This window comes from Eptesicus fuscus, chromosome 6, assembly GCF_027574615.1.
Source record: "Eptesicus fuscus isolate TK198812 chromosome 6, DD_ASM_mEF_20220401, whole genome shotgun sequence".
NCBI classification, from domain to species: Eukaryota; Metazoa; Chordata; class Mammalia; order Chiroptera; family Vespertilionidae; genus Eptesicus; species Eptesicus fuscus.
Window position 1 is genome coordinate 25508472 of NC_072478.1, and position 144179 is coordinate 25652650.

Consider the following 144179-nt stretch of genomic DNA (forward strand, 5'->3'; position numbering starts at 1 on the left):
TTTAAGGATTGAATGAATGAGTGGATGAGTGATTCAACCAACTGGTTTCCGGATTTGGATACACCTACTAGTATTTTTGCCAGACCTCGTCTGTACAAGGAGTCTGAGACCAGGGGCTGAGGCAGGAAGCCCCGCCCCCAGGGGAGCAGTCCCCGCCCCCCTTTATCCACTCCGTCTCCTAGCAACCGTCAAACACAGTGGACCGGCCTGTCTCGCGGGCCTCCTGGCTCAGGCGGCTGCGCAGTGGCTGCGCGTGCTGACTGACACCAGGGCCTGAGCCTGAGCTGCTGTCCTTGCATCCGCTCGAAGGTACTCGGGGTGCCTTGAGGGGACCGTGTTTCCCACCCGCCCCCAGCCCCTGCCCCACGCTGCATCCTTTCCTTAACTTTAGCGGGTTCGGCTTCCTTGTGTCTTGAGCCCCGCACTCAAAGCCCATTTGCGTCTTGCCTAGGGCTTCTCCCCCGTCTTTACCTGCCAGGCCCTTGCACAGGCTGTCCTGGGGCCGGGTTTGCCGCTCACCCCAGGCCCCCCTGGGTGGAAGCGCGGGAGGGGATTCTGCTCCCACCCCTTGTGGTTCCTGGTGAATGCATTTCCCTGGTATAGGCATTCCAGAAGTGCCAAATTCATGCAGCTAGGGCTGGGGGAGGGCAGAGACTCAAGCTGGAGAACCGGGTGCTGCTTATGATCAGAATTACTGCCAGGACCATTCTCTGTGGTTCAGCCATTCATTGTCTAACTTTATTGAGTGCCTTACTGTATGCCCGGCAGTGTCTGAGGCCTTGGCCATTCAACTCTGAACAGGACAAGGGAAGGGAGGAGGGAGGATGGGTGACCTGCTGGGAGCAGAGGGCGGCGACTAAAGTGCCTTTCTTCTCTTCCAGCCCGGTGGGGCAGGTGGGCAGCTCTCAGCAGCAAGCATGTCGCTGCATGCCTGGGACTGGGACGATGAGGACATGGAGAGCATGGGGCCCATGTCCTCCGTGGGCAGCTTTTGCCAGTCCATGAGCGAGGGTGATGTGGAGGAGTACATGAATGCCAGGAGCCGGGCCCTGGACTCAGAGTCTGACCATCTGTACAGCAGCACCGCGTCTAGCAGCACTTTAAACCCTGATGTGCCCCACGTGGTCGCCTGCAAATTCATCATCTCACTGGCCTTCCCAGCGGCTCTTGGTAAGCGCTGGAGCAGAATTCCAACACTCTGTCAAAAGGGGGTGGATGGACAGAAGCATCGCTCAGACAGTCAAACCTCAGAGGGAAGGTAGGGGAGGGTGGGGATAAGGGGAAGAGATCAACCAAAGGACTTGTCTGCATGCATATAAGCCTAACCAATGGACACGGACACCAGGGGGGTGAGAGCATGAGTGGGGGTGGGGGCGGAGCAATGGGAGGATAAGGACACATATGTAATACCTTAATCAATAAAGAAAAAAAATCAAAAAAATAATAAAATAAAAAAGGGGGTGGACTAATGGCCTTCTGCCAGGAGGTCAGGATACACATGCTCCCTCTCCGCTCTCCCAAGTAGGGTGGTGGGTTCCAGGAGCAAAGGTCAGGAAAGAAGGTGCAATTTTAGGAGGCCCACAGTGGCTGTGGGGTCTTCACATACTTAATCCACTCAATAACCCTAAGAAGTAGATGGTGTTGTATCTGCTTTTTGCAGATGAAGAAATGACAGCGAGGTTAAGGCCTTGGGTCCCATAAGCTAATTGGGCATCACCTAGTTTCCTTATTTAAAATGCAGGTTCTCACGTATATGAATCTCCAAGTGTAAGGGTATATTGATGAATACTACGGCCACCATGCTGAGTAACAAACCCAAACAAGCTCCCCGATCCATTGGCTTCACCCAGAAACCCCTGGTTCTTCTGGATCACAGGGTAGCTGCTCCAGCCTGAGCTCCCGGGAGTGGCTCAGCTGTGCTTCACGTGTCTGTCACCCTCCTTGTGGGCACGTGGGCTGATCCAGACACATTCATATTATGGAAGAGCAGAGGGCCAGCCCAGTCACCGCGCACTCAGTCTTCTGGCATCTCCCACCTGCTAACATTTTATTGGCCGAAGCAAGTCATCTGGTTGAATTCCAAGATGAGGGGCAGGAAAAAAGTACTCCACTTTTATAAACCCTCTTTGTCTACCTAAACTATACCCCCACACACCATGATGATTACTTTCCGCTTCTCTTTGTAGCTGTCAACTGTGGGCTTCAGCTATTTTGGAGGCTACTTGCTTAGGTGTCTACCATGTTTAGAACTGACCGATCTTCTTGGTGAATTGAACTCTCTGTTCTAATGTGGTGACCTCCTCTATCCATTATGATGCTTTTTATCTTGGGTCTATTGATATCAAGCAAAGCCAAAAGAGCCCGGAAAAGACTGGTGGCAAAAGCAACTAAAAGAAAATTGGTGTTTATTGATCACCTTCAACCTCACATCTCCTGCAGCATCTCCTGGACTTGGTTTTTCTTATTTGGGTGCTTCTTCGAAAGACATTTACAAAGTAGATCTCTTTGCAGCAAAAGTTTATGAGGCCTTGCATGTCTGAGAGTCTTTTATATTAATTTGTTTTTCCAATTACTCCTGACATGCAATAGCACATTAGATTCAAGTGTAGAATGTAGTGATCAGCCATTTATATACCTTACACAGTGACCACCATGATAAGTCTAGCACCTATCTGACACCATGAATCGTTATTCCAGTGTTATTGACTCTATTTCCTATGCTTTACATCCCCATGACTAGTTTTATAACTGGCAATTTGTACTTAATTCCTTTTATCTTTTTTCACTCAACCCCTCCCATATGGTGCCCATCAATTTGTTCTCTGAATCTAGGAATTTATTTCTAGCTTGTTTGTTCATTTATTTTGTATTGTAGAGTCTTATATCCACCCAAAGACATGTCCTCCTTAAAGGATATGTCTTTGTCCTTGGCTGGATATAAAATTCTAGGTTTGATATTTTTCCCTTCAATATCTGAGTATTTATGAATTTGTTTATAATTTTTATTTATACAAATTATTTTTAAGAGAAATAAGATGCTACAATACTTTTGTAAAATTTGCTTTAAAAAAATTGACAATGTCTTAGAGCCGTGGTCGGCAAACTGCGTCTCGCGAGCCACCTGCGGCTCTTTGGCCCCTTGAGTGTGGCTCTTCCACAAAATACCATGACCTGGGCGGGTCTATTTTGAAGACGTGGCGTTAGAAGAAGTTTAAGTTTAAAAAATTTGGCTCTCAAAAGAAATTTCAATCGTTGTCCTGTTGATATTTGGCTCTGTTGACTAATGAGTCTGCCGACCACTGTCTTAGAGGAAATGAGTGTACTTGTTTTTACTTTGCTGATATTTTGTTTGAAACACCTAATAGTATGTTTCTAAGTTATCCTACCCTTTATTGGTGAACATTTGTTTGCAAATGTTTTCTGTTACAATCCTGCAGTAGCCCTCCTTGTGTGCACCTTTTTGTTCAGGTGTGTGGGCACTTCTGTAAGCCTGAATTTCAAGAAGTGGAATTGCTGGGCTTAAGGTATAGTGGGTCCTTGAATAATGTTGTTTTGTTCAATGTCATTTCATTACAACATTGATGAGATGCCGTAAAACCTTAACTCTTGCTTTTATCACTTAGCCTGTGGTAAAATTGGTCTCATTGTATGTGGTTTTAGTTAAAGTCCAGAACCTATCAATGGTATTGAGGACTTACTGTATGCATTTACATTTTTTATAGATACTGTCCCATTTCCCACCAGGGCGTTGTAGCAATGTTTTCTTCCTATTGACGGGAGGGCCCGTATATCCTTGGATTGAACCAGGACACGGACCTGTGAAACGCAGCAAGCTTTCTGATTAGTTGCACCTGCCCAAGCAAGTCTAATGCCCACCAAGCTTTGTTCCAAACGCTGCACAAAAGCTAACTCTACTGGTGGCACAAAATTAATACAGAAGCAGTCTCCTGGCTTCTCCTGAGTGTAAAAAAACAAAACAAAAAACCTTGAAATTTCAAAACTTCCGCTTTAAATATAGTCATCACATTTTTATAGGATGAAATTTGGATTAAATATTTATGGAGCTTCTAAAGCCACTTCTTCTGATGTGCCAAGCGCCAGCCTGGAGGGTCCCGTTTCAGGGCAAGGGCAGGCAGTGGAGGCCCTGATCTCTGACTGAAGCCCATCCTTACTTTCTGCATCCTTTCCCCATCCACCCCACGCTGTGCAGCTGCACACATGAGGTTTTGCTGGGCTCTGCCCTCTACCTGCAATGCCTGCCAGCTTTCCTTCTACCAGACTCTGCTGAGGGCCCCTCAGGGGCTTCCCCAACCACCCGGCAGAGTTCACCCCGGCCTCCTCTGCTGTTCTTCAGAACCTGACTTAGACTGCCGGGGTTGCACAAATCAGATCGTGCTGTGATTTATGGTTTACTTTACTGCCGAGACTAGGGTGAGGCAGGTGAAGTGCCTATGGTGAAAAAATATAAGGCAGTGGTCAGCAAACCGCGGCTCGCGAGCCACATGCGGCTCTTTGGCCCCTTGAGTGTGGCTCTTCCACAAAATACCATGTTTTTAGCAAAGGCCAGCTTAGGAGTACCCTAATTAAGTTAATAACAATGTACCTACCTATATAGTTTAAGTTTAAAAAATTTGGCTCTCAAAAGAAATTTCAATCGTTGTACTGTTGATATTTGGCTCTGTTGACTAATGAGTTTGCCGACCACTGATATAAGGAGACAATCCCTCGCAGAGTCATGCACTGAAATCGTGCACCCTTGTGCCTCCTCCTGGTCCAGAGTAGCCTGCCACTCTGCTGGCTAGGAGAGCTGAACCTGCATCTCAGCCCCCCAGGCTAGGCAGGCGGTGTGGGAACTGCAGGGTTAAAACAAGACTCATTAAATCTGTATCTTCTAGGTCCAAAGAGAAAATACACAAATTTGCTCGAAAAACGCAGGAAACGCTCTAAAATGGATAAACCTGTTGCAAAGGGTCATCGTATCTACCACATTGAGTATTTCCTTCTGCCAGAGGATAAAGAGCCTAAAATCATTGACATGGTGGTGTTTCCATCGGTGGTCAAATTGTTCATGGATACGGGAGTAAAGGTGTGCATGTGTGTGCGTGCATGTGTGTGTGTGTGCATGTGTGCGTGTGTATGTAGCCTCCCATATAGCATACAGCCTAATACTACACAAAGTGTACTTGCTTCCCCTGGAAGTTGCTAAAAATGCAGGATCTTGGGCCCTGCCCCAGACCTACCGAATGAGAATCTACATTGACCACATAATACTCATTACGTGGTTTTTTCTTTAGATATTTTTACCTCATACTTTCTTTGGTGTTTCAAATGTTTTCGTAGCTCCTGCGATTTCTTTCTTTGTGTGTATGTGCGCACATGTGTGCACATCTGCCTGCCTGCACACACACGCACACACGCGCACACACACGCGCACACGCGCACACACACACACTCCTGCCTGCAGCCCAGCTGGGATTGCAGTTACTGGAAAGGACACTCTTTTGTAGGCAATTTCTTTAACTTAATTTTTTCCCCAAGGAACCCAGAAATGTGGCAGGGCCCAGCCCATGGCACCCATTTCCTGGTGTGACTTGGAACCTGGGAGAGAGCCAGACACAGAGGCCAGATGGGTGGAGAGCAGGGCCCGGCCTCCCGGTTAGTGGGGCGAGGCTGGCAGAAGTGGGTCCTCCAGGCTGCTGAGCCTCACACGGAAAGCCTCTTGGTATTTTTCTCTTCAGACCATTAAGCCATATCAGGAAGGAAACAAAGTCTGGGCGTCATGGACCCAAACGTTTAACATCAACGTGACAAAGGAATTACTAAAGAAAGTCAATTTTCACAAAATAACCTTGAGGCTCTGGGACACTACGGACAGGATTTCCAAAAAAATCAGGTTTTATCGAATAAAGACTTCTACCTACTCAGATGATGGAGGATCTTTTGGTGAGTCAGGGATCCATGTTTTATTTTAAATGTTTCTAGGGGGCGTGGCTTCTCAGCAGTAACGGGAGAAAAGCCGGCGTCCCCTCGACCTCATTTTCCTGGGCTCACGCTGGTTTCTGTGTCCTTGGTACGTCATCCCTCCAGTGTCCTCGGCTGTGGAGGTGCCTCCTGCTGTCTGTGTGCAGGCACATCAGCCACCACCTCCACCTCTGCCACCTTGAGGGACTTCCTGTCCCTGGGCGGTGCCCACACAGTCACCCACCCCGTGCCTCGCTCCCTGGATAAGTATTGTGTGTTCACGGGAAAAAGAAATTAGAGGATACCAAGAAACGAGAGAAAACTTTTTTTAAATTCCCACCACCCCGAGACACCATGTTACGTCTTCACATGGTGAAGCTCTGACTTGTGTCAATAGTATTTCAACCCCAGCAAGTCTCCTTCGAACTCCCCTCAAAGGAGCGTGTTGGAAGGAGTAGAACAACCCAGGGTTTGAAGGCAGACAGCTGAATTCCATCCTGTCTCCATCTTGTACTCACCGGTGGCCTTGGGTACCTACTTCCTCTAATCAGATGCCCAGAGCAGGGCAGTGGGAGTGGTCCCCCCACCCCCAGACACAAGCAAAAAAGAGGGTGTCTGTTGTCTCTAGAAATTTAAAAAACAATAATAGGGTTGCTCAATGGTGAGTGTCGACCTATGAACCAGGAGGTCACAGTTCAATTCCCAGTCAGGGCACATGCCCAGGTTGCGGGCCCGGTCCCCAGTGTGGGGCATGCAGGAGGCAGCCGATCAATAATTCCTCTCATCAGTGATGTTTCTCTCTCTCCTCCCTTCCTCTCTGAAATCAATAAAAAAAAAATACAAAAAATAAAAATTAAATGAATAAAAACAATAATAAAACGCTGCCAATTAAACGATGCCATGACATTGATTATACAGATGCATCCCCGTTTTGGAGTTGTTAAGAGATAAAAGCAATGTGCCTCTGAGAGCATGTGGAGTGTGGTACTATTGCTTCTGCTGGTGGCTTGCAGGGAAGTACAAGTTTTCTGATTTGACAGTAAGCACAGCGAGACTGTCACCTGCTGGGAGCAAATGGCAGCACCACAATCAGTTACTTGTAACTTGAAAATCTGCCTTTTCTCTGGGTTTGCCGCCTGACTTCTCAAGGAGCCTTTCTGACGATGGGCACTTAGGGCTTCCAGCCATATATACATATTTTATTTATTTATTTATTTATTTATTTATTTATTTATTTATATACTAGAGGCCTGGCGCACGAAATTCATGCAAGAGTAGGCCTTCCTTCCCCCGGCTGCTGGCACCGGCTTCCCTCTGGCCCCTGGGACCCGGGCTTCCCTCGCAGCCCAGGCTTCATCCAGGAGGTCTTCCAGAAGAACGTCCGGTCTAATTAGCATATTATGCTTTTATTATTATGGATTGACTTCAGAGAGGAAAGGAGAGGGAGAGAGAGATAGAAACATCAATGATGAGAATCCTTGATCGGCTGCCTCCTGCATGCCCCCTACTGGGGATCAAGCCCACAACCCAGGCATGTGCCCTTGACTGGAATCAAACCCAGGACCCTTCAGTCCACAGGCTGACGCTCTACCCACTGAGCCAAACCGGCTGGGGCAGGGCTTCCAGCTTTTAATATTTCATTTGCATCCAGGGTTTTTTATCCTCAGCACCATTGGCCTTTGGGTCTGATCATTCCTTGTTGTGGGACTGTCCTGTGCACTGGAGCGTGTCTGGCAGCATCCCTCTATCGGCTGATGGGAGTGGGGGACAAAACCACCCCGTGCTGACAACCACGGGTTCATATGTAAACTACTAATTGTAGGGTTCCTGTGGGAGAAAATCAGATTCAAGGTGACTTTTCTCACTTGTTCCAAAAGAAAGACCCAGGACCGCAAAGTGTGGGTTCTAAACCACTTGCATTAGATGCACTGGGAGTGCTGCCTGAAAGCCTGCCCCAGAGCTGCTGAGCGGAATTTCTGGGAAACAACTGCCCCGCAGGGGGCTCACGTTGGAGCACAGGTGCTGGGCCGTGTGTATGAAGAAGGCTTCCTGCAGAAGGGGCCATGGGAGCCAAGGTTGGAAGGGTAAATGGAGTCAGCTGGCCAGAAAATGAAGGAGGAAGGGTGTTGTAGGCCCTGCCGGGAGGGGCCACAGGCCCTTTGCTTAGCGTTCTTGAAATAAGAGCACCTGCCTTTCTTCGAACCTTGTCCCAAGCTTAGCACCATCTGCATCTTATGTTTAGCGATTTTTTCCTCTTACAAAAATCAGTGTATGTTTGCTTTGTAAAGCAATTTAGAAATAGACTAGCTCAAAGAAGAAGAAATGTAAGATCATCTGATGCCTGACCACAGATAGCCATTGCTAGCATTTCCCCGTCACCCTCTATGTGGGTACAACATGTTAACAAAAATGACTCTACTACACATGTTGCCTTAAGTCCTGCCTTCTATCACTTAAAAACTTTCTTCTGGAAACTCTTGTGTTGTGGGAGTGCAGAACCACCATACGAGCTTTGTTATCCAGGAGATAGGCGATTTACTTGAATACACTGTAGGTCACCTGCCAGAATTTGTTAGCTTTCACTCTGCTGGTGTTGAATGGAGCATGCCAGCCAAGAGTTAGCATTTTTCTTCTATAAAATCTGCTCCATCTCTTGGTGTCTCCGTATTGGATAAAAATTACCTCATTCTTGAAATCTCCCCCAAGTCATAGTTGACTCCTGCTATGTCCTCAACTCTTGGCTACCAGCCCACCGACACCTCGTTGGTGTCCCTGCCTGTGTGTTATTCCTTGAGCTCTGTCCCTCGGCTGGCTCTTCCCTGCACTCCCAGCTCTATTCCTGCCTCCTCACTTCTGTCCTTGTCCCATCACCCTTCAATATCACCCTTTACCCTGGCACTTCATTGCTCTGCCATTTTTATGGTTTCCCAGGGACTCAGGGGAGAACAAGTCAGATTTCTGAGTCCATCCTTGAAGGCACCTTATAATTTGTCCCCCAAGGCTCCTTTCCCATTGCCTCTCCCATATCACACCTGGTCCATCCCCTGGGCCCTGAATACACTAGGCTTTTCCTCATGGCAGGGCCAGCCTTCAGGCATTTGGTATAGGCAGGAGGCCCTTAGCCTCGTGTCTTCCTCCAAAAGCTTTATCTGTCCTTCAGCACAACCCAATTTCACTTCCTTGCCCCCACATCTTTCTTGTAGCTTCCATCCTCTCCACTCATTCATTCACTTCCTCTGCGCACTCCTCATTCCACCCATGCCGGTCGCTGCCCTGCGTAAGCCAAGCCCCACTTTGACAGAAGTGACCGACATGCACGAACGGTCGTCTCCACGCTGGGGACAAATGCTCGGCGTGTAGCCCTGACTTTGCTAAGGCCCGTCCTCGGCCCCCGGGACAGTTACTTGAATGTCATCTGTGAAATGGGGGAGTGGCAGTGCTTTCCTTAAAGTGAACTGTGATGATTGCATGGAATAATATATGTCAAGCACTTAGAGGTCTTATTTGGAAGAAGCCACTGCCAGTGAGGTTTGAGACTCCTGGTATTTTGAAGCAGCTCCTTAGGCAGCAAACAACCCCAGGAGGCCGGGAGCCTGACCTCTCTTCCCCATTGCTCCATCTCCAACACCCGCAGAGTCGTAGTCACATGGTCGGCATTCAGTAAGTACTTCTCCTGGTTGATTGAATCAGTGATTCTTTTTTCATCCTACGTTCTAGACGAAGTGAAACATTTGATTTTAAATCAGAAAAGAACATCCGAACAAAGCATTCCGAGCAAAGATGAGTGGAGCCAGGCGTATGAACCAGTAAAGCCAGTCAAAGTAGGAAAACCCTTAAAGTCTTTACATGGTGAGTAGAGATGACCGCTGTGGACCAGGTGAGTGAAGACTGTGGCAGGGAGGGTGGTGGGCGGGCGATGCTGCTGTAGTGTGTGTGCCCCGGTGTCTTTGCCTTCTCCCTGCCCGCCGCTCTGCTGGTGCCAAAGCAAGCTGCTCCCTGCACACCTCACTTTTGGGTGTGGATTTTTTTTTATTTATTTAATTTTTGTCTATGTCGTGGCTTACAAAAAAAAAAAAACCTTTCTAACTGTAGAAGTTATATGTGTGTTTTTTAGAAAATTCAGTGAAGTTAAAAAGTACCAAACAAACAGGGAAAATGACCTCTAATTCCATCTCTAGGAACAAGCCTGGTAATATTTGGTTTATCGTAGCCTTTCTCTAAGATTTTTTTTTTACATAGATAGAGTTATCCTGGACACATATTGTGTGTTCTGAGATTAATGTGTCATTACATGCACTTTCCAATGTCCTTCAGAACCTTCCACAAACTCTATTTGTGGGGACTAAATCGTATCTCATCTGCTGGTAATGCTGCAATTTGCTTACTCATTCCCTATAGGTGAGAACTTAGGAAGCCAGAGGTGTTTTGAGTATTTTCTAATGTAATACTGTTTTCTAATGTAAACAGTACGAAGTAGACAGCTGAATAGATAATAGGCATTTCTTCTTTCTTTTTTTTTCTTTTCTTTGTGGGGTACTATATAAACAAATGGAGGCCCCCTCTTACTTTCATTTGTCCAAATAATTATAATTAGTTTGCATAATTCAATCATTTACTCATTTATTATTGACAAACCTTTTTACTTGTGCTCACCACATACAGACCTTCTGTCTGAGGCTGGCATTACAAAATGTGAAAAGGACCCTCATTTCCTGGTGAACAGTTTGGAACAAGATGTTGGGAGGCGTTTGCTAATAAATATTACCAGGTCTCACCCAGCAGTGCCTGGAGCTTTTCCCAAGAATACCGAGGGGAAGGGAAAGCTACTCAGATGGGAAGACCTCGCCACAGTTGGATAAGGAAGGACCCAGGGTGTTTTGGGGAGTGGCAGTGGAGCCCTGTCTTGTACTAGTCCTACAGACTCCCCCCGTGAGCCGTGTAGATTTTTCTTAATGTATTTTTACTGATTTCAGAGAGGAAGGGAGAGAGAGATATAGAAACATCAGTGATGAGAGAGAATCATTGATCAGCTGCCCCATGCACACCCCACACTGGGGATCAAGCCTGCAACCTGGGCATGTGCCCTTGACCAAAATCAAACCCGAGACCCTTCAGTCCGCAGGCCGATGCTCTATCCACTGAGCCAAATCGGCTAAGGCTGAGCCATGTAGATTTTTTAGTAAATTCAGTTACTAGGGGGCTCACGCAATCCAGGTGAAATTAAAGGAGAACTAGTGTTTATGAGCACGTTTTACATACAACACTGTACTTTGGCATACATTACTTTATCTCATGTAATATCCACAACGATCACTGTGAGATGGTATTACTATCTCCATTTTCTACACAAGGTGACTGAGTGGTTAAAGTAATTTGCACCAAATTCTAAAACCAGAATTCTTGGCAATCTTGGGAGTGTGATCCCAACCCACACCTCAGATCACTGAGTCCACAGCCCTTGCTGGCTGAGGGTGTGGTGGCTCTTGGGGCCTCCTGGAGCCTGGGAGGGGCCTGGAGAAGGAGTTTCCGTGGATGCTGTGGGGACCATGGGTAGAATGGAGGCCCAGCTGCTGGCTTGTGGGGATGGGATAGGTACAACCAAGACAAAATGTCATTTAAAAACCTTAATTTTAAAAATGTGTTTTGCATTAAATTATAGATTAATTTGGGAGGAATTGACATTTTTACATTGAGAAGTCCTTCCATCCCTGATCAGGCTGTATCATTTCACCTAATTCAGGTCCTCCTTTATGACTTTATTAATAGAGTTTACTTTTTTTCTTCCTATAGGCATTGTGGATAATTCCTGTAAATGAATTCCTGGATACTTTAGAATTCCAGTTACTTTTATTAAAAAATATATTATTTTCCATCATATAGGGTGGGCAAAAGGAGGCAATAGAAGGTTTACAGTTGTGAGTATGGAAACACAGTTTATTCTTGTAGTATTATTTATTAATTATTGTATTATTTTCCATATAAACAACTATAAACCTACTTTTGCCCACCCTGTATTTTCTAGTTGGTTAGAAATGGATAGTACAAGTGTGGTCCGCAGCCCAATAGCACCAGCATTACTGGGGAGCCCGTTAGAAATGTGGAATCTCAGGCCCACCCCAGGCTTACTAAACCATAATCTGTATTTAATAAAATTCCCAGGTAATTCATGTGCATGTTGACATTTGAGAAACATTAGCTTAGAGAAATGCAATGCTATATTTTTAATTTCTTTACATTTAGTCCAATAAATAGATTCTTAGATCTCTCTGGTCCCTGATTTTTTCACCTTTATTTATTTTTCTCTTTGTGAATTTTTCAAATGGAGCATTTCAGGAATACCAACTATTTCTTTGGGAGGAGCAACAGTGATGGAGATGAAGGAATTAATTGAAAGACCATTATTTAGCAGCTTAACAAACATAATATAAAAGCAAAACTTTCAAAGTAGGATTGGGTTTTGGAATTTTATAATATAACTAGACTTAGAAGAATTGTAAAATACTTCAATAAGATTCTTTGCTATCTGACCAAATTTACTCCAAATAAAAGGATATTGCACATATTTTCAACTTATCCATTCTATCTCACCTCATCCATCCATTCCTGCCACCCACCCACCCCCACCCACCCATCCATCCATCCATCCATCCATTTAATTCCATTCCATTCCATTTACTTTACCGGCACTACCCCATCTATCTACCCCTTCCCACTCTTCCAGTATTTTTGTGTTCCTGATCCATGGTGTTGTGAATATGGGAAACATGAAAATAGCTAATGTTTACTGGAGACATTCAAGCAAATAATTACAATTCTATGTGATAGGTGCTATGTTAAGGGTAGGTATGTAGTATGTTGGGGAAGCATAAAAGAGTGGGGGAAAGACTCTCCTTGGAAGGTAGGAAGCTGTTTGCTTATTGTGGAATGAGGGAAAGAGCATCCCAGGTTGTAGGAACTGCTCATGCAGAAGCATGCAATCCTAATGACAGGCTGCCAAGGAGCAAAGAAACTCAGAGGCCAGTAAATCTACTGCTGGGGTTCTTGTCCCAGCCTTACAAAGGGTTCAGCATTCTGGAAAAAGGGGCTGATTCGTAGATGATTAAAGAGTCCGGAGACAAAAGATAATTTTGAAAGGCACTGGGGGTCAGAGGATCTTCAGCTAAAGGAACTGAAGACTACTTCCTTGACTCAGGACCCTGCTTTTATTAATACAATATGTCCTAAGGCAAGGTGGAGATATACACTTCAAAGGGTAGGGTTACAGAAGCACTGTCAGTTTGGGGAATAGCCTACAGCTGTTCAAGTGTTTGGCCAACAGGAGGCAATAAAATGCCCTGAGCTGTCTGGCAGTTAACAATCCTATTCAGGTTTGGGGGAAGTGCCGTTTAGCCGTTTCCAACAGGTAAACTACATATGTGGCTCACCCTTGTTGAGCTGTCCAAGTTTCACCAACTTTTTGATGAAACTCTTGTAATTATTACATGCTGGAATTGGTTCCTGGCAATCTACCTCCTCATTTTTCAAAAATATTTTTTATTGATTTCAGAGAGGGAGAGAGAGAGAAACATCAATGATGAGAGAGAATCATTGATTGGCTGCCTCCTGCACGCCCCACACTCTGGATCAAGCCAGCAACCCAGGCATGTACCCTGATCAGGAATTGAACCGTGACCTCCTGGTTCATAGATAGACACTCACCATTGAGCTACTCCGGCTGGGCCCTACCTCCTCATTTTTGTCCTAGATCTGCTCACCAGTTTCTCACAAGCAGTAGGGTTTCCAGATGGAGGTAGAAAATTCTAGAGCCAGTGCGCTGGCAGCCTGCTGTGAGGGCCCTTCCCCATTCATTCAGCTGTAACTGCTCCAAGTCATTTCCTTAGCTCCCAATCAGTCCATCTTACTTTCCCTGGTTCTGATGCGTCGCTGACACTGCAAAGAGGAGTGACTGCTTGAGTCAGGCTCTCTACGAGGTGCTGGGAACACAACTGATAAGATTCTTTCCTGTTTTTAAGGCCCTGAAAGACTAGTCTACACTTTCATATCTGAGCATCTCTCAGCTTGTTCTCAGTTTTCCCTTTTTCAGATTAAACAGCCCCACTCCTTCTTGTGTTCTTTCAGCACGTTAATGAGATTCTCCAACCATTCTTTTTATTTTGAAACTAGAGGCCCGGTGCGCGACATTCATGCACTTGGGGGGGAATCCTTCAGCCTGGCCTGTACCCTCTCAGTCCAGGACACCTCAGGTGGTGTCTGCCAAGGGATCCTTAGTACTGCCACGGAGGCGGGAGAGGCTCCCGCCACCATCGCTGTGCTCCCCAGCTGTGAGCCCGGCTTCTGGCTGAGCGGCGTTCCCCCTGTGGGAACGCATTGACCACCAGGGGGCAGCTCCTGCATTAAGCATCTGCCCCCTGGTGGTCAGTGCGCGTCATAGTGACCGGTCATTCCGCCATTCGGTTGATTTGCATATTAGCCTTTGATTATATAGGATAAAGATAGAAAAGTACACAGAAAAATATGACAACAATGTACCCATAATTAGGTGTTACTATTTTGTTATATTTCTTTCATCCCTTCTTTCTTCTTTTTTTAAGAAATAAAAGATTACAGATATGGTTTAAGTCACCTTTAGCCTGCGGTTCACTCTGCATATGGCATGAGGTGTCGGATAGTTTCCTTTGCCTGCAAATGGATCATCAATATAATTAATTGACTAGTCCATTCCTTCCCACTGATTGGAAATGCCACCCCTGGCATCGATTAAGTCTCTTATGTGTGTGGATCTAGCTCATTGGCCTCTACCCAATGGAACCAATAGCTCATGGTAGCTTTAGGCCCTCCTGCCCATGTTCTCAGGTAGTAGCCGGTGGAGAGCCAGGACCCCCCTCAATTCTCCCTGCATGTGACTGGCAAGTGGTCAGCTTACCCAAATGTAGACACCTCATCTGGTTGCTTGGAAGGAGCGGCAGCACAAAGAACAACCTCTGCCTTCAAGAAGCTTCCAGAACCTTCCCAAACCTCTGAGAAGAATTGATGGTATTCACGTGTGGCAGCTTACATGTGAGTTCCTCTTAACGCTTATGCCCTCCTGTGATTTCAGTTAAATGGAAAGAGTCAGAAGAGGTAAGGAGAAGACGGCGAAGAAGGAGGAAATACCGAGCAGAGGAGGATTCCGACGCCAAGCTGGCAGACCACTGGAAACAGGGCGCCTTCTCCGTCCAGCTGGCAATAATGCCGCTCCTTGCAGGTACCCTCCCCGCCCTCTCCCCGCCACCTCCCCGTTCCCGACAGTTTCTGGTGTTTGTCCCATGTGGCTAAAAGTCCATGCTCACAGCGGGACACAGAGACGCTGCTGGCGTGGAGGTGGCAGGTGCTTCTGTCAGGACACTGGGTGGGGCTCCAGCAAAGAAAAGAGTGATAACCTCTTCCCTCCCGCTGACGTCATGGTTGAAGGCGAGAAACAGAGAACGGTCCTGGCTCAGCAGGCCGAGTGTGTGTTTGTGTTTGCTGTAGTAGCATCAGATCTACTCCAAACCCAGCATGATTATTTGTAGTAATCATCTTCAGTTTCAAAATAGCCCAAGAGTTTGCAGACTTTAGTGGTAAATGTTGGCCAGCTAGCAACCCAGAAAGATGCTAAAAAGACTCTGGGTTTCAAATAAACTCTTATTTTTCATTGCATTTTGGAGGGGCCAATCTCAGCCAAGCAGGACTGGTTTATACACTGGTCCCAACACGTATTAGCCGAGAGACCTTGGACAATGACTTAACATCTCTGGGGCTCAGTTTCCCCATCTGTCAAGGCGAGCTGACAGCAACCACACAGCATTGTTTGAGGATTACGTGGCATTAACACATGTTTCAGTCTAGCAGTTGTAGGTGCACAAACCACACAGAGTCCATTCCCCCGCCCGGAATTCCCCCTTATCCTGGAACAGTGGTTCTCACCACGGGCACTGGCGCCCCCCGGGGGAGGTTTGGCATTGTGTGGAGGCATTTTGATTGTCACAAACCGTCCTGTTAACTGTCCTCACTAGAAAGAATGATCTGTCCTCAATGTCTGTAGCACTGAGGTTGGGAAGCCCTACCCTGTAATTATGGCTGACACCTCCCTAAATTTCTGAGTGATGATTTCGCTCCATGTTTGTTTTGGAGATTTTTTTTCTAAACTGGGTAATCTTTTCTAGGAAAGGGTTTCCAAACTGCTAGAACACAAATCATAATTAGTCGTGGCCTTAATGAGCTGGCTTTATTGAAGAGAATCACGTGGGAACGGGGAGGGTCGCCCCCAGGAGACGCTCACCGCCTCGGCAGACAGCTGCCACACGGGCCCGTGGCCGGTTTTGGAAGTGCCTACTCTCTCTGAGCATGAGTGGCCCGGGTGTTTATGTGCCCTAGAAATATAATTACAAGCATTTGAAAGGAATAGAACTCGTTTTTTTAAACATGTACTATGTGCTGGGCCGTGTTCCTGGCACCTTCACGTGCAGCACACTAAGAAAGGTGGTATCTGTGGTATCATTTTGCACAGGAGTAAATGGAGCCTCCAAGAGCCTCTAAACTTGTTGTGGGTCATGTGACTACCAAGAGTCAGATGTAGGGTTTAAACCTAGCCTCGCTGCTTGCAAAAGTGCAGCTTTTTGCCATTTTCCCCCTCCACCAGTATCTCCCCGCCTGGTGAAGTGAATGGACACCTTTTATGAGACAAGCACTCTCACAGCTCCCTGGGAGCCGTGCATGGCTCGATGCACCTGCCCTCTGTGCTAGTTGTCCCATTGCAAAACCAATACGGGGGGAGGTGTGCCCGCGTGACTTGGCTCAAATGCATCCGTTACGTTGTGCATCAATATCTATGCTTTCTCATTGGACCACAGCAGTTAAAGTGACACCAGTGGACCCCAAAATAGACATTAGCATGAAAGCTTTCCGACAGAGCTTTCTACAGTGATGGGTGTCTGATATCTGCATTGTCCAATCCCGTGGCTCGTAGCCACAGGTGGCTCCTAAGCATTTGAAATGTGACTCGTGAAGAAGGAACTGCCTTTTAAACTAGTGTAAAAAACAAAAAATAATAATGTTAGTTCATTTAAATTTAAGGAGCCATACAGCCAGTAACTACTGTACTAGGATGGTGGTTCTGAATGCCCTGGGGAGCTTTTTAAAATCACAGTGTGAAGGCCAACTACATCAGACTGTCATGGGTGACACCTAGTATCTGTCTGTATTCCTTATTGTAGCCAAGAGGGGATTCGGGACCTGCTTATATTACTAGATGATCATCAAGATTAAATTTAGAAAATTAAATTCTCTGAGAGAACTTATGGGAACTCAGTTTGAGGAACTGGTGTGTAACATGCTGTCTGCATATGTTTCCCAATTCTTGTGTTTTTTAAGATTTCTTTTTTTCATTATTGACTCTTCTTAGCTTGCCTCATCCCTCTGTGCTTGTCTTTGGAATGTCATGAGTAACAGTCTAATGCTGTGTGTGTGTCTTCCCCCACCCACCACCCCCGCCCCACTAGGATGGCAAACTGTCGTGAGCCATGGCAGTAAAATGTCTGCCAACATTTTAGATTGTTTTTTGACTTTAAAAACGGAAGTTCCCATCATGACAGAGGAGCAAAAGCAGGACTTAAACCCCCTGATCATAAAGATCAAAGGTATTTCCTGCCTTCCATCGCAACCTGTGCCCATCGAGGAACTAGAGGTAAGAATGAGCCAGATGAACTGATTGGAGAGCTCCTTTCCCCAGCCACTGCCCCATGAGGTAGATAATCACCCCCATTTCGTCATTTAGGGTCTCACAGCGAGGCATGAAAGATACTGGGTTTCTGGGGTTAGGAGCTTCCAAGTCTTGAGGTCTCCCACGGGTGTTCTTCCAATGGGGGCAGTGATGCTGCCTTCGGAAGGAGCCCGAGACTTCCTTGTTACAGCAGCACCAGCTGGGTTAGCACTGCTGTTTGTCTTGCAAGTTCCCTTTTCCCTCTCTTGGTGGGCGCCCTGTCCCTGGATCCTCTGTCTTCCTCTTGCTTTGTTTGCTCCCTGACTATGCTGGAGCTCATCCTTCTGTAGCTTTTTGAGAAAAGGTTAAATGATGGGAGATATGCTTATGCTTCTTCAGCCTAATGTCTTTGATGTGTTCTTAAATTCTCTATCCTTATCTTCTCTGTTTTCACCTTTCTGTTGTTGTATTTGTCAGCTAGCTATATGTTAGATCTAATCCCATTCTCCTCCATTCCCTCTTATTCATTTCTTTTTATTTGTTACAAGAGGCCTGGTGCATGAAGTTTGTGCACTGGGGGGGGGGGGGTCCCTCAGCCCAGCCTGTGCCCTCTCATAGTCTAGGAGCTCTTGGGGGATGTCCGACTGCCATGGAGGCAGGAGAGGCTCCCACCACCACTGCTGTGCTCACCAGCCGCGAGCCTGGCTTCTGGCTGACAGGTGCTCCCCTTATGGGAGCGCACTGACCACCAGGGGGCAGCTCCTGCATTGAGCAACCAGTTGTCCCACCATTTGGTTGATTTGCATATTAGCCTTTTATTGTACAAGATATCTTTGTCTTTTTGTGTAAACATGGGTAATCCATTCAGTTATATATTTTAATTTGCTAATTCTCCAGGTTTTTACTTTTTAAATGTATTTTTCAATTACAGTTTTGACATACAATATTATATTAGTTTTAGATGTACAAAAGGGTGATTAAACATTTATATAATTTACAAAGTGATCAAGAGACTCCGGGAAAGAAAATCACCGGGGTATTTCCCCCCACTCTGTCCCATAGGGATCCTCACCCCCATTCCTTAGACCAGAAATAGAGGGTTCCTCTTAGAGCTCTCTGTCCATGCCTGGTACACAATTCTGGGGCACACAATTCCTAAGCCCAGTCAGGAACATATGGGAGGAAAATAAAACCCAGGAAACTATGAGTTTGGTCTCCTTCACTAGTCTGCCCATTTCCTTTTACTTTTCAGCGCCCTCTAATAAGCTGCTTCATGCATTCTGTCTAGGATTTTTAGGTGCATTCACCGGGAGAATGCAAGGTGGGGTATGCTTTTACTCCATTTAAACAGATTTAAAAGTTCCTCTGACTATTTTTAATTTTTGGTTGCTAAAATTTTTTTCTTAAAGATATTTTTTTTATTTCAGAGAAGAAGGGAGAGGGAGAGAGAGCGAGATAGAAACATCAATGATAAGCCCTAACTGGTTTGGCTCAGTGGATAGAGCGTCGGCCTGTGGACTGAAGGGTCCCATGTTCAATTCCGGTCAAGGGCATGTACCTTGGTAGCGGGCACATACCCAGTAGGGTGTGTGCAGGAGGCAGCTGACCGATGTTTCTCTCTCATCGATATTTCTAACTCTCTATTCCTCTCCCTTACTCTCTGTAAAAAATCAACTCTCTCTCTCTCTCTCTCTCTCTCTCTCTCTCTCTCTATATATATATATATATATATATATATATATATATATATATATATGAAACATCAATGATGAGAGAGAATCATTGATTGGCTGCCTCCTGCACACCCCACACTGGGGATCGAGCACACAACCCAAGCATGTGTCCTTGACTGGAATTGATCCCGGGACTCTTCAGTCCGCAGGCCGATGGCCAACACACTATCCACTGAGCCAAACCAGCTAGGGCAAAAATTTTTAATGTTGACATTATTGCAGGTGTCCCCCTTTTTCCCCTTTACCCACCTTTTTATTTAAATTTATTAGGGTGGCATTAGTTAATAAGGTTCCATAGGTTTCGGGTGTACATTTCTATGATACATGATATGTATATTGTATGTGTGCCCACCACCCAAAGTCATCTTTTGCCATCATATATTTGACACCCTTTACCCTTTACTACCTCCCCACCACCTTCCCTCTAGTAACCACCATACTGTCTTTTGTGTCTTATCAGTTTCAGTTTTATAAGCTTCTGCACAGTAATTGTTTGTTTTTATTATTTTCTAGATGTTCTTTTTTATTTTCTGTATACAAGTCCTTTGCCAGATATATATATATGAGGCCCAGTGCACAAAATTCATGCACTCAGGGCGAGGGATCCTCAGCCTAGATTGCCAGAGTGTGCAGGCCAGGCTGAAGGACCCCCACTGGTGCACGATCAGGGCTGGGGAGGGACACGGGAGGTTGGCCAGCCAGGGAGGGACTGCGGGAGTGCTCCGGGGTGTGTCCGGCCCATCTTGCTCAGTCCCGATCAGCTGGAACCCAGCAGCAGGCTAACCTACCAGTCAACTGCCTGCCCCCTAGTGGTCAGTGCACATCCTAGCAAGCAGTTGAGTGGCCTTAGCATATCATTAGCATATTACGCTTTGATTGGTTGAATGGCCAACCAGACAACTGGACACTTAGCATATTAGGTTTTTATTATATAGGATATATATGACATTTTTTGTCAGTCTGAGGCTTGACTTTAATTTTCTTAATAGTGTCTATGATGAGGTCCATTTTATCAACTTTTCCTGTTATGACTAGTGTTTTTTGTGTCCTGTCAAATAAACCTTTTCACACCTTAAGTTCATGAAGATACTCTCTAATGTTTTCTTCTAGAAGATATATAATTTCAGCTTTTATGTTTGGGTCTGTGAGTCATCTAGAATTAACTCCATTTTCCTGACCATGAAAATTGTATATTTCTCTATGTAGACTTTCTTTAATTTCTGTCTGCAATGTTTTATAGTTTTCAGTGTATATGTTTTATACATCTTCCATTTTATTTCCTCTTAAGCATTTTTTAAAGACATATGCTATTGTAGGTGCTGTTTAAATTGTTTCATTTTTAAATGATTCATGGCTAGTAAATAGAATTCTGATAGCTTTGACCGTGATGACGTTTCTAATTTTTTAAATGTGATGGGTGTTTTATGTATCTGATTATTAGTATACCTTAGGCCTTTGTGCATCTGGATTGGCTCATAGGACCATGCTCCTCTGAGGTGTTTTGTGATTTTTTGCTACGATCTCAGGTTCAGTGGACCTTTCTCTGTGGGAGTTCTTTGAGGCCTAGGTTGAAAGTGGGTTTCTGCAGAAAGGCTTCTTAAGTCCTTCTTCGAGGTACCAGGGAGCACTACCAACCCCAGGATTGTTTTAAAATAAATTCCAGCATCGGTGTAAAATAAATAGGACACTTTGAATATGAATTCAGGTCACAACTTTTGTAACAGTTGGTTTTTTATTACCACGGTGAACATGTGCAAAGGCTCCCTATTCCCTGGCTCAACACAGCTCTGCCCCCTTTTCCATTTCATTTTCCAACCCCTCACAAGCCTCAAACCTCTCTGAACCATTCTTCCTCTTGTCGCAGCTTCCCAGGTGGATGCTTATTATGGTAAAGATGAGCCTGTGCCAACTGCCAGATGTATGTCTGGTTCACTTGCGTCCACCTTTTTTTTTTTTTTTTTTTTGCCTGACCTTGACCTGAGACCTAGAAATATAGACTTGAAAAAGGTCCATGGCCTGTCTTCATGGCATTCACAATTCGGGAGGAAGAAGTAGTGAGTAAACTGAGCCCTTTCCTGTGCCCGCCACCAGCTTGGCGCTGTCACGTAAAGTCACTCAGTCCTGGGAATGACCTTGCAGAGCAAGGTGTTTGTGGATGAGGAGGCCCAGACTGCAGGGGCTGTGGGAGGTGAGTGTGGCACTGGGACCTGAGCCCCTGCAACCGGGAGCCTTCCTTTAGAGGAGAGACAGGGTGGCTGCCACTGCAGCGCAATGACGTGATGTCCCCCGGCTCTCTCACAGAGGCTCTGCACCCCCGTGTACTGCAAGTACCAGTTTCATAAGACTCCGGTTCACCAGACCGAGGGGCAGCCCCATGGAAACCACGTCTCCTTCCAGGACGTCAATGTCATCTTCCTTGGGGCAATGAACTCCAAGGACCTGAGGGAATACCTGGAGGGCCCCCCAATGGTGGTAGAAGTTCATGATCGAGACCGAAAGTCAGAGGAGTATTCCCGGAAGCCCACCCTGTTTGGGGAGGACCCTCTGGATTCATACCTCAACTTCCAGGCTTTTGTCTCTCCCAACGAGACAAAGAACAACCCCTTTGAATCCCAAAACAAGATGTGGGACCCGTACGGAGTCGCCCGGGTAAGTTTTGCTGACCTCCTCCTCGGCCACAAGTACTTGAACTTGGCTATCCCCATCCACAACTGTGAGTCCAAGCCCACGCACCATGACGAGGACAGCAGGAGCAAGAAGGTTGTGGGGTTTAGGGTCCCCACAGATGCCCATCACGGCCCAATGCCCATGGGCAACTACATAGACGCCAACTCCCTGCTCAAGCTGCGAGTGGACGTCACGGTGCCACTGCGGGCCATGGCAGAGGCCCCCGACTCAGACTTCATGGGCACCCAGTTTGGCCGCATCGTTTTCGTGTTTGACACCAAGAAGATCTCCCTCCTGTACAGCCTGCTGCAGGACATCACCATGATCAATGCCAAAGCCCTCGACCTGGACTCCTACCCTATCACGAACATCCAGCAGATCCTGTCTGCCTTTAAGATTCGGGTGAAGATCCAGGAAAGGCCGGACCTGGATGTGCTCACCGGCTTCCACCTGCTGGATGGGAAGATCCACCTCCTCATCTTGGAAGGCCTGGCTGACCAAGGCCTGAAGCGGCTGTGGGAGAGCCACCAAAGCCGGTAGGTGGCACCTGGATGCTGAGTGAGGGGAGAGCTCTCGAAAAGCCAAGCTGAGGTTCCCTGTCCTCTGAGAGAGGGATACGTTCGCTCCTCTCCTCTTGGGGTTTATTATAGGGTGCTCCTCAGGGCTCAGGAGTTGGATTCTATAACAAGACAAACTGATGGGTTGCCTTTAGTTGAAAGCAAGGCGCTCAGGAGTTGGATTCTATAACAAGAGAAGCTGATGGGTTGCCTTTAGTTGAAAGGAAGGCGCTCAGGATACATAGAAGAAAAGGTGGTTCAGGAAAAGGGGTCCGGCCTTCAGACTCCTGGGGGGCCTACTTGATTAACAGGGAGCAGAATGTTGTGTATGGCCCTGGTCCACGTGAATTGAAAGGGAAAAAAAAAGAATGTGCTTTATGACCTTAAGGTAGACATCACAAAGAAATGGATTTCAACTCCCCGAAGTAGGATATACATGATATTTTGAATCTAGAGGAGCTGTCAAAGCTACAGAAAATTCTTCTTCCCTGCAGGTCTTCCAAAAGCACGTGATGGGGACATTGTACAGGCAACTGAAGTGTCTGATTCTGGGCTGGAGCAGGTAGCCCTCACGGTCCTTCCATTCTTTAGTTTTGATGACATGATAATTCTCTTTTCCTTCCATGATTTTTCAAGCATCCCAGTTTGGGTAAATAGGACCTCCCTCCTTTTTAATCTGCAAGTTCCCTCAGAGCTCAGATATCCCAGGACCCAGATGTTGATAACAGCAGAAGGTCTTCAAGTTGAGTCTATCCACCAGCAGGGGAGTGCAGCCCTGTGGGGGCATGTTTTGAGCTTATGGGCCAAGAAAGACTGGAAGAAACTGGCCTTATGGCTGGTTACCTTCCCAAGAGAACTGAAAACATGTTCCCACACAAAACCATGAATGTTCATAGCAGCATTATTTATAGTAATCAAAAACAACCCCTATGTTCATCGACCAATGAACAAAATGTGATATATCCATACAATGGAATAATATTCAGCCATAAAAAAAGGAATGAAGCATCGATACACATGCTTCAACATTGTGTAATTTGCTAGGTAAAAGAAGCAAGACATAAAAGGCCACATGTTCTATGACTCCATTTATATGAAATGTCTGGGATAGTCAAATCCTTAGAGACAGAAGTAGATCAGTGGTTGCCAAGACCCCAGGGGAGGCACGAAGGAGAAGTGCAGAGTGATGCTAACCGAACAGTTTCTTTTTTGGATGATGAAAATACCCTGGAAGTCGACAGTGTTCATGGCTGCACAACACTGTGAATATACTAAACACCACTGAACTGTGTACAGTACTTTAAAAGGGTGCCATTTGTGATGTGTAGCAAAGAATTTGGCCTTGCCCAAGGAGAGGTCAGGCCTTCGCCCTTGTCTCCTGGAAGGTAATCTATGTTATAGCTCCTAGGAGGGTCTTTGTTTAGGTTGGGAGCTGACCACACCAGATCTTAAGGCGGGAGCTGGCTCACCTGATAATCAGAGTGAAGATTGGCTGTGCCAAAAAGACCAACAGTGTGATTTAGGGTGGAGCTTTGGATCACGCAGTGTCAACTGACCTGGGGACTGAGGTTGCCACATGGGCCATCAAGCAATTAATCAGGCATGAGTCTGTAGACGTGGTCTGTGGACACCGAGGCTTGGGGGAGTGACTCTGTGTCCATGGTCACTCTCCAATGTCATCAAGGCTGCACACCCTGACTCCGTGAGGAAAGGCCCAGGGGAGCGGTGTGTTTGGAACCATCCTGGACCCCGCTCTACGTACCGCTTCCTTTGGCTCATTTGAACGTGTATCTTTTCCCTGCAATAAGCTGTGTGAGCGTAACAGCTTTCGGTAAATACTTCTTGCAAATGGATAAACCTGAGTGTGCTTTTGGGAACCCCTGGAACTGTCCGTGGTTATCAGAAGTCGGGGCAGTTTGGGGGACTGTGCCTTCAAACATTGCAGTTTGTCTAATTCAGGTCATGTGGTATGTGAATTATGTCTCCATGGAAAGATTTTTCCAAGAAATAACATAGAGTATGTCCACTAACGCCAGTTCAATTAAGCTAGAAATTTAAAAATATATATTAGCAAGAAAAAAGTCAAATGCTTAAAAATTAGCAATTACTTCCAAACAACCCATGGGTCAAAAGAGAAACTGTAATGGAAACTAGACATTTTGAACTGAACAATAAAGAAAATAGTGAAATACCTAAATTTGTGGGATGATGTTAAAGCATTATTTAGAAATAAGCTTTACTCTTAAATGTTTATGTTTGAGAAAAATAAAGGCTGAACATTACTGAGACATTTACTGGAAATGTCTGAGATGTTACAGACATTGAAATAAGTGTTTTAAACTATGTCGATCAGTTTAAAATTTCATTAGAAATTTACCAAAAAATAATACCAAAAATACTTTCAGATTAGTTAGTTTCATGAGGTTTCTCAGTATAAAAATTAATGTTGAATTTCTAAGTACCATCTACACACAAAAAAAATAGTTTTTAAAGAGGAAGCAATTTAAAGGTATAAAATATGACATAAATTTGGCAAAAAGGAGCAAAAGACCTCTGTCGTAAATATTATGGAACTTTTGGAAACATTTAAGAAAACCAAAATAAGTGAAGGGAGTTACCATGTTTATTGTTTGGAATATTCAATATTGTAAAGGTGTTTATTATCTCCAAATGGGTCTATTGAATCAATGGAATTCCAATTTAATAATACTAACTTTTTTGCCATTTTTATTTTTATTTTTCCATCACCTTTTATCCCCTCTATGCCCTCTTCCACCTCCACCCTTTCCCCTCTACCCCCATCACCACACTGTTGTTCCTGTCCATCGGTTCTCTCTCTTTTTTGTTCAATCCCTCCACCCCTCCCCAGCCCACCCCCACCCCCCAGCTGTCTGCCTGCTCTCTATCTATGAGTTTATCCTATTTTGCTTGGTAGTTCAGTTTGTTCATTAAATCCCACTGGCTGAAACAAGCGGGGTGGGGGGCGGGGGGCGGGGGGGGGGAAGGCAGGGGAGGACAAGGGGAGGGCACCCAACAGAAAGAGAAAAAAGAAGAAAAAGAAAAAAATGAGGGAGTCAGCGGGGTTGGTACCTATCAGCCTCTGCCTCAGGAACGCATCCCAGCAGGCCCCTGCATCCCAGCAGGCCCCTGCGTTACAATTAGCAAATGAGTCTCTTTCGCATAAAATCTGGGCACTTTGCAAAAGCGCTTCTTCTGAGCTGGGCCCTGGTCAACTGAGCCTGGCACCAGCTCTTTAAGAATCCTTTCTCCATTTGCCGCAGCCCCACAGATCCTGTGGGAATGAGCCCCATTCGTTTTCAAAGCTAGATGTTTTCAGGGCTCATCTCTTAGGTGCTCATCTTAAAAGCGGGGATGTCCAATGTGGAAAAGGAGCCTTCGCTTCTCAGGGCAAAGTTTCCGTTCTGAGTTTCCTTCCGACTGTGGGTTGTTGTGCCAAAGTGGGGATTATGGCGATGTTGTGTCAGCCTTTTTCCCTGCTCCTGTGTGGCTTTTTCCTTGTTTGCCCTATGTGAAAGAGGTGGGTTTTTTCAGAGAAAACTGTTCCATATGTAGCTATACTAGTAGAGCTGTTGTATGTGGGGGAGGAGGTGGGTTCAGGGTCTTCCTACATCGCCATCTTGAGCAGGATCTAGGTTGAGTTTTCATTTGTTCTGTTTTAGTTGGGGAGGGGGATGGGTATTTGTGTGTTGCCAACTCATATCCATTGACTAAAGCACCATTTGTTGAAACTACTATCTTCCTTTATAGAAATGCTTTTGCATTTTTATCAAAAATCAGTGGGTCATAAATGTATGGATGTATTTCTGAGTTCCCTGTTCTGTTCCATTGGTCTATGTATCTATCTCTTCACCAATATCACACAGTTTGATTAATGTGGCTATAATCAGTCAAGTAGAGTGATTCCTTCCCCTTTATTCTTTTTTTTTCAAAATTATTTCAGCTATTCTAGTTTCTTTGCCTTTTCATTTAAATTTTACAATAAGCTGTCTATATCTATAAAAAATCCGCTAGAATGTTGATAGGAATCGCTAAACCTACATACCATTTGGGAAAGAACTGACATGATTGCTGTTGAGTCTTCCAATCCATGAATATAGTATGCTTCTCCATTTATTTATATATTTAATTTCTTTCAATAGCATTTTATCATTTTCTTTTATTAATATATTTTTATTGATTTCAGAAAGGAAAGGGGAGAGAGAGAGATAGAAATATCAATGATGAGAGAAAATCATTGATTGGCTGCCTCCTGCATGCCCCACACTGGAGATAGAGCCTGAAACCCAGGCAAGTGCCCTGACTGGGAATCAAACCATGACCTCCCGGTTCATAGGTCAACATTCAACCACTGAGCCACACCAGCTGGGCAGCATGTTATAGTTTTAAACATACATGTTCAGTATATGTTTTGGTAGGTTTATATCTAAGTACTCTATTTTTTAGTCATTTAAAGTGGTATGATATTTTTAATTTCAGTTTTTTAGTCTCCTCCTTTCTAAACTATATGCCTTTACTTCCCTAGTGTGCTGGCTAGGACTTGCAGCATTATTTCATATCAGAGTAGTGACATCTTCGGTGGAAGGCATGGGGTCTTCCCCGTTATAGATTATGTTAGATGTAGGGCTTCATAGACGTCCTTTACCAATTTGGGGAACTTCCACTCTATTCCTAATTCACTGATGGTTTCCTAATTCTCTAGTTCACGTAATTTACAAAGATTCCAGGTGGATTAAAAGCCTATCTGAAATAATTATAGACTTATAATAAGTCATAAAAATATTAGAGAAGTTCCACGTACCCAATACTCAGTTTCTCGCAATGGTGACATCTGACATAAAGGGCCTTATTGGTGGACACAGTACTAGTACAATTAATTAGACCACAGGTACCTGGCCTTACAGTCCACCAGAAAAGTCTATTTTTGAAAACCGGTAGTATAAGGGTCTTAGATGATAATAAAGGAGAACATATTCATGACCTCAGAATAAAGAGAGGTTTCTTGAATAAGGCAGAAGTACAAAGAATGAAGGACAATAATGATACATTTGGCTACATTAAAATTAATGACTTCTGTTCATGCAAAGACACCATAAGAATTGTGAAAACGGCCGAAACCGGTTTGGCTCAGTGGATAGAGCATCGGCCTGCGGACTCAAGGGTCCCAGGTTCAATTCCGGTCAAGGGCATGTACCTTGGTTGCGGGCACATCCCCAGTAGGGGGTGTGCAAGAGGCAGCTGATCGATGTTTCTCTCTCATCGATGTTTCTAACTCTCTATCCCTCTCTCTTCCTCTCTGTAAAAAATCAATAAAATATATTTTTTTAAAAGAATTGTGAAAATGCAAGCCACAGACAGAGAAAAAATATATTTGCAATGTGTGGAGCTAGTATGCTGAACATATAAAATGCCTGTGAATCAGTAAGAAAACAAAAACAATATCCCAATGGAAAAATGGACAAAATACCTGACCACATACTTCACAAAAGAGGAAGCCCCATGACAAAACACACAGACACACCAGCAGTATGTGCAGGATGCGTGTAGCCTTCACCAGGTTCAACAAGGTGGGAACAACATGTGGAAGACACAGCGGGTGGCATAGCGGCTGTGTTTAGAGATTGCCAGGCTGGTGTAGCCAGCGTATAAAGGTGAGCGCCAGGGTAGAGGTTGAGGGAGGGGCAGTGGGGCACAGCAACATGAGGCTGGTATCAGCAGTTCAGCATTTTCACTGCCAACCTCCCCTTCAAGGTTTTAAACAAGCAAAAATCCTACCTAATAAATAGTAATATGCAAATTGACCACACCTTTGCTACGCCCAAGCCACGCCTACCAGCCAATCAAGGAGACTATGCAAATTACCCAACAAAGATGGCAGTTAATTTGCATACACTGAGGGAGGGAGGAGTGAAGACTGAAGACAACTTAGAAGGAAGAAGGAGGAAAATCGGAAAGCAAGGTGGCTGCCAGGGGGAAAGCCCGTGTGGGGCGGGGCGGGGCGGGGCGGAGCAAAGCAGGTGGCAGTGGCGCGAGGGTGCAGGCGCGGAGGCCAATGGTGGCAGCAGTGGCAGCACACGCAGCCGCAGCAGCCACTTGCAGGATTCTTCCTGCAAATGGGCTACTAGTAAATAAATAAAAATAAAAACCTCCGTCAGCCAGAGCAAAACAACAAGAGCCCGAGGAGCAGCGTTAGGACTCTGTCCTGTGGCGTCTCTTGCAGGATCACCAGAGCCGAGTACGGGAAGTACAAGGTGCTCTACAACTCCCAGCTGCTGTTTCAGCAGCGCCTCTACGCGGACCTGGACACCATCCTGTACCACATGCACCTCTGCAAGCCCCTGTCCCAGCTCATGAAGCACGTGGCGCTCCACCTCCGCAACACCGTGATGCAGAAGGCCTTCCGGGCCCTGACCAGGTACCTCCCCGCCTGCTGCAGGGATGGGAGCTGCCCGCCTGCCTGTGGCAGTGACCGTGGGCAGTGCAGTGGCCCTTTGAGGGGCAGTTACTGTCCTTTCCACCCAAAGAAGCTGGGCCAGGAGTGAGTGCCGTCCCAGGGGACCCCGAGCCTGTGTCGCTTCCACTATGCCACATGCTCTCCCAGGAGAGCTTGAGAGGCAGATTGGTGAAATGAAGACAGTTCGTTCAAACACAGGTCACACGAATCTACCGGCTGTTGCTTGGAGAACATCCCAGAGTAGCCTGAGGTGTAAGAAACTGGTTCAAACCCGTTTTCCCAGGGAGCGATGGGAAACCGCCAGACCCACCAGGCCAGCAACAGCTTTCTCAGCCAGATGTCGGCGTTTCTGTCTGCTTCTCCCTCCTCTCCCTATCCCTCAGAGAGCCCTTCTCCGAAGATCTGGCTCTTTCGCTACTTGCATCCCTTTGCCTGTGCTCGCTCGCCCTTCCTTCCTTCCTTCCTTCCTTCCTTCCTTCCTTCCTTCCTTCCTTCCTTCCTTCCTTCCTTTCTTTCTTTCTTTCTTTCTTTCTTTCTTTCTTTCTTTCTTTCTTTCTTTCCTCACCCGAGGATATTTTTTCCATTGATTTTTAGAGAGAGTGGAAGGGAGACGAAGAGACAGAGAGAAACACCGATGTGAGAGAGACACATCGATTGGTTGCCTCCCGCTTGCCCCCCACCACCACCACCAGGGCCGGAGCCTGCAACTGAGGTACATGCCCTTGACCTGGACCCTTCAGACTGCAGGCCGATGCTCTATCCACTGAGTGAAGCTGGCTCGGGCCTGTGCTGTTCCCTTTGCTCCGACACTGGTGACTCCCAGGCCTAGAACGGTGGGCACTCCCCACCCTGGAGGCTGTGCGCTCCTCCCGCTGGGTTTCGGGGTTTCGGGGCACAGCTCCTCCATCTGCGTAGAGGATGGTGCCTGCCGAGGAGGACGGCTAAGGGAACAGGCCCCGTTTAGAAGAGAAGATTGACACTGAAGTGGGGTGCCGAGTGAGTGCTGGGCGAGCTATAGGGAGGCAGCAAGGTGTGAGCACAGGATGCGGGCTGCGTTCAGTGGGGCCTAGGCACTCAGGGGCTCTGCCACTCAGCGCGGGAGGCTGGCAGGCAGGGCTACAAGTGGCAGAGGCTGTGGGCGGCCAGCAGGGGCGAGCGGCTGGGGCCCACAGTGCCCAGGCCTAAGGGGTGGAGGAGGCACCGGTGGAGGAGGATCACTGCGGGTAGTGAGGGCTGGGCTGCCTGCCCCACCCCCACGAGCTTGTGGGTGGGGCACGACTTTGGGGATCAAGGCCTCTGAAGGAATCCTGCCCAGCAGCGACAATGGTTTCCAGGGCACCGCAGGCAGGGAGGGAGCTGGTCAGGGGCTTGTTGTGCAGCCTGCATTGCGGGCAGGCCGAGCGCTCCCAGGATCTGCCGCCCCCTGGCTGGGTCCATGGGCCCTAGTCCTTCTGTCCACTCTGTCCCTGAAGCTGCCCGTGGGCCCCAGGGTAGGACCCCGTTGATGACTGACAGTGGGGAGGTGCCAGGCACAGGCTCCGGGGCACAGCCACACCCGTCGCAGGCCTCCCTGCCCAGGAAGTTCCAGCATGTGCATCGGGGGCAAGACCATTTCCGCTTCTCAACAGCGGTCCACAGGATCTAGTCCAGGTCAGGCTTGCGTGGGGCGAGGAGGGGGTCACAGACACAGCACTGCACTGGCCACAGGGTTCGGGGAGGGATAGTGGGCACAGGACCACTCCCTATCCACGGCCGGGAACCTGGGCACGTGCGTGTGGCTGCCCACCACCCCGCTGGACCACTGCAGGCCCAGGTCTGCCTGGCAGAGGCTCCAGGAGGCAGCTCAGTGCCCCAACACACAAGCCCTCTTCCGCTTGCAGCCTGGCTCCAAGGGGACACGCAGTGCCTGGGTGGAGGGTCACACGTGCGTGGGGAGTGATGGCAGGGAGTCCCGCCCCCCCCCCTGGGGCTGTGGGCACCAGGCAGCCTCTGCTCACCACGTAAAGGGCACAGATGCAGTCCCACTGCCACTCGGTTCCAGGTGAAAGGCCATGAGCGAGCAGGAGCCGCACAAAGGAGGCAGGTGGCGGTGCCTCTACTGTCAAGCGGCCCAGGCTGCCGTGACGGGAGACACCGGGGCCAGGCCCTCACCAGACGCTGAGTGTCCCAGGGAAAGAAGGGGGGCGGGAGGGGGCTCAGTCCTTGTGAGAAATAGAAAGTGGCCATGAGCCGTGAGCCGTGAGCCGTGAGCCGCAATGCACTCAGCCTGTGTGTGGGGCGGAAGGAAGCGGCCTGGCAGCCCCTCGCCTGTGCGCTTGGAATTTACTCAGCGATCCCAGAGCTCAGGGTCCTGCTGTCTGGGCCCCACCCACCCGCCCTCCTCCCAGCAGCCCAGCCCTGGGTCCAAGTTGCTCCCGAGGAAAAGGGAGGGGAGAGAAGGGGACAGAACCTCATACCCATGGAGCCCCATTTCTGTGATCTTCCCCAGCTCCCCACTGCTGGGCCTGAGCTGTCCCAGCAGAGAAGGGGTGCCAGGGTACCCAGGCTGGGGGGACCCTCCCAGGTTCACCTCCAGCATCCCCTTCGCCCCCCGCAAAGAGCTCCTTCCTGACACTAAGGTGACAAAGGAGGACACGTGGGGTTGGGCAGCTCTCCGACGCTTTCCTTCTCTAAGCGCATGTGCACCAGCTAATCAGCCTACCTGAGCTGTCCTTTCCTCTTGTAAAATGGGGATGGTCTGACCTGTCTTGCAAGGCAGGTGAGACTGAGGAGGGTGGCCCTTCTGTGTTCCAGGATCTACTGCATCTGCCATTACAGCACCAAGCTCAGGGAGGTGATCACCCGAGACCTGCTGCCTTCCTCCTCCATGATCAAGCACTTGAGCCAAGAGTTTGGCTTGCCCATTTCCCTAGAAGAACTCACTGATGAAAACCTTTTGGCCACCCCACCTCACCGCACCTCCACGCTTGACCTGCGAAGTCGGAAATCCACCCTCAACTCTGAGATCCTCGCCCACCAGGCGAAGTACCTGCAGTGGCGGAACCGTGTGATACTGACGAGAAGAGAGGAGAGTCGCAATCTGATCCAGGTGGGCACCCTCTCCGCTCTGCGGTCAGGGGTGCCAGGCCTTTGCCCCACTGGGCCGTCCAGTCACGTGCTGGGAGATACAGGGCAGGTGGCCACCTCCCGAATGGGGCATCTGCCTCTGGCCTGTACCTACTCTCCTGCCCTGGGATCCCAGGCGGAATGGGCAAGACGTGCTGGGTGCAGGGCTGGCCCACACCAGAAGCACTCACTCATAGCCTGGCACACCCCGTCCTCCTGAAAGGCGAAGAGGAAAGCTCTTTACCTTGGCCTCAGGGTTCATCTTTGAGGAAGAACTGTGTGTGTGTGTGTGTGTGTGTGTGTGTGTGTGTGTGTGACATCTTAAGTTGCTAAGGGCATGTTATCGAATGTTCAAGCAACACAGGAGATAAACTAAATTAGCCTGAGAAAAGGTAAAAGGAAGAGAGAGGAGACTGAGAAGCAGGTGAGGCGATGGGAGGCTGGCTGTTATATGACCTAAATGGCCAACAAGAACCTCCTTCACCCCACATCAACCAAAATACAAAAACACCAGCATCCAAGGTGGGACTCGAAGTCGTCACTTGTGGTCTGTGAGTATGAAGCCACCTACCACATCCCCACACCAATCTCTATTAAAACAACAACAGCAACAACAAAAAGTCCCTTAGAAGTGTGCAAACTAACAAGTGAGTCAAGGTCACTATTTTTTTTTAACCTTCTTGAGTTAAAAAAATTTTTTTAAGCAAAAGATAGTTCTTTTGCTGAAGGTTGATAGGCAAGTGAAGGACAAGCTATGCAGCCCAGCACTTAACAATTTAGAATAAAACTCTTCCTCTTTGTCTTTTTGGGTCCCAGCCACCTTTCTCTCTGAAACCTTCTGTTTTGCCTTTTATCTCCTTCCTCATTGCTATTTTCTTTCAGTGTTTTCATTTTTCAACTATAGTTGATATACAATATCATGCTACTTTCCTGTGTATAACAAAGTAATTAGACATTTGTATACCTTAAGAAACTATCACCCTGGTAAGCGTAGTACCCATCTGGCACCATACACAGTTATTGCAATATTATTGGCTATAGTTTACATTTCCGTAGCTGTTTTTATAACTGGAAATGAATTGAATTTTTATTTTATTTCATTTTATTTTATATTTCTTTTTTTTTTTCCTTTTTGCTCAATCCCACACACCTCCCCCCCCCGCCCCCCCCCCCCCCAACACACACACACACATACAACCCTATCCATTCTCTCCGGACAGCTGTCAGCCTGCTCTCTGTCTATGGGTCTGTCTCCATGTTGCTTGTTAGGTCAGTTTGTTCATTAGATCCCACACAGGAGTGAAATCCTATGGTTCTTACTGTTTTTATTCACAAAGGAAGCCAACAGACCACCCTGAGGCTATGGGGAGAAGAGAGTGACACTCCCCAGGCATACAGCCATGGTCAAGGACGGCAGTCCTTGCTGCTTTAGTTCATGGCTCCCTGTATATTCCGTGAAAGCCTCCAGCCTCTCCCACTCCTGATCATCTGAGCCATAAACTCTGCCAAGTGCTATGTGTCCCAGTTCCAGTGACCTTGGGCAAGTGCCATGTGCCTGGTCCAGTGAATTCCACTGTAGACAGTAAGGGGCTGGACCGGATGGCCCTGGGGCAGGGTTCTGTGAGGAAATGCCAGCTCCCATGTTCAGGAACCGATGCCTGCCCTGCAGCCATGTCCCAGGACCTACTACAGGCAGGTAGCTGGTGCTCAGGGGCCTTGAGTGAGTAACGCCTGGTGTGTCTGTCTTCAGAAAAACATCTCCGAAGCCTACCAGGTGAGCAGGAAGTCCCTAAAGCCCGAGGTGAGGGTGATTAGAAGCTCGATTCCTACTACAGAGGCTGTGCATAACTACAGTATTCAGACCCTGAACTCCACGGAGCTGGTCAAGAAGAAGCTGTATAGTGAGATGGACAAGGTGAGTGAGAGGCTCAGAGAGTGGGAAGCAGCCATCCTATCTAATAAAGAGGAAATATGCTAATTGACCTTCATGCCATCGCACAGATGGTGGCACCCACAGCCAATAGTGGGGAATATGCTAATTGACTGTCACGCCCTCAAAGATGGTGGTGCCCATAGCCACAAGATGGCGGCGCCAAGTCCCCTCAGCCCTGCTGAAGTCCCCCAGTCCTCTCAGTCCCCCAGCAGCCCAGGGCCGGCCTGAGGCACAGGCAAGCCTCGGATGGCGGCTGCCCAGCTGCCCAGGGCCGCCCAAGGCTCAGGTAACCAGGGCCGGCCGAGGCTTGCACTGCTGGCAGTGGCAGCAGCAGAGGTGTGATGGGAGCATCGCCTTCCCCTGATCGCCAGGTCGCCTCCCGCCCCTTAGGGGTCCCAGACTGTGAGAGGGGGCAGGCTGGGCTGAGGGTCCCCCGTCTCCAGTGCATGAATTTTCATGCACCGGGCCTCTAGTGTGCTTATACTCCGGGCAGGATAACGGCCGTTGCCTGATCCCATGAACTCTTTCCTCTCTGACCATCCTGCCTGGAGCTCAGCAGCAGATCTCGTGTGTGGGTGAGAGCCAACCAGCAAGGGGGAGTAAGCCAGGGCCCAGGTGCTGGGAAAGGTGTTCTGTTCCCACGCTACATGTCAGTCCTCCACGTGCAGGGGCGAGCCAAGGGGTCCTCATGGCAGATGTTCACAGCTGCAAACCACTGCGGGCCCCTCGCCTCCGGGAGCAGTTGGCGGCTGCCCTGGAAAAGCAGCCATCACCCTAAGGCTAAGTCTAGAACTAGGCTTTCGGCACGCGGCGCATCTAGACAAGGGCTACTCCTGTCAAAGGGAACACTGCTGGGAACGCTCCCAGGGCCACTGCCCAGTTCAGGGCATGTGTCAGGACTGTCCCTGTGCCCTCAGTGGTCTCTGACCCCTTCTTGGAAACCTGAGGCTGAGTCAGCCCCATCCAAGTCTTCCCCCACCCCCACCCCCCCCCACACATACACATACACTTCCATCCAAACGTGTGCCCCTCTTTTCCAGGAGCCACAGAAGAGATTCACGTATTCACAGAATTTCCTCTCAGCCATGGTGGAGCCTTGGGATTTAAAGGAAGAGGAGAGAAAAGCCAAGGAGAAGGCCCGCCAGGCCTGGCTCACAACCAACGGGTTCCAAGTGACAGGTCTTCATAAGAGCACCGAGAGCGACCACCACCTCAACCTGCTGCCCATTGGCGCCACCACAGAGCTGACCGAGGTCCCCAGGGAGGAGCGGGGTGTGTGTGTGGGGGGGGGGGGGGTGTCCACGGGGGCCTTCCCCCTAAACCACTGTTCCCGATTTAGGAGTGGAGGGAAAACGCACTGTTTGCTAACGTGATGAGGCCTGTGCTGGACCGAGACAGATGGAGCTGGGACCAGCGCCACCGGGACTTCGATCTGTACAAGAAGCCACCGCCTTTCCTCAAGCTGCCCGCTTTTCCGACACGGAACCCAGCCACAGGTAACGGGAGACCTGGGCAAGGCCCAGCCTCCTGTCTGCAGGCCGGAGCCCCGTGTGGCTCCCTGTCTCCAGCAGTATCCAGGCTTGTTGTCAGTCCTCACCCAAGGATACTTTTTCCTTGATTTGTAGAGAGAGAGGAAGGGAGAGAGGGAGGGAGGGAGGGAGGGAGGGAGGGAGGGAGGGAGGGAGGGAGGGAGATAGGGAGAGAGAGAGAAACATCCATGTGTGAGACACACATCAATTGGTTGCCTCCTGCACACACCCCAACTGGGGCTGGGATTGTGCCCTTGACCGAGAATCAAACCCATGACTCATTGGTGCGTGGGGCCAGTGCTCTAACCACTGGGAAACACCAGCCGGAGCAGTATCCATTTTGTTTTAGATGCTCCCGAGAGGCAATCAGGCTTCGGGATGAATCTGGTATCACAGGCTGAGTGCCAGCTGGAGTTCAGACCTGGATTCTAGTTCCAGCCGAAACATCAACTTGCCATGTGGCCTTGGGGAGGTCCCGTCATTGCTCTGGACCTGGTTTCCTAACTGTATAAAGGGACATTGGAAGCTAGATCTGAGGGCCTGCTGAGCTTCAACACTGTCTCACCTCATGACCGGCCACTGGAGGCCCCGACACCAGGTGGGGGCAGAGGATCTGGGCTCCACGGGGACCTTCCAACTCCCTTCCAGCTCCAGACGCTGCCGTGTCCCTCTGGGGGAGCCTGGGGCCTCGCTACATCCATCCCTCGGAGTCCTCTTGGCCTCCTTTCCATCCCTCTGTTTATGAAGACCTCACAGTCATTTATGGGTTGATAGAGAGCCCAACTGTATGGGTTAACAGAGCCAGGATGTTTATTCAGAGAAAAAGAGGTGGTTTTTCTGGCAACAAGGTGTGCCGGAGAACCCTTCCCCAGAAACCAAGAGGGAATAAGCAGGACGGGTTTCCTTCCTCCCGGACTCCCACCGGTCCCGGCTGTCCCGCTGCGGTCTAGCCCCCTCGCCTCGCTGGCAGTGCCCTGGGGTCTCCACTTCCCGCCCTCCCAGCACAGGTGCCCTGGGCGTCTCAGGCCACCTGTGCGTGCTGCTGGAAGCATGAAGCAAACAGGGCCCGGGTCCTCCCTCCCTGCAACATGTTAAAAAAAACTCAGCCCTGGTTGGGTGGCTCAGGTGGTTGGAGCTTCGTCTAGTGCACCAAAAGGTTGTGGGTTCGATTTCTGGTCAGGCCACATACCCAGGTTGCGGGTTTGATCGTACATGAGGCAACCCATCAATGTTTCTCTCTCCCTCTCTCCCTCTCTCTCTCTCCCTAAATAAATCAATGAAAACATATCCTCGGGTGAGGATTATAAAAGGAAAATTCAGAAACGGCAGGTAAAAAGGGGAGACTTGAACTGGTGACCCAGCCTTTTAACCTCAACTGGACACAGAGAGACCCTGTTGCTGACAAGGGTCTTCCATGCCACAAGGCCTAGCTGAAGCCCCCCCTGAGGGCCACCCAAAGGGGGTGGGGTCTGCGTGCCTCCCAAGCGTCCCCTGCAAAGCAGCTCTGCGTGCCTCCTTCCCGACTCTGTGTGAGAAGACACGTCCTCTTCATTTTGTGCAAAGTGCCTCCTTGCCAACCCTTAAGAACTTGAATTTCATTGGAAAGTTTTTTCCAATGTCACAATATTGGAAAACGTGTCACCTTTTGAAGATTACCTTCCGAAACCCTGGCTGAAGGTTCAGGCCAGCCCCGCTGAGCCAGCTCAGGTCGGAGCGCCCCACTCTCCTCTTTGCCTATTTCTCTCATTACAGCCGATTTCGACTTAAACTTGGAGGGAGAGGAGTGAGCCTGGCTTCCTCCTCCCCCCGCAAGGCTACATCTACAACGGGCTTTTCTCGGGGGAGCCCCAAACCACCAGGAGCCAGAGCAAAGCTTGAAACAGGCCCGTGTGCTGGGTGCCAGCAAGCAACAGCTGAAGGGCGCCTGGAAAAATGCAAAGGCCTGTTCGCGCACCTGAAGGTGCCTTTTTGTCCCTCACTTCAAGAGCAGAGGGCATCCTTGCAAAGAAAGCAGAAAGGCCTCGGTGGGAACAAGCACATGTTGTCATATACCAAGCGGTTGTCCAGCATGACCTGGGGCATCAAAGCTGGGGCTCAGAACCCCCGGGGCCTGCCTGGGGCACCTGCCCCTCAGCTTGCAGGTCCTTCTTCTCACAGGATGGCCCTTGGGGTCATGTTGCCATGCGTTAAAGGCGGCTTCTGAGTAAAATCGTGACTAGAAGATTCAACACAAACTGCACTATTTTTTAAATATTTTTTTCATTGATTTCAGAGAGGAAGGGAGAGGGGGAGAGAGATAGAAATATCAATGATGAGAGAGAATCATTGATCAGCCGCCTCCAGCATGCCCCCTACTGGGGACTGAGCCCACAGCCCAGGCATGTGCTCTGACCGGGAACCGAACCATGACCTCCTGGTTCATAGATTGGTGCTTAACCACTGAGCCACGCTGGCCGAGCATTCTGCACTATTTTATGTTCTTCTTGGTCTGGTTGTTTCCAGTCCATGTTTTAAGTGCATTTTGCTCCTCGTCTGGATGAATGACACGTCGCGCGCAGCTCTCTAGCTGTTTCTTTGGGGATGTGTGGTCTAGTAGACATGGCTGTTCATGCCCGAAGCAGGTCCCCGCAGCCTCGTGCCACGGAGGCGGCGGCACAAGCCCCGCTGTCCACTGTGAAGTCTCCTGAACTAGCAGCAAGTCCTCAAACCCCAGGTCCCGGGATTCCATCCTCTCTGTCTGCGTTCAGAACCTGGGGACGTGGCAGGCAGCAGCGCCCACGGGCCAAAGCCTGGAAGAGGCTTCCTCGGGCCAGGAGAAAGACCTTTAGTGAAAACTGGGATTCGCTCAGCTTGGACTAGCCCCGCGGTCCACGCCTCTGGAATAAGTGAGGCCTGTCCAGCAGCGGGCTGTGGCCTGGGGGCCGGCGGCAGCAGGGACCACGTTCCTCAGCTTCAGGACGTCGGGTCCAGAGGGTGGGCACAGACGGATGCTCGCCTCTCTACAACCTGCCGGGACACTGTCCTCATCTGTTCGTCTAGATTTTCTGGAGCATCTGGGAGGGAAGGGGAGACAGTGGGTGATCTTCCTGCATCGTGGTTATAGAAATATGGCTGGAGTCTTTTTTTCTAACAGCCTCTGGGTGGCACCGCCACCCTCCAGACCCCCAGGAAGTGATTACGTCTCATTCTGAATAACAAATGGTTCATCCTGTCGATCCCTAAAAACTCCAGATTGTGTGGGTGTCGGGGCAGAGAAGGCACTTGGTCAATAAAAGGCCCCTAAGCGATTCAAGCCCGTTGCAGGAGAAACCACCTCCTCGCTCCCCATGGCACGTGGGCAGTCAGGTCAGCACCCTGGAGGCGCCTGGCCAGCATGCAGGGCCGGAGCTGCACGGAACTGCGTGGCCGCCCACAGTCCCTCAGCAGCGGGCGAGGCTCTGCAGGGGAACATGAACAAAGCCTTGAGGCCCCTAGGACTGTCAGTCAGGGTCAGGAGAATTTGAGCTTCACATTCTAAACAGGGGTGGGCAACGTCAGGCCCGGGGCCATAGAAGGCCCTCGAAATCACTTGGCCCGGCTCTGCTAAGGCATTAGGGGTGAGGCAGGCTGTCTTTTTAAGTTGGTAATTTTGGCTGGCCTGAGAATGATGTTATAAATATCCAAATGGCCCTTGGCGGAAACAAGGTTCCCCACCCTGCCCTAAGACACGGCCGTATGGCTACGGAAGAGGAGGAGCGTTTCAGAGACACTGAGCAGCACCAGCAGCCGCCTGGGACCCCTGCAGGAAGGGCAGCTTCGTTCTGGCCGCAGCGCAGGGGTGCGGAGGCAGGGGGTGCCTCCTTCCTTTGGGAACCTTCCCTGGACAGGTGCCAGCCGGGCCCACGCAGGGGCTCTGGCAGAGCTCTGTCTGCAGCCTGTGCTCCGGCCTCGCTGCAGGCCTCCTCGCTGCAGGTCAGCACAGGCCTCCTCCCTGCAGGTCAGCACAGGCCTCCTCCCTGCAGGCCTCCTCGCTGCAGGTCAGCACAGGCCTCCTCGCTGCAGGTCAGCACAGGCCTCCTCGCTGCAGGTCAGCACAGGCCTCCTCGCTGCAGGCCTCCTCACTGCAGGTCAGCACAGGCCTCCTCGCTGCAGGCCTCCTCACTGCAGGTCAGCACAGGCCTCCTCGCTGCAGGCCTCCTCGCTGCAGGTCAGCACAGGCCTCCTCGCTGCAGGTCAGCACAGGCCTCCTCGCTGCAGGTCAGGACAGGCCTCCTCGCTGCAGGTCAGCACAGGCCTCCTCGCTGCAGGTCAGCACAGGCCTCCTCGCTGCAGGCCTCCTCGCTGCAGGCCTCCTCGCTGCAGGTCAGCACAGGCCTCCTCGCTGCAGGCCTCCTCACTGCAGGTCAGCACAGGCCTCCTCCCTGCCGGCCTCCTCGCTGCAGGCCTCCTCGCTGCAGGTCAGCACAGGCCTCCTCGCTGCAGGCCTCCTCGCTGCAGGTCAGCACAGGCCTCCTCGCTGCAGGTCAGCACAGGCCTCCTCGCTGCCGGCCTCCTCGCTGCAGGCCTCCTCGCTGCAGGTCAGCGCAGGCCTCCTCGCTGCAGGCCTCCTCGCTGCAGGCCTCCTCCCTGCAGGCCTCCTCGCTGCAGGTCAGCACAGGCCTCCTCACTGCAGGTCAGCACAGGCCTCCTCGCTGCAGGCCTCCTCGCTGCAGGTCAGCACAGGCCTCCTCGCTGCAGGTCAGCACAGGCCTCCTCACTGCCGGCCTCCTCGCTGCAGGTCAGCACAGGCCTCCTCGCTGCAGGCCTCCTCACTGCAGGTCAGCACAGGCCTCCTCACTGCAGGTCAGCACAGGCCTCCTCGCTGCTGGCTTCCTCGCTGCAGGCCTCCTCACTGCAGGTCAGCACAGGCCTCCTCGCTGCAGGCCTCCTCACTGCAGGTCAGCACAGGCCTCCTCGCTGCCGGCCTCCTTGCTGCAGGCCTCCTCGCTGCAGGCCTCCTCGCTGCAGGCCTCCTCACTGCAGGTCAGCACAGGCCTCCTCGCTGCAGGCCTCCTCGCTGCCGGCCTCCTTGCTGCAGGCCTTCTCGCTGCAGGCCTCCTCGCTGCAGGCCTCCTCACTGCAGGTCAGCACAGGCCTCCTCGCTGCAGGCCTCCTCACTGCAGGTCAGCACAGGCCTCCTCGCTGCAGGCCTCCTCGCTGCAGGCCTCCTCGCTGCAGGCCTCCTCGCTGCAGGCCTCCTCACTGCAGGTCAGCACAGGCCTCCTCGCTGCAGGCCTCCTCGCTGCAGGTCAGCATAGGCCTCCTCGCTGCAGGCCTCCTCGCTGCAGGCCTCCTCGCTGCAGGCCTCCTCGCTGCAGGTCAGCACAGGCCTCCTCGCTGCAGGCCTCCTCACTGCAGGTCAGCACAGGCCTCCTCACTGCAGGCCTCCTCGCTGCAGGTCAGCACAGGCCTCCTCGCTGCAGGCCTCCTCGCTGCAGGTCAGCACAGGCCTCCCCCAGCCCTCACCCCAGGCAGAGGTTTGTGAGCAGCCAGCAGCCCTGGCAGCCCAACCACGCCCAGAAACAGCTCATGTCAACGGTCACCTAGAGCCAGTCCCTCTCCGCCCTCCCCCAAGCAACCCTACTCACACTTGCTCTGCTGAGAGAAGGTGAAGAGATTCTGGAAGAAGCCAACAGAACCTGCCAGAACCAAGGTCAGAGAGAACGATGGGATCACTGGGCCATAGGGCACCCCCTCCCAGGTGACTGACGTCTAAGCTTCAAAGAACTATTGGACAGCTTGGCTGGGGACAAGAGGCCTGGCTCCGAAGTCACCAGTCTTAGGTTCTAATTCCAGCTCTGAGCCAAACTAGCCCCGTCCCAAGAGCAAAATACATGCCTGAGCCTCCGTTTCCCCCTCTGTGAAATGGACATCGTCATTCTCGTGGCCACGAGCTACTGTGGGTCGGTGCCCAGAAAGCCCAAATACACAGCTGGCACTCAGCTGTGACCGCATCGCGCCTCCAGCGGGGTGAGGAGGACAGACGGGGTGACGGCACTGGGTTTGGGCCCCGTCACTAACCCACCCTTTTCTGCCAGGTAGGAAGATGAAAGAGAGTGGCCCTGTGTCCTGAACGACAGGGAGCCTCCGGAGCTGGCCGTGCTCACCACACGCCGCAGCCGCAGCTCCGCGAACCCGAACCCGCCAGCCTGCAGGCCAGCTGCTGCATGGACCCTGGGCTTCACCCTCTCTGGGACCACAGCTGGGTGCCAAGGCCTTTGACTTGCCCAGCCCCTCCCACCTGAGACTCCTCCATGCCACCCACTGACCCCCTCTCCCCGCCCCCGCCCCCCCCCCCAGGCCTCATTAAAGTGCAGTAGGACAAAGCCAGCCAGTGGGAGGCTGCCTGTGTGGGGGCCAGGCGGGCAGGAGGGTGCCAGGGTGAGGGCAGGGCGAGGCGGGCTCCCCTCAGCGACACAGTTCCGGAGCCCTGCTCCCATGAAACAGCTGGCCCCAGGCTGTCGTGCCCTACAGGGGAGAAGATGTTGGCCACCAGCTTCAAGACCATCAGCTCCTCCATGAGGGTCTGAGAACAAGAGGCCCAGGGTGGAGACCCGTTACCTGGTCCCCCCCCCTCCACACACACACACATACACACACACACAGTCACACCCTGGGCACACCGTCAGCCATATCCTAGCCTCGCTTTATGCCTCAGGGAAGAGGAGCTCACTTTGCCTTTCCCTCTGGCTTGTGGGAGGTTGGCTCACGGCTGCCTTCTGCTTTCCCTTCACTGTCTAGATTTAGGCAAGGGGCGAGGCAAGACCAGGTCCCAGGAACCTGGCTGAGACCAGAGGCCGGTGCCTAATGCACCTTCAGCCGAAAAGCCTCCCAGATCATATCCTGAGACTGGGCCCTGGTGGGGCTGCCCCTACCAAATGCAGGAGTCAGCCACTCTCCACCTGGGGGGGTCCACCCAGCAGCGGTCCCACCCAGCCAGCCGAGAGGTCCCTGGGACAGGCAGCCACAGCCTGCCTGCCTCCCCCCCCACCCCACCCCTCCATGGTGAGTAAGATTTCCTTCTAGGCCTGGTCCCAAAGGTGGCCACTTGGTAAAGCATCATCTCATAGATGCCGGCCCCATCTCCCTGACCCCCAAGTTGGAGGGCCCAACCACCTTGCCAAAGCAGAGCAGCAATATCGCCAAGACCAGCCTAAGTAATAGAGGTTCCCGAGCTTGCCGGCATGTTCTGGCAGCCAGAGGAAAGGACTCAGCACAGCACCTCCTCCCATGGCCCGTCCCATTCCCCGGGCATAGGGCATGGCAGGGGCTCCAGGGCCCAGGCCCTGCTACGCCCTCCCCACCTCCCCCAGTCACATCCCTTCTGGGAAGGAGCTATCCTACAGGCTACACCTGCTGGGCCCATTCCCCTTAACACTGGGGTGCACAACGTCAGCCCCAGGTCAACTCAAGGAGTCCCGAAGCCTCTGGCTAAGGTCTCCAGGGCAGTGGTCACGATGCCCCAGGTAAGCTCACAGCAGAAAGCCCATGACCCATGACCCGAGCCCTGCTGCTCCTCCCCTGTCCAGAAACACGACCCCCACCCCACAGCACTACAAGGATGGCTCGATGGAGCAGAGTAATTGCAGGCGTTTTTGCAGTCTGCCACAGTGTCCCTAACAGAGGAATTGGGAAGAAGAATAAGAATGACTAAGTAGTCATAAAAATAATAGGAAACCGTTATTTACACAGAGTGGGGGCTCAAAGCATGTTTAATGAACAATTCTCATAGTTATAGATGAGGTTCAGAGAAGCTGAATAACTTCTCTAGGTCACACAGCCAACTAGTGGAAAGAGCTGGAATTTGCACCCAGGACTGTTTGATTGCAGTTCACAGTCACCCACCGGTGGCTTGCCAGCACAGGTGATTCAGTTCCATCGTTAAGAGGCACTAATTGAAGCTTGAATCTAGGTTGGAAGCCCTGTTTCTCCCTTCTGACCTTTCCCTTTATTGTTGTCAGACAATGAGAATGACCTCATTTTAAGATGCCAGCTGTCTGTCCAGCTTCTCAACAAGGGCAGGGCAGTCAGCCAGACGTGAACTAGAAACCAGAGATCATTTGTTTTATAAAAAAAAAAAAAAAAATCACCCACTCACACCAGCAGAGACTTCCACCCTGGCCAGGCTCTACGGAGGCACCTCAACCCCCTTCCGGTGGGGAGGCGGTTGGTGGTGATGTCAGAGAAGGCTGCGTGGGGGGCCAGGACATGGATCCCTGCCGGATACTGCGGAATCAGTCCTTCACTCCCTGGGGAGAGCCCCTACCCATCAGAAAAGAGCAGGTCCACCCTCTCGCCACTGGGGGGCGTCAGAGGAGGCTTTCTCCAGCGCACAGGGCACGGAGGCGCCTCCCTACCCCTGACGTCAGTGCGGTCACCTCAGAGCACTAATAACGCAGGCATGCTGTTCCCAGCGAAGGGGTTCTTGCCTCCCCCACCCCCAGAAGAAAGCAAGAGGGAAGGCAAAACAGATGCAAAAGTCCATGGAGTGTTTACTGAAAACGAAGTGTGGGGGGGAGAAAGGGAGAGATCTGGTTGCATGCAGGAGCCTGCACTAATAAAGAATACGGCTCCCGAACTGCTGCCGGGTGCGGTTGGGACAGGTCTCGCTTCTTCACTGCAGGCACCGAGCAGATTTCTTTGCTGAACAGGTTCCCGCTGGGAGCTAGTACCGCGACCCCCGCGCAGGCACGGAGCTCTTTACTTTTGAGGTTCCTGGATTTTGCTCTTCACATTCCCACATGGGCTGGCATCTACTGCGCAGGTGCAGAACGGAGCTTGTGGCTTTCAGGAAACCCCTGCTAGCGCGGGCAGGTGTCCACCGGCGCATGCGCAGAGAGGAGCTCTTTTGGGAGTGCCTGAAAAGAAATTTTAAACTTATCTAGGAAAGAGAGAAAGAAAGAAAGAAAGAGAGAAAGAGAAAGAAAGAAAGAAAGAAAGAAAGAAAGAAAGAAAGAAAGAAAGAAAGAAAGAAAGAAAGAAAGAAAGAAAGAAAGAGAGAGAGAGAGAGAGAGAGAGAGAGGGAGGGAGGGAGGGAGGGAGGGAGGGAGGGAGGGAGGGAGGGAGGGAGGGAGGGAGGGAGGGAAAGAAAGAAAGAAAGAAAGAAAGAAAGAAAGAAAGAAAGAGAGAGAGAAAGAGAGAGAGAGAGAAAGAGAAAGAGAGAGAGAGAGAGAGAGAGAGAGAAAGAGAGAGAGAAAGAGAGAGAGAGAGAGAGAGAAAGAGAGAGAGAAAGAGAGAGAGAGAAAGAGAGAAAGAGAAAGAAAGAAAAGAAAGAAAGAAAGAAAGAAAGAAAGAAAGAAAGAAAGAAAGAAAGAAAGAAAGAAAGAAAGACCAGCATTCCCATTCGTTTAAGAGAGACTCAACCTGGCTCAGTATTGTCCCTACCATCAAGGTGTCCCTGGAGCCCTGATGGGGAACTGGGACTCCACCCACCACTCCACCACTAAGGAGAACCCCTCCCCCCCCACCCCCGCTGAGGGGTTAATAAAGGTCAAGTGGGCCGAAACCGGTTTGGCTCAGTGGATAGAGCGTCGGCCTGCGGACTCAAGGGTCCCAGGTTCGAGTCCGGTCAAGGGCATGTACCTTGGTTGCGGGCACATCCCCAGTAGGGGGTGTGCAAGAGGCAGCTGATCGATGTTTCTCTCTCATCGATGTTTCTAACTCTCTATCCCTCTCTCTTCCTCTCTGTAAAAAATCAATAAAATATATTAAAAATAAAATAAAGGTCAAGTGGGAACCTGGATGTCCACCTGGCAGTAATGAGGCAGAACCCCCACCCCTTGAGCAGTGTCTTTTAACAGGGCCTGGGGACAAGGCTCCTGTCACTCAGGACCCCTGCTGGGACCTTGAGGTGCAGGAGCCCCTGCTCTGGCGGCCCTTCCTGACAGCCTGGGTCCCTGTCCCCTGCTGTGACCTGCCTTGGAAGGCCTGCCTCAACATCTGCCCGTCCCTTCTCCTCAACCACCGTGGGCTCTGGCACAGCCAGAGCAGCTCTTCTCTACTGTTAGTTGTCTGGTGCTGCCACGGCCAGAAGAGTCGACTTCCCGGGGCTGGCAAGCCAAGGGCGCATCCAAGTGTTCAGACCTGTGCCCTGCTGGAGTGAGTGAGAGCCCCGGGCTCTGATGGGAATCCTGATCTTGGCCTGCCGTGTGCCAGGCCGGTGTCAGGTCACCTCTCCTGTTCTTCCTGGGGATGGTCTGGCCCCGCCCTCCTTGGGGCCTCCAAGGGCACTGGCCTCTCACCTGCCAGTTCCATGAGAGGCGGCTCAGCACCATACCCAAAACTACGGCTCCAGGCTCAGATAGACCTGGGGCTAGAGCGTGTGGTCAACCTGCTGTGTGGTCTTGAGCCAGTAACTTGGCTTCTCTGAGTCTCTACAGACCTCCGAGGCTGCCTGTGAGAACTGAGCATGCAGCTGCAGGTGAGGGGTGAGAACAGTGCCTGGTACTTACTGATCACGCCACAAACATCAGCCATGATCACCTATCCTGGGGCCAGAGTTGAGAGCGAGCTGGGACCAAGGCTCAGGGTTCTGCACCATCTGGTGCGGGACACCTGCAGGGGTTGGCATCACCCAGTGGGAGGTTTGAGGGGTCAGGATCGGCTAGGAAAGGGAAGGCCACTAGGAGCCGCTGATGGTGTTCCTTCTACTCAATCATGAAGATAGGGATCCCCAGGGATCATGAAGATAAGAAAATCCTGCTCCCCCACCACCACTATGGGCGGCTCCTTCATGCCCACCCATTCCCCTGCATGCTCTGCATCAGGATTTCAGTATGTGCCCTTGGACCCCACCGGATGTGGCTCTGACAGCTCAGCCCTTGCCCTGTCCCTGGAGAGTTGGTAACTGGTCCCCTAAGCAGAGGGGGATAGTGACAGAATGACAGCAGAACCCTTCACATCTGCCTGGCCACCCTCATGTCACTGGGCACCTTCCTGCAGCCTGAGCTTAGGCCCTCTTCCCCATCTCCCCCGCCCCCATCAATACCCAAGGGCCCACGGTTGGCTGGACTTAACCATGGCCATGAGCTTGGTTCTGGCCTCCTTCCCTTGTGCTGCTCTATCATGGTAGCAGGCATTCTTTCACTTTGTGGGTGTTCCCAGAACTCTCCCTCTCTCAGACTCTGACTCCCCAGGGTCACTGGTTCTGCCTCTGGCCCCCGAGGGCTCCCACAGTCTGTTGGATGCCAAAGGCTCTGGCTTCCAGTAAGTGGTACAAACTCTAGGTGGTGGCTGGCTCCTGGTAGAACCAGAAAACCGTCTGCTCCCATTGCCCAGTTGGCATGGACCACCTGCTCCAAAGATCAAGCCACGTGCACCACCTAGCCGGGAGTTCATCATTCCTGAGAGGGGGCAGGGGGTCTGCTCCAGGGCCTCCTGCAGAGTCGAAGTCTGTGGACAAGAAGTGCTGAACTGGGAGCGTAAGGGCAGCTTAACCCAACCTCTGCAGCAACAGGATGTCTGCTTGTCTATAATCAGCCTATCCGCCCCACCCTCACCCGCTTGCTGTACCGTGCAGACCCACATCCTGGAACAGTAAGTTTACAGAGGCTCTGAACCGAAACCAAGTCCCCCGATGTTAGCAGCTGGTGTCAGCCAGGGGTCTGTTACAACCTACTTTTCAGCAAAAATAGAACATTAGAAACCGTACAAAGACCCGAAAGCAAGAAACAGAACCTAGGGCAGTGGTCGGCAAACTGCGGCTCACGAGCCACATGTGGTTCTGGCCCCTTGAGTTTTTAGCAAAGGCCAGCTTAGGAGTACCCTAATTAAGTTAATAACAATGTACCTACCTATATAGTTTAAGTTTAAAAAAATTGGCTCTCAAAAGAAATTTCAATTGCTGTACTGTTGATATTTGGCTCTGCTGACTAATGAGTTTGCTGACCACTGACCTAGGGCTATATAAGACTAGGTTCACAGCAGAATTGAGGGGCTCAGCTTTGGGAACTGATTCCCTGAGCCAGCACACCAGTGTTTTGAATAAAGGTGAACTTCTGCATCTTCCGAGTGCTTAGTGGTCTGTCTTCCCATCTCTCGTCTCTCGGTTACTCTGCTGGAGCAGGAGGATCTCACTGGGCAGGGAGAAGCTGGGAAGCCCACATGGGTTTCCCAGCTTCAGAGTTGGGCGATGAGGAGGAAGTGGTGGGGGGAAGATGAACCTCAGAAGCACAGCTGGTTTGGGGAAGTAGACCACATGTGACCAGAGCCCTGACCTAGAATCAGTGTCTCCTTGCTGAGCCCAGGGGACCCAACTCCCAGAGCAGATTGCCTCCCCACACCTCCCTGAGCCTGAGTTTCTGATTTAAAAATAACCAGGGGCCATCCACTAGCAGAGTGTGTTCAGTTATTGGTCATATATCATACTCTATTCACTGAACCACACACGTTTGATTTCATACTAGAGGCCCGGTGCATGAAATTCGTACATGGGGGGTGTCCCTCAACCCGGCCTGCACCCTCTCCATCTGGGACCCCTCAGGGGATGTCTGACTGCTGGTTTAGGCCTGATCTCTGCGGACATCCCTCTCACAATCCAGGACCGCTGGCTCCTAACCACTCGCCTGACTGTCTGCCTGATTGCCCCTAACTGATTCTGCTTGCCAGCCTGATTGCCCCCTAACCACTCCCGTGCCAGCCTGATTGACACCTAACTGCTCTCCTGCTGGCCTGATCGCCCACAACTGCCCTCCCCTGCTGGCCTGACACCCACAACTGCCCTCCCCTGCTGCGACCTGCCTCCTCCACCAGGACCTGCCTCCTCCGCCAGGACCTGCCTCCTCCGCAGGAGGCGGCAGAAATGCCAGGACTGGCCTCCTCCACGCCACACAGAGCCACGGGACCCCAAGGCCTCACTGCGTGGAGCGGCCACCAGGCCCTGCCTCCACTCTGCATGTGGCCATCTTGTGGTGGCCATTTTGTGATGATGTTGAGTGAAGGCATTGCTCAAGGGCGTGATGCCACCTAGGCTTTTATTATATAAGATGACACATACATTTTGCAGGTTTTTTATAAGAGCACATGAAAATATGCCTCATTTTAAAAACTTGACTGCAGCCCTAGCCAGTTTGGCTCAGTGGATAGAGCATTGGCCAGCAGACTGAAGGATCCTGGGTTCGATTCCAATCAAGGGCACATAACTAGGTTATAGGCTCCATCCCTGGACCTGGTCAGGGCACACGCAAGAGGCAAACAATCGATGTGTCTCTCACATCAATGTTTCTCTCTCTCTATCTTTCCCCCTCCCTTCCACTCTCCCTCTAAAAATCACTGGAATAAATATCCTCAGGTGAGGATTAACAAAAAAATAAATAAAATAAAAATTTAAAAATAAATAAATAAAACATTTGACTTAAAAACTTGACTGCCTATTACTTATTACATTCTATGGATATATCACTAATTACTGAAGCAGTCCTGATGGATTGACACCTTGTTTCCGTGAAACTAGAAACAGTAGAATGGAAGGTGGTGTATCAACATGCTGGTGAACCATTGTGAATGCGTCTGATCTGTTTAAACCAAACACCAATTATTATATGTAGAAGATTTTTGACCTGGCTGGCAGCCAAGAGCCCATTCAAAACATGTCAATCTGAAGAGGCAATTGAAAAAACTGCGAGCCACTTGTTGCTTGCCATACACACATTTATTCTCCTTCAACAAGTTAATGAACAATCAGAAACTGATCTGTTCAGCGGCAATGAGAGCTAACAAAAGCCCTGGGCTGTGTCAGTCCTTCTTGGCCTGTAGCCCCTGTTTGCTCCCAACTGTTGCATCAGAGCAAATCTTTGCTCACGGATGCTCTTTCTCCTCAGCGGTGAAGGGCATCTAGGGACTGTGTGGCATCCATGCAATGGCCCCACACACCCCAGAGAGACTGAAGGACACACTGTGGTTTTCCAGAGTTTGGTGGCAGGCAGGGATAAGCCTGCTGGCTTGTCTTCTCTTTGAGTGTGGCAGCCTAGTGGACTTGTAAATGTATTTACAGGCTTACAGTCACATGTTTGTGTACAAAAGGCTCCTTTTCTTCCATCCAACCCATCACAGCCAATAATTCAGGATGATAGAATACATCACATCACCCTGAATTTATGTCAGATCACCCTGTATTTATAAATCGAATTTATCACAGTTACCCTGGGATAAATGACTAGCAATGGAAGTTTCAAATGAGCAGATTATGCACACAGTAAATTTGCATAGTGTCAAACTATCCTCCTGAAAATGGTTCATTTTATGCAAGTTTTATTTATGTAAATTTGAAATTGCATGATATTAAAAAACAAAAACATATGAGCGCTGCCCCATGTGGCTCAGTTGGTTGAGTGCTGTCCCATGCACTAAAAGGTCACCAGTTGGTCTCCCTCTCCCCCCCACCCCCCACCCCAGGGCACATGCCCTGGTTTCAGGCTCAATCCCCAGTAGAGGGCATGCAGGAGGCAGCCGATGGATGTTTCAATGTTTCTCTCTCTCTCCTCCCTCTCCCTTCCTCTCTCTCAAATCAATAAAAACATATTTTTTAAAAAACACCAGGAGAGTCTCCCGAAATTTCAACTTTTCAAGGGGAGTCATAGAATTTCAAAGCCAGCCAGTGGAGTGAATTATACCCTCTGGTTATATCGCTGCCACGTGAAGGAAACATTGAACTAGTTGAGCAGAAAAGGGACACAGTCCTTTGTCCACAACCTAAAAATCACACATGAAAGTTCTTCAAATGAATTATGATGACTCTTGGCTGTTTTAACATTTACTGTTATAATTTAAAATTGTTTTTAAAATGTGGGGTAAGAGCATCATTCATACACTTATTGATTCTAGTGCTGAAAAATACACCTAAAATCCGGTAACTTTGGAAAACAAATTAGAAAGGGCAAAAAATAAATAAATAAGGCCGAACCACCACTGAGAGACATCATGCTGGTTTAGCAGCCCTTACACTAGAACAGGCTCAAGACGACACTAAGAAAACAACCAGATGGGTTCAAAACTGTTATCAGGAGAAGTCCCAGTGACCTGACCACAAGCTCCTTCGGGTGACAATGCAGCACAAAGAGGGGGTGGGGAGGTGTTTTGCATTCCAAGAATGCAACCCCCTTTTTATATTCATATGGGAATTACTTATTGAATTATGCAGATGTTTGAGCAATGTATGATCCTTAGAAGCATGAAATGCAACAGAGAAGCAAGAGGATTGTGAGCTGAACCCAGGTGCTGGCCAATTAGTCTCGGGCAAGGTGGCAACAGCTGGAAGAGGGAAATCCACTCATTTCCCTCGTCATTAAAAAGGATCCCTTGAGCACTTAATTGCACGTAACATGGAATTCTGGGTTCCAGTCTAAGAATGTTCCCATGTTCCCCTTTCTGTCTGTGGCAATAAAAGCCAAAACAGGGGCAGGCAACACGACTCGTTTTCACAGGGAAGATACCGATGACGGTGCCTGTCCAATCCATATGTGACCACAGCGGGTGCCGTCCATGAGCAGCTCAGTGTTCTGTTCTTTGCCAAAAAACAGTGACAGGATGAGTCCGGGGCTGTGATTGGACAGACACAGGGTCTCTTCTGTGGATGAATTCTGATGACTTCCCTGACTCCTCCTACTTGGGGGAAGATAATATGGAAAAAAGGCTGAAGAGACATTCACACCTCAGAAATTCACTACAAAGTCTAGCATGCAGGGGCTGACAAGCTAGAATTGCTAAGGTCCAAAGATGAATAAAGAGATCCTACCATCTGACTCTACAGCTCCACACCGTGCCCCCACCACCATCATAGATGGCCTTTTTATTTATTTCATCTTTTACAAACAGGTACAGTGCTTACTGTATGCCAGGCAGCGTTCTAAGCACTTAATACATAGGACCTCATTTCATTCTCATGAGATAGATACTACTACTCCCATTTTATGGATGAGGAAACTGAGGCACATTCATTAAGAGGCTTGTGCAAGGTCACAGAGCCTGGAAGTGGTACAGTTGGGGGTTTGAACCCAGGCGCTTTGGCGTCATTTAAACGCAACAGTGATGAATCCCTTAAATGCTACAGATGCGTAATGAAGACTTTAAAGTTCAATGTGTGCTTTTTAGAATGCAAAGTGTTGTTCAAAGATAAGGAATTATAGCCCTGGCCGGTGGTTCAGGTCAGAACATATATCTAGGTTTGGGGTTTGATCCCCGGTCAGGGTGAGTATAAAAGGCAACTGATCAATGTTTCTCTCTGACATTGATGTCTGTGTATGTGTGTGTGTGTGTGTGTGTGTGTGTGTGTGTGTGTGTCTAAAAATCAATAAAAACATATCCTTTAGTGAGGATTAAAAAAAGATAAGGGGCCCTGGCCAGTGTTGCTTGCTGGGTAGAGCATCAGCCTGTACACCAAATCTATGCTATGGATTCCACCAGGTGAGATGGTTTTGGTGTCCAAATGTGTGTTGGGACACTTCATTTACACAGCTGAGATAGACATGTCCTTTAACCATTGGTGATTTCGGACAAAAGGACTGTGAAAACAGGGTAATGTTAGGATGCAGTCAGTAGCCACATAGCAGAACTATCCTTGAGGTGAAACTGTGTGTTCTAGGAACAGCTGTTCCCTAAAGTTGTTCATCAGAAGTAACAAAAATTCTGATAGCAACCAAGGAAAGTTGTCAACATTTGGAGGGAAACAGACCTGTGTTAGAATCCCTCTAACTGGCTGAGTAGCTTTAAGCAAACCATTTGAGCTTTCCGTGTTTCTTTCCTCATCCTTAATCAGGAAATGTAGACACAACAAATTAAATTGATGGACCAGGCATTGCTCCAGGCAAAAGGAAAACAATAGTAGCCCAAACCATGAAACTTACAGAGAGTAGAGACTGGCTAAAACCAAACACTTTGATGTCTTTAAAATAAATAACATATAATGAGATACAGGTATGCAAAGAATTTATAATTTTAGAGTGACATAGTAAGGGTCAGACTTGACCACTTAGGTAGCCACCTCCCTGTGTGTGGGTGTGACAGATATAACTTACCCCATATTTTTCCTGTACTCCACCCATAGGAATGTCATAGTAATAGTGATAATGATAGGAAATAAGTAAAGAGTGCTACAATGTTATAGCAATAGAAAATAATTAAAGAGTGTTATAGGAAATGTAGAAAAATTAATTTTATGTGAAATATTAAAGAGCACAGGGAATGACCACTCTGGCCAAGCCCTAGCCGCACCATGTAGATAAGACCATAGCTGAATTCTACCCTTGGGAATGACATATGTAAACCTGACAGACACCTTCTGAGTGACACTGTAACTGATAACCAGCTTGTACTCTGATTAACACTTGTGTGATAACATATGTTACTGATGGCCACCTGAACTGCCGTGGGTCAGAACAGGCTTACAAACAACGAGTCTCCGGCTTCAGACATCAATCATCTTTTTGATCCACGCTCCATGCTGCCTTGCTCCATGTCAGACAGCAGAAGAACGGCTGAACCTCCGATTGTGAGACTTTGGTCGCCCTCCTCCCTCTGACTTGACCCAACCAGACGGCCAGCCACCCAAAGATGGATCCGCCACTGCCTGCAGAGGATGCCACTCTTACCCGGGGACCCCGTTAAGTCTGAGCCCGTGGCACCAGGAACCTTGTGAATAATAAAGTGTGCTGTGTGATTTTCAACTGCATATTTTTGTGTGGCATAATTCCTCCAGCAGTCTTAACTATCCTAATATATAAAAACCCAGGGTCTGTAACGACCGAAGGCTCAACCAAACACCAGAAGTCAGTCCTGCAGTCAGTGCTGGGTTGCTGTGACGACCCAGCACTGACTGCCACCACTGCGGGCACAGCGACCCAGCACTGACTGCCGAGGGGGCTGCGGATCAGGCCTGGAGAGAGAAGCAGGGTCTGATCCGCAGCCTCTGTGGCAGCTGTTGATCAGCCCTTGCCTCTCTCTTTCTCTCCGGGCCTGGCCAGCAGCCACATCTCTCTTTCTCTGCGGGCCTCCACGGGGGCTGCTGATCAGCCCCGCCTCTCTGATCAGGCCCAGAGATAGGCCCGGAGACACTGACTGGCTTAGAAACCGACCAATCAGAACCAAATCTGGGTGAACTGCAAGAAGCCAATGGCTGCCTAGGAGGTGGAGCTTTTGACACTGACTGGCATAGAAACCAACCAATCAGAACCAAATCTGGGTGTACTGCAAGGAGCCAATGGCTGCCTAGGAGGCGGAGCTTCTAGCGCTAACTGGCATAGAAACTGACCAATCAGAACCTAATCTGGGTGAACTGCAAAGGCAGAACCTAAGGTGGGGGCTGAGGAGGGGTTTTAAGGGCAATAGCTATTTGGTGTAAGGTAAAAGAAAGCGGTTCAATTTTTTTAATGACTGGTTTGACAGTATAGTGCATATGGCTGGCTATCAGTCCAGAGATATGGATTATGTATTTTTGTCTGCCAAGAGCATCTCCTCCTGCTGAAAATGGCTTTCCCTCCACCCCCCATTTAAGCAATCGTAGCCTATATAATCTATCTATACTAATAAAAGGGTAATATGCTAATTAGACTGGGTTGACCGGCCATCTTCTGGATGTCCGACTTCCTTCCAGACAAAGCCATGGTGGTGGGGGCTGAGGCAGAGGCAGTTAGCAGTGATCAGGCCAGCAGGGGAGGGCAATTAGGGGTGATCAGGCAGGCAGAGGCAGTTAGGGGCGAGATCAGGTCAGCAGGAGAGGGCCATTGGGGGTGAGATCAGACCAGCATGGGAGGGCAGTTGGGGGCAACCAGGCTGGCAGGGGAGGGCTGTTGGGGGTGAGATCAGGCCGGCAGGAGAGGGCAGTTGGGGGCAAGATCAGGCCAACAAGGGAGGGAAGTTAGGGGCAATCAGACAGGCAGGCAGAGGCAGTTAGGGGCGATAAGGCAGGCAGAGGCAGTTAGGGGCAGGAAGGCAGGCAGAGGGGTTAGGGGCAATCAGGCAGGTAGGCAGAGGCAGTTAGAGGTGATCAGGCAGGCAGGCAGGTGAGCAGTTAGGAGCCAGCGGTCCCAGATTGCAAGAGGGATGTCCGACTGCCGGTTTAGGCCCGATCCCTGAGAGGGATGTCCGACTGAGGTTTAGGCCTGATCCCACAGTCAGACATCCCCCGAGTGGTCCCCGATTGGAGAGGGTGCAGGCTGGGCTGAGGGAACCGCCTTCCCCTCCCTCCCCCCCATGCACGAATTTTGTGTATCCAGCCACTACCCTTAGGAATGCTAAGTATTAATATAAAATCAGATAATAATGCCTACTGTTGGTCCTGCTTGCTTAGAGTAGTCTCTTTGCTAGCAACTACTTAATGTCCGAATACCTGCATGGTTAAGTTTATCTCAAGGGACACCTTGGATAACACCCCACATACTCTACTTGGACATTCAGCTTCATAATGCAGGAACCTAATGCAATTTCTCTTTTCTTTCAGATCAGAAACAAGGATGTTCATGGCAGCACAAGATGTGGGGTTCAGACAAGTGTACAGCATTGCAGAGAAGCTGGTCTTACCATTCTGGTGTGGGTAGTAGAGGCAGAGACCTCAGTGCTTTCGGTTTCAACTCCTTTCTGCAACCTACTAAACCATTTCTTGTATTCCATTCGCACCTGTAAGTTTGAGGAATATAGAGGATTGTGTTACATCCAGAGCTTGGTTCAGAAAAAAAAGAACCCTAAAATAGGAGACTAAAGACTAGGCACTGCTCTCTACAGCTCTTTCATTGGTTTTCTGTATAGTCTTGACCAAACTCATATTGATTTATTTTAAGTATATTTTTATTTATTTTTAGAGAGGAAGGGAGAGGGAGAGAGAGATAGAAACATCAATGATGAGAGAGATTCATTGATCAGCTGCCTCCACGCCCCCTACTGGGGATCAAGCCCGCAACCTGGGCATGTGCCCTGACTGGGAATGGAACTGTGATCTACTGATTCATAGGTCGACACTCAACCACTGAGTAACACCAGCCGGGCTGATTTTTAATTGAAATTTTACTTTCCTCAGTTGTAGAAAAGGTGTTTACTAAATGTCCAGCACCATAAGGACTCTATATGGTGATAATAATGAAAGTGATGATGGGGATGGTGATGGTGATAAAGGTAATGATGGTTGTGATGATGGTAATGATGATGATAATAAGGGTAATGATGAAAATAATGAAAGTAGTGATGATGATGGTGACTATGATGATGGTAGTGATAATGAAAGTGAATAGAACCATGTTAATGATGGTGATATGATGGTAATAATGATGATAGCAAAGATAATGATGGTGGTGATTATGGTGTAAATGATGATGATGGTGATGAAGATTAAATGGTGATTGTTAGGTCGAGGCAGGGGGGGACGTCCAGAGCTGAAGCATGCATCTGCAAGGTAAATGGTGACAGAGATAACTGGCGCCTTCCTAGACCCCTGACCCGAGGCAGAAATTCCACACCTCTCATGCCCTCCACCCTCTCCTCACTAAACAACTGTATAAAGGAAGTACCTAAGCCCCCTTTTGGCGCGAACTTTCCTCGCCCACCCTCAGACCAGCGAGTTTCGCCGGGGAGTGAAAGATTAAAACCTCCCCCCTTTTAATCGCCTGGACTCTGTGTCTTTCCTGCATCGCAAACCTTTCAGTGATGATGGTGACAATAATGATGATAGTAAAGGTAATGACGGTGGTTATTATAAGGATAGTAAAAGGTCTTTCCTTTTCTTTGCTGTGGCTTTCCACAACTTATAAGAAGCACCTGGTAATTAAACCCCAAGATTTTTTTTTATAGCAAAGGTGAAGATTTATTGAAGAATAAGTACAGATTCCCACATGGGGAGAGGGAAAGAGTCCCACAGAATGGACTCCCACGTAGGGAGGGGGAAAGGGTCCCACTGAGTTCCTTTCCCTATGGCTTATAAAGGCTGCAGTTCCTGGTGCCTTGATATCCCCTCGGATTGGTCACTATTCCCTTAGACTGGTTACTATAGTAACTGCTGGGCTCAAAGGTCAGACCTCACATGGGACATGTGAGGTTCTCCCCCACCCCCCTCCTTCCTTATTGTTTTCCTATTCCCTTTGGGCTTTCTTCTCTCCTTCTGGATGAAGGGCTTCCTTCCTGTTGGAGAGTGGGAATTTTTGAGCATTCCAGAGAGGCCGTGGACTATGCCCCAGATAGAGATGTCAGTACTGACACTAGGCCAGGCCTTGAGATATGGTCTCATGGCCCCTTCCCAGAACGTAAGCCTTCTTTCACAGAACACTGTCAGCTTTCTGAAGAACAGGATGACCCTGTGAATAACATGGTCGTCATTGGCATGATCCTGACTTTGCTTGGGAAAAACTGTTTTGTCTTGGGTTACTTGTTCTGTAAAAACCGGATGTGGTTAATGTGCTTAAAAGCAGTCCTACACAAAGGGTCGCTGCTGCTCTCTGGTCTCCCTGCGTGGAGAATGGCAGAGCAGTCGCCGGGTCGCCCGGCCACCCGGCTAATAAAGGCTCCCTAAATTTTAATTTGGTCTGGGCTCCAGTGGTCATTCACTCGCATCACTTCCCTTTATTTTGTAAATATAGACCTTTTGCTGTTCCCAGCTCCCTCATTCTATGGAAATGTACCTGTTGCAGCTTTCCAGCTTCCCTATTCTATGGAAATATACCTTCCGCTGCTCTGCAGCCCTGTGCTTCCTCCATGGTCCCCTTAATTTCCAAAATTTCTAAAATTTCCTAAACCTGCCCCAGTTAGGGATTTGGGGAGGCAGTATGGCTTGAGAAATTTACTGTACCAGGGTTACAGGGAGGGGCTATACGTAGGAGTATCTTGTGGTGTTTCTGGGCCCCAGTAAGGACAGAGAAGGTCTCCTCCAGGCACCAGCCTAGGATTCAGGCGACACTTAGGAAAAGACAGAATAAGAATGGAAACCCTAAGATTGTTGGCTCCTCTGATTCAAACAGTTCCTCTGTTCAAACTGTGGAACAAGATAAGCTCCTCTAAAGACTATATTCTTGCATCTCCCTCCTCCCTGCCGTTTTCACAACCCAGGGATAATCCGCACCAAGGAACCTCTCGTTAGTAGAAAGTTCCCTTCCTTCCTCCCCTTCAAACAAGCTTCTTTTGAACTCTTCATAACTTTTGTTCTACACATGTTTTACATTGGGAATTATTTTCCTGGGAAAAATACTGATAGGACATCTGCTGGACTGTGTTCTGGAAAGCAAACAAACTAACTTTTCAAGACAACCCCCCTGGTATCTGCTCAACTTCAACACAAACCTCCTCCCTTCCTTGTTGCTTAGCAACAAACAGCCACTGCTTAAAAGAGCAGACCACCCTTTCTTCCCTGGCTGGTATTGACTAGCAATACTTGACCCTTTTCTCTCTTGGAGAGTAAAATAAATATCCTCTCTGCATCTCTTCTTTCAGTTGTAAATTCTTTCACAGCCCGAGTCACCAGCCAAACTCTAACAGTGATGGTGATGATGATGATGAAGGGCACCATGTATTGGAAACTAGTTGTATTTAATGCACTTACATGTGGGAGACCGTGAGAGGCAATCAGGTAAACAATCCAGTAACCTTGTTTTCCCCGCTTTGCTGGGGCCCTTTGCTTCCAAGAGTTGCAATAGGTTCTCAATAACAGGAAACAAGGATAGGGAAATTGACGGGGAGAGAAGTTTAAAGTGTATTTAGGATTCTGCTAAGGCGGAAAAAACATCCTGCCCGGGCTCTGACCTTTATGTTTGCACAAGCTGTTTTTGCCTATAAAAGGGGCTGAGAAATAAACTCGGCGCGGCAGTCTTGAACTGTCCGCCCTCCCGGCAACTACTGTGTCTGTGTTTTTTAATCCTCACCCCCCTTTTCAGGTACCGTTCAACTACAGTGCCGGCAGGCTCCGGCACTTACATACAAGACATCATTTAACCCCTACATAAATCTGTGAACGAAAGAAGCCACCTGCTAACCTGACAAGCTCAGGGGAGGCCTGTGTGGCAGTCTTGAAAACTCAGAGACCTAAAATAACCACAAAAGATGGTCTGAAAATTAAATATTTAACTACAAACAGGTTATAGTGGGCAGTCATTCCTAAGCTGATATCTTCCCTGACAAAGATCAACTTAGATCTTCTTTCCTGAGCCCATTTGCCTTTTTGCCTCTAAGATAACACATCTGTGAGATGTCTGGGTAACTTGTAACTTCCTTTTTACCCCAGACCCCTCAGGGCACAACAAATGGCACCGGGACATTCCCTCATTGTTATTGTTATCAAGTTAATTGTCAACTGTTAATTACGTTAAAGTATCCTGTATCCATCTCTGTAAGAGAAGCACATGTCCATCATTTCGCTTTTCACCCTATCCCAGAGGTTTCCCGGCTTTGCTTTGTCCCACCTCCCTAATCTATCACCAATGGATTTCATGTAACTCACCTACGTCCCTTTCCTTTGATTTCAATGTATAAAAATAGATGTAACCCTGCATTCTCCGGAGCATTATCTCAATTCATTGAGGTTCTGCTTCCCGGCATATGTCGACAGTTTGGCTCAAATAAACTCACTAAAATTCTTTACAGGTTTCAATGTTTTTTTTTTTCGTTAACAAATCCAATCAGTAAATGACTTCTTGTCCCCACTCCCCATTAAAGATGAAGAAGTTGAGACTCTTGGAGGTATATTAACTTGCATAAGGTCTCACAACCAGCACTCAGAATCTTGTCATTCTTACTCCAGAGCCCTGATACTAAGCCACCCAAAGTGACTCCACAAATTGTCTTCCTTTAACCTGTGAACGGAAGGAGCCACATGCTAACCTGACAAGCTCAGGGGAGGCCTATGTGGCAGTCTTGCAAACTCAGAGACCTGAAATAACCACAAAGGATGGTTTGAAAATTAAATATTTAACTACAAACAGGTTATAGTGGGCAGTCATGTCCTAGGCCGATATCTTCCCTGACAAAGGTCAACTTAGATCTTTACTGAGCCCATTTGCCTTTTTTGCCTCTAAGATAACATATCTGTGAGATGTCTGTGAGATGTCTGGGTAACTTGTAACTTCCTTTTTACCCCGGACCCCTCAGGGCACAACAAATGGCACCGGGACATTCCTTCATTGTTATTGTTATCAAGTTAATTGTCAACTGTTAATTACGTTAAAGTATCCTGTATCTATCTCTGTAAGAGAAGCACATGTCCATCATTTCACTTTTCACCCAATCCCAGAGGTTTCCCACCGTTTGACTTTATCCCACCTCCTTAATCCGTCACCAATGAATTTCATGTAGCTCACCTATGTCCCTCCTCTGATGGCAATGTATAAATACAGATGGAACCCACCATTTCTTCGGAGCATTATCTCAATTCATTGAGATTCTGCTTCCCGGCATATGTCGACATTTTGGCTCAAATAAACTCACTAAAATTCTTTACAGGTTTCAATGGTTTTTTCGTTAACATTTTTGGCGTAGTCATGGCAGGATTCCAAAGAAAACTCACCCGGGATCATCCTTTGGACTTGGACTTGGAGCTAGGATCCAGCAAAGGGCCCGTTGAGCCCACCGGTTCTCCGCCCATTGGGTGAACGTGGGTGAGTGATCTCTCGGATCCAGGACCGTCCCTTGTTGGTAGAGGGTCTCTGACTTTATTTGAGCTGTGTTTTAAAATCCTCGAGGTAGAACCAGGGTTGACAAAACCCCAGGTTAAGGGTTGGCAGAACCCAGGCTTAGGCTTTCTCTGGAGGAAAAATGGGTGGCTGGTTTTGATTTTGGCTTTTCAATTGGAATTGCTGAGAGTCTGAGCAAAAATAACCTTCGCCGTATAAATGAGCTGAACTCATTCAGCTCTGAAGATAAAGGGGCAACACTTTTTTATTTTTAAAGAATAGTCTGATTCTGAGGTGTTCTTAGGTGACTAAGAATTTTGTGGAAGTGTCAGAAATGCAGGAGCCCCGTCTGGAAGTTCCGACTGTAATTAACTAAATGGCTTTTCTAGGGGGCCACCATAAAGGCTTGGTCTGCCCGGGCCCCCCCAAAAAAACTTTTTTGTGGTTTTAGACAGCCGGGAGAGAAACTGAGGCCACATTTGACCTACTACATAACATATCTAAAGTTTGCTCAGACTACAGATATCCAAAAATAAAAAATTTAACATGGGAAATTGTGCCTCCAAGGCTAGAAGCTCCCAAGACCCCAGCCCTCATTTAATACTCCTGATAAGAAGCCTTTACTTGCAAGTACTTACCAGAAATGAGAAAATTTAACTAGAACATATTAACTGAGGAATGGCCAGAAAGAAAAAAATGCAGTTTGTTTGGGGTACCTATGTTAATATTTTGCATGCAGGAATTAAAAAAAAAAAAAAAAAATGCCGGCTCTGAAATTAAAGTGAATGAGTATATGGGAAGCGTATCTTGATTTGGAAACTAGAAGCTTCTAAGAAAAAAAATTTTTTTCTTCCTATCGATGGAAATTAATAAAAAAGATTTTCAGGGACTGTCTCAGAACTATTCTGAAGTTAACAAATGTCTACAGCCATTTTTGAATAGTCCTTTGGGAGTGGACTGAAATTCTAGAGAGGGGCAGTTCCCGAACCGGGGACAAAGACACTGCTTTGGTAATTTTAATGCTAGACATTCTCTGGTGTAAATTCTTAGTGTGTTTTCTGCGCACCTAATAACAGTGTTGATGTTTTTGTGTCGCTTTGTTGTTGTTTAATTTGTTGAAAGAAAAGGCAAGTCCCACTTCGGGGAAGCCTAGTTGTGTGTGGTGGGGTTGAAAGTGTGAGAGAGATTGCAAGAACGTCCCAGCAGCTGCCAAGAATTCTTAATCTTGGGGGCTCTTCTTGCTCTCCCTCTCAGGGTTCAGCTTCCAAAAACAGCTAGTGAGATTTCTGTCTGTTTGTCTGAAATATAATTGTGGCTATCTCTTAGGGATTTCGGTTTGCTCTTTCCTTTGTTGTGAGAATAAACAAATCATCTTTTCTGTCTAAGAATAGTTTAGACAGCCTCCATTTTGGACTGTGACTTGGCAGCCGCCATGTTGGCCGCATGGCTTGATGCTTCCCTTGAAAGAGCAAGGGCCAACCCCTCCCTTTGAATTAGCCAATCAGGAAAGACTGTGTGCCTGAGCTCCAATCAAGAGCAAGGACAGGTCACGTGCGTTGTTAAGGCACTCTGCTTCAGAAAGAAACTTGCAGAGATTCTCAGAGCCAAGTTCAAACAGGAAACTTTAGGAGGGTAGCATGTGTCCAGTCAGGGACACCGGCAAGCCAAGAGTCATGATTCCCTGTGGGGGCGTCTGCCAGTGATACTCTGGGAATTTGCGTTTCACATATTGGGAGTTTATGTGTTATTTTCAATGCTCAATACACTGCTTGCAATAAGCCTTGTGCCTCATTTTAAAATCTTGCATATTATTCTTTATATGTTAAAGTTATAATTGAATCTAAAGGTATACAAATTTTATATTATTCTCTATGTCATTTTACAGGGATTATTACTTACCAAGAAATTGTTGTCTTGGAATGTTATATTTTATAGAAAAGCAAGGTTTTTATCAAATCTATAACCATGCTACTTTTAAATTTTTGTCATTTGTGGACTGCTTTATTCTGATGCATTTGTAGGTATATATGTCTAGAAAAATCCATGAAAAGGACTCGGATTTACTCTTAACTTGCAGGCTTCTAAGCAGGTCATATTTTGAACTGGATGAAGATTTATAGAACTTCAAGGAATAAATAAACAAAAACAACTATGGGACTAAATGAATTGAGGATAATTATTCTTATGATTCTATTTAAAATATTGTTGACACTTAAATCTTTTGTTTCCTGAATATAGGGAAAAGTAAAGAGCAGACATTCTGCATTGTAGGAACTAACAAATTGGTAACAGATTCATTTCACAGTGCGCTCCCGGGAGACGAAGGGTTCAAAGATCATGGCTTACAACCAGGAGATTTGCTGTCTTGGAAAAGACACCAAATAAAAGACTCTCCAACCTCATTGGAGGGGACCTTACCAGGTATTACTAACTAACCCATGTGCAACTAAACTTAAAGGAGGTAGCTCATGGATTCACATTTCTCATTTAAAAAAGGCATTTGACTATGAATGGACGTCTACTCCCATCTCTGACCCCATCTCCGTCTGCAGCGGAGATCAAAGACTTTTCAAGGATAAGGAACAGCTGGGACCTTTCGAGGACGAGAAGTCGCCGACCACGGAGGCAGACAGCTATCCCAAGATGACATCAACAAGGCCTGTATGATCACAAACTGATACTGCTTGAACCTTGTTTTATATCAACTGATGGTTATTGATTGAATGTATATAAAATGATTTTCATATTATTATTATCCTTATGGTTCCCTAGTGGAAACAATATCTGCCTCCCCAGACCTCTTCCTTTATTAGATATGAAAATTTAACCTAAATGCCTGCTAATCTTTCCCACCTAGTATACAATGATGTTCTGATTATCAGGTATGATCGTGAAATTAATGCTTGTTAGCCACACATTGGTCTTCTCCTACTATCAATATAAGCTTTGGTGGTTGTTGTTGTTTTCTGGCTCTATCCATTATAAAGGACCCACCTTAGGCAAATACCTCCAAGAACACCTCCCTGATAATTCCACTGGTAGAATTGTATATGGATGTAATCTGGATGAATATTGTATGGCTATAGAGATGGGTGATGAATAACTAAGAAAAACACCCTGATATAATGGCCAAAAGCTTGCAGCAGCCTGTGCTATCTGTCATAGCATATCATGTCCTCAGACTCACCAGCCATGCTCTTATGGCTGGATGTCTGTGAAATAAGAAAGAAATCAATGGGTCCCCATTTCAGAAATTATTGACATCATTTGGTGGGTAGATATGTTTATAATTACCCCACCGTCCTTGTGTCCTGGATGTTTGAGGAGCCCTATAAATACTCAAACTCTAGCCCATTTGGGAGTCTCCTTCACTCATTTAACTATGGCATGGGAAACTCAACATTTTTGGCTCCACTCAGTATACCCTAACTGCTCCCAAGTCATAGCTACCCAATGGCAACAATATTTCTGGTGGATCCAACAACATTGGTCTCCCTAAAAGAAGCAAAAGGGGAATACTTGGAGGAGTAGGGGCTGGCCTTGGTATCCTGGGACAAGCTGAACTTGCAGCTAATGAAGAACATCATTCATTAGAAAAGGATTCTTATCTCAAATAGGTCATCTAGAGGGAATGCTGTTTCAGGAAGAAGGAAAAACAGGGGGAAGCAGCAGGGAAAGACAATAAAGCCTTAGTTTCATGGATAGAACAGACTCTAAAAACTTATGCACAAACCCAATAATGGGAACGTGCCTGTGCCCTAACTCAACAGGGCCTATTGTCTATGTTAATGCAAGGAATCTGAAGTGGCTCTGCAACAATGGCCAACTATAATGGTTGCAGAAGCCCAGGCCAGACACTTATGGGACTCATATGGTTCCCCAGGAATTTGGAAAATTTTAAATGGGAAATGTTATCTACGATATTGTGTTTTTAAAAGCCCAGGTGTGAGTTAAATCCTAAGCTTAAAATTCCCAGTAGTTCAACTGGCTGGCGTAAGGACTATCCTCTATAATACTAGAATACTTCCAATGGGAAGTTTATGGGCCATATTTAAAAATAATAAACAATGTGAACCCATCTCACTGTCAGTGAAAATTGGAAAGGTGAATGGTTATGCCCTCAATCCATAGGGAATACTGAATTCACCCAGTCCTGGCCTATTGTATCTACCCCCATGAATAACAACATATGGTATATGGGAAAGGGGCGTTTTGCTGGGAAGGGTTAAAAAACTCTTCTGTTATAATAACTGATTTTTACTGTAATAACACCACGTTTACTTTAAATAATACTGGAATATGGTGTAATACTGAAATTATAGGCAAAATAACTTTGCCTGAGGTTCATAAAACCTATGATAATATTGATACTGAAAAACCAATGTATTGGGAAATTGAACTCCTCCCCATGAGGCCATTTTTATGGGAACTAATTGGCCAGAAGAAAATTAGAGCTTCTAGATAATGAAATAGTGGAGTCTTAATTCATTTGGCCAAACATATCATAAGGTACGAATGACAGTGGATGAAGGAGGAAAACATATAATTAGCTTAATAAAAATTATGATAATACATGTAAAGGGTTTTTCAGTTGGCTGTGATGCTTGTTCCCCTTAGACTTTTCCTTGTCTAGTATTAGACATTTTCTGTTCCTAATCAGTGTTATTGGTTTACTATTGTTACTTTTGTTCATGATATGTAAATGTTATATTAGATGCAGAAAAGCAGAATGTAAGACAAACAGCAAAAAGACTCGGATCATGGTGGCTCAAAATTAGAAATGATCCAGAATACTTTTTAACAAGGACATATAGGATCTGACTGCCTCCCATTTACCTGCCTTTTTAAAATATATATGTAATTCGACCTTAAATGCCATCTAAGGTTATGGTCTTGCCCCATCCCCAGTGGTCCACCTGTTCAGCGAGACATGCTGACACTGAGACATCCTAGGAATGAGCCTTCCTAGCACCGTGGGACTCCATTATCCAACCAAAAGGTTGGTCATCAATGCATCCTTTGGATTGATTTATGACCAAAAGGGGAATGTGTGAACGGAAGGAGCCACATGCTAACCTGACAAGCTCAGGGGAGGCCTATGTGGCAGTCTTGCAAACTCAGAGACCTGAAATAACCACAAAGGATGGTTTGAAAATTAAATATTTAACTACAAACAGGTTATAGTGGGCAGTCATGTCCTAGGCCGATATCTTCCCTGACAAAGGTCAACTTAGATCTTTACTGAGCCCATTTGCCTTTTTTGCCTCTAAGATAACATATCTGTGAGATGTCTGTGAGATGTCTGGGTAACTTGTAACTTCCTTTTTACCCCGGACCCCTCAGGGCACAACAAATGGCACCGGGACATTCCTTCATTGTTATTGTTATCAAGTTAATTGTCAACTGTTAATTACGTTAAAGTATCCTGTATCTATCTCTGTAAGAGAAGCACATGTCCATCATTTCACTTTTCACCCAATCCCAGAGGTTTCCCACCGTTTGACTTTATCCCACCTCCTTAATCCGTCACCAATGAATTTCATGTAGCTCACCTATGTCCCTCCTCTGATGGCAATGTATAAATACAGATGGAACCCACCATTTCTTCGGAGCATTATCTCAATTCATTGAGATTCTGCTTCCCGGCATATGTCGACATTTTGGCTCAAATAAACTCACTAAAATTCTTTACAGGTTTCAATGGTTTTTTCGTTAACAAACCTCCTCAACAGGGTATAAAAAAAGACATCTGAATATTTAATACTCAACATTAATTTACCAAAACACTTTAATTGTATTTTACTTCTTTTGTGTGTAAAGAGTACCAAGTGAAGCAGGAATTTGGGGGGAACATAGGTAGGCTTAGGGATTTTTTAGAATTGGGGTCCAGAGAAAAGCTCAGGTCTGCAGACTGGGAGAAGGTTCATTTCCATAACACAAGGAAGCTAGGTGCAGTTACATTTCCGTAAGACAAGGAGGCAGCAACAGGTATATTTACGTAAGACAATGGAACTGGAAGTAGCCAAGAAAGGTCTATATTTACAAAATAAAGAGAATAAAGCCCAAAGGGAATAGGAAAACAATAAGGAAGGAGGGGAGGGGGGGGACCTCACCTGTCCCATGTGATGTTCAACCTTTGAGCCCAGGAGTTACTATAGTAACCAGTCTAACGGAATAGTGACCAATCAGAGAGGATATCAAGGCACCAAGAACTGCAGCCTTTATAAGCCATTGGGAAAGGAACCCAGTGGGACCCTTTCCTACCTTCCTGCTTGGGAGTTCATTTTGTGGGACTCTTTCCCTCTCCTCCCGTGGGAATCTGTACTTGTTCTTCAATAAATTTCCACCTTTGCTATACCACTTTCTGTCTGTGGATTCATTCTTCGATTCCGGCGGACAAAGAATCCGGGTTCCAGTCCAAAAATTCGGTATCACAAGCATTAAGAAGGCACTAACAGCCCAACCGGAGTGGCTCAGTGGTTGAATGTTGACCTATGAACCAGGAGGTCAAGGTTTGATTTCCCAGTCAGGGCTTGATCCCTAGTGTGAGGTATGCAAGAAGCAACTGATCAATGACTTTTCTCTTACCATTGATGTTTCTATCTCTCTCTCTGAAATCAATAAAAGGCTCTAACAGACAAAAGAGAAATTAACGAGCCATTAAAATGTCTCTTTGTCACTTGCATCTTAATTGCTGGTAGTTCCACTCACTACAAATGAAATAAAAAGCCAGGAAAACCATTCCCAATCTTCTATAAAGAGTAAAATGACAATAATGCCCTTCACTGAGAACTTGGTATATGCCAAGGTCATTACTAGGAGATTTATATTGAATTATCTCATTTAATTATCAACCCTATGAGGTAGGTACTGCCACATTTTCTGATGAGAAAATCACAGCTCAGAGAAGGAAGCAGCTTGCCCAAGGTCACACGGCAACCCACTCATTGGAAAAACTGGGATTAAACTAAAATCTCTCTGAGTTTATCATAGATTTTGCCAAATATTACAGTGCTCTCCATGCAGTACACTTCACTACAGGAGAATTATTCATCCTCTCTCTTGTGCATTCAGGTTTGGCCATGTGACTTGCTTTGGCCAATGAAAGAGAGTTAAGCTTTCCCTTTGCCATGAGAACACATAGGGGCTGCCCCCTCAGCATACATCCTCAAATGAAGATAATGTAGTTCATGTAGCTATGTAACATAAGCAAGAAATAAATATTATTGTTCTCAGTCACTGAAATTAGGGGAGGGAGGCTATTAGTTACTGTAGCATAATCTACCTTATCCTGACTGGTAACATGCTCTGCTATGAACTGGTTTGTGTCCTTCACCCCCAAAATTCATATGATAAAGCTCTTACCCAACAATGAGGGCCAGTGGCCATCATTGTCTTGATAGGTGACCACTGATGGTTATTTGGAGCTGTGGCCTTTATGGAAGTAATTAAGGTTAAATCAGGTCATAAGGGTAGAGCCCTGATCCAATAGATTTAGTATCCTTATAAAAAGAAGCATGAAAGCTCTCTCGCAATCTCTCACCCATGTGAGGACACAGCAAGAAGGTGGTCATTTGCAAGCCAACTGGGGGCTCTCACCAGAACCTGACATTAGTAGCACGCTGATCTCAGAATTCCAGCCTCCAGAATGCTGAGGAGATAAATTTCTGTTGTCTAAGCCACAGGGCCTCTGTTTTTTATGGCTGCCTGAGCAGATGACTGCATGTTCTTAAGAGATATGCTCAAATGATCAATGTTAAGAAGCTAAATGAAACCCAGAGCACATGGCAAACCCAAGCAGCACCTAAATCTTCTTCTCAGAATCAAGGCAACCCCAAAATATAAAAGGTCAGAAGAGGACAAGAAATGAACAGTTTAATAAAGCTCGGAGACAAAGGAATTAACTTTACCTGGCGATTAAGGAGACAGTGTACCACAAAAAGCAAAACCCCCTGCAGGACATTGATGATGGTAAACATGTAGGCAATGACTGATCCGATTGTCTTCCCAACTTCATCAACCATAAAAAAACCAAGGCCCCAAGAACAGCCCAGGGTAAACAGTTGAGCAATGGCTTTAAATGTCATGACTCTGAAAAGGAAAAAGAGTAATAATTACTACCACTTATCAGGGACTCACTGCTTGTTGGGCACTGTGCACAGTGCTTTGGGTGCATCACCTTCTTTAAACTTCCTAACAACCTCGGGTGGTTAAGCAGCTTTCACAAAGGCACGTAGCATAAGGATGAGGCAGAACCCATGTTTCCAATTATTGCCCCTGAGAATAACACTTTCTCCCACTCTTGGAATGATTTTCCTGCTAAGTCTCTTACCTGGACTTATTGGAAGATTTGTGGAAAGTGCATTCTAGAAATTTCTATTGCAAAAAGTGGATGATGAAGATATCAAGACTTTAGAACATAACACAGTGTTGGATTTCTTCAAACAAAAATTGTGTCTAGAATGAGTTGTTGATGGCCATGGGCTAGGAAAGCTGAGGTGTGTGTGTGTGTGTGTGTGTGTGTGTGTGTGTGTGTGTGTGTGTGTAGAGAGAGAGAGAGAGAGCTAGAGAAACACCAAGAAGGCTGACATTCCGGCCCTCCAGGATCAAAGAAACTGAGGCTGAGATGTTAGGTTAATTTCATACTTACATGGGATCGATGGCAGGATCTGAAGTTGGACAGAAATGCCTTTGAGTTTTGTCCACATGGCTCACCAATGCAAGGTTTGTACCCGCTCTTGGGTACGCTGAACAGTTTGTTCCTCTTATCAGTGGGGACATTAGTAGTGCTCACCAGAGAGGCTGGCGTCATGAGCATTCAATGAACTAACCTTGGTAAACGCCCAACACCTATCAGGATCCTAGTTAATATTAACTGTTGTCATCAGTATTTTTAATAATTCAGGTTAGCACCAATAGGACTTGAGTTTTTACAACCAAGGAGAATGGAATCCCAAAGTGGGTGAACTTTCAGGATGAAAAAGATAATGTTGATAGTCTTAGCATTAATTTTATATGAAGAGTGAGCTACACAAATGAGGCGCCCAATGAATATTTCTTGAATAAAGAGATGAGGGAGTACATGAAATCACCTAAAAATTGTAGTTTTTACTTCTTCTATAAGTTGTCCCTGATGTATTCTTTATCTAGTGCCAGGAAATTTTATATCACATGTTTGTACCGGTTTTTCTCTCCCAGGCAGAATTGTCCTGTAGGAAAATCTGGAAACCACTGATTCTGGTAACTTCTTACCTGGTGTCCTGAATGGTGGAAACTTCTTTATTGAGGGAGGAAAGTTTGCTTCTCAAAATCCACAGAATTTGGAAGTAGAACACCAAGTTTATCTGTGGAAACAACATGGAAAATTTACTTGAAATTTCCTTTTGAGGCCATGTCATGCAACCCAACTTGAGATGAACCTAAGACTCTTTTCCCAAAAGATACAGGCTTCGTAAGGATGGTGTAGACACATGCTCTGGTGTAAACAGCACACAGTATATAACCTGTAGCCCTTGATGCTTGATTATGGTGATTATATAACTTATCATTCAAAACAGGACACTCTGAAAGTGAAAATGTGCTATGAATATCTATACCAGGATAATGGATGTAAATGAAAGTTCCTAACCAACAGAAATACGTGTTACTCTATGCAGAGGAGACACTTGCTAAATATTTGTTGAATAAACGAATGTAGAATTTTTAGAAGAATGCCTGGTAGAGGTTTATATTATATCAAAGCAACCAGTGAGCTAGGCAGAAGCCAGGGAAAGACACATACAGACAGCATTTCCAGTAAGAGAGGGTTGATCACATTAGGTTATATTTCCTTATCTTTATCTCATTTCCCCTTGAACAAATAACAAACACTCCCTATGCTTGGCCAACCCAGGGCAGGCACACCAATACATAACCATCAGTGGTCACCTACCAAGACAATGATGGCCACTGGCCCCATGAAGCTCCAGATGAAACCTTCGTCAATCTTGAGCCAGCAGCTGTTGAGAGAAAGATAAGGATAAGGATTCCCCGCTTATTTCTCAGACGAGAAGGTATTTAATTCAGGCTCCTCTCACAAGATCTGAGCAGTGCCAGAAGCTGTTTAGTTCAGATCTGGGTTTTAGATGGAATCAGACCTGAGTCTCCATCTGATACAGGCTACATGTTCTGAGTCTCAGTTTTCCCAGGTATAAAGAGGTGCTAACAGAAGTATTTTAAAACTTTAAATGATTACTGTGGCTATCTACCAAGCCTTCAAGTCAGGTTGGGTCAGTTCTGTGACTTTATTCTTCTCCTTCAACATTGTGTTAACTATCCCAGGCCTCACTACATATATATTAGGACAAGTTTGTCAAATTTCCAAAAAATAATTTTCATGGATTTTGATTGTGAATGCATTGTGAACCTATAGATCAAGTTGGGAAGAACTAACTTCTTCTTGAAGATAGGCAGTCTTACCACCCATGAACATGGACTACCTCTCCATTTATTTGAGCCTTCTCTGATTTCTTTCATCGTTTTCCTCCTATAGAACTTGTAGGAAATATGAAATAAGGTCATGTGTACACAGTTTTTGGATACAGTTCCTGGCAGAGTTAAGGCTCAGTAAAGGCAGGTATCCTAATAACAGTGAGTACTATAATAATAAATACTATAATAAGAAAGAGAGTAAAAATACTTTTTTTCATTTCAAGAGTGTTATATAATGAGAATCATATGGAATGTAACCTTTGGTGGTGATTACATCTCTATACATGTGATAAAATTGTACAGAACTAAACACACAAAGGAGTACAAGTAAAACTTGAGAAGTATGAATATGATCGGTGGATTGCTTCAGTGTCAATGTTCTAGGTGCGACCAGGAAGCTTTTGGAAGTGTGGATATGCTTGTTACCTTGATTGTGGTGATGGTGTCACAGTGTATGCATATGTCCAAACTCATAAACATATATTCATTAAATATGTATAATTTTCTGTATATCAATTGCATCTCAATAAAGCTGTAAAACAGTAATAAAAATAATAATGTAAATGTAGTTATTAAAACTACCATAAGACTCTGTATTTTGTCATGGCTTATGTTAGCAATGGTAGTATAACTTATTCTGAAAGGGAACCTGGCAGTACAAAACTGGCAAAGATTTCAAGCAATCGCCAACACTCATTGGTCAGAAAAGCTCCCACTCTTAGTTCTATTCCAATGGTTGCAAAACTATGACCCATGGGCCAAATTCAGTCTACCCCTTGTTTTTATAAATAAAGTTTTATTCAAGCACAGCCATACACAGTCATTTACATATTGTCTATGACTTGGCTGCTTTCATACTACAAGGGCAATGCTGAGTCACTGCCACAGAGACCACATGGCCTGCAAAGATAAAAAACAGTTACCATCTGGCCCTTTATAGAAAATTTGCCAACTCCCTTCTACTCTTACCATCTCCAGAACCATTCTGGCAGAACATAGGGATCAAGTTGGAGATAAGATATTCTCTGACTTCAAGACAGACAGCTTCCTACTTGTGTTTTGTTTTGTTTTGTTTTGTTTTGTTTTGTTTTAGCACATGCATACCTACTTCCTATCCTAAGCCCCATTGCCAAAATACTAACTTCTTCAACAAACTTTGCAAGGCTTTGCAAACTTCTTTAGTGAGGCAGCAAAACATGGCTGTTAAAAATACTGCTTTGGGAATTCTGACTTACTTTCTTTTAGATATGACCTTGAGAACGTTTATTAGATGCACTAAGGCCCAGATGTCCTGCGCATGACATGACAAACAATGCCAGCCTCATGGGAGGAATAGATGAGAGTCTGCAGATAGAGAGCACTATCTCTGACACAGCACAGGACTTTGAGATTTGTTGTTATTGTTATTCTTTACATTCTGTTCTTTCAGAATCCTACAGAACATAAAACCCACGGATTTTTAATGTGGGGTCATCGGTTTGCTCTCTTGCCCCTGAATTTCATGAAGTTGTATTTTGGCTACCACTTCCACCATAAACGCTATCATCATGCTTACTGAGTGTATGTTCCATAATTTTTGTGTCCTGCTATTGCAGACACAGCCACAATCAGAGCTGGAATCCCATAGCCTGCAGGGTACATGAACCTCTTCTTGAATCTGCCTGCGCTGGTGTAGTTGGCCACCTTGAGGTTCCTGACAGTGAGGAAGAGATGCAGTCCTTCAAGGAGCATCCAGGTAAAGGAGGCCAAGTAGAGGTAATGCAATACCCCTGCGATGATGGAACACAGCACCTGGAAGGGAGAGAAGAGTTAGGAATGTGGTGCCGATGTAGTCTGTACCTGATTATATCCTCAGCACTTATCGGTTTCCTGGCTGGCTGGAATTTTAATTCCAGCACCTGTGACTCTTTGCCTGGGGCAACACATTTTCTGGAGGTTTTCCCTGGCCATTGAAGTCTGCTTGTCCCATGCGTGAGGCAGGCCAGAAACACCAAGGAATGAATGCCACCAGAGCAGCCCTCAAACCCCTGACAAATGAGTATTGGTATAGAAATGCTCCATCGCTCTTGCCCCTTGGGAGGCTGTGATGGTTAATTTTATGTGTCAGCTTGACTGAGCTAAGAGATGTCCAGATAGCTGATGAAACATTTCTGGGTGTGTTTGTGAGGGTGTTTCTGGAAGATTAGCATTTGAATCAGTAGATAAGCAATAAAGATTGCCCTCACCAATAAAGCATCATCCAAGCCATGAAGAGCCTGAATTAGAACAAAAAGGTCCAGGAAAAAGAGAATCCACTCTCTCTTCTTGAGCTGAGATGTCCATCTTCTCTACCCCTTGGACATCGGCAGTCATGGTTCCAATGAAATGTTATTTACAAAAACAGATTGTGGGCCAGAATTGTGCGCTGTAGTTGGCCAACTTCTGCCCATTTTGAAATGAAGAAACTGAGGCCCAGGAAGTTGAAATTTCTCCCAAGAGCACAAAACTAATAAAAAACAAAAATGTATTTGAAACCCATACTGTCTGCAGAGGCCATACTTACTCTTAACCATAGCATTTTACTGCCTTTTGTGGAGGTGGGGGAGTGGGGAATGGTGCTTTCATAACCTTGTGAAGGCGAGATCATAGTCTTTAGGGTTGAAAGGATCCTTGGAGAACATCTGCTACTAATTCTTCCTGGATGTGATGATATGATCGTGATCATGACAAAAATAAAAGCTAGCGTTGTTCTCTGGTTGATTAATTCAGACTCTGCGTTCTATCTTGCTAGAGCCCTAGGCTGATGCCCTTGTTTTAGAGGGGGAGATTAAAAAGGGGAAGTCACTTTAATAAGATCGTATAGTGAGTAGGATGAAGAGTTGAGATACAACTGCTGATTGTGTGGTAAAGACACTGTCCACCAAAAATGCAAGCCTCCCTCCACCCCTCAATTCCAGAAAATATATTTGTCTCTAAGAAATTACTTCCCAGCCAGAGATTATATTTCCCAGAATGCCTTGCCATTGGGTGTGACCATGGAATGTGAGAGGAAGTGATGTGTACCACTTCCTGAGGTGGCCCATATAAACCTCCCTCGTGGGACTCCACCATGCTCTTTGCTCTTTTCTCTTTTCAGTTGGCTAAAATGGAAAGGACCTCAGGATGACCTTGAAACCACGTATGAGTTAGAAGAGTCTCCATCAGCCTGAAGTTAGAGGACAGACACCTTTCAAACATGTTTGCTCACCCTCTACAGATACATACAGGTAAAGTAAACTACTCTTGTGATAAGCCACCGCTTTTTGGAGTTCAGTTGTTACAGCAGCTATTGTAAACCGGTCTAATACCATCAGTCTGACTCTCAATCACCTTGCTCAATGCCCATCAGAAAGTATGGGTCTTACCAAAATTACACAGGAAGAGAACTAAAATCGGGACTCTTGCGTTTTCCCCAGGTGATTATTGCCTCTCTTCCAGTCTTTCCTCAAGACAAGATGATAGATTTGATTATTACAAGGAAATTTGATTAAATTACCTACCTCAGGCTCAGTTTTATCAATCCCAGTGAGGAAGAGGAGGTGGGCCAGGAAGAGGCAGATGCAGAGCTGCAGGTGGAGGGTGGTGCTGATGTTCTGGATGGGTCGGCACAAGAGGAAGGTGAGGGCTGCCAGGAGGAGACACAGCAGAGACAGGCTCAGTCCCACGTAGGTGATCACAGTCAGAATGGGATCCGCCTAGGAGCCACCAAAGGAGGGACCTGTTATAGTTTCCACCTCTGTAGTCATATTCCTGATAGAGAGTCAGATGGGCTTCCTAGCTCAGGCCTTCAGATGAATGAGTGAACCTCTTTGAGACTTGCTGTTCTCATCTTCAAAACAGGGGCATATATAAGAACAGAGAGGCATCAATGTGAGAGAGACACATCAATTGATTGCCTCCTGCAATACCCCCACTGGGACCGGGACCAGGGATTGAACCTGTAACCCAGGTACATGCCCTTGACTGGGAATCAAATCCATGAACATTCGGTGTGGAAGCTAATGCTATAACCAGTGAGCACACCAGCCAGGGCTGGTTAGACTTTTTTAAACTTAAAAGTGATCCTCCCCCACGATGATTCTAGTATCCACCTGGAACCATACATAGTTATTACAATATTACTGACTATATTCCCTATGCTATACTTTAACTATTAAAGTATAGTTAACTATTTCGTAACTGCCGATTTATAGTAATCCCTTCACCCAACCCTCAATCTCCCTCCCATCTGGCATCTCTCAGTCTGTTCTCTGTATCTATGAATCTGTTTCTGTTTTGTTTGGTCATTAATTTTGTTCTTTAGATTTTACATATAAATGAAATCAAATGGTATTTGTCTTTCTCTATCTAACTTATTTCACTTAGCATAATACCCTCTAGGTCCATCCTTGTCACAAATGGTAAAATTTCATTCTATTTTATGGCCGAATAATATTCCATCTCTATTATAAAAAGCAAGTGGCCCTAACGCCATCATGCTGTAATGACCAAATGGTGGGTGGGCGGGGCTGTGCGCACGGGTGGGTGGGGCCACTTGATTTCACGCACTGGGCTTCTAGTTGTATATATGTACCACATCTCCTTTATATAGTCATCTATTGATGGGCTCTTAGGTTGCATCCATATTTTGGCTATTGTAAATAATGTTGTAATGAATATAAGGATGCATAGATCTCTTTCAAGTAGTGTTTTGAGTATATTTTGAAACAACCCAGAGGCAGAATTGCTGAATTATAAAGTAGTTCTATTTTTAATTTTTTGAGGAACCTTCATACTATTTTCCTAATGGCTGCACCAATTTGCATTCCCACCAATAATGCATAAGGGTTCCCTTTTTTCCATATCCTTGCCCATGCTTATTATTTGTTAATTTCTTGATGATGGCCATTCTCACAGGCATGAGGTGATATCTCATTGTGATTTTTAATTTGCATTTCTCTGATGATTAGTGATGTTGAGCATCTTTTCATATGTCTATTGGCTATCTGTATGATTTCTGTGGAAAATTATCTATTAAATATTTCACACCAATTCCATCTCGCTGAAAATTTTCTGTTGGGAAATCAGCTGACATTCTTAGGGGACCTTCTTGTAGATAAGTAACTGCTTTTCTCTTGTTTCTTTTAAGATTATCTTTGTCTTCAACTTTTGCCATTTTAATTTTGACATGTCTTGATGTGGACTGCTTTGACTTCATCTTGTTTAGGACTCTCTGCTCTTCCTGGACTTGTATGTCTTCAAATAGACCTTCAATCCCTTGCTCTCTTTTTTCTCCTTCTGGTACCCTTATGATGCAAATCTTGCTAAACTGATGTCATCCCAGTGTAGTCCCTTAAACTATACTCATACTTTTAATTATTTTTTTTTCTTTTTGCTGTTCCAACTGGGTGTTTTCTGCTGCCTTGTCTTCCAAATTGCTGATTCAACCCTAAGCTTCATCTAATATGCTGTTGATCCCTAACCAATTTGGCTCAGTGGATAGAGCATCAGCCTGCAGGCTGAAGAGTCCCAGATTTGATTCCAGTCAAGGGCATGTATCTTGGTTGTGGGCACATCCCCAGTAGTGGGTGTGCAGGAGGCAGCTGATTGATGTTTCTCTCTCATTGATGTTTCTAACTGTCTATCCTTCTCCCTTCCTCTCTGCAAAAAATCAATAAAATATGTATTAAAAAATAATAATAATATGCTGTTGATTCTTCTGGTCTATTTTTTTATTTCAGTTATTGTAGTCTTTATTTTTGACTGGTTCTTTTTTTATAGCTTCTATTTCTGTTTTTATGCTTACTATCTCTTTGTGGAAGTTTTCACTAAGTTCTTTGACCATCTTTATAACCAATGTTTTGAACTCTGCTTGGTAGATTGCTTGCCTCAATTGTATTTAATTATTTTTCCTGGAAATTTCTCCTGTTCTTTCATGTTTTTTGTCTTCTCCCTTTGACTGCCTGAGTCTGTTTCTATGTATTAAGTAGATCTGCTACATATCCAAGTCTTGGCAAAATGGCCTTATGTAGTCGGTGTCCTGTGGGGCCCAATGATGCAGTCTCTTTGTTCACCTGAGCCAGGTGCTCCAGGAGTGTCCCTTATGTGGATTGTGTGTGCTCTCCTATTGAAGTTGAGCCTTGATTGTTGTTGAAATGTCAGTGGGTGAATTGACTTTCAGGCTCACTGGCTGTGAGGATTGGCCACAACCACAGCACATGAGCTGCTCTCTAGGGGCTGACCCCAAGGAGTAGGATTTTCCCCAGCAGATCCTGGTGCCTGCTGAGACCATCTTTGGGTGTGCCACTTATGGAGCTAATTAATGTGGTCTGAAGCTAGCCACTAGGTGTGTTGGTTCTGGAGCCCGTTGGAAGAAGCTCTGGTGCAGACCAATGTCAGATGCTGCCTATGATTGGCCTAAGGCTTCCTATTAGGAGCTACAAAGTGATTGTGGTTGGTAGCTTCCTGTGTTAAGTCTGGATGCACATGAAAAAGATCACACTGAGAACCGAGGCCAGCTTCCACCAGTACCAGACCTGGGGCAGGTCATCAAAAGTCACAAAGACCTGCCACCACCTGCTGGCTGCCCATAAGGCTCAGCCACTGAAAGAGCCTCAGGTAGTACTTGAGTTGGGTGAGATAGGGTCTCAGGGAGTCCCCAGGTTGAGGCAAGTGGAGTTCACCAGGCAAATGCAGGTTCAGGTTCAGATATGTTGGAGTAAGCTCAACACAGGGACAATGGCTGTCATCCCTCCAGCTCTGACTCTGAAGCCACATAACTCAGTTTCTCTCTGTATGTATCTGGTGGCCCTCGGCCAGAGGTCAAGATGAGTGCCCACAAGTGAGATTTTGTGGGTCCTTAAAGAGGACACCTAGGTTTCAAGCAACCTCCTGTCTGACCTGTACAGACAGAATCCTACTGATTTTCACAGCCTGATGTTTCTTTCATGGGCTTATCTTCCCAGCACTGGTGCTCTGGGCTGGGAAGCCCAGCATTGGGTTGAGACCCCTCACTCCTCAGTGAGGGCATCAGCAGCTGAGATATCCTATGGATTCTCACCACCACACATGGGTTTGGGGCCAGTCCACTTTATGTCTTTGTCCCTCCTACTTGCCTCAATTTGGCTTCTTCTTTATATCTTTAATTATAGGACTTCTGTTTAGCTAGTCTTCAGATGGTCCTCCAGGTTGATTGTTCTATAATTTAGTTGTAATTTTGATGTGCTTATAGAAGGTGGTGAGCACAGCCTCCATCTACTCCACCATCTTGAATGAAACTCTACACTGCTTCTTAATTTAAATAAATTAAAATGAAATAAAATTTAAAATTTGGTTCTTCAGTCACACTAGCCACATTTCACATACTCAATAGCTACATGTGGCTGGTGATCCTATTGAGAAACACAGCACTCAGAAGTAGTTTCCATGAACGTTAGTATTTCTTTGTCTGTCTTGTTCCAGTGCCTATAACAGCATCTGATGCATAGCAGGCAATCATATGTGAACTTGGCAAATGAAAAAATGAGGCCATTTTATTAATTATGCAATAAAATGATTGTCATACAGTAAATATTCAATAAATGGAAGCTAAAAAAAATAGGGGAAGAAGATAGGTAAATTTCTTTAAACCTGAATTATCCTAGATATGGGTGGAAATTCAAGGGGCTTTACTTTTTTGTTGGTGACAGTCAGTTGTCTTCTTCTGGTCTGACCATGAAGGTTTAGATATAACTCTCTCTTGCAGAGGAACAGATGTGTGTTTTTTTATCCCAGATCGGCTTGGGCCTTTCCACCAAAGGAGCTGACAACCCAACTTCCCAAAGTCTGAGGGCTTCCTCCACTAAGTTGAATTCACTCTGTCATGCCCATGGAAAGTGTCGGAGAATTATTGTCTCCTGGATGTAGCTTTCAACTAACAGCTGAAGGGAGGTGCTGTATAAATACCCCAGCTTTCTCACATTCAGTTAGAATGAACTACACTGACTTCCAGAGTCCTCCAGAGGGACATAAACTCCAATTATCCACAGTGGCTTGATAGTGCTCTCTGTGTGGCTTCTGTCCTTTATCCCATTTCACTTCCTCAGTCCCCTGCAGGTACTTTCTGGAACTACCTCTCAAGTAAGTTACTTCTGCTTGACTCCACATCTTAAGAGTCTTTTTATAAGACCTGGAGCAGATGACCTCCCAGGTTCCTGGACACACTCAGATTCACAGAAAGAGACCATGAATCTTGGTACCTGAGGAACAAGAGCCATGAGGACAGCAAAGCTGGAAAGGTGGAAGCACTTGCATTTGGTGTAAGAATCATTGCTGCTCACATGAGTGCAGCCCTCCGTCGACCAGCTGCCTCCCTCCTCTGATCCTTCCCAGTACACACACAGATGTTTTCTTCTCGCACCACCAGGCTGGAAAGAGAATAGCATAAAGTGGCTCTCTTTCTGGTTTTACTGTTTTAACTTCATAGGTTGATCAAGGATTCACTGGGTTGGAAACTGGATGTGAAAGCCCCATCATCTAGAACCCATGTGGTGAAGAGTTTTATACTACACGTGTGTGAACTTTATTCTCATTGATTCTGCCCTGCTCTGGTCATCTCAGAGCCCTGGGAATTGACCCTAATCTACTTTCCCAGATTGCCTGTCATTGGTAGGACCAATGAGGGGAACTAGTGAGAGATCATTAGATGAGAGCTAAAGAAGCCCAGGTATTTCTTCTATACTTCTTTCTCCAGCAGGGCAATCCCTCCTCCATGCCTCCAGCCTTCACTGGGCTCAATAATGCTCATCCCCCCATTGCCTTTTTAGGCATAATCCTTCCTATATAATAAAAGGTTAATATGCAAATCAACCGAATGGCTGAACAACTGGTCGCTATGACGTGCACTGACCACCAGGGGGCAGATGCTCAACACAGGAGCTGCCCCCAGTGGTCAGTGTGCTCCTACAGGGGGAGAGCCACTCAGCCAGAAGCTCCCGAGCCAGGCTCACAGCTGGCAAGTGCAGTGGTGGTGGCGGGAGCCTCTCCCACCTCTGCAGCAGTGCTAAGGATGTCTGACTGACAGCTTAAGCCCGCTCCCCACGGAGAGCGGGCCTAAGCCATCAGTTGGACATCCCCCAAGAGCTCCTGGGCTGCGAGAGGGTGCAGGCCCGGCTGAGGGACACCCCCCCCCACACACACACACACACACACACAAGTGCAAGAATTTTGTGCACCGGGCCTCTAGTGTGATAATAAAAGCTTCTCTGGAGGCCTCAATATTTATTGTCACTTCTCTGAACCCTGTATGATCAGAGTTGGATTAGGTTACCTGCCAGGATCCTGATAAGACACCCATTTAAGGTAACACATAGAGAACCAACCCTGGGTTTTGCTCACCTGAGAGTGTTTGAAGGTCAGGAACACAGGTTTAGACAGATAAACTTTTTTCTTTACACCAATGGTGCCACTCACAACATGAGAGTTCAGTTTTATGTCCAGTGTTCCTCTTCTATCACTGAAAAAGGATCCGTTCAGAATATCCCCAAGAGACTGGTAAGTGATAAATGCAACTTTACTCTCTGAGAAAACAGAAGAGAAATCTCTTTATAGGGGGCTTATAGTCTGGTGAATTGGAATAAAAAACTGTAAGTCACCACATCTTGGCCCAGTCACCTAGAAATGAGACAACAGGCCTAGAATCTGAAGGCCAAGGGACTCCATCTTAGACACAGTACCTCTTGTGGTTCCTTTGAAAGCATCATTGCAGTCGATATCCATTGTGTTATTTCCAGCTTCCAGAACAGTCTTCTTGTTTGTGTCATTGCACCTCTTGGTTTCATAGACTGGAAACATTAAGAAAGTGAGTCCTGCTTGGCTCATTTCTCATGCCTAAGGAACTGAAGAACCCCCTCTGTGAAAGATCCCTTACTGGTGATTTCATTTTCTGCATACTGGGTAGACCAGATGGTACTCCCTTCCACTTCTCTGGCTGTTGGGAATTAAATGGTCAAAACTGCCTGAGAAACACACACTACCCAACCAACTCAGAGCTGAAACTAGGGCAGGCAAGCTCAACCTCTATGGTCGAATATTTAAAGGCAAAAGCAATACTGAAGAACTTAGTGTGTGTGTGTGTGGGCGGGGGGGGGGGGGGGGGTGGGGGAGGCAGGAAAACTTAAGTTTTTAGCAAAAGAAGCTTAGCATCTAAGATTTCCAAGGAAATAGTCCCTGGAGAAGACCTTCTGCATTTGGGAAGAATCCCTTGAGTGAACTCTCTCCATGACATATAAACATAAAGTCTGACAAAATATCCCTTCCGCCCCGCCACCCCCCCATAAGAAAAATGCTCAGTGTTTCTTACCTATATCAAGCACAGAATTTTCATACTTTCCTGGAGAAGCAAAACTCTCATTCCATATGGTCAATTCTATGTTTTGAAGTAGTTGGGTCGCCTTTTTTGCAATGTACTCTTTGCTTTCATTTTTCTTTAGAATTGTCTTTCAAAGAAATAAAGCTAGTTAGGTAGACTCTTACATAAACTTAAAAAAAACAGGAATGTACATAAGTGTGGTTGGGTGAGCCCAGAAGACAATAACATTTATTAAGATGTAGCTAGGCTCTGTCCTGTCAACCTGATATGACTTTTCTTGTTTATCACTGGCAGCCCTGTGAAGAGTGTATCCTTAGCTTCATTGTATTTTTGAGAACATGAAAGCTTAAAAATGAGGTATCTGGAACCTACAAAGAGTTTCTTATGGAGGAAGATAGGGAATGGGAGGTGGTGAGGGGATGAAATGAGGCTCTAGATGTTTGCTGCAGATCTTCGAATGACACCTTTGCCAGGGTTTCTCAATCTTCTCAATTGACATTTGAGACCAGATAATAATTGTGGGAGGATATCCTGGGCATTATTAGATGTTTAGCAACATCCCTGATCTCCACTTACTAAATGCCAGTAACACCATAGTTGTGCCAACCAAAAATGTCCCCAGATTTGTCCCCCTGGGACAAAGGACAAAATCACTCCTGTGCTGCATCTTAAAAGTCATAGGGAAGCTGTGGCAGCATTTGACCAGAAGAATGACATGGGAGACTAATTAGCTGTTTCCCAAACCTAGCTTCACCTTACTCACCCAAATGGTCTGTGATGGCTGTGTCTTCACACCAGTGTCCTCTGGGAAAGAAAAGTAGCCATTGAATCAAATATGGGAGATAAAACACCCTGGCTCACATCCCTTCTTCCAAGCACCCTCAAGTTGGGTCCTTCCTTGATGCTTCTACATCCTATCCTAGTTTCCCGCTAAGAAGCCCCAAATGCCTTCTACAGTAAAATAAAAAGAGAATTAGGATGGGGCTTCCAGTTCAATCACTCAGTCCATAGTATTTATTGGGCAATTACTGAAAGCCAGGCACAGTGTTAAACCTGATGGATAGAGGTCGACATAGTGGCAAAGGGAATTCCCTTCTAGAATTTGCAGGCTGCCTATAATGGCAAACAATTAATTGATTACAAGGGTCCAAGATGTTAACAAATAGAACGAGATGACTTGGGAGTATACAGAAGAGGCCCCAGAATATCAAGGGTTCAGAGAAAGCTTCCCCAAGGAATGGATGTTAATTGAATTAATAATATAGAAACATATATTATTATAATATTAATAATATTAATAATACTTGCCCTTGTCTACACAGCATGGTATATAAAGTGGCTTCATACACATTAGCTCATTTAAAGGAACTCAAAAGGTTCTAGAACAGAGTTATGTAGCATAGCAGCTAATATTAATTGAGCCTTCCCAGGTGCACGAAATATTTTACATGCCTTAATAATGATAGGTAAAGTGTATTCATTTCCTAGGGCTGCTGTAACAAAATACTACAAACTGGGTGGCTTAACACAGTGGAAATTTACTATCTCATGGTTCTGAAAGATGAAAGTCCAAATCAAGATGTCAGCAGGGCTGTGGTCCCTCTGAAGGTTTTAAGATATATTCTTTGCTGTTTCTAGCTTCCAATGGTTGCCAGCAATCATTGCTGTCCCTTGGTCTATGGCAGCCTAACTCCAATCTATGCTTCCATCATTACATGATCTTCCAAATTCCCTCTTATAATGGCACCAATCATATTGGATTTAGGGCCCACCCTAATCTAGAATGATCTCATTCTGATTAAGACCCTATTCCCAAATAAGATCACATTCATAGTTTCCGTGAGTGGACACGAATTTGGGGGAAGGTATTTCACCCAGTACGTGAGGTAAGAAGTCTCTGAAATGATGTCTGCCTCACATTCCTTTATTCACATCCTGCTGTGTGAATTCACTCCTTCCCCCGACTCAACTCAGAGACTCATTTCTAATGAACAGAATACAGCAAAAGGGAAAAGATGTCACTTCTGAGGTTAGGTTATAAAGGGCTAGGATTTCTGTTTTGTTCACACTCTCTTCCTGGCTATTCTCATGTGCTTGTTGTAATAAAGCAAGCTAGAGAGGCCAATACAGCTAAGAACAGAGGGCGAGCTCAGAAAGACCATGAGGCCCTCAGTCCAATCATTTTCAAAGAACTGAATCAGCCAGGAATTGTGTGAGTGAGCTTGGAAGCAGACAAACCTTCAGATAAGATTGCATCCCCGACCAATACTTTGATTGTAATCGTGAGAGACCTAGAAGCAGAGGACCAGGTAAGGCACGCTTCAATTCCTGCCCTACACAGTCCAGGAGCCAATAGATATGTGTTGTTTTAAGCCACTAACATTGGGGTCATTTGTTACTCAGCATCACATAACTAGTATAGTAGATGCTACTCCTATTCTTCCCACTTACAGACGAGGCATAAAGAAGTTAGTCATTCCCCAAAAGTAAGCAGTAGTGTAAGAAGTCAAATCCAATCTAACTCAAAATTTGGAATTACACCAGGACTTCAAATATAAGGCAATAGGTTGTGGATAGTGAGGGCCAGGGTTTTTTGTTGTTGCTGTTGTTGAAGAAAGAAATTACAAATAAGGAAAGAAAGAAAGCTAGATCAAGCCCTGGGGTCCCACTGGGATTGGAGCTATCAGTATGAACTCATGGATTTTAGTATATAGACAGATAAAATGAGTGAGAGAGAGAAACAAGTAGAGAAGTCCAGTAGAAAATTAGAGGTATCAATTTGGAAGCCTGGGAAAGAGACATACATTTGTAAGGCAGTGATGTAGAGATGATGATTGGTATCATGGGCTTAAACCAGATCTCCTGGGAAAAGATTACAACGATGGGTTGAAGGACAAGGGCCAGGATAGATCTCTGCTATCTTACCCTGGCCTGACATTGGTGGAACTCTCAAAGCCTTCCTCGCCCCTCCTTGTTCATGTTGGAGAGCACTGGAGGTTCTTACCATAACAATCTGCATAGTTCAATTTAGTAAACCTAGCCACCCAGTTGAAAATAGGAAGATTTGGGACACAGCTGCAGTAGTAACTTCCAATTTCATTTCTGCAATATGATTTCTGCTTGCACTTTGCCAGCCCGGTCTTACACTCATCAATATCTGTGAATCAAGAGAAAAATACCATTTTTCATTCTTATAAAACTATACTATTTTCCCTTTCCCCTTGGAATCTCTACTACCCAGTATCATTCATAAATGGACATCTATTCTCACATAAAATGGCTTCATATTATAAAGATGACAATTGTCCTTAAGTTAATTTACAAATAAAATATGATCCCAATAAAAAATATCTACAAGTATTTTATGGAATGAGATGAATTGCTACTATCATGCAAGAATAGCCAGAAAAACTGAGATAGGGATTGGCCTTCCAAAGATATCAAAACATACTACAAAGTCAGCGCCCTGTGCAGTGTGTTCACTGGTTAGAGCGTTTGCCCACGGGTTCAAGTCTGGTCAAGGGCATGTATCTGGGTTGCAGGTTCGATCCCCAGCCCCAGTCAAGGCACATGCAGGAGGCAACCAATCAATGTCTCTCACTCCCTTTCTCTATTTGTCTCCCTTTCCCTCCACACTCTCTCTAAAAAAAAAAAATATCCTCAGTAAAAATTAACACAAAAACAAAATAACAATGAGATACTGGTGCATGAAGAGACAGACTAGTAGAAGAGACTAAAGGTCCAGAAATAGACCTAAATATATTTGGGGCTTTAGAACCTGATAATCATTACATGTCAAATCATTAGACAACACATTCTGCTGAGCCAGTGGGAAGACAGGCGCTCTCAGGCATTGCTGGTGAGAATGCAAATTGGTACAGCCTTTCTGAAATTAAATTTGGAATATCTAATCAAGCTGCATATGGATTTAGCTGTTGACTCAGCCATCTCACTTCTAGGACTGTACCCTAAAGACATACTTCCACAAATATTAGAACAGCCTAAACATCAAAACAATTTAAATGCCCATGCTCAGGAGAGAGTTGAATAAACTATGGTTCGTCCCAAAGCTATAAAAAAAGAAAATGGGGAAGATCTCTATGAACTGATTTGGAGTAAATTCTAGGATACATTTAAGCTAAAAAAGCAAAGTGCAAAAGGGCATCTATGGTGTCCTATCGAAGTGTCTTGGTCCCAGAAGACAAGGAACTCTGGGGATCTTTCACAGGTTACACAAGACCAAGGATCACGGAAATCAAAGCCAATGTGGGATTCTGAAATGGCTCCTGGAACAGAAAAAGGCTGGGGCGGGGGGCCGGGGGAGGGGAGGGACATTAGGGGAAGAACTAAAGAAACTTGAAAAAAGTCTGTATTTAGTTAATATCATTGCCTGGTTTTGATCATTGTACTGTGGTCATGTCCTTGGTTAACCTCAGGGGAACTGGGAGAAGGAAATACAGAATTAACTGAGCTGTTTTGGCAATATTGATTTAGGTCTAAAACCATTTCAAAACAAAAAGTTTAAAAAGAAGAAGAAGAAGGTATATCCAGTATTGTGGTTCCACTCATAGGAGTACCCTAAGAGGAAACAAATTAACAGACACAAAAAGTAGATGGTGGAAGCCAGCGGCTGGAGGAGGGGATGAGGAGTTAGTATTTAATGGGAACAGAGTTTCAGTTTGGGAAAATGAGAAAGTTCTGTGGATGGATGGTGACAGTAGCTGCACAACACTGTGAATGTACTTAATGACACCAAAAGATACATCTAAAAATGGTTAAAAAAATCAATTTTGTGTTGTGTATATTTTGCCACAATAAAATAAAACAAATTCTAGTCCACCATTGTATGCTTCACCTTCTTCATTGACACTAATTCCATGCATAAGATGTTCAGTTCCACCAATCAGATATTCAGGAGTGCTATTTTTCTTTGGTATTCAAATGGACCTTTAGAATTTGTGGAAATGAAAAAGAATTTTGGCTGGAGCAGATGGGTGTAGTGAGAAGTGAAATTGGAACACTAAGCTGGGGCCAGATCATGGTAGGTAGTGAGTGCCAAGATACTGATTGATTGATTTATTTGTTCTGTTGGTCAATGTTTTTATTGAACATCTGCTATGTGACAACACTATTCTCTGTCCTAGGCATACCACAATGAACAACACAGAGATGATCCCTCCCCTTGTAAAGTTCTCCAGTAAACCAACATATAAAAACACCAATGCTGAGCTTCAAGAGTCCAGGGTCCTGGGAATGCTACCTTTCTCTAAAGAAAAACCAAGGATTATCAAGCTAGCTTCAGAATGACAGCAGGAGGGTGCATAAGGATAGGGACTTCTTTAAGGACTCTGGGACTATCCTATATAATAAAGAGGTAATATGCAAATTGACCATCACTCCAACAATAAGATGGCCACCCCCATGTGGTCAAAGATGGCCACCCCCATGTGGATACAAGATGGCCGCCACAAGATGGCTGGCAGGGAAGGGCAGTTGTGGGTAAACAGGCCAGCAGGGGAGGGCAGTTGGGAGGGACCAGGCCTGCAAGGGAGGGCAGTTGGGGGCGATCAGGCCTGCAGGGGATGGCAGTTAGTGGTGACCAGGTTGGCAGGGGAGGGCAGTTAGGGGTGACCAGGCTGGTAGGAGAGTGCAGTTAGGGGCAATCGGGCTGGCAGGGGAGCAGTTGGGCATCTATCAGGCTGGTAGGGGAGTAGTTAGGGGTGATCAGGCTGGCAGGCAGAAGTAGTTAGGGGTAATCAGGCAGGCAGGCAGGTGAGCGGTTGGGAGCCAGCAGTCCTGGATTGTGAGAGGGATGTCCGACTGCTCATTTAGGCCCGTCGGACATCCCTCAAGGGGTCCCAGATTGGAGAGGGTGCAAGTTGGGCTTAGGGACACACACACCTCCCCACCCCCCCATGCACCATGGTATAAGAATATTGTTGCATCTTTGTAGCACTAGCATCCCTACATAACTCAGATAACTCAGGGAATGGGGTATAGAAGGCTGTCCCTGCCCCCTTCCAAATGCCAAGATGAATGTGGATTGCATCCTACCTTCACATTTCTCATAAAATCCAGTGAAGTACCTCCTCCCAGACCTGGACTGATATCCATCTTTGCAAGCACAATGGGTTCTGTTGGAGCAGCTGGCATTTTCAGGGCATGTATGACAGGAAGCTGCAGAGAACACAAGACCCTTTAATTCATTTGTTTACTCATTTACTCAAGAAATATTCAGTGAGCACCTAGGATTACAGACTCTGGTCAAAAGAATGTCCTCCTGGGAATAGCTCTGTTGGCATCCTTTCTGCACCCATCCCACAACAGAACATACATGCTCACAGTGCCCAAACCACCTCCCACCTCTGCCACCAACACTTTTTTGACAGTAGAACTTCTCCAGCACCTGTGTTTCTTTACCTGGGGCTATCTTTGGCTCCCATAGTCCTCTTTGCTCTCCACGTGACAGTAGCAATGCTTTCTCCCCACAGAAGCAGCTCTCTCAATCAATGGCTGACAAAAGTCAGTGCATTGAAATAAAACCAGTTATCTTATTATCAAAAATAAACAGAGAGTAGGAGGTGGCAAAATTGTAATCCTATTGCATTGCTGCTGGGAATGGTGCAGTAAAATGGTGCAGCTCTTGTGGAAAACAGTTTGGCAATTTCTAAACTAAAAATTATAATTTCTGTCCTGGCTGGTGTTTCTCAGTGGTTAGAGCATCAGCCTGTGCACCAGAGGGTCTTGGGCTCCATTCCCAGTCAAAGGGGGATACCTGGGTAGCAGTTTTGATCCCCAGCCCCAGTAGGGGTTGTGCGGGAGGCAACCAGTCCATGTGTCTCTCACATTGATGTTTCTCTCTCTCTCTCTGCTCCTTCCTCCCTCCCTTTCACACTCTCAAAAAAAAAAAAAAAAAATCAATGGAAAAATTTCTTCAGGTGAGGATTAACAAAAAGCAAAAACAAAAAAAATTACAATTCCCATATGACCTAGCAATTTCATTCATGGGCTTATAGCCAAAAGAACTGAAAGCAGGGTCTTCAAGAGATATTTGTTTACCCATGTTCACAGCAGCACTATTCACAGCAGCCAAAAGATGGAAGCCACCCAAGTGCCCATTAATGGATGAATGGATAAACGAAATGTGGTCCATCACATAAAAGAATATTATCCAGCTTTTAGAAAAAGAAATTCCAACACAGGCTACAATATGGATGAACTCTGGAGACATTGTGATAAGTAAATAAGCTCATCACAAAAGGACAAATGCTATATGGTTCCATGCGTAAAGTCACTAGGAGTCAAATTCATAGAGCCAATAGAATGGAGGGTGCCAGGGGCTGGGGGAAGGGGAATAGGGGATTAATGTTTAATTGGGGGAGAGAGCCTTGAGGTTCATGTTTCTTACTACGTCCCACAGTCCCCATGGGATCAAGCTCCAGTTGCCCACATGTAACTTGCTGTATAATGGACCCTATATTGGCTCCTTGCCTTCTAACCTGACTTCTCACTCCCAAATGTTGCTTCCTAGGATACTTGCTCAGGATTTGCTTTTGGGGGGGCCTGACACAAGACATGGGGCAAAGGCAACACTATCTCCCAAAATTATTTGGGACACAGGCTTTTGGGGAAAAAAAGGACAAAATCCAACATCCACCAGCTGTGTGACCTTGAGTCAACTACTTCTCTAGAGGGCCATTGGTCAAGTAGGGATAATGTCAAAACCATCTTTGCAGGAATGTCATGAGAATTGAATCAGTTGGAGCATGCAATTTGCTTAGCATTGAGCCTGGTGCAATACAAGAGCTAAATAAAGGGGTGACAATGGTGATAGTGGAGGAGTGGGAGCTCCAAGGAAAGGGCAGAAGGCATCAGGGATTAATATTCTCTCTCAATGAAAGGACACCTTCCTTCCTCTGGAGTTAGGTTGGAGACTCCAATTTCCTTTCCCTGGCCTTTGACAATCACAGACTCACCTCCAGAATTCTCCACTTCTGATCCTGACAGAGTTAGCAGGACACTGAGGCCTAGAGTAGAGAGAAGGGGATAGTTCAGTTGGGGGATGCTCTGGGGCTCTGCTTGGCTGAGGTCTAGGTGAGTTTGGGGTTTCATTTGACATTATTCACTTTACCGTAGACTCTTTCAGGAAAACTATAAACCCAATGAAAGGCATCATTTATTACTGCAGTATGAGAGGTACATCTGATTGCAGCTGTACAAGTTTGACACCCCATTGTAATGTGCACTGGGGGGGGGAGAGTCCATACCATCAAGCAATCCATGGGTACCAACTGGTGTTTTATGATTCAACTCAATTCTGCCACTGTCTATCCAGAGACATCCACAGATTAAGGGCTATCGATTGGACATTCCAATGACCCCCTCCTTGGGTTTGATTCATTTGCTAGAGTGACTCACAGAACTCAGAGAAACATTTTACTTACTAGATCACTGGTTTATTGTAAGAGGATACAACTCAGGAACAGCCAGATGGAAGAGCTTCATAGGACCAGGTATGGGGAAGGGGTACTAAGCTCCCATGTCCTCTCTGGGCACCATTCCGGAAGCTCTCCGAAACTCATCCTTTTGGGTTTTTACAGAGGCTTCATTACATAGGCATGATTGACTAGCTAATTGGTCATTGATGACTGATTCAAACTCCAGCCCTTCTCCATCCCTGGAAATCAGGGGGTGAAACCATGAGTTCCATGGCCAAAATGGTGGTGTAGGTAAAGGCAGTACTCATCTCCTCCCCCGACCACATTAAAATTACAATTAAACTACAGAGCAACCATCATTGAGAAATATCAGATGTCTAGCTGATCAGAAGTCCTGCAACTAAGGACATAAAAGATAAGCTACATCGACACTGGTGGTGGTGTTGGGGGGGAGGGGGGGGGCGGAGACACCAAACAGGCTGGTCCCCACATGTGGTGGTTAAAAATAGACTTTAAAACAAAAGACAAAGAAGGACCCAGCAATTGCATTTTGGGGTATTTATTCAAAGAAACCCCAAACCACTAAATTGAAAAGACATATGCACCCGTATGTTCATTGCAGCATTATTTACAATAGCCAAGATATGAAAGCAACCTAAGTGTCCATCAATAGATGAAGAAATGGTGCATATATACAATGAAGTATGTATGACTCAGTCATAAAAAACAAAAACTTGTCACCTGCAACAAAATGGATGAACCTAGAGGGTATTGTCCTGAGTGAAATAATTCAGCAGTGAAAGACAAATGACGTATGACTTCACTTATATGTGAAATCTAAAAAACAAAATAGAAACAAACAGGTACAGAGAACAGTTTGATGATGGCTAGAAAGGTGTGAAAGACTGATGAAAAAGGTGAAGGGATTAAGAAGTACAAATTGATAGTTACAAAATAGTCATGGGGATATAAAATACAGCGTAGGGAATATAGTCAATAATATTATAATAACTATGCATGGAAGGAACCTGCAACTGAGGTACGTGCCCTTGACCAGAATCAAACCCGGGACCCTTCGGTTTGCAGACCGACGCTCTATCCACTGAGTCAAACCAGCTAGGGTGGTCCACTCAATTTTAAAAGGCAAAGAGAAAACAGGTGAAGTTAATTTCAATAATATATTTTATTTAACCAGCTATAGCCAAAATGTTATTTTAACACACAATCACTATGAAACAGATTATTCGTAAAGTATTTCACATTCTTTACTGTATGTATTAAGTCTTTGAAATTCAGTATGCATTTGGACTGGACTTATTTCGAGTGCTCAGTAGCGACATGTGGCTGTGGCTATGGTACTGGATAGCCCAGTTTTAACCTCTTAATAACCAGTGTATTCTCTGGAATACGGAGAGTCTGAAATAGCATAGACTGTAAGAATCCCAGGAGTCCAAGACTGTGGCCAATTTGGAACAAATCAGGATGTTTTCAGGGTGATCTATTTTGAGGATGACCTAAAAATGTCTACCATATGACTAGACCAAATGTCTACATATTGAAGCTGGAGATGAACTCAGAAATGCAGACAACTTTGCCACAAATGTATGAATAGCACTCCCCCATGGTGGGTGGGCTGAATAACCAGCACTGGGAAAAGGCTTTGCCCTTATCCCTCTCACTGCGAGCAGGCTGAGTTGGAATCCTTTGCTAAATTCTGGACGCAGCTGCTTTCATGGCCAACATCAGCCCTAAAAGGTTTAAGTGGGACAAATAAAATCCAGGTAACTTGGATTTGTAGCATATGGAAGGGGGAGGAGCAAGGGTTAGTTGGATTATCACAGAACAAGACAAGTCCCCTGGACAAGAGATGGTCAACACCTGCTCCTCCTACCTCCTCTGCTCTATATCACTAGTATTGACAAAAACATAATATTTAAGGATTCATACTGATAGGGGTAGAAGGGCAGAATAAAAATCATTGTTTGTTTTTGTTTTGTTTTCCATTCTTTTCTTCCTTTCTCTTACCTTCCCCTTCCTTTTTACTAACAGAATACTTAATTGATTAGTTAGCTATATATGTTTAACCATATGTTCTGGCTAAGATTTGTTACAGTTCTCAGTTGACCAGGGAAGAACAAAGAGACTTTTAACTCAGCCCTGAACTTCCATCCCTGGCCACCAGGAATGTAGAGAGCTATGGAGTAGGTCTCAGAAACAATGGGATGACGCACACCTGATCTCCGCTTGCCCAGTTTCAAAATGCTGGCCATCCTGTTCTGGGGACCAGTAAGGAAGACATTCATCAAGACCTGTTGTAGTAATATAAACAAATGTTTAAAAATGTCTAAAAAGGTTTTAGAATGTTTGAGTTAACCTTCCTGAAACTTAAAGCGTGATATTGAGGACACATACCCCACTACCCTGAACGTGTGTATCCCATAGATAAGGATTTGAACTTGGATTACTGACTTAGAGTGACTTGCTATGATAGACCTATGTTCACATAGCTATGTCAGGGGCACAGTGCTAATCAGCAATTACACAGGTGAACCATGTAAGACATTACTGAGAAGGCCAGCCAGCCAAGAAGACAGGGAGCTCACAAGCACCCAAAACCTGTTCTGTGGAAGGTGCAGGAGACAGGATTATAAAGGGGGATGGGCTAGGGTGAGGCTGGGAATGGAATGCAGCTACATGCAGCCCTGGAGGTCCGAAGACGTCAGCTATCGTTCCTGGTCATCAAGCGATAAGAGGATGTCTGGACTCCTGGTGGGGTCGGCCGGACCATGCTTAGTGGTTCTGCTTGCTTGCTGGGTACATTGTGCATTGTCCACAGCTGAGTCACCTCCTCAATCCCTTTTGCACCAGCCTAAGAAATGAAACTTAGAAAAACGTAACCCCCCATGTTCACATAAGTATATGTATTCTAGGATTTAAAATTAATATGATTATTTTTCAGATTAATTCAGGTGCTCTATCAGATTATAAATCCCCCCTCCCCATCATTTGTCCAGTAACAGGACTAGCTATAATTATAAGAAATATTAATCCTGCTCTGTTAACCGTGATTGTTCTGTTCTGATTAGAGAAAGCACATCCTAACCAGAGAGCTGTACACCCTGGGATATGGGAGCTAACGTCAAATGCAGTCTATTTGAAAGGGGGCAGCAATAGAATTTGGGGAGCCAGCTGGTATTGTGAGAAATATGAATCCTGCCGAAACCGGTTTGGCTCAGTGGATAGAGCGTCGGTCTGCGGGCTGAAGGATCCCAGGTTCGATTCCGGTCAAGGGCATGTACATTGGTTGCGGGCACATCCCCGGTGTGGGGGTGTGCAGGAGGCAGCTGGTCGATGTATCTCTCTCATCGATGTTTCTAGCTCTCTATCCCTCTCCCTTTCTCTCTGTGAAAAATCGATAAAATATATTAAAAAAAAAAAAGAAATATGAATCCTGCTCCGTGAACCACGACTGTTTCCTTCTGATTAAAGAAGGCCCATTCCACCCCGGCTGGAGCTGGCCCGGAGGAGCAGCCCTTCCTCCCCATTGGGAGCTGCCTGTTCCCCTGGAAAGATGAGCAACTTTGCTGCAGAAACAGGAATCGCCAGCCCTTTGAAGACCCCAGCCCTTTGCACACCCGCAGGCCTTGGCAGACCTCCAGCCTGCTCACCTGTAACTGCCCATCTGGCACTCCCACTGGCTACTTCCCCATGTGACCCCAGCCCTTGCATGTCACTCAGCCCTTTGAAGACCCCCAGTCCTTCTGCATAGCTGTACACGGCCCCTGTGCCTACTTTTCCTTTGTGCTTTTCCTGTATAAGCAACTGGCTCACGGCGGGGTGCAGAGCAGACTCCCGTGGCTGACCTGCGGCTCTCCCATGCTGCCGGCAGTTCTGGAAGAAACGCTCATCTGATTCAACCCTGTCTCTGCTTCATTGGCCGGATAGTGACCGGCAGAACGGACCCATTGTTTGACTGATTACATAATCTCCTTTTCCGAGAACTGCCTATAATCTTGGAAAGATTAAAGATTTAGTTGCTGAAACAATGGGTCCTGAAGCTCCCGCCCTTTGCCCAACCTTTTCGACCCTCCCTCCACCCCTCCCCAAGCCTGCATTGCCTGCAACCTGTAACCATTATACCTTCCCTACTTCCCCAAGCCTAAGTCCTACTTTCCCATGTAATCTTTGTCCTTCTACCCAATATAAGCAGTTTATGGGGAGGGGTAGAGCAGATTTTTTTTTTTTTTTTGATGACCTGCTGCTCTCTCATACTGCCGACCTTATTGGAATAAACACTCATATATGATTCAACCCTGACTCTGCAATTTAATTGGCTAAAGCAGTAACAGGCAGCCCGGGCCCATGGGTCGTCCAGTTTCAATATGCTTGCTTACATGTTCTTTCAAAAGTCCTAGCCTGTATTTGACTCATCTGATGGTATTTTTTTTTTTTAATTATTACTCCAAATGTAACCGGACAACCAAAGGGTCCTGGCTGCCTGTCACTACTTGAGCCAATTAAGCAGAGAGAGGGTTGCATCATATATGAGCGTTTATTCCCATGATGTTGGCAGGATGGGAGAGCAGTTGGTCACCCACAAAAATCTGCTCTGACCCCCTCACCAGTTGGCGGGTTATATACACGCGAGGGAGAAGATAGCTACGTGCAGCTGCGAGCTACAAATCTAACATGGACAGGGGAGGGGAGGGTCTGCAGTCCGGCCATCGTAATATTAACGTAAAACACCCATTGAAACCTGTAAAGAATTTCTGTGAGTTTATTTGAGCCAAACTGTCCACATATGCCGGGAAGCAGAACCTCAACGAATTGAGATAATGCTCCGGAGAATGGCGGGTTACATTTGTATTTATACATTGCCATCAAAGGAGGGACATAGGTGGGTTACATGAAATCCATTGGTGATAGACTAGAGAGGCGGGAGAAAGCAAAGCAAAGTGTGTGTTGGGGGGGAACCCCTGGGATTGGATAAAAAGTAAAATGATAGACACATACTTAGGTAATTGCAGGAACAATTAACATGATAATGAAGGAATCTGTCCTGGCGCCCACCACATTTGGTTGTGCCCCAGGGGGTCCAGAAAAAGTGAAGTTACAAGTTACCCAGACATATCATAGATGCAAAAAGACAGATAGGTTCAGTTAAGGTAAAGGTTGACCTTGTCAGTGAAGATACCGGCCTAGGATGTAACTACCCACCATCACTGCGTTTAGTTAAAGTTTAATTTCAGACCATCCTTTGTGGTTACTTTAGGTCTCTGAGTTTGCAAGACCGCCATGCCGGCCTCCCCTGGGCTTGTCGGGTCAGCATGGGGTCCCTTTCATCCACAAGAAGCTCCACGTCTGAAAACAAGGTGGTTAATCTTCTCTGACAAGTATGTCAAACTTTTGGCCCACAGCAAATACTCACTGATTACTCATTCATTTCAGCCCTTTGTATTCAGCATGTCTCTGTGAAATAAACCTACGTTTCTATGAAAATTGAAGCTTTTGGTTTTGTTTTGTTTTTTTGGGGGGAGGGTTCGTAAACTTAAACCTGGCTCATTTGGCCCGGGTTAGCCTTTGACTTGTTCTATGATGTTACACACAGCTCAGCCCGTTCCTGGGACCCAAGAATGGTCAGCATTCCCGAGGAAAACTCCCGGAGGGGGTCAAGGTCCGGGCACAGCAACCAAACCAAAGCGTGTCCTGTCCTTGGTCTGTTCTCAAAATGTATTTCTCTTTTGAGTCATGGGCCCCATCTGGGCTGTGGGGTGTCTTATCTCTCACAGGCCTGTTTCATCCTCCAGTTCCCAGGGTCTGTAAGAAAACTTCTTATCTGTAGTTAGTGAAGTGAATAATTATTAGACAACCGTGGCTCTGTTCTTGTGAATGCCCTTCCCCCTAACACCAAGACCCTAAAGCCCAGAGCCCAAGGCGGGGTAAGTGCAGGTCTTTGTAATACACTCACTAAACGAAGGTACGCTCAGGGCGGCCATCCCAGCAGCAGACTTGAAGTGTCTGTCCCCTTGTCCTACCACTGAGGGGTCCCGTCTCCCTGGGTAAGAGGGCTTTTTCCTCCAGCCCGGTGGGGGCAGGCCAGAAAGGTGTGGGAGTTACCCTAGGCGCCGGGCCCAGCCCCGAGGTTGTAACCACAAATTAACATTCCAATGCAGCGATTAGGAGGCTGGTGTCTTGAGAGAATGTCAGTGAAGCCCCGTTATTCTCTCCCATTCACAGCCTAAGGCAGGCGTCCTCAAACTCCGGCCCGCGGGCCACAGGCGGGTGTTTTTGCCCTTTTGTTTTTTTCACTTCAAAATAAGATATGTGCAGTGTGCATAGGAATTTGTTCATAGTTTTTTTTTTTAAACTATAGTCCGGCCCTCCAACGGTCTGAGGGACAGTGAACTGGCCCCCTGTTTAAAAAGTTTGAGGACCCCTGGTCTAAGGGAAGTTGATTTCGGGGAGGAGGGAATGCCTGGCGCCAGCCACGACAATCTGCGGATGTCGGCAACCCAAACCACCAAGTCCTGGGAGATAAGGCCTCCGGCAGAGAGAGAAAACCTTGGGAAGGGAAGCCACCCTCCCTCCGCCCCTCCTCCTTCCAGACCCCCTTCTCTGGGGGCGCGGCCTTGCCAGCCCCACAGCCCCTCCCCTGGTCTCTTTGTTCCGGTTTCACCTCTCCCCGACCCCGGGTGTAGGAGGACCAGAAGAGTGTCCCGTCTCCCCACTTGCTGGCAACTGGAGTCAAACTCCTTCCCTCCACCCCAGCCCGTGTCTCCCGAGCTCGGCGACAGGCAGAACCGGACTTGGCCACAGGTGATTTCTTTGCAGTTTCAGACTTGACGAGCCCTAGCCAGGAGCCAGTGGGAGCCCCGGGTAAGTGCCCCAGATTTCGGAGGGGAGTCCCCGGGCTGCCGGGTGATTGTACCCGGGGGCTGCCTCTTTCTTGGGCCAGTCGCCTCCGACGCCCAGCGGAGGGGAGGGAACGGGTTCCTGGGCACTGACGGGGAAAAGGCCCAGGTGGGCAGGACCAGAAACCCGCTGCCCCCGCCATCTGGGCTCATTCGAACCATCTGGGGTTCCGTGGGAACCCGTTGGCGCCACTTGGGCGGGTGGCAAGGCGTTGTGAGAACATCCAGCCCCCCTTTCCCTTCCCCTTGCCCGGGGATCTGTGAGGAGCACTCGCTCTGGTCTGGCTGTATGTGGACTTCTGGGTTCCGGATGCTTCTCTGGTTGTGAGAAGGCAAGTGGAGAGCAGATAAACCTCCTGGGCTTGCACCGCTGTAACTACGCCAACGCTGGCTTCTTGCATCAGCCAGCCGCCCAAACTGCAACGAGTGTGGAAAGTCCCCAACTTTACCCGGAAGCGTATATAGAAAAGACTAGAAACCCGCTCGGGGTGCTCAGCCTCCGGAGGGGACGCTGCCGCTGGGACAGTTGTATAGATTGTGGAGGGTTCTTGACCGGGTTCGTGTCTGTGCTTCTGGGCAGGTGCAGCCCTACCCTGTACAACTGCCTCCTTCCCGTTTCACTGGTTCTGGCCTTGGCTAGTGACCATGGGAACAACGCAGTCCGTCCCGAAAGACAGCCCCCTAGGCCGCATATTAGAGGGATGGCGTGTCCATGGACATAAGCCAATGACAAAGAAGAAAATGGTTTCCTATTGTAATAAGGTCTGGCCAACATATGTTTTGGGGTCCGAAGAGCGGTGGCCCCTGAATGGCTCTTTGAATTACTACACTATTTTGCAGTTAGAGTCCTTCTGTAAGAGGTCTGGGAAATGGGGTGAACTATCTTATATAGCGGCTTTTATGTATCTGCATAAGAAGGATGCAGCCAAGGAGGGCAACATGTTAATGGTTCCATGCGGAAGCTCTCTGAAACCTCCCCAGGCAGAGAGTGAGCCGAAGCCTCGCCTTGCAGACAGTGAGCCGAAGCCTCGCCTTGCAGACAGTGAGCCGAAGCCTCCCCAGGCAGACAGTGGGCCAAAGCCTCGCCTTGCAGACAGTGAGCCGAAGCCTCGCCTTGCAGACAGTGGGCCAAAGCCTCGCCTTGCAGACAGTGAGCCGAAGCCTCGCCTTGCAGACAGTGGGCCAAAGCCTCGCCTTGCAGACAGTGAGCCGAAGCCTCGCCTTGCAGACAGTGAGCCGAAGCCTCGCCTTGCAGACAGTAAGACGCAGAAGGGGGGAAAGAATGAGGAAACGCCTCCTTCGGCCTCCCAGAACCCAGGGACACAGACACCAAGGCAGGGAGGTGGTGGTTATCCACCGCGGCCGCCCCCACGGTCCCAGGTAGATCTTGGAAATCAGGGAACCCGGGCCGCCAAGGCTCTTCCTTCATGTGATGAGCAAACCGCCTCCCCTTCTAGGACCTCCCAGGGCACCCAATGCGGACCAGGGGCTCCGCAGACTGGGGTGGTGGTGCCGTATCAGCAGAGACAATTGCCAGTTGGAGGCACTGATCCAAAGGGCCAGCCGATGGGGTATTACTGGGCCCGTACCCCATTTTCAGTTTCAGATTTACTTAAGTGGAAAGCTGTTAATCCCTCTTACCGAGAGGACCCCCAGAAAACAACTGATTTCTTTACATTTATTTTCTCAACCCATGAACCTAACTGGGCCGATGTAGAGGCGCTCCTGAACATCCTGCTAACAAGTGATGAGAGAAAGCTAGTAAGAGAGAAGGCCATAGAGGAAGCCTGGCAGCTTTATATAGAGAACCCCATCGGAACCCCTCACCCAGCGGGGGCAGTGCCTCTCGTAGAGCCTCATTGGAATCCCAACAGCGGAGGCCTAGTGCACCTGGAACATTACAGGAGATGCATACTGGAAGGGTTAAGGAGAGGGGTGACGAAGAAAAACTGCCTCGACAGGGTACTGGCAATACAGCAAAAACTTGACGAGGACCCTGCTGACTTTCTAGAGAGACTTTACCAAGCCTACCGTAAATACACCAATATAGACCCCGAGGCAGCTGAAAATGTGTGGCGGGTCAGTCTGTCCTTCATCAACCAGAGTGCCCCATATATTAGGAGAAAGCTTGAAACGCTGAATGGAGCATTGGCGATGAACCCGCAGCAGCTGGTCAATATTGCCACGTCTTACAGCAGAAGGATGGAACCGCAGAAGCCGGTTATTATTCTCTTAAGGTCTGGAGGGGGATGGGAAGAAACGAGGCGGAGGAGGCCTCTAGGCCCAAACCAATGTGCTTATTGTAAGGAGGAAGGGCATTGGAAAAGAGAATGCCCTAAATTAGTTCTGAAAGCATTCAGGAATGCTCTTAGAAACAGAATGATTGGGTGGCATTCGGACTCCGATGAGGAATGACGGGACCCAGGATATCACCCGGCCCGTTGTTCTCTCCCCACAGGGGCCCTGGGTACAATTGACGGTAGGGAACCAACCCATAGACCTTTTTGTGGACACTGGAGTGATTTACAGGCAGTCCTCGGGTTACGTCAGACTCGACGGACGTTGTTACGTCGCCATCTCCCATTTATTAAAAAAAAAGTTCTGTCATTTCGACGTATGTATATATGTGCTTTATGTTTTTTATTATTTACTGTATTTACCACAAGTAAAGGTCAGGAATTGTTAACTTTAAGTCTTTTTTTACTGTTTCACTTCATTACTTCTGTGTATGTGCTCCATGTGAGTGATGTAGGTGGGTTTGAAAATGTCGCGATGTAGGAACAGATCGCCAACGTAACCCGAGGACCGTGGCAGTGTCGGGGGTTTCAGGAAAACCGTGGAAAGCAAGCTTTCCTTCCAGGGGTCCTCAAACTTTTTAAACAGGGGGCCAGTTCACTGTCCCTCAGACCGTTGGAGGGCCGGACTAGTTTAACAAAAAACTATGAACAAATTCCTATGCACACTGCACATATCTTATTTTGAAGTAAAAAAAAAAACAGCAAAAACACCCGCATGTGGCCCGAGGGCCGGAGTTTGAGGACGCCTGCTTAAGCCCTTAGAATGCTGGAGGGAGGCCCAAAGCGAACACACAGGTTCCCTGCTCCAGTGACTTTCTCTCCAAGAAGCAGCAGCTCCCCCTGCAGGTGCCCCCGGAACACACACTAAGGCTCCAGAGGTTCCTTGCTGAAACCAGAGGACCCCAAGAGGAATTTTCCCACCCGAAATCTCTGAGCAAGTAAGACCCTGTGGGCCCACGGGACTGGGGCCAGCAGGAAATCTTTCCCCAGTGTCTGTTCAGTTAAAGGAAGAGACCGGCCCGTCCCTTCGATAGCTCAGCTGGTAGAGCGGAGGACTGTAGTTGATTTCTAAAGGAAGAGACCGTTGTGCCTGGAGAAAACTACCCACTAAAAGAGGAAGCTCTAGAAGGGATACAACCATCCTGCGGGAATTTCTAAAAGCTGGATTAATTAGGCCTTGCAGATCACCATATAATACACCAATCTGCCCGTTAGGAAGCCAAATACCGTTTTGTCCAGGACCTCCAGGCTCTGAATGAAGTTACTCGGGACATTCATCCAGCTGTCCCCAACCCAAACCCCTTGTTGACAGCTGTGCCAGGGAACAGCAGTAGTTGGTTCTCTGTTTTGGATCTAAAGAATGCCTTCTTTTTTAAAAAAATAAATAAAATATTATTATTATTATTATTTTATTATTATTGATTTCAGAGAGAGGAAGGGAGAAGGGGAGAGAGATAGAAACATTGATGATAAGAGAGAAGCATTGATCAGCTGCTTCCTGCACACCCTCTACTGGGGATTGAACAGAAAACCCAGGTGTGCCCTGACCAGAATCACTCGTGACCTCCTGGTTTATGGGTTGATGCTCAACCACTGAGCCAAACCAGCCGGGCAGGATGCCTTTTGTATTCCAATTGATAAGCAGGCGCAATTACTGGTTGCCTTCGAATGGCAGAACCCAGGGAGTAAAACTACTACCCAGAATGGTTGGACTGTGTTGCCACAGGGATTTAAGAACGCTCCCATGGTTTTCAGAGAACTGCTAGCCAAAGACTTGAGAGGCCTATAATTGGACTCTATTGGCAACTCTTATGAGACTTGTTTGAAAAATACTATCAGTCCTGCCATTGTGGCTCAGTGGTTGAGCATCAATAATGAACCAGGAGATCACGGTTCAATTCCCGGTCAGGGCACATGCCCGGTTTGCAGGCTCAGTCCCCAGTAGGGATTGTGCAGGAGGTGGACAATCAGTGATTCTCTTTCTTCCTCTCTGAAATAAATAAAACTATATTTAAAAAATAAAAAATACTACCAAAGTCTTCAACCATCTTGCATCCTGTGCGTTTCAAGTTTCCCCTCACAAGACTCAGATTTGCGGACCAGAGGTGTCTTATTTAGGGTTCAACTTAAAACCATGGGAGAAGCCCTAGCTGGTTTGGCTCAGTGGATAGAGCATCGGCCTGCGGTCCTGGGTTCGATTCCGGTCAAGGGCACGTACCTCAGTTGCAGGATGCTCCCCTGCCTGGGCCTGGTTGGGGGTGCATGCAGGAGGCAATCAATCGATGTGTTTCTCTCACACCGATATTTCTCTCTGTCTTTCCCTCTCTCTTCTAATCTCGCTAAAAAAAAAAAAAAAAAATCAATGAAAAAAATATTCTCAGGTGAGGAGTAACAAAAATATTAAATAAATAAATATATAAATAAGTAAGTCTCTTTGGGGAATCTTTGTTAAAAAAATAAATAGGGAAGAGAAGTCTTATGGCAGACCGAAAAGAAGCCATTGCTGCCACTTAACCTCCTGAGAACCAGAGACAACTCTGGGAGTTGCTTGAAATGGCAGCATTCTGCCACATTTAGATTCCTAACTTGGGGCTAGTAGCTAAGCCACTCTATGATTCTTTGAAAGGGCTTGACATAGCCCTCCCCTGGAATTGGACACAGGATGGCAGAGGGCTTTTGAGACACCGAAGGGAAAAACTGACCTCAGCCCCTGCATTAGGATTGCCCGACCCTCAGCAGGCTTTCAAGTTTCTGTACATGAAGGGCAGGGCGTTGGACTCTGAGTGCTCATCCAGATGATGGGAAACTCGCCGAAGCCGAATGTGTATTTCTCTAAGGAATCAGGATGACCTCCCTGCCTCAGGGCGGCAGCAGCAACCTGAAATGTCCTTCAGGGAGCAGAAGGGTTTACCCTGGGACAGCCCATCATGTTCGTGCCCCACCAGGTGCTAACTGGGCAGGAGCAGAAAGGGGGCTACTGGTTAACAGCTGGATGAATGGGCACATACCAGGCCATCCTGTTATGTTAGAGAACCCAAATGTCACCTCGCAGACACCGAATGTTACTCTGTAGGACCCAGCCACTCCCAACTATGAAGGGAGGCTGGGACCTCCATATAATTGTTTAGAAATTATTGACCAGGTCTACTCCAGATGACCAGACCTGTCAGATCAGCTGCTGATAGACTGCGAATGGGACTTACACGCTGACAGAAGCAGCTTCATGGAAAACAGACAAAGAAAAGCCGGGTATGTGGTGGTGACCTATGACAAGGTAATGGAGGCACATGCCTTACCCACAGGCAGCTCAGCTAAGTGCCCTCACCAGGGCACTGGAACTGTCTCAGGACAGACGGCTCAGTATATATACTGACTCTACACATGCCTTCCTGCTAGAACATGCTCATGGGGCAATATGGAAAGAAAGAGGACTTCTAACTTTGGGGAACAGACATTAAACACCCAAAAGAGGCTCTAACCTTACTTGAGGCGGTAAATTTGCCTACTCAAAGTTGCCATTATGCATTGCCCAGGGCATCAGAAGGACAATTCCCAGATAACTAGAGGGAATCAAGAAACTGATAAAGCAGCCCAGGAGACTCCCTTGATTGGGGCTCTAATACCCCACTTAAACTTGACAGAATTCACACCTCATTACACAGGGCCAGACAAAGAACAGGCTATGAGTCGTGGGTTTGCTAACACTGACACTAGCTGTTTATGGAGAAGGATGCTTATGGCATGATCCTGCTCCCCAAAGCTCTGGTATACCCAGTCCTGAAACATCTGCATGAAGGAATGCACCATGGATGGGATACACTGGCTGATTTAATCGGCCTTCCTTAAAGGGACCGAGTTTGCAGAAGACTATTCAAAGAACAACTCAGGGTTGCTAATTAGATGCTAGAAATAACCCTAAGAGAGAACGCAACCCAGCCGAGAAGGGGGGACAATACAAAGGAAGATGCCCCATTCGAAGCTTGTCAGATTGACTTTACCAATTTGCCTAAAAACCACCGGGAATTGCAAATACTTGCTGGTTATTGTAGACACCTTTTCCGGATGGGTTGAGGCATACCTGACTAGAACTGAAAAGGTGACTGAGGTAGTGAAAACTCAAGGAATTAATGAATCCCCAGATTCGAACTCCCTAACAGTATTCAGCACAGGCCATCATTTGTCTCTGAAGTCACCTAGAAAGTAAGTCAAGCACTGCGGATCCCATGGAGAGCACAGGTGTCCTGAAGACCTGTCTCCTGGAGCTGGCAAACAGCCATGAACCACACCTTGAAGAAAACTTTGGCAAATCTGTGTCAGAGGCACATTGCAGTGAGACCAGGTGTCTCCTATTGCCGTACCCCGGACCAGCGTAGCCCCTAGAAGTGGGCTCAAATTGAACCCTTTTGAAATTATATATGGGAAACCCAAGCTCCTGTCCTAGGGACTCTCCCCACTGGGTTAGAACAGGAAACAAAAGTTAAACATGCTGTGTTCAACATCTAGGGCAAGTTTTGCTAACCTTGTATAAGTTTGTTCTTTCCAGCTCTTCTTTTCCCACAGAGGAAACTGCCCGCCCCCCCTCTCCCCCCGCCCCCCCCCTTTCCAGTCGGGGACAGACTGAAGACTTGGAGGACCCAAGGACCAGAACAACAACCAGTGGACGGCTCTAGCTCGCAGGAGTGAGAGGGGGAGCTGACATGCCTTTTCCAGTGACAGAACTCTACTAAAGCTAGGTAACAATGTCACCCTTCCTATTTCTTACATTACATGCTCTCCGGCTCTGCGGGCATCTGCTTGGACAGATAATGCCTTTGTATGCTTCTCCCAAGTTATGGCTTCCTTGGCTTATCTGTCACCCTGTTGGATTTGTCATCCTAAGCCTACTGCTGGCTTAGACCATAGTGACCCGTTAAGTTTTTCCTGTTGAGGTGTCTCCTCCATCCCACCCTGCACTGTTAAGGCTGCAAAGCCTGGGAGCTCCTACTATACCCATCAGCTTAGCTTCCAAGTGCAAATAGCAAAAGCCACTCTCCTTCACAACCCCCTCCTGTGTTAGCATGCCTGTAAACATTACTGAAAATTGGAAACGGTAGCCGTGGCTTTGAAATCGTAGCCTCCATGTTTCCTAAGGAAAGGAATTCATTACTCTTTTGCAGTACTACAAATACTTGGTTTCCTGGAGATCCCAGGATTTGAACCCCCACATCTCCCTTGATTTATTTTCATTTTTGTTAATCTTCCCCAGGGATATTTTTGCCATTGATTTTTTAGAGACAGTGGAAGGGAGAGCGAGAGGAAAAGGGAAGAAAGGGAGACAGAGAAACATCGATGTGAGAGAGACACATTAATTGGTTGCCTCCTGCACCCAGATACACGCCCTTGACCAGGAATCCAACCCGAAACCCTTCGGTGCCCAGGCCAACGCTAACCACTGAGCAACACCAATCAGGCCCACGTCTCCTTTAAAATATTGGGGCAATTTTAAAGAAAACCTTACCGGAGACTGTCCAGACTGGCTAGTAAAGAGTGCCTTTGCTACAGCAGCATCTAACTCTTTAATGCAGTGTGCCTCTGAAGGATATATCTTCATTTGCAGCTACAAAAAACAACCCTGGGGCCTATCCCTGCCTATGGACCAAAACAGACTCTGGCCAGCGTTTTCTTAGAACTCTAGTTACACACCTGACTGTCCACCCACAGGATGAGACATGGGTCTTTTTTTTTTTGCGGTTTCCAGATGAGGACTGAAGAATAGATAGCTCAGACTTCTTGCCCTTCAAAGGCACATTACATAAAGCCTCCTGAAGGGTTCCCAGCGGGACGGAGTGGCGGTTACCCCAGCAGTAACCCCTCATTAACATGCTCTTGGTTCCCTCCTCTCCCTTCCCTCTCTGACATCCCCACTCACACCCTCTGCCTCCTGGGATCGGCTTACGCCCAGTCATTGTCTCAGTTTTGCTTTGGGGTTGAGCAAGGGAATGATAAACGGGAAATTGGGCCCCCTCCCATGCTCCAGCTCTGCCTCCCGTCCTGTGGGAAGACTATGAACTGTAAGACCTTGGGAGCCTGGCCAGCATCTCAAAGAAAACAGCTAGCAGTTTTGAGCTCCTGCAGCTTGCGGGTGTGTGTGTGGGGGGGGGGGGGGAGGGGCTGGGGGGAGCACATCCCCCACCCCCTGCAGGTCCTGTTTTTCCGTAAAACCTTGTGTTGGGAAAGTCTGAGTGGTGTGAAACAATAGCACTGGCCACGGCATCCTATATAATAAATAGGTAATATGCAAATTGACCATGCCCTTGCACAAGATGGCCACCCCCATGTGGTCACAAGATGGCCAGCCGGGGAGGGTAGTTGGGGGCAACCAGGGCTGCAGGAGAGGGAGGGCAGTTGCGGGGGACCAGGCTGGCAGGGGAGGGCAGCTGGGGGCAACCGGGCTAGCAGGGGCGTAGTTAGGGGCAATCAGGCAGGCAGGCAGGTGAGCGGCTGGGAGCCAGCAGTCCAGATTGGAGAGGATGCAGGCTGGGCTGAGGGACACCCCCCCCACCACACACACACCTAAATGCACAAATTTCATGCACTGGGCCTCTAGTAAGCCATAATAAGCCCGTATCTTTCACAGCCAGTCCTCTGGTTATTTTTTGGGGGAATCCAAGGACCAAAGGCTGAGGTTTTCTCACCCTCAGCACTTTGCATAACAACTGGCATAGTGGGAAGGTTGGATTCCAGAGAAATTCCTGTAGAGCTAAAGGCTGGTGAAGGGGATGGATGGGAGGCAGTGTGAAATGTAGTGTGGGGAACCCCACTTTGGAAAAGGAGCTCCCTGTGGCATGAGGGGACCACCACGTGAACTTTTTTGGGAGATCCAGAAAACGCCAGCAGGACCGCTTTCAGTCCTGGTAACAGTGGCGTGAAAGTGCCACTGGCAAAATAAAGGGAAATTTTTTAAATGAGTCTTTTGAACACCTTGAGTCTTCCTTTAGGAGACTCAGAGGCTGCTGTGGTCCTGGGACTTGGGGGGTCAGGGCTGCTCCCCAGCCCTGTGCCGGAGCAGTATGCGGGAGGGGAGCGTGGGGGGAAGAATATGGCACACCTTTACATTCAAATTGTTATCTTGGAATGTGACATCTTACAGAAAAGCCGAGTTCTTTGTCAATTGCATTTTAATCAGATCTATAACCATGTCATTTTAAGTTTGTCATTCACAATCACTGTTTTGCTCTGATGCATTTGCAAAGAGATTTCATTGTAAAGACCCATGGAAAGGACTGTGACTTATTCTAAAATGGAGTTTTCTGAGAATAATTTGCAGGTCAGGATTATGGAAAAACTGACATGTTCTGGATAAAGAAGAACTGATCAGATAGGCCTGAATGAACTGAGGATAATTCTTGTTTTATGACTTTGTTAAAAATATTGCTGGTTTTTTAAAAAGTGTTTTGTTTTCCAGATATAAGCACCCTTGTTTTTTCCTTAGAGCAGTTTGGTAAATTGTACCTTTGTCAGCAATACAAGGCATTTGCATGTTTTCCCTACCAGATCCCTCTAGAATTCTGAAACTCTTAATAAGTGAGTATTACTTAATTGTTATGGCAGTATGGTTGTTTGCGCGCATTCAACGAACACCTGTGCGCTTTATCACAGGACACAGTTGAAAGCTGGTTTTATTGACCCAAGATTTTGACTGGCTTGTCATGTTTGAGGGAGACATGCGTTAGACTCTGAATGTCACCAGAAAACTTGAAGGAATTTAAGAATCACTTTGATTCCAAACCTGAAAACTCACAGACAAGAGTATGTGATTGCCAAAAGAAAAAGGATGGGGGGAGGTAAAAGGGGTACAGGGGAAATGAATGGTAATAGAAGGACACTTGACTTGGGGTGGTGAACACACACTACCGTGTTCAGAGGATGTGTTGTAGAACAGTGCACCTGGAGCCTTTGTATGTGCTTATAAGGAGAGGACGACAGCGGGACTGGCAGGAGAAGCACCAGCGGGCTTTTGAGGAGGCAAAAGAGCAGGTAAACAGGTACAGGCGCTTGGTATCTACGATCCAGCCCTACCTGGCGAATTGGATGAACATGTAACCCAGGAGGGGGTGTCATGGGGTCTCTGGCAGCGACAGGGGAGACTCCGCCTCCCAAAAGGATTTTGGTCCCAGGTGTGGAAAGGGGCTGAAGAAAGATGCAGCCTAATACAGCAACAGCTCTATGCCACCTACCACCCCCTGCCGGCAACAGCCTATACCTGGAAGCTTTGCTGTAACGGTGCCGACCACCTATCCCATCATGGGGTGGCTGCACGACGTCTCACACCCTGAAATCGGGCGCAGCACAGACTCGGGCGATAATGAGATGGAGTGTTTTCCTGCAGCAGAGACCTGTCCATTCAGTGTCCCCACTTAGCCAGGAATGGCAGACGCGTTGGGCCAGTCACCTCTGTGTCAGAAGGAGATGCTGAAAAGGCACTCAAGGGAGAGCCTATTGGCCCTTCGCCAGGGAGAGCAGGTGCGGTTCCAGTGCCACCTGAAGCCTGGTGTACTGGTGCCCCATGCAAAGGACAGCCCCCTAAGGGGCATGCTCAGGACTGGACTATCAGCCACAGACTCCTGTGGGGGCAAACCATGTGGGCTGACGTATGTGCAGACTAAGGAGGTGACCCTGTATCATGTCACAGGACATCAGTCATTCTATGTCCAGGGAATGATGAAGCGAATGCACTTGCTCCCGTCCGACGGCTAGAAGAGGCCCCAGCAGAAGACCTGGCTACACAGGAAAAGGGCACATACCAGTCAAAACCCTGTGAGCAGCAGCTAAAGCCTGGGGGCTCCCATTGGAAACGACGGACATTACAGCTTGTCAAGGCTGTTCTGTGTGTGCGGAGCAGCATCCGTGCCCCTTGCTGGCAATGACCGGACATTACATTGCAAGACGGAGCTGAGAGCCACAACATTGAATGGCGACTGCACCGCCCTTGCAATCCAGCAGGAGCTGGGCTGATAGAACGCTATAACGAACTCTTGAAAACGCCCTGAAAACCGAGGGAGGGTCGTTACGAGGACGGACCCCAGGACTCTGACTTGCTGCTAACCATGAATGAAAAGCCCCGACCAGATCAACCCGCAGCGTTCCGGATGCAGCCGCAGAGGTGGGTGGCCCACCGAGAGTGCAGATGCGAACAACAGAGGATGCTAAGACAAGATTTTATTGGGGAGCGGAGAAGAGCCTGTTGCTGCCAGCACCCCCAGGACATAACCCTGGAGCTAGTGTATTAGCCTGGCCCTGGGACACTCAAACTGGCACCCGCTGGTGCGCTCTCCTAGCCCCATGGGGAGGGTCTTGCCCATAACTGGCAAGTGGCCGACTACTATCCCAGCTGGCAGAGGTGTAGTCCTCTCACAGCTAGCATTCCAGGCCAGGGAGACATCTGAGCGAGCCACTGTTCTTACACGGGATAGAGCGATGGCCTGTGTACTACCCACTGGTACTGATTTGCTTCTGTTGGTGTCTACTAAACATCTGCCTTACTCTTCTGAGTTCAGTGCAGGCTAACAGCTTTGCAAGGTGGGCCGATGAGGGGGCTCCCCGGTCCAATGTTTCAGGCTGTTGGGTGCCCCTCTCTGCTACTGCTGGGCTGCCTTGGAAACAAATCCAGTCAACCGGACAGAACGGTCCTGTCTCAACATGATTTGGAAAGTTGTCTTAGGACTGGGGATCTGCTTTATCCACTCTGATACTAGTATGTATAAGTCCGTTATTCCTTGACTGTGTGTTACATGGTTGCTGTAAAACATGAACGCAGCGTCTCCCCCTCCCTCCCCAGGATATGTGCGGAAGATAGAACGGGCAGATTGTACGGGAGTGGAGAGGGAAGGTACCCATGTTGGGTTGGGATGTATGGTAAAGGGGAACATGGGCCCCTTCCCAGGCTCCGGCTCCCCCTGCCACTCCAGGGGAAGACGATGAAGACCATCAGTAAGAACTGTGAGACCTTGGGAGCCTGGCCAGCTCCTCAGTCAAGAAAACAGCTAGCAGTTTTGACCTCACACAGCTTGCTCAAAAACGCATGCCCCTCCCTCGGCGTGCCTGTTTGCCTCTGTTTTCTGTGCTGGGGAAGTCCGGCTGGTGGTGGAACAATAGCACCTGCCGGCCGCCCCCGGTGCAGCCCGTCCACGGGCCGGTTGGACTTGGTGGTTCTACTTCACGGTGGCAGCGGTGTGATGGTACCCTTCAGGTCAGCCCCACTGTTGTGCACGTAAGCCCTAATAAACCCATTTCTTTCATAGCGACTCCTCTGGGTTACTTCTTTGGGGAGCCAGGAACCAGGCACTGAGGTTTTCTGGGCCTGAGCTCTTTGCATAACACCAGCTAAGACTCGAATAGGACAGGCGCACAGTCGTTTCTGGAGAAAGTGCCAAACGTGGGGAAGCAACCGAAGCTAAGATGGGCACGGGGTCCTGGGGAGGAGAGGGAGGGGGTCTTTGTCCCACTCACCTGAGAGCAGGGGCAGGCACCTGCCCCTCATAGCGCTGAGACACCAGGGACGACAGTCTGCGACGCTCCAGCAGGGCGTGGCGAGGGTTCCTGGAATGAAGAAGCCCCATGGAGATCAGTTTCTGATGGTCACAGCGTTTAGGAGCCAGGGGGCTGATGTTTGCCAAAACCCTTTAAGTTCTGCCCATCTTTTTTTTTTTTTTTAACAGAACAGGATTATATTTAATACACAAGTTTGATACAATCAAAAAGTAAAACACCAGAGTAAAATACTAACAAAAAACATGGTATTTCATTTGCAATGCATGAGAAATAGTTAACATCTTTAGTCATAAACAAGCTCTTACAAACCAGAAACAGACACTAACAATGCAAGGAAACCAGGGGAGAAAAATGAAAAAAATACAAGTGATGATTAAGCATTGAGCGTATATGATTTTGCTGAGCAGCGATGAATAATTTCTCTGCAGTATCAGTGAGCAGAATAAAGACACCTAATATTGTACAGTTTTGAACAGTGTTGTGCAGTTTGAATTCTCATAAACACCAGGAGGCAGATTAATGAGAAGGATCTATAATGAGGGGGAAAGCTACGTTTTGAATCTGTATATAAATTGAGTGTGTTTAGCCAGAGCAATTCCAATGCATTGGAATTAGTTCAACAAGTTAGTTGAATAAATTCAAAAGGAATGATACAAAGGCATGTTTAATGCAGAAAAAATGTGTGGCCAGTGTAAGCGCCTAAAACTACTTGCCTATCCATGTCTGAGCACCACCAACTTGTTGCGCACTAACTCTGTTAGTCATAGATGATAGCGCAGAGGGTACAGTCTGTCGTACTGTGATCTGTAAATATGGGGCCTGGTGGGTACCAGAAATATTGAGGGGACACTTTTCAGGATACCTGAAACTAATACAAAATAATATTGAATTGTAACCTAATTGAAAAATAAAAAGACATGATATGGCATGGGGGGAGGGTAAAGTTAAAAGGAAAACAAAGGTACATAATAACTACATACTTAACTAATTTTTATGTCGCCTAAAATCTAAAAAAAAAAAAAGACTATTTTTAATGAATACATTTTATATCTATGATAAAAAGCAAAATAAAAGTATACGGGAGCCCTGGAGGAGGCCTCGCAATGGCATGCCCAGGGCTTCGGTATTCAGGTCTCCAGCTTCCCACCTCCTGGACTCACTCCCACAGCAACAAGGACAGCAGTCAACATGCTGCTTACAGTTCCCCCATGCCACCCGCGAGATCACCTTGGACATGAGCTTTCTCACTCCTGTTAGATTGTCTGCCCATCTTTCCACTCAGCAATTCCACACGTAGGAAATCACCCCAAGGGCAGGCTCCTGCAGGGCTGATCAGGGCAGAGGAGCTTACAGGAAACACGCTCACAGCCCAGAGGTCAGGAACACAAGCCGCCCCTGCTGGGGTACCCTGCTGGAATTTAAAATCCTATTGGAATCCGCACCATCCAGCCTGGGAAGCTGCACAGTACCCACTATCCAGTAAAAAACACGGCACATACATTAAAAGGGACAAAAACATAACAAACTGCAGTGTCTTACTGGACCCCAAAAGCAACAAATGATTTTTTAAAAAAGGCTGGAGATGTAATGGCATTAAAGAATGATTGTGCATTTTCCATAGGTATAAATTCCCTCTCAGTTTCCTCACCTGTCAACTCAGGTGACTGCTCCAAAGGAAGCTATAGGTATGATAACGGGGCTGTGTTTAAAGACGGATCTTTTGGAGATATGCACTAAAAACTTCGCAGGTGAAATAATGTGACACATAGAATTTATGTCAAGATATCTGGGGAGGTTTGGGGAGCAAGTGGGAACAAAGATGAGATGAAATTGGGCATTTTTTTACAGCTGGGGAAGGGTCTGTGGTTTTCATGATGTTATTGTCACTAAATTAGTATATGTTCGACAAGTTCCCTAATAAAAGGGAGAGAAGAGATTGTCTTAAAGGTGTGCTGTTAAGTAGGTAGATAACCAAAGGGCAGACATATGTATGCTAACATTTGTATAATAGGGGCGACAATAAAGAAGATGCTAACATTATACGCAATTAGAAACGTGTACATATAGTTCTAATGTATTTACATAACAGGGAAACCATCTCTATTTTACACAAATGTTACCTATTCTCCACAATTTACTTGTGTGTGCTTTGGGCATACACAGAGTCATACAGGCCGGCCTTTGCACAAACATAAGCGCCTCAAATGCACATATATGTATAATGAGTTCGTATTTGCCTAAAACGTTCCTGTTGCCTTTGAAAACTGAGAGGCTGGGAAACAGCATTCTCCAGAAGCAAGGAGAATTTCCCATTCTGCCCTTTCAAAATTTTGATTTTGAACCAAGTGAAGGTATTTTAAATAAGGAAGTCACTCCCCCCCCCCCATAATCTTGCATTTGTTAAAACTGAAGACTTGTGCATAAACTTTTGTTTATGCCTAATTATCTAAATTGTAATAGTTGCATTCTGTCCATCCTAGTTACGTTATTCTAGAGGAGAGAATAATGGAAGTACTAGACATCTCTATGAATGAGCCTTTCAAAGAAGACTTTAAAACACAATGTAGCAGAGTTTGCCATGAGAATATCATTTTTATATGTGAAAGGCACTGTTATCAAGTCATGTTGATGGGCAGCTGAGGTTTAGGATAAAAGTCCCAGTGCACATTAGCAAAGGTAAGTGCTCTGTAAATCGGTTAAGGCACCCAAAAGTGATGCTAAAGGCACCGATGGGAAAAATATAGCAAAGGAGTTTAATTGGTTTCATAAAATGTCAGCGGAAAGAAAGGCAGCATTTAAATATGTGTAATGAAAATAATTCAATATAAATAAAATAATGTAGGAGGCTATTAAAATAACATGGAAAACCACCGTGGCGTAGCATTACGATAACAGCAGGAACTGGAGCAAAATATAGAATATCACATGTAAAGGAATTATAAATGTCAATAGAGAATGGCATTGTGAGTGATTTTAAATCTCCTCTGTTTAACTTCTGTAATTCCAAATTTTATACATTAGCAATAAGAAATTAATAATCGTGAAATATTTTAACAGGAGAGGAAACACAGTGGCTTAAAATACAGCTTCTTTGTCAGCTCCATCCCTTCTCTATTCCTGTTTTGACACAACCGTTCTGCTATATCATTGAGTTTAGAGTCCTTTAGGGCCTCCCTGTGAATCAATTCTCTCCTACCGGGTGCTGGCAATGCCCAAGACAATCTGAGTTTATTTATTTTTTATCCACACCCGAGTATATATTTTTTATTGATTTTTAAAGACAGAAGAAGGGAGAGGAAGAGGGTGAGAAAGAGACAGAGAGACATCATGTGAGAGAGAAACATCAGTCCATTGCCTCCCTTACTCGCCCTAACCAGGAATCAAACCGGAAACCTATATGTATCCTGACCAGGAATCAAACCCACACCTTTTGGTGTTAAGGAATGATACTCCAACAGAGCCACCCAGCCAGGGCGATAGCCTGAGTTAGAATTGCACATCTGTAGTGACTGGTTCAGTGACTCTGAGGTGGTGACTTTGTCTCTGAGCCTCAGTTTTCTCATCTGCAAAATGGAGCTAAGAAAAACGTACTTCATAGTATCATTATCCTGATTCAGTGAGATGACCTTTCATAGCATGTGGCACCTGCCTGTCACGTGATAAATGTGATGAGGACAGGATATGATGATGACAGTGGTGGCGATGGTGGTCATAGAGATAATGGTAACAGTGATGAAGGCGATGATGGTGGTGATGGTGGAAATGGTGGCTGTGGACAACAAAGGGGCTCTATAACAAATCTAACCAAATGTAAGTTCATAGGGTAATCGGTTGTAAATTCCTAAGTGGGCAGGTCACATTGGGTAGTCACACCCCAGGCATGTAAAAGGTTTATCTTTGTCATAAGCAAGCCCTTGTCCCTTGTTTTTGTGCATCTAGGTTAGCACACCTTTGAAGTGCCTCTTTTTCAGTCCCCTGGGAAGTGTAACCACCCTCAAGGGAGCACATAATCTTGTTAACTACCCCGTAATCCAAGAGATGTCCCTGCCTTGCTTTCTCCCATGTTCCTGTAATCATCCTTACATTCCCTCCTTAAGTCCAAATATATAAAAGAAACTGCACACTATCCCTCTGGAAAGGTTTTTCTCAGTCTTTGGAGATGTTGCTTCCAGGCATGCCTTCTGTTTGGCCCATATAAACTCATAAAAATTCTCCACAGGTTTAGACGCTCTTATGTTGCCATGGTGATGATGGTACTGGTGAATGAAAATGGCGTACATGGTCGTAGTGACAGTGGAGGGAGTTGGTAATGACAGTAATGGTGGTGATGAGGGTGGGTGTGATAGTGATGGTGATGTTGGTGACAGTGACACTGGTGGTCATGAAGCTCTCATGTCCCTTCCATGACCCCAGTTATAACCATGACCTTGCATGCTAAGGACTGACCCCGTTACCCAGTGGTGATGTGAAGCCCAAACAGGAACAAAGTAGTGGTCCGAGAAGGCCCATCCCAGAAAAATCTCTTATTCCTGATGTTCCCCAAAAGGCTACTCATGCATTTTGTACCGACACCAAACATGTAAATCAAATTTTGCTGCCGATAGTTCTCTTAGCTCTTAAGTTATAACTTTAGAACATTTATGAAATGTCTATGACAGGCCAAGAGTTTACTAAGAGTGTTGATGCTATTGTTCTGGGCAGAAATAGAATATAGTTATAGCTACAGTTATAAGAAATATTAATCATGCTCTGTTAACGTTGATTGTTTTGTTCTAAGAAAAGAAAGTACGCTCTAACCTGGCAGGGAGTTGTGTGCCCCTGGGACGTGGGGGCCAGTCTTGGAATGTGGTCCATTTCCATTGGAGAACTGCCTATTACCATGGGAAGATTAACAACTTGCTGCCCAAACATGAATTCCTGCCCCAGCCCACATTGCCCACTTCCCCATGTCTGTAATTCCCATTCTTATTCCTTCTGCCTACTTCCCCATGTGTGTAATCTTTGTCCTACCCAATATAAGCAGCTGGTGTAGGAGGGGGTGCAGAGCAGATTTTCCTGGATGACCTGCTGCTCTCCCATATGCCAGCCAGTATTACTAGGATAAACGCTCATGTATGATTCAACCCTGGCTCTGCTTAATTGGCTCAAGTAGTGACCGGCGGCCTGGACCCGTGGGTTGTCCAGTTTCACTATCATCTCATTGAAAGCTCACAAGCATTCTATGATGTAGATCCTCTCATGATCCCCACTTCTCAGATGAAGAAATTGACACTCAACGAGGTTCTATCATTTGCATCACTTGCTCAAGGTGATGCTACAACAAAAAATGCTAAACTGAGGCTTGGACAAAGTTAGCCTGAATCTCAAGCTGTTGTGTAACCCCAACACCAAGATCCTAAACCCCCATGTCTCCTAGGAGCTAAACATGGGATACAAATAAGGCCATTGCGGGGAGAATTGGGAACTGTGCTGAACTGGAGGTCACGGGCTCCATCTAAAGTCTTTCAAATCCGGTGCTGAACTGGAGGTCACGGGCTCCATCTAAAGTCTTTCAAATCCAACTTTTGCCTTAAATGCAGAACCGGTGGGTATACGCTCTGACTGAAAATCAGATTCTGTCCAATCTTTGAGGAGTGATTCTAGGTCGCTTCCTACATGCCTCCCCTTCTGCCAACATTTGTTTCCCTTTTGGGTTTGTGCTTCTCTTTCCTTCCAAAAACATAGTCTAAAACACACCATGGAAACTCCCAGCACAAAGACACCCTGTCTAGCCCTAACCAGTTTGGCTCAGTGGATAGAGCATCAGCCTGCGGACTGAAGGGTCTCAGGTTCGATTCCAGTCAAGGCATGTACCTTGGTTGCAGGCACATCCCCAGTAGGGGGTGTGCAGGAGACAGCTGATAGATGTTTCTCTCTCATCGATGTTTCTAACTCTCTCTCCCTCTTCCTTCCTCTCTGTAAAAAATCAATAAAACATATTAAAAAAAAAAAAAAAGACACCCTGTCTAGAGAAGGACAATTCTTTTTTGAGGTCTCATTTGAAACCAGTTTAAATCGGTATTTTATGTGAAAGAGGTGATAATGTTTCCCAGAACAGCTAGACCTCTAACAGTGATGCTTTGGATGTTTTTTGTTTTCTGTAAAACCACTTTCCTGCGGAATGATTGGCATGTAAAAAGCTATACATGTTCAATGTACACACCTCGATGAGTCTGGAAAGAAGTACACACCTATGAAGCCATCACTACCATCAGGCCATAAACATATCCATCACCGTGTTAGGGGCCAAAATAGAATAGTGGGGAGCAGCTCTAGCTATTCAGAAATATTAATCATGATCTGTTAACCGTGATTGTTTTGTTCTGATTAGAGAGAGCACATTCTAACCTGGCTGAGAGTTGGGTGACCCAGGATCTGGGCGTTTATCTTGGAATGCTGTCCATTCTCCCTCTTTGAGATCTGCCTGTCACCATGGAAAGATTAACAACCTTGTTGCGCCCGCCCTTTGCAACCCCTGCCCATATGACCAGTAATCGGTAACCATTTCACCCATTTTTATTCATTTGCCTACTTTCCCATGCCTGTAATAACCATTCTTATTCCTTTTGCATACCTATTCTTATACCTTTTGCCTACTTCCTCATGACTATAATACCCATTCTTATTCCTTTTGCATACCTATTCTTATATATTTTGCCTACTTCCCCATGGAATCTTTGTCCTTCTCCCCCATATAAGGATTTGGCTTATGGAGGGGTGCAGAGCAGATTTTCATGGATGACCTGCTGCTCTCTCTCGCATATGCCAGCATTATTGGAATAAACGCTCAAATATGATTCAACCCTGTCTCTGCTTAATTGACTCAAGTAGTGACAGGCAGCCCAAACCCATTGGTTGCCCAGTTTCAACCTCCCAAAGTGTGTCCCCCAGCCCCCCTCGTGATGTGTGTGTGTAGTGAGATCCAACCTCTTAGCAGATTTTGCATACACAACACAGTATTGTTAGTTATGCATACTATGCTGTATAGATCTCCAGAATGTATTCGTCTTCCATCGTTGAAACTGTATACCCTTTGACCATCACCTACAGTATTTCTCTCTCCCCAGTGCCCACACCCACATCCTACACTCTGATTCTGTGCGTGTGACTACTGCCGCTCACAGTTGAGGTCTCACGGGTTTTGTCTTTCTGCGTCTGGCTGATTCCACATAAATGCCAAGGCTGATTTGCAAAGAGCTTTGGCCATGACCCACTGTAAGAAATACATTTTGCACCAGAGATAGCAGGAGAAAGAAAGAGAACTGAGCCAAGTTTCGCAAATCGATATCAACTATATGCAGCCTCTGATATTTTATAACGACAGCCCTTTCCTTCCTCCTAAAATGCTGGTTGGTACTCACTAAATTGGTTTCATGAGCTCCCTACCCTACCATGGGGTCACAGCAGATGGCTGCAAAAAACACCAACCTGTAGATCCTTTGGCCGTAAATAAAATAGACAAGCCTTTCCCTGTGCGCCTGGCACTGAGTGTGTGAGGTGTTTATGGGGGTGAGGTGTGTGGTGTGTGAAAAGGTTTGGTAATTCACTGTGGGACCCCGGGAAAGTCACTCATACTTTTAGATCTTGTTTTCTCATTTTTAATAACAAATGAGTTATCTGCTGCATCTGCTTCAGACTGTGTCTTGCGCCTTTCTGATTTAGTCCCCCTTAAGCTCCTTAATCTCTTTGGAGTTTTATTAAAGCAATTCGGGCCCACTCTTCACCCAAGCAGAATTGGGAAAATGGACCTGAAGGAGATGCCCCCAAAGCAGCTTTAAAAACAAACAAACCACAGGACCTGTAATGAGGTCTCCTGGAAATTTTTCCAATGCAGAACATTTTTCTAGCCCCAAGGTTACACAGGAACTATTTTCTATTTACTATGAAAAAACACTTAGCCAGTTTCTACTTACCTACAAGATGAAAATCCCTTGATTCTCACCCAGTCTGGGAGCTTCTCAGAGCTAAGAGAAAAAGGAAGTACATGGTTTATTATCTCGACCTCCAGTTTCTCAAGGAGCCTTGTGGGTGGAGCAGGCTGGGGTGTTGGCAGGGGAGTTTGCATAATGCAGGGACCATTAGGTAGTACGTTACCCGGGTGGACCATATAAAGTGCCTCAGAAAATGAACTTGGAAATGGTGATGGTGTCCAATGGGGAAACCAGGTAATGGAGAATGGTGCCAGCTTCCACCTACACCAAGGAAATGGATTCAGCTTCCAGGATGCTCCCTTAGGTTGGTGAACTTCTTAGTGAGAAACTTGAAGGCCAGAGTATGAGTCAGTGTACCTACCATGTTACCCAGTTTCCTTTTGTCATATTCCATCTCAGTTTACCACTTTGGGAAAATGGCATGCCCATATTCTTGGTCTTTGAGATAGGGTTACCCAACATAATCACACTCACCTACTTGGCTGGTAAAATTCTTGACTGGTCCCATTAGCATGGTGTCCTGAAATTTTCTTCTCATTTGTATTAGAAGAAACTTGGTAAGATCCAGCAAAAATATGGCCAATATCCCCTACTCTGACAAGTCCAAATACACACCCAGCGATTTACTCCTTATCTTGGTTTTAGTACATTTATGAAACATTGCCTTATTATCTCTAACATGAATATCTTCCTTTTTCAGTGTACCATTTCTTTTTATAAAATACTTAAATTATCAAAAATATATATTTAAATTATCACCTGTATATAGCTCTCTAGGTGGGCTGGTCCTCAGCCCCTCCATATCAAACTCAAAGTATTTGCTGCATGTGATACTCAAAGGTTTCTTTTTCATGGCAAAGAAAGAGGGTTTAGGCCTACCCTTGTCAGCTGAGCTGAAGTGAACAGTCTGAATGTTAACCTGAAATGCCTAAACCAACAGTCCCTGAAATTCTGAGCCTCCCAAGTGCTCACAGCCTAATTCTGCATGTGACAGATTACTAGCCCAAACAGATGCCAGAATGCCTCTTCTTCATGTGCAGTCTTCCCGGGATGACTGGTTACGTGGCTGACTTTGGCCAAAGAAACAACAAACAGAGATTTGAAAAGTACTTGCAAAACTGAGGCTTGCTCTCTTTTGCTGCACTTAAAACCCTGAGATCACTATGTGAATGAGCCTAAGCTGCCTTTTGGAGGAGGAGAGAGCATGTGGAAGAGAAAGCAAGTCTCACTAGTCAATAATCCAGCACTTGATTGCCAACCTGCCAACCACCAAATGTAGGAGTGAGGCCATTCAAGATCATCCAGCCACCCGTTGACCCACCAACTGGCCCAAAATGCAGAAAAGAGCCCGTCAGAGACCAGCCAAGCTAGCCTAGATGAAAAGAAATGTCTAGCCAACCCCCGCCCCCCCAAAAAAAATCATGAACAAAATAATATAGCTGTTGTTTTAAGCAAAAGAAATTTGGGGGTGATTTGTTACACAGCCAAGGCTAACTGATATACTTCACAAAGTTGATAAAGACTACTGGAACTTTAGGCAAACATAATTAGTCAGGAGGGTTTATGGGAGGAACCAGGGCTTATGGAAGTTCTCGCAACATAACCGAGAGAACACTGCAGGAAGAACTCTATATGTTTATAATAAAGCTCTGTGGTTCTAATTCCCCCTCCCCTTAACTCTCTCTTCCCTTCTATATATACCCCTCCATCTCGGCACACGGGCCAGAGTGTGCACGTGGCTTGCCATGTCTGCATGCACTGGTTGCAACCCATTATTTTTCCTGAATAAATCCTTTTTGGTGACAAAACATCTAATCGGTATTATTTTTCAGTTGACAAAGTAGAGTGGAAGGAGTACTTTGCACACATGTTGTCAGGCATGGTACCACATGACTTCCACTCCCAATCACAGCTGATTGGGCCTAGGAGGTGGCCCAGCAGAGAAGTCTACCTTAAGGCCATCCTCTCTATTGGATGTTAACTGACCAAGCCATCCAGCTTATGTCTCTCTTGGAGAGTTTGGACACAATGAGGGATTCATGCAAATAGTGAAGTGGCCCATGAGCCAATGAACAAATGAAAACTGACAAAACTAGAAGCCATCAGACAAGGGGGGGTGTTGATGACCTTCCTCTCTAATCCCTGCTTCAGGTGCCTCACCTTCCCTTGGTAGAGCAGTAGGTTGTCACCATCACAGGATTCCAGTTGGTCTCACAAACCAAAGGAGAAAATGCTCAGTCTGAGAAACAGAGGTGTGGCTACCTCGCAAACTTTATCAAGCATGTAACAATTCACTGTGGGCAATTGTAAAGAAACTGCTCTCCATCCTCCTGTGCTGTGCACTGGGAGGTTGTCCTGTCCAGACTGCACCATCAGGACCCTCCTGTGCTCTGTCTTCAGCTGGGTTTGACCAATGGTAGCCGTGGAAGGAGAGAAGAGAATTGGAGGAGAGAGAAAGATGGGGTATTTCTTTCCCAGGCGATTGGATTCTCCTGTCACAGGCTAAGGCCCTTTCCAGGTTTCTATAACTGCTCCCTCCCCTTACCCCTTCAAGCCAAGGATTGATAAGAGTTCTCCCACCCACCATTGCTGCTCCCAGAGTGCCCACCGTCCTTTGTCGCTTCCCTTCAGCCCTGCTGTGAGATTGTAATTTATCATAAGAAATAGATCTTGCTCGGTTTCTGGTACAGAGCTTCTAAAATCCTTGGGCTTTCCTGAGCGATAAGATCAATGGGAGCATCTTTTATTAGAGTATTTGGTTTTGTCTTCAGTTCTGGATATCACTTCAGAGCCATAAAGGTGAAATGGGTGTCTGGTTATTCGTAACAAGTCCTTTCCCACCACAGCTGAGTTTATGTTACTGAGGTGCCTTTTGGAAAACACCTAAGGATGGGGGCTGGTTGCCAGGGGAACCAACCAAGCACAGAATAGAGGGTGGGAACTTTCAGTCCACCACCACGCCACACACACCATTTCACCAGAGGGGCAAGGGGCTAGACATTGAATCACTCATCAATGGCCAATGATGTAATCAATCATGCCTAACCGAAACCGGTTTGGCTCTGTGGATAGAGCATCGGTCTGCGGACTGAAAGGTCACAGGTTCGATTCCGGTCAAGGGCATGTACATTGGTTGCGGGCACATCCCCGGTAGGGGGCGTGCAGGAGGCAGCTGGTAGATGTTTCTCTCTCATCGATGTTTCTAGCTTTCTATCCCTCTCCCTTCCTCTCTGTAAAAAATCAATAAAAATATATATTTAAAAAAATCAATCATGCCTATATACTGATGCCTCCATAAAAACCAACAGAACAGGGCTCAGAACGCATCTAGGTTCTGAGCACCTGGAGATTGGGAGAGAGCGGTGCCTGGAGAGGACATGGGAGCTCTACACCCTTTCCCACATACCTGTCCTTCCATCTGGCAGTCCCTGGGTCCTATCCTTTCCTAATAAACTGGTGACCTAATTAGTAACATGTTTTTCTGAGTTCTGCTCTAGCAAATTAATGGAACTCAAGGAGGGAGTTGTGGGAACCTCCAGTCAACAGCCAGTATGTCAGAAGCACAGGTGACAACCCAGACTTGAGATTGGTGTCTGAAGTGGCAGGGCCGGGGGCAGCCTCATGGGACTGCGCCCTTGGTCTGTGGACGTTGTCTCCAGGTAGATGGCGGCAGAACTGAGTGGAATTATAGGACACCTCGCTGGTGTTGGCGAGTTGCTTGCTGGTATGGAAACATCCCACACACCTTTTATCTGTCCACACCTATATCAATAGTATCTTCATTTAACCCATTTGTCTGGATCAGCTGCTTCTTGCCAAGTAGACAACCAATACACACCCTAGCACTATAACCAGCTCTACCCACTCTAACCAGAAGCCAATCCTGTTTTATTAACTGTAACAAAAGAGGAAGCCACATTTCGGGGAAGAAAAAAAAAGGAAATATCATCTTCCACCAAACTGTGGAACTCAAGCAGAAAACATCAATGCCACTTCCTTCTTTGCCAGTCATTTAACGGTTGTTTCTCAGCAAACTAACTTTCCGTGCCTTGAAATAGTGGTATTTCCCAGGAGGAGTTGCTAGAAATGTGGCGAAGATGTCAAACTAGAATCTTGTACACCTGAAAATCACACCATGTTAGTAACCAATGTAACTCCAATAAATTTAATTTAAAATAAATTTAAATTTTTTATTTAACAAAGCTGCACACTTTGCCTATTCTAAAAGTCACTGGATTGTACACTTTAATATGGTTAAAAGGGTGAATTTCATGTTATGTGACTTTTCTCTTAATAAAAAATAAAGAAATAGTAAGTAAACTACTGATCCCATCCAGGCTTAAGCAAGGAACTTGGTTGACCCGTTTGGATTTGGGCAAAATCCTACCCTTTACCTATGGATTTTGCTAGACCTTATTTTCTATAAAATCCAGACAACATTGGCTTTTGTTTTATCTCTGTGGTGATCATGTAGTTATTACAACACTCAAGTTCATGGTGGGAAGGGCAGGATGTATTGTAATTCATGCAAAAAAAAAAAAGCATATATTAATCCCCAAAATTTCATAACCGAAGCTTTCTATATTTTCATTTCATGTAGAAATAAAATCACAGGGTAGGCTGAAGATGTTTAGGAATTACATGCCATGCTATTGAGAAAACATCATAATGGACAAAGAGTAAGGAATTGTAACTATTAAGACTGGGAGTACCAGATCATGAAGCTGTAGTCATCATTCAAGAGACAGTCCACGGCAACCCACAGGGAGGGAACTAAGACTTTTCCCTCCTCCCTTTTCCTGATATCCTGTTGGTGTTTCCCATTGGCCAAAAGCCCTGGAAACCAGAGCCCAAGAAAGTTCATAGTTATAATCAGATGTCAGCATTCGAGGCATCATCTGCGTGGATTTGGAGGGGTTCATGGAAGACTTCCAGCCCACTTAGATCTTCATTACTTGTTTATTGGGTCTCCCCACCATGAGAATGCAAGTTCCATGGCAGGAAAGACAATGTACAACTTGCTTAGCATCGTAGCCGCAGTTTCTAGAGTAGATACTGAATAAATATTTATAGGACAAATAAATAAATGACTTTGTGACATTTTCTTAACATCTTCGAGCCTCCTGGGTTTTCTGGTCTATGTGTCACTGGTGTTTGGGCTGGACCAGACAGAATTAAACACTCTGGCAAATAATTGGGATATACCTTATATCACCTCCCAAACCTGTAGGAGTAGATATGCATGGAGGTTTTGAGAAGATTCCACTGGAAGGAAAAGAGAGAGGACAGAAGGGTTGACAGTCTGTCCAGCAAACCTATGTGGCTACTTGGAGGTCCCTGAAGTGAACGGGTAGAATGAGAGATGGTGCCGTGATATTTGTGAGTCAGAGGTGACTCTATGCCCAAGAACAACAGCTCAGGAGCCCAGGAGATGGTGGCAGCCCCACGCTAGGGTGTGAACCAGTCAGGTTGAATCTCAGCATTCAGTGGACTTGACCTGGCCGTGGATGGAGATTGCTGTGCTGAGCTGGGCAGATACCTGAGGAGAAGGCATGTGAGGGGCTTGGATGAGGATGTAAAGAAGGATGGTGGAAACTGACCCTGAGCAGAGACCAGATAGTAACTCAGCAACACCCACAAACTCCTGAAATCAGATATTTCTGAGAAATAGGGAAGAGGAAAGAATACATTCTGAGATCCTGTGCTCAAAAAGCTCGCCGTGTAAACTGAGCCAGCCCATATTAGCAGCACAAGCAGATGCAGGTTGAGAGTTTCAAATTACCTATGCAATGGATAATTTTATCAACATTGGGAATTATTCATGAAGTAAGGGCACAGATGGGTATATAACAAATATTGATTATGAAGTGATACATTATTCAGGGGGTGAAATGGCAAGTGCTATTAGGTGTCGTACATTATAAAATTTCAAAACAGAAGGCATGCTCCTCCCAAGATCAGCATTAGAAATATCTCCTGGCACTTTTTAATTTTTTTTTTTACAGATGAAAGCACTTTATTAATGGTATATATTCAAAAATAAAAGCCATTGCCTTCTAGGTTCAACAAGGCTTAGTGGGTACAAGCTCTCAGATCTTTTAGTAAGAGGAAGGCTTTCCCCGAATGTCAGACATTTGCAGCATCATTTGAAACACTTTTTAAATGCAGTTCAAAATCTCATTACAATAAGCATCAAACAAGTATTTAAGTGATCAGTAAGACTTTTTCATATTAGATAGTTGTGGGGATGGGCCAATGAAGTAGGTATTTTTTTAAAAATATGTTTTTATTGATTTTTAGAGAGAGGGATAGAGAAATAGAAACATCGATGAGAGAGAAACATCATCAATCAGCTGCCTCCTGCACTTCCACTACTGGGGATCCAGCCCACAACCTAGGCATGTGCCCCGACCAGGAATCAAACCGGCCACCTCTAGGTTCATAGGTCAAGGCTCAACCACTGAGCAACACCAGATGGGCCATAGTCAGTATTTTTTGTTGTTGTTGTTAATCCTCACCTGAGGATATTTTTTCCATTGATTTTTAGAGAGAGTGAAGGAGAGGGAGGGTTGAGGTGGGGGGGGGGGGATAAAAAGAGAGAGAGAAAGAGAAATAGTGATGTTGAAAGAGACACATCAATTTGTTGCCTCCCGCACATGCCCTGACCAGGGCTGGGATCGAACCTGCAACCCAGGTACATGCCCTTGACCGGGAATCAAACCCGAGACCATTTTGTGTGTGGGCCAGGGCTGTAACCACTCAGGCACATGGGCCAGGACTGTAGTGGGTATTATTAATGTCCATCCTTAATTCCCTAATGGGGCCAGCTTGTCCCTTCTACAGGAAACTTGTCTCGGCCAAATGGAAGCTGTTAACACCTCCCCACCATGAGGGCATCACACAGCCAATAACTGACGGGCAGGAGGATTAAAAAGGCTGGTCTCCTTGCCTCAAAACGGGACTGGTGCTGAGATGCTATTCATGCTCCAGAGCTCACCCTGGGATCAGGAAGAACCCAGATCCTCTCCGACCCCTTTCTGCTTTCGTCTCTTTCCCTCTTCTCAGAGCACTCCTTCGGTAAGTCATAGGCAACACAATCCTTGTCTCAGGCTCTGCTTTCAAGGAACCTGACCTGAGTTGCCTATTGTCATTTTAGAAATAGTGTTTGTAATGAAATTACTAGAGTACTGCTAGTAGAAACTTAAACAAGAGTATTTGGGTGACTGCAGAAACAAGACATATCAGCCACGCGCTGCGAAATAATGACGTTTTGGTCAACAATGAACCGCAGGTGCAATGGTGGTCACAGACCAGCTAGGTCGGTGTAAGTGCACTCTGTGCTGTTTATACAATGACAACATCACCTAACGATACATTTCTCAGAACAGATGCCTGTCTTTAAGCAAAGACGGCTGTCTTTGTAAAACTGAGAGTCATCCTTCAAACAGTGCCCTGTTCTGACTCTCTTTCCTTGACACATTCATTTAACAAATATTATTGAATTAAGCAGTGAACCCAATCTTCTGCTAGGTTATGGGCATACAGAGATAACGCAGTCAAGGAACTTGTGGGAAAGCTGGGGACAAAACATGAACATCTGATTGCCCAGCATGCTGAGTATTACAAAGAAGAGGTTGATAACTTTATGTACAATGGACCAGAAATTTGAAGACAGGAGGCAACCAGATGACTTAGAACCCACGGTGGAAAGCTTTTCAATGAGTAGATCTGTGGAAAACCGCCTATTGTCTTCACTAGCAGAGAGGTGTGGACAAGGAACCCGGAATGCTGGTGACCCTTGAGCCCTGGCAAAGGTCAGAGCTATGCACCCACTGTTTAGTCGAGACGATGGTAGCTGAAGCAACTTCCCCACCAGACAGTTATGTACATCCTTACTGATAAGACAGTCTGCCTGTTACTGGAAACTGCCTGCCTAAGGGCTATAGGTGTGTCCCAAACTGAATAGAAGGATGGTGAGGCTGGCACCCAAGTGGAAGTCCTTTCTCTTGCATTGGGCTTGCCCGCCTGGCCCCCAATATTTCCAAATTATTATTTCTTGTCTCATCTCTTTCATTTGCGTGCGGCCCCTTCTCCAGATCCTGAACCCTGAACCACGTGGGACGTGGATCCATCACATAGATCTTAAGTCATATCCAAATTACTGTACTTCTAATGTTTTGCTTTTTGACAGTTGACGGATTTGTGCAGTTGTTTTTCTTTAACCAGACATCGAGACGTCTAAGCTTCTTCCCATGGATAACTACGAGTAACTTCAGCATCTAAATAGAATGTTTAAAATGTACCTCAAAGATGTTCGTTACAATATTGTTCATAATACTGAAAAGTTGGAAATGACGCAAACTCAAGTTAAATACATTATGGCATATGATCCATAGATTACCATGCAACCCATCAGGGGAACAACGAAGTTCCAAAGGTTTGATGAGTTGAAAAGATGTTCTCAGTGGGATAAGTGGGAAAAATAAAGCTTTCAAAATAACATAGGCGTGCCTATTGTAGGTCACCCGCAGGGCAACTTCCTACTTGGTGTGAGACATCAGGCACTGCTATGTCATGATTTTCCCTCTACTTATAGACATATGTGACTACTAGATTATTACCATAATCAGTGTGGTGTTTAAATATATTTTTATTTTGATTTCAGAGAGGGAGAGATAGGAACATCAATGATGAGAGAGAACCATTGACTGGCTGCCTCCTGCACGCCCCCTACTGGGGGTCAAGCCCACAACCCGGGCATGTGCCCTTGACTGGAATTGAACCCGGACCTTTCAGTTCACAGGCCGATACTCTATCCATTGAGCCAGACCAGCTAGGGCTATAATCAAGGATTATAAGCAAGGATTGCCAAGGACACAACCTGGGTAGGAATTGAACTGTGACCCTTCTGGTTCATAGGTCAATGCTCAACCACTGAGCCACACCAGCCTGGAAAGTATTTTTTTAATGATTAATATTTTCCTAGAACTTGATTTTGAAAATATTATTGATGAGTTTGCTTCCAAGCAAACCAAGAAGTCAAATTTTAATAAATTATGGTTTGGAGGTTAAATAAAATATTTAAATTTAGAATAATGTTTTATATTCTAATATCCTTACTTTTCAGTTTTTCAATTATTTTGCTGTTCAGGGGGGAGAGGCACATTGTAGGTGGTCAAAAAATATCACTTGAGAGAATGGATCTCTATTTTTTGGACACCGTAAATCATTTGAATTACAGGAGGGCAAAGTTATTTCATATTTATGGAATTTGAGAACCATGCAGTTTTTATTCTGAGTCTCTTCTCCCTCTAGTGGAGGCAAGTGAGACCACAGAGGAAGTGTCGCTTGATGTTACAGTAAAAAAAAAATTCCTGCAGTGGAGGTCACAGCTTTATTAAATTACATAGGAAATACAGGGTCCCTGAGGGCAACTGTTTTAGAGAAACATGCAACACTGGTAGAGACAAACCCTTGTGTCAGAAACAACTTTGTTCAAGCATATAGATTTACACATCCTGATAGCTAAGAGGAAATGAAGACTCAAACCCTTCTTTGTACTCAAATTGTTGCAATCAAATGCAAAATGTTGGCAATCCGTTGGTTGTTATCAGTCAGCAATGTTTATCAGTCAGAAACGCTTAATAGCAAACCACTCCTGAAACGCTGCCATAAAACCATGATACTTGATTGTCGATCCTGAGGCCATGGGTGGGCATGTGCTAATTTTGGCCGGGCTCACTCCCGAGACTAGTCAGCTACAAGCTGGCTAGGTGGCTGGGTAAGGACAGTCTCAGCTGCTATAATGGGATGACTGAGCCCTCCTCCACTTGTTTTTGTGTTGTTTTTGAAAATCTTTATTGTTGAACCCTCCATTTGTTTTTCACATCCCCCCAGCAGGTTACCTGGGCGCGTTCTCATGGTGGAGGCAGGAGTGCAAAAGCAAGCAAGGTCAGTCATGTAAATGGCAAGAAGGAATACACATCCAGTGTTGAAACCTCTCTTGGACTCCTGTTTGCTAAAATTTCATTGGCCAGAGCAAGCTTCAAGGCCAAGCCAGAGTCAGGGCAGGGAGTGGTTACAAAGTTACAGGGAAGGGGGTATGGAGAGATGGAGACCATTCTTGAGGCCACTGATGCACTCAACCTACCACAGTTGCCTATGGTTAAGAACCAGGCCATTTCTTGCTTCAATATCCCTTACAACTATCCCCTCTGTGCTGAACACTCGGGACAAGCCAAGCATTCAAGGCCAACCTATCATAAATGATCTGATGTCCCAGCTCCCCTCCCAAGCTGTCACTGCCTCAAATAACAAAGACTGAGCCTCCATCAAGTTTCATGATCAAATTGTCTTACACGTGATCATTACTGAACTAATTCAATCCTAAATAGGAAGGTGACTCAAAGTAAATATTTAATCTTTTCTCTGAATCCCCAAACTAAGAGTTTTTAAAAATCTTTATTAGGATCAAAGGAAAAGAAGAAGAGGGTCAAGGAGTTGGGAAGAACTCCATGGTCAACAGGTCGAAATACAGCTCAGCCACCTGTGGCTGTGTGATGCTCAGCCACCTGTGGCTGTGTGATGCTGAGGAAGTTACTTAACCTCTGAGTCTCAGGTTCCTTGCCTTCAAAATGGAGAGCAATCATTTATTCATCCTATGTTTATGGAGACTCTACTAAGTATAATCCTCTGTACCCATGGAGTCTATGTTGGAAACACCTTAGAAAAATTCTAATTCAAAGCTAAAAAGCATGGAGCCTTAGGGGACACAGAGAGGTGCCATCTAATCCTACTTCAGATTCAGTGCATGCTTCCTGGTGGAAGTGATGATTAAGCTGAGACGCAAAGTGAGGGCAGAAATTTGTCAAATTTTCAGGAAAGGTGTCCTATGAAGAGGGAATGGCAGGTAGAAGTCCTAAACTCAAGATGTTTCCTTTATGGCTATCATCATGGCAAGCAGAAGTATATTCTAGTATACTCTAGAATATTCATTCATGGATACTACACAAATTCCCTGGGGATCTCGGTAAAATTCAAGTTCTGACTGTGCATATCTGGTGTGGGATCTGAGATCCTGCTTTTCTAAGGAGGTGATACCGATCCATGGACCACACTTTGAGTAGGGAGGTACTGGAAAGGCCACTGAAGGGAGGATTTCTACAGTTAAAATTTCCATCTCCTTCTCTCCCTGGCACTTCAGACTTTATGGGGGGTGGAGAGCAATGGGGGACAGTGATACCTTTGTGAGCAGGGCAAATCCTGGCCTACTCAGAAAAAAGTTCCTGGAAGGAAGGGAAATGTTGGTTCTCTAAAAGGTCCCAAGACACCAAAACACTTTCCAAAGGCTGTTGTCATCAAGTGCTTCAACCCCTTCACGAGAGGTTGGAGTCCTGCTCACCAACCACTCCTACTTACCTACATAACTCTCAGTGCTTCTGTCAAAGTAGCCTGTATGTCTCTGTGCTTTGTTTGCCCCCTGGGACTGTCGTGACAGTTTTACTGACCATTTCTTTGAAAGTAGGAATAGTCTTTGTCAAAGGGTAATAAGCCAGTCAAGTGGCAAATCCTTTACTGAGCATTGCGCTGTGTCAGGCACGTGGTAGGTGTTAGAGAGGTACGGTTGGAGCCACACACCAATGAACATGAGAAAAAACCCAAATGGTAGCCGGATCGTCTTGCTCGTGCCATTGCACTGAGATCGGTTATTTCCACAAAACCCTGGAAAGGCAAAGATTTGCAGAACACAGGAGGTGAAATTGTCACCTGGAACGGAAACTCTCGCTTCCCACCAGGAACACAAAACGATGGGGAGACTGCCCACCGAGCCGCGCTCTGTATCACTCAGGATGTCCTTGGGCCGGTGTGATCTTGTGTTTTTGCGTTAAGCCAGGAAGAGAAGATTTCGGGGTCAGGCTCCTGTAGACACTTGCTTTCCTCCAACGTTGCTCCATACCGTATTGGAAAAGCAAGAAAAGGCTTTAAGCCTGTGAAGAGAAATCAGAATCAGCAGCAGGATTAGTACAAATATAATTCCAGGGGTCATATCTATAAGGGGCATAGGTCTTCTAAATATAGAGATAATACAGCAACAAATATTAGAAGGATACGCATCAAAATGTTAACAGTGATTATTCCCAGCGTGGCAGGCTTCGTTGGCAAACTCAAGAGCTGTTCTCAAACTCTTCACCAATGGTAACTCCCATTCTCTACGCTAGAAAGCCAAATAACTGATTTATCAAATGCCTTTATAACTATGTGTGGTCACGTGATGCAGTTCTGATCATTTAGGTGAATTGGAAATCCGCGGGGGTTCCTAGGGAACCTTTTGTATCCTGTTAAAGGGAGAGGACCGAAAGGAGACTGCTGCTTCTGCCCATCCCTCTTCTTCCTGCCTTGACCAGGGTCACGATGGCTGGAGCTTTGGCAGTCATCTTGCAACCATGAAAACAATTTGATGGAAACCCAACATGCCGCTAGTGGAATGGCAATTTAGGGAGCGTCTAGATCCTTTACAATACTACCAAGCAATAGAACCAATACCAGCAACGCCTAACTCTGGGCTTCTATTCTTGCAAAAAAAAAAAAAATTCCCTGTTTGACTAAACCACTGGATCTTATTTCGCGTGCTTGTAATATATCAGTGAAAAAAAATAAAACATTCTAGTGGAGGGTGGAAGACCATGAATCATAAAATAAATAAGGAGCTATAGTATGTTGGAAAGTGGGGTGCCATGCAAAAATAAAAATAAATAAACCAGGGTAAAGGGTCAGGGAAAACATGAACACCAGGGTAGAAGAAGAGGGGGGAGTTCTAAATAGCGTTGTCAGAGGAACTCCGCAGATGGGAAATGATTGAAATAAAGATTTGGAGGAGGTGAGAAAAGTGGGGGAGTTGGTCCTGTGGGTAGCAGGACAAGAAACATCTAAGACTGTGAGCTTCCAATTCAAAGTTCCCGAGGAGGAAGGGAGCCTGGCATGTTGGAAGAACCCTGAGCAGGCCATTCGCGTGGAGCGGAGTGAAGTCGGGGAGAAGAAGAGTCAGAGCAGAAAGGGCTTTGTGAGCCATCCGGAGCACTAGGCTTTTGCTCTGAGTCAGGTGGGGGCCAGGCTTTTGCTCTGAGTCAGGTGGGGGCCATGGAGTGCTGTCGGCAGAGAAAGGAGGTGACCTGACTCCTGTGTTCACCAGTGCCCTCTGGCGGCTACAGGGAGAGCATGCCAAAGGTGAGGCAGGGAAAAGGTGGCACGGGAAGCAGAAAGACCCCTCAGGAGGCTATTTCCATAATCCTGGTTAGAGGCCGTAGAACCTGGACTGGAATAAAAACAGTGAGAGAAGAGAAGTAAGATTCTGTACACATTCTGAGGAAGCGTCAACAGGATTTGCTGATGGGTTGGAAGTGGAGGGTGAGAAGAAACGCAGAGTCAAGGATAGCTCCATGGCTTTATGCTGAGCAACAAGACAGAGGGCAAATGGGCGGTGGGAGGGTCAGAAGCTCATTCGGAACATGCTACGTTTCTGACATCTATCTAAGTGGGGGCATTGGTAGGGGGTTGGTTATATGAGTGTAGAATTAAGGACAGGGAGCTGGATGGCACATTTAAACTTTGGGCGTCATTGCCAATAGATGGTGTTTATAGCATGAGATTGGATGAGCTTTGTTGTGCAGACAAAAATGTGTGCTTCAACAGAAAACGATGCATTGTCAGAGGGACCCTATGTGAGAGTTATATATAGTATCCCTATATATAACTGTATATATGTATGTTTTTTTAAAACATACCACAATTTTTATTGCAAAGTGGCCATTTTTATGAGAGTGGGGAGTTTGATCTCAGAACAACGTCCCATTAAGGTTCTTTTATTCAGAAATTGCCATCATGACTGATAAAGTATCTTTAGTGTTGCAAGACTTACATGGTAAACATAACACTCCTACCTACACTTATTCAGTAGTGTACACTCAATGGGAAACAAAAGGGCATTAATAACAGCTACTTCTTTTCAGAAGATCTGCAGATAACAGGAATGAACACTGACTTCCTAGGATAAGTTGATGACAGAATTAACACAAGTTAACTGGCATTCCTTTTGAAGGTGGGAAGTTACACTCAATACAAAAGAAAGTGCTTTCAATGCATAGTGTTATATCCGTGCTGTCATGTCACAAAAAACAGCCTTGCCAAGGCAGGCGAGGTGTATGAATGCTGGAGCCTCACAGAACTGCAATCAAATGCAACGATAAATAATACTGAATAAAGTTTACCATCTGACCAGGGGGTAATACTGTCCAGGCATTCCATTAGCTTACCCTAAGCTAGTCACATTGACAATCACATTCAGCGGGGTGCTTGCTGCAAGGGGGGCATGTAACCAGCTGTTTTGGCTATAATTTCAGGGGAAGGCATTCCTTGGGTTCTACATCAAAGTAACAGTATTGAACAGTCTAATGGCAATCGCTGATAGGCTGCTAACATGAATGATAGTTCCTTCATCCATTGTGTTGGAAGGACCCCGTGGGAAGAGGAAAAACAAAAACCTAATACTGTTCCAATTGACTGAGCTGGAGAAAGGGAAGCTCCTTCAGATCCACATGGCACTTGACTGTCATTTTATAAGGGTTTTCCTTCAAGTGAAACTACCACGTTGCCTCCCAATTTCTCTCCAAGTGTTGAACGGTCCTTTATGTCATCCAAGCCATTCACTTGCCCCTCATGTTTAATACCTGCTAATTTGTTCTTAATGGCACCTTTAGAGCCAGCATAAATCATCTTGCTTTTAAAAGGTGCACTTTCAGGAGCCCATAGTGCCCACGGCTGTAGCTACAAGGCTGGGCTCCGCTGGGCAGCACAGGGAGGAGGAAGATGGGGGGGGGGCAGCGGGGAGCGGCGAGTGCGGGGCTTACTGCTCTATGTTTTAAACAACTGTCAGCAATGCAAAATAATTCTGTGGAAAAATCCATTTTACCTCCATTTGCACATTCATTTAAGTATTTGTGAAATTATGTACATATGCATTATAATCCATGTATACATATGTGGGATACATATATATGTAAAATTATACATATTATATTGTAATTTTATGTATATTTATTACTGCATGTATAGTTTTATTATATGTAATTAAATGGTATATTTTATATATATAATTATCAATGAGGGAAACAGGCAGATGTAATAACTTGCTCAAAATAGAATGCAAAACCAGCCATATATATATATATGTGTACACACACACATACACACACACATATATATTACACAGTACATATTACATAATGCATATGTAATGTGTACAACATATATAATGTATACATAACCTTATATAATAAAAAGCTAATATACAAATGATCATCATGCCCTTGTGCCCTTGCACCAGGGCTGGGGGACCTGATGCTGGGTCGAGGGACCTGAGGCCGGGCCGGGGGACCTGAGGCCATGCCCTCTACCCTGGCGTCGGGGCCAGGGGACCTGAGGCCACGCCCCCCACCTGGCGGGGCTTGACAGGGGACCTGAGGCTGCGCCCCCCACCCAGCAGGGTTTGACGGGGGTGGGGCCAGCCAGGTCTGGGTCTCACGCGATTTTGAGGTGCACACGGGTGGGTGGGGACTTGACTCTGGGTCCCGCAGCACACCCCAGACTCTGATAGGAGGGAGATTTTCATATACATTTCACTAATTTTCTTTCATCGCTGACACTTCTTTTATAGAGAAAGGGCAAATAGCAATATTAAAATATTTCCTCTAATTAATTCCCTTTTAATGTTCATGAATTTCATGCACCGGGCCACTAGTATATATTATATAATGCATATCTATATATATAAAAGCCTAAGCAACCTTCCGGTCATTTTGAGCACAATGACCACCAGGGGGCAGACGCTCAACGCACAGAAATGGAAACATGGAACAGACTGACGAATCTCAGAGGGAAAGGGGGAGGGGAGAGGGTAGGAAGAGATTAATCAAAGATCTTATATGCATACTAGAGGCCCAGTGCACAGATTCATGTGGGGTCCCTCAGCCTGGCCTGTGGGGATCGGGCTGAAACCAGCAGTCGGACAGCCCCCAAGGGTCCTGGATTGCGAGAGGGCTCAGGCCAGGCCGAGGGACCCCACCGGTGCATGAATCCATGCACCAGGCCTCTAGTGTTAATATATAATGTGTAAAAAGCTTGCATGATATATAATACACAGGTATTATATACAATGCATGTAAAATAGACATAACATATATTACACAATACATATACATGTCTGTACTTACTCTTTTGAGCCAGTTATAACATCTGCTTGATTCCCTCACTGATTAGTGAGTAGAATCAAGATCCTTAACATAAGCTCATTTTATAACTGTATGAGTCATGATTTTATCTCGGTTAGGTCACATAACTACTAAGAGGCAAAGCTCAGATTTGAACCCAGGCAGCCTGGCACCTGAACCCCCACTCTTCACCAGTGAGCTAATACACGTGGACACACTTAGCTCACTGTAGGTACTAACGCACAGCAGTGTCTAGTATTGCTAAGAAGCAGGCGTGCCCTTCAACAGAACCTGTGTCAAACACCCAGTCTCTCACCGTTTTGGAAGTGGAGGGGATGGAGGACAGTAAGACCCCTGAGGTCTGGGACTGGGAGCTGGGTTTGGCCTTCCTGGTGATCCATCTCCTGTATTCTTCCCGGACCTGGAGTTAGAGACAGACATGGGGCGATGAGTCACTTCCAGGTGCAGGAAGTGTGCTCCACAGGCAGGTCCCCTGGAACGGGGGAGTCAGGCACAGGGAGGGCAGCAGCTGCATACCTGGCGGCTGAGCAGACAGTGGATGAGGAAGATGAAGGCTCCCTGCAGGCTATTGATGATGGTGAACAGGTAGGCCATGACACTGGCGATGGGTCCTACCTGGAAAATGCCCAACACCCAGGAGCACCCCAAGATGAAGAGCTGAGCAAAGGCCTTGAACGTCAGCAACCTGGGGGAGAAGATTTGCAGAGGGTAAGGTACTGGGAGGTGGCTGTTGTCCTTGTGGGTCATGCTCCCGAGAGTGGTCTGAGGCTGCCACTCTATGACCCGCCACCAGGGTGGGAATAAACGTGGGGCAGAGTCTCCAAGGCCAGAGGTGGGAAAACCAAATTCTACAGGCATCTGAAAGGCAACACATTTACAGATACACCTGGGCACAAAGATGTGTGAACACGTATTTAATGCAATTGTCTGAAAGCTAGAAGGACCCACATGTCCATGAATGTGGGACACATTTTATCAATGGTAAAGCCATGGCATGAAATACTATAAAGCCCTTTTTTTATTGAGGTAAAATTCACATGACATAAAAATCGCTGTTTTTACCATAAAGTGTGCTATTCGGTGGTGTTCAGCATATTCACAATGTTGTACAAACATCACTACTACCCAGTTCCAAGACATTGTATCACCCCAAAGAGAAACCCAGACCTATTAGGCAGCCATTCTCATTCTCCCCTCCCCCAACTAGAAACAACCCAGATGACCATCAAAATATGAATGGGTCAACACAATGTGGCCCATCCCGGCACTGGAATACTATTCAGCCATGAAAAAGAGTGAAACGCTGACACTCGCTACAACATGGATGAACCTTGAACACAGGATGCTCCGTGAGAGAAGCCAGACACCAAAGGCCACACCGTGTGTGATCCCATTCATGTGACATGTCCACAACAGGCAAAGCCAGAGAGACAGAAAGCAGATTTTAAAATAATTTTTAAAATGAAATGAGAGTGACAATATACTATAGAGGATAAGGAATGGTTCATGCTCTGGGTCAGACTGCCTGCAAATAAGTTCTAACTGCTTCATGTGCTAACTTGTGGCTTTAGTAAGTTACTTCACCTCGCTGTGCCTCAGTTACCCCCACTTGATATAGGGATAATAACACAATGGCATTATGTTATAATAACACGGCAGTACTGCTTGTCCTACAAATTAAATAAGATGGCAAGACCCTAAAGGTGCATAGAACAGTGTGTGGCACAAAATATGCATTTTTGTTAGTTTTAATCTTAAGTATTACAAGAAATAAACTATGTATTATGTGGGGGAAAAAGTGCTGGATGATATGTAGAGTATCCTGTCACTTATGTAAAATGGGGAGGATGTGTAAGTATAGAATTTTCTGGAAGAAAACTCAACTTGAGGGATAATGGCTGCTTAAGGTGGGAGAGATCTGGGGACCTGCAGTGTCAGGGAAGGAAGAGGGATTACTTTTCACATGTTCTCTTTGTGAACTCTGAGAAAAAAAGACACCTGCTAAGAAGAGCTCCTGGTGGTTAACTGGGCTCAAATTTTTATTTTATTTTATTTATTTATTTTAAATATATGTCTTTATTTATTTCAGAGAGGAAGGGAGAGGGAGAGAGAGATAGAAACATCAATGATGAGAGAGAATCATTGATCGGCTGCCTCCTGCATGCCCCCTACTGGGGATCAAGCCCACAACCCGGGCATGTGCCCTTGGCCAGAACTGAACCTGGGACCCTTCAGTGCACAACGCTCTATCCACTGAGCCAAACCGGCTAGGGCCAGGCTCAAATTTTAAAAAACAGCCTAGCAGCATTTCTGCCCAGGGGCCTCTCACATAAACTGCACTTCATGGAGGCATTGGACTGCCTGCCAACGGGCTGAACGGCCTGCCTGCACTGTGTTTCTGCCGTCTGAGCCTGCCCTTATAAAGGAATTCCTGGAATCCTACTTCAACCACTAGGAGTAAGACTTCCCCCAGTCAGAGCTGCACAGTTCCAGCTAATCAAACTGTGAGGATTTGGAATCCTCATTTGCATGAGGATGGACCAATCAGAAACCAGGGATGAGGAATTCTGTCCATATAAGCCAACTCCCCGCTGGCTCAGAGAGCAAACTTTTCCTTTCCACCAAAACAGAAGGCTGTGTCTCCCTGGCTGAAGGGAAGCACTGACGGTCTCTCAGCAGAGCAGAGCAGTGCGGTGCGAAGTGAACAACCTGGAGCAGAGCAGAGCTGTCGAGCCAGAGAGGGGCCTGGACCGTCGCCGGATGCCATGCGGTATCACAGCTGAACTGTTGTGCACTGAATGTTTCCTTCTTCACCACACCCCCAACTGGGATTCCTGATGGCGTTGAATTGGCACCAACAACTGTCAGCCATTGGTTGGCATCTTTCACACTACTTAATTCTTCTTATCATTGCAAGTCTTAACTTCGACCTTTTTACATTAACTTTTTAAAAATAACATTTTTAAGATATATTCAAAATGGATGAGGGATTGGACACTGACAGACTAACAAGCAGGATGCTGACAATAAAACCTACAGTGTCTGGGTTTCAGCAGGTTCTTAAGATGAAAATCAGTTGACCAATGAAGCTAGGAAACACAAATGGTCTGATAATGGAAAAAATAAAATGGAGCAAGCATTGCTAAGAGAGTCACGAACATGGAGTTAGGAGGCTCTTAGGGAAGTGGGGCCTCTGCAAGACTTGTGCCTGGGCTCTCAGAGCTGCTATTAAGTTGCAAATGGGCTGCTGAACTCAGCTCAAGGCTGAGCCATAAACATCCTGGAACTACAAATGAAATTTCCCTCCTCCTTGCAGGGTCTTTTTTCCCATTGCTTTTTTAGAGAGAGTGGGAGGAAAGAGGGAGGGGAGGTAGAGAGAGAGAGAGAGGGAGAGGGAAGAGAGAGAGAGAGAGAGAGAGAGAGAGAGAGAGACAGCAGTGTGTTGACATATTGATTGGCTGCCTCCTATAGGCTCCCTGACCAGGGCCAGGGATTGAATCTGCAACCAAGGTACATGCCCTTGACTGGGAATTGAACCCGTGACCCTCCCATGCGTGGGCTGACGCTCTAATCAGCCAGGGCCTCCTTGTTGTTTTTGCTTCCCTCAGTTGCATACTGAAACTAACAAATCCTGGTAACCTAGCCAGCAATCCTTCATTTGTAGGAGAGAATTACACTGGGGGGGGGGGGGGGAGGGGGGGGGGTAAACTGTTGATGAATTTCTAATTAAATTTAAAAATACTCATGTTAGAGAAAACTGGTAATACAAATAAAATACCATTCTGTTTTTTCAAATATGCACATATAAGTATGCCCAAAGTAATTAGAAAATGTGTCAACCTATGTTCAATATATGAAACACTTTTCCTGGTAACCTGTTAGCATCGGTAGCTAGTTAGTATTAATAAAGGAAGGGAACAAAGGGAATCAAACATGAAGCTTAACAAGCCAGGGAGCTGAACTGGATATTAAGCCAGCTTCACTAGGAAGTTACAGCATTCACAGCTCCCAGGGGACCACCACACCCTCCACCCTGGGACTTAATCCCCGGAGGATGCAGAAAGCATCTCCCCGGGGAACGGGAACGAGCGGCCAGGGACCGGGATTATCGCGGGGAGCAGGAGCAAACTCCTTTACTAGGCACGTGCACAGTAGAAGCCAAGATGGCACGGGGGGGAGATCTTTCTACCTTGAGGCATGAGCCATAGATGGCAACCACAGCGGGGAGGTACCAAGACTGGGAAAAGAATCAGACTGGATGAGGGCACGGAGCCCTGGAAGGCCCACAGAAGGGATTGATTCGGGGGAGGGCCCAGTACAAGCCCAGAAAAACCCAGGAAGTAGGTTGGATAGTTTGAAAGCACTCTTGCTCATATCTACAATAATAAAAGCGTAATATGCAAATCGACCAAACAACCGAACAGCAGACATATTATTTTCCTTCACCCCAATAAATCTTGCCACTACATTTAAACTTCTCCCACACAGATGCCCTTTGAAATTCCTTTCTCATGACACCACAAGAATCCATTTTCAAGAGCAACAACTGTGCTAAGTGCTTCATAAGCCACATAAAGTGTGCAACATCAATATCCCCATTCTACAGATGAAGAAACTGAGTTTCAGAGAGGTTATGTAACTTGCCTAAGGTCACGTAGCTTGTAAGCGGGTGAGCTGGGTTTGAGCCCCAAATCTAGACACTACGCTATTCTGTCTTGGGAAGAAGACCAGGAAAAGGTACTCATTTGTGGAAAGAAAGAAGGAAGACTGGGAAAGGAGAGAGAGAGGAAGAAGGGACCTCACCTGGTGTCTTTGAGTGTCGAGACTTCAGCATTGACACTGGAAAGTTTCTGCTTCAGGATCCACAAAGTCCAAGTCAGGAGGATGGAATTGATCTACAAAGTCAAGCAAAAGGGACTGAGGGGTTAGATACACAAACTGTTAAGAGAAAAAAAAATAAAATGGAACAAGCATTACTAAGAGAGAAACTTAAAAATAGATCCAGGAGGCTACGAGGGAAGTGGGGCCTCTGTACAACTTGTGCCTCGGTTCTCAGAGCTGCTATGAAGTTGCTAACCTGTTGCTAAACTCAGCTCAAGGCCCAGCCATAAACATCCTGGAACAACATAGGGAAACTCCTAGTTTCACCTCCTCCCTTGGAATTGAAACTAACCAAGCCTGGAAAGACTTCCGCTTTGGGGTTTTTGTCTGTATAGACCCTGCCTCTCTTTGTTCTCCCAATTTAGGCTGATATCTAAATAATCCGTGGCTCCAGGGCTGCAGCTCCTTTTGCTCAAATAAATGCTTTTCGTTTTTCGTCACAGTCTACATTTAATGTTGGTTGGTAAAACAGACCATGGCCAAACCATCTTTCAAAATGGAACGCTGACCCCGTCTTCGGTAACCACTCCAAGAAGCCCAACCATAAGTGCAGTAGCCACTGACTCAAATCAACCAGGACTCGGGTAATAATTGGCAGCCTCCCTAATTTCTGCCCTTGATTCCAGCTTAGGACCAAAAGTAGAAAGCCAGTGTGTGCCGTAGCCCACCTATAGGATCCCCCTGCTCACAGCCTCTGATCAGGGCACACCTGAGGCTTTTCACCTCTATCAAGCTTTCCCTCCTCGGCCTGCTTTTGGAACTAACAAATTGATGATCTGACTCCCTTCCTGTAGCAATCTCTGGATACATAGCCTTTGCTGTTCTCATCTGGGTGATCTTTGTGTATTTCCACTCGATGCATCCGGGAAGTTAGACTCAAGACAGGTGCCCTGTTATGGGTTGAACTGTACCCCACCCCCAAAAGATAGGTTGAAGCCCTAATCCCCAGCACCTCGGATCTTATTTGGAGATCTGGTCTTTGCCGAGGTGATCCCATTAAAACGGGGTCAGTGGAGTGGGCCCTGATCCAATATGACTGGTATCCTTGTAAGAAGAGGCGATCAGCCCCAAAGAGGCAGGCATGCACAGCGGGATGACGATGTGAGGACATAGGAAGCAGACAGGCATCTTCAGGCGAAGAAAAGCCTGGGGCTACCCGTAGTTGGTGAGAAAACTGGAACAGATCCTTCCCCAAGGCCTTCAGAGGGAGCTTGGCCAGCCAACGCCTTGATTTCAGAGATCTAGCCTGCCTCCAGCACTGAGACAACAAAATCCCGCTGTTCTAAGCTACCCAGTTTGTGATCTTTTGTTCTGGCAGTTCTAGAAGAGGAATAACATGACCCTGGAAAATCTCATAGGGGTCAGAGCAAAACCCTCTGGAGGAATACAGCTACAAGAATTCCCAAGATTTAGATTGGTCACATATGAGCTCATAACTAACAATGACAAGTGACACAAAGAAACAAGCCACCAGGAGTGACAAAGATCATCTCCCAAGACTGTGGAATCTGGGTTGGCGTCAAGGAGGCGAGAGATGGTTGTTGCTCAACCTCCCTCAGGATGCCCGGATTGCTAGGGATGTGGGGAAGGAAATTGGGGGGAGGATGGAAGGTTGGGCTAAGGTTACAAAGTTTCACTGATGCAAGGTGAGGATTTCCCCAGATCTAATCTACAGCATGGTGACTGTAGTTAACAATATCTTGTTATATTCCTAAAATTTACTGAAAGGGTAGGTCTTAAATGTTCTTACCTGCTATTTTCAACAACATGGATAGATCTTTAGGGTTATTAGGCTAATGAAATAAGTCACACGGAAAAGGACAAATGCCTATGATTTCACTCATAGGTAGAATATAAAACAAAACAAAACAAAACAAAACTCTAGAATGGTAGTTACCAGAGGGTAAGAAGGGTGGGAGGGAGGGCAAATTGGGTAAAGAGGAACAAATACACCGTAATGAAAAGACACTAGACTTTTGTGGGCATGCAATAGAGTACACCAATGTCATGTTATAAAAATACACCTGAAATGTATATACAGCACAACCAATGTTATGGCAATAAATTTAACTTAAAAAAAGGAAAAAATGGTAACTATGTGAGGTGATAGAAGTGTTAATTACCTTGATGGTGGTGATCATTTTACAAGACATAGGTAAGTCAAAGTTTCAAGATGTTCACCATAAACTTATAATTTTTATGCCAATTATACTTCAATAAAGCTGAGAAAAACCCTCTACCTTTTCCTTCATTCAACATCTGTGCTCAGAAGAGATTAATAGACACATTTTGCTGAAACGCAAAGGACAAAGAAGATTGTGATCCCTCCCAGGGGATTAGCATGCTGCATTAAAAAAAAAAATCACAAGTCGAAGATATTACATTCCAACTTGGAAATCTCAAGAATCAAGGATCAGAAGGGAGAACATTTGAGAGGAATACGTGACCTTGGCTCTGCAACTCCCGCTGGCACTCCCTGCTCTCCTGGTTCAGGTCCCTCCTCCAGAGCCCACAGCACCAAGCAATTTGCTTACCAGTATGATTGTGCAAACTGGCCCCAGGAAACTCCAGATAAACCCTGTCTCGGTATTCAACCAGCAGCTACGGAGAGAAACAGGAGGAGTCAGTGCTTGCCTCAGTCTTGACCTTCAAGTTAATTACTCCAGCCAAGTGCAGAAAATTGGGAGATGAGCTGGAGATTTTAAAAAAATCTCATGATGGGGCAGGTGGCATTTCAGTTTTCTTTGGACTCTAGCAAGTCCTCTATCTGACCTCCTTCCCGAGTAAGTGCTCCTGAAACGCTCACTTCGTGCCGTGGGGAGAGGCCATTCTCAATGCAGAACTTTTTAATCCCTTTTCCCTCTTTTCAGGACTCTCCATGGCGCACCTTATCATTCAAATGTCAGCTCAAACATCACCTCCTCGGAGAAGCCACTCCTGACTGTTCTTTACTAAGTATCCTGTCCCTACTCCTGGTCCCGCTCTGGCAAAGCTTGCTGCCTTTTTTTATGGCGTCTATTTGGATCATAAATATCGTGTTCAGCTTGTTGACTGGCCAATTGCCCGTCTTCCCCTACTAAATTATGAGCTGCTTGAGAATTTAGACCTTGAATGTCTGTCCATCTCTGAATACCCAGAACTGCTATGGACATGGCATTCCATAACTATTTGTTGAAAGAAAGGATCTTGCCATTTGCAGCAACACAGATGAAACCTGAGGGCATGATACTAAGCGAGATAAGTCAGACAGAGAAAGGTGAATGACGTCACTTATATGTGGAATCTTAAGGGGGGAAAAACAAGCTCACAGATACAGAGAACAGATAGGTGGTTGCGATGTGGGGGTGGGGGTGGGAGAAATGGGTGAAGGAGGTAAAAAGATGCAAGCTGTCAGTTATAAAATTAACTAGTCCTGGGGGTGTAGTGTATAGCATGGTGACTCTAGTTCATAATGTTGTCTATTTTAAAGTTGCTAGAAGAGTACATGTGAACGTAAAAAAAAGGCAAGTTCTCACAAGTAAAAAGTGTGTATCTAGGTGAGGGGATGGGTGTTAGCTAGATTACTGTGGTGATCATTTCACAGTATATAGAAATCTTTTATCTATATGCTGCCTTTATTAAACATGCACCTCCACAGTCAAAACATAAACCAGGCGTTACATGAGAGCATACTATTCTGGTTTACAAATGACATCGACACATTCTCCAGAAACATACTGACGTTCTACTCCAGATGTTTGTTGGATTTCCAAAAACCACCCACTTCCAGTGCGTATACCACATGTGTATGTCGGATTACATCCTGTGCTGTAAGGATGGGCAGTCTAGTTCCTGGAATCCAGGGAAAGCTGGCCTATTTAGGCAACTGATTGCTGTTACCACTGGAAAATATTAGACTTTCAGGTGACTTGGGGGTGTATTAGCTGTAAGAGAACATTCCATTTTGTTCACAGTGATCCATATGGGGTATGACAGGTAATTAGGGAATCACAGTTTATAATAGACTTCTATTAGATAAAGCCCTTTTAATCACTTCCTTCAATCTCCTGAATTACTCCATAGTAGCTATAATTGTTTTATGATTTCCTCTGAATGGTCAATTAGCAGTGATTCGCCTGTCTTCCTTTTCCCCTAGCAATAGCACAAACATAGTCATTCAATTGAGTTTATCTTTCTTTTTGAAACTCTACAGAGAGATTGGGGGATGTGACACTGTTGCATCCTTAGCAGTTTCGGTGGTAGACGGGAGTGAGTCTTGGACAAAGTGGGGACGAGCAGTCTCCTTTGTTCTTTCATCTCCCTGTGCTCGGCAAAGCTAACTCTTCCCAGAAAGCCTGGGGAGTGCCAAACAGCTTTTGATGAATGCAAGGTTTGCTTTACTAAATAGTTGTATGGCTTTTCCTGCCATGAACTAGTCACTGTATCATTGCGGGCAGTGAACGGACAGCGGTGTGGACCGTTAGAGGTCATGCAAAGATCCGGAACCTTTCCGTTTTCAGTGGTCACTGCTTATTCCTCTCTGTTGAGTCTTTATACAGAGGAATCGCTTGGCTTTCAGTGGCGGGTTATGCTGCTCTTTGTAAGCGCATTTACGAAGGGATCCATAGTAGACACTGTGACAGAAGATCTTTTGGAAATGTGTATCTGTGCTTAGGAATTAAGGTTTTCAAGCTAGAATGGCCTGGGCTATGAGGAGATGGACAGATTCTTTCTGGAACAAAAACATCCATCATTCAAAATTATTATCTCTATGTAAAAACTGTGCATAGTTTTATTTGATTCTGGCTGAGTTTTTTAATGTCCTTCTTGGAGATTCCAGTGAGAATTGCACTTAAATAGTGGAGGAAGGGAATATGCTTGCTCTCTCCTGCTCTTATGAAAAACAAAACAAAAAACAAACAAACACAGAATACCCATCTATATGAGAAAAACAAGGTGTGGTGTTTGTCCCGGTCTGCTTTTTCTTGACTTCATATTCTTAGCCTTCATGGTTGTAAAGTAAGCAAAAGCAGGGAACTAAAAAAAGGGTTATGTGGTCATAGGAATCTTAACAAAACGTCAACCTAGTCATAGGACACAGGGACTTGGTCCGAGGGCAGGTTTTCTATGGCTCTGAACTTGGTCTCCTCAAACAATAGAACTCTACCGCTCTGGTAGTCAAGTTTGACAACCAAAAGGTCTCTCCTGGCACTGAGTCTCCAGCAGCAGAGTAATAAAGGCAGGAAAATGTTTGCAACCTGAGACGAGGCTGTCCACACCCGGTCAGGACCGACCACTTACGCAAATTCTGGCTATGTCCCTCAGCTATTACCACTTACGCAAATACTGGCTATGTCCCTGTGGACTCTGCTTCTCTGCCTGCCGGCCTCAGGGCATCAGACTAAAAGCGCTGGAGACTGTTCTAGGAGCAGCCCCCAACCAAGGGCTGATGGAAGGGAGCTGGCGGGTAAATGTGCCGGCTCCCTCCCCCTTGGGTGGCATAACGGTGGTGCACACCCTGCACGGTCTCCCCTTGGTACCTTTGGTATTAAACCCGGTGACCCCCAGCAGGACCTGCTCCTGAATCCACTCTGTGTGCGTTCCTGCTCCTCCCTGTCTCACTTCCCCACCCCCTTCCTAGTGCTTCCTGAAATCATCTCAAATCCTTGTCAATGATGCCTTCCTTCCCAAAACTTTCCCAGACCACCTACAGGTGTTGTCCAAATTCCATGCCCACCCCAGTCTCCCCCAGCCTTCTCCCAGCCCAGTCCATCTGTTCTTCGAACACACCTCAAGCTCTCCCCGTGGGCAA

General features: G+C 46.5%; 3 protein-coding genes across 6 annotated transcripts in view; 1 reads left to right on the forward strand and 2 right to left on the reverse strand.

Annotated features, from left to right (window-relative positions):
* Window positions 1-217: 217 nt before the first annotated feature.
* Window positions 218-41966, forward strand: CFAP92 (cilia and flagella associated protein 92 (putative)). Of its 4 annotated transcripts, none has more exons than XM_054716900.1 (14): window positions 218-309; window positions 882-1170; window positions 4896-5086; window positions 5739-5943; window positions 9679-9810; window positions 15059-15205; window positions 17481-17665; window positions 21715-22616; window positions 28876-29070; window positions 31903-32197; window positions 33965-34129; window positions 35188-35400; window positions 35487-35643; window positions 41733-41966. In XM_054716900.1, exons 2-14 carry the CDS (start codon window positions 918-920, stop codon window positions 41765-41767), a joined length of 3075 nt encoding a protein of 1024 aa, XP_054572875.1. In that variant the 5' UTR covers window positions 218-309; window positions 882-917; the 3' UTR covers window positions 41768-41966. The 4 variants fall into 4 exon arrangements, with proteins under 4 accessions (XP_054572875.1, XP_054572876.1, XP_027993003.2 ...); XM_054716901.1 differs by having other exon boundaries at window positions 41737-41966; XM_028137202.2 differs by lacking the exon at window positions 41733-41966 and adding an exon at window positions 36026-36401.
* A 9214-nt stretch (window positions 41967-51180) lies between these two features.
* Window positions 51181-113637, reverse strand: LOC103303160 (putative adhesion G protein-coupled receptor E4P). Its single transcript, XM_054718353.1, has 18 exons — window positions 113533-113637; window positions 109213-109334; window positions 108862-108914; window positions 89055-89168; window positions 87133-87255; window positions 84083-84235; window positions 81842-81882; window positions 81070-81205; window positions 80439-80551; window positions 80106-80285; window positions 78968-79135; window positions 74252-74446; window positions 72289-72524; window positions 70195-70261; window positions 69516-69607; window positions 68174-68354; window positions 55204-55299; window positions 51181-51291 (listed from the first exon to the last, which is right to left on the reverse strand). Exons 1-18 carry the CDS (start codon window positions 113635-113637, stop codon window positions 51181-51183), a joined length of 2286 nt encoding a protein of 761 aa, XP_054574328.1.
* Window positions 113638-127791: 14154 nt separating this feature from the next.
* Window positions 127792-144179, reverse strand: part of ADGRE1 (adhesion G protein-coupled receptor E1) — a 53981-nt gene continuing 37593 nt past the window's right edge. Inside the window, exons 18-22 of the mRNA XM_054718354.1 lie at window positions 140923-140989; window positions 138311-138402; window positions 134024-134192; window positions 133803-133907; window positions 127792-129211 (exon numbers count right to left, since the gene is read on the reverse strand). Of these exons, the coding sequence (XP_054574329.1) occupies window positions 129206-129211; window positions 133803-133907; window positions 134024-134192; window positions 138311-138402; window positions 140923-140989 (439 nt within the window). The 3' untranslated portion in view covers window positions 127792-129205. The remainder of the gene's footprint in view (window positions 129212-133802; window positions 133908-134023; window positions 134193-138310; window positions 138403-140922; window positions 140990-144179) is intronic.

What these genes read in the sequence shown, in the direction of transcription:
- CFAP92 (XM_028137202.2), top strand. Translation starts at nt 918, where the DNA reads ATGTCGCTGCATGCCTGGGACTGGGACGATGAGGACATGGAGAGCATG. An exon ending in TGGGAGAGCCACCAAAGCCG is followed by an intron (nt 22,617 to 28,875) that starts GTAGGTGGCACC and finishes CGTCTCTTGCAG; the next exon opens with GATCACCAGAGCCGAGTACG. An exon ending in CCACCACAGAGCTGACCGAG is followed by an intron (nt 35,401 to 35,486) that starts GTCCCCAGGGAG and finishes TTCCCGATTTAG; the next exon opens with GAGTGGAGGGAAAACGCACT.
- LOC103303160 (XM_054718353.1), bottom strand. Translation starts at nt 113,637, where the DNA reads ATGACCACCAGTGTCACTGTCACCAACATCACCATCACTATCACACCC. An exon ending in AGAAGTGGAGAATTCTGGAG is followed by an intron (nt 87,256 to 89,054) that starts GTGAGTCTGTGA and finishes TGTTCTCTGCAG; the next exon opens with CTTCCTGTCATACATGCCCT. An exon ending in AAATTCTGTGCTTGATATAG is followed by an intron (nt 80,552 to 81,069) that starts GTAAGAAACACT and finishes TAATGTTTCCAG; the next exon opens with TCTATGAAACCAAGAGGTGC.